The sequence below is a fragment of the Mastigoproctus giganteus genome, chromosome 6 (genome assembly GCF_048544385.1).
Source record: "Mastigoproctus giganteus isolate SK-2022 chromosome 6, ASM4854438v1, whole genome shotgun sequence".
Classification (NCBI taxonomy): Eukaryota; Metazoa; Arthropoda; class Arachnida; order Uropygi; family Thelyphonidae; genus Mastigoproctus; species Mastigoproctus giganteus.
In genome coordinates, this window is record NC_143580.1 from 48,042,100 (window position 1) to 48,177,153 (window position 135,054).

A 135,054-nucleotide genomic window follows, 5' to 3' on the forward strand; every position below is an offset into this window, starting at 1 on the left:
AGAATTAAATAATTCTAATTTAATGATAAACAACACTGCACACTAGACCTGAACTCCTGGAACCACTGTTGGCATTTCTTCATATTTAGGGCTTCCTCATCATAAACCATGAGCATTATGATTAAAGGTGGGTGGGTGTATGTAAAATAGTAGTTGTTCAAGTACAATGCAAAGATGTTTTGGTTTTAATATTAACTTAACACAATTGTATTTCAAGTTACATTTGGAATGTCAGTTACACTATTTCCCATTTCTGTTTCTATCTTGTATTGTATATATTGCTTATATACGCATTTAATTTTCTCTGTTACAGATAAAGAACTTCATGAAATAGTTTAAAAACAAATTTCTATATTCCAAGAAATATGAACAGAAATACTCCTAAAGTAATGTAAAAAATCTGTTTCCTAAAATTTTCTTAAAAAATAATTGGAACTGGAATAACAATGTATTATATGATAGGAATGTTTTATATTATTAGAAAAATATTTCAAAATGTTAGCATTAGTACTAGCAAATGATACAAGAAAGCAAGCTTATACAGCATCAGCCTGAAAAAAAAAAAAATAAATAAATAAAACATTTCCCATTTCACCTATCCATCCCCTACAACAATTTGTCTTGTACCTCCTTGAATTTATTCAAGCTATCCACTTCCACAACATTAGACAGAAGTTTGTTCCAGCAATCAACCACCCATTAGCTAAAGGCAAATTTCCACACATCTATTCTGCAACCAACCTTCCTCAATCTGAATTTGTGCCCCCTCATGTATGCAGCCTGAACAAGAGGAAGAATCTCATCAGCATTGAGCTAGCTCAATCCATTAAAGGCCTTAAATACCTCAGTCAGATCGCCTACAAGTTGCACCTAGTCTCCAGATGCTGCAATTTGCAGAACTAATGCCTTTCTTGTTAAAGAAGCAATCCAATACTTGGAAAAACTATTATTAAACTTAGAAAATGTGTATAAATTTAGATGAGAGATATTGTAATTTAATCTATAGCTGTAAAAAACATTTTATTATGAATCAGAATAATTTTCACCACAGTCACTACATTTGATAACCTACACAAGAGAAGAATTTGTGGTGAAATTTTTTTTTTAGATTAAAAAACATCATGCAAGTATTCATGCAATTATACAAAAATGAACTCACACTGGTAAAAGTCATGATGTAAAATTTGCACAAGGACATTTACAGGGTTAAAATACCATAAAATACATTAAGGAAAAGTCTTTTACATATGTGAGATAAGCAGCAAAAAATTTTCATTCCAGTCTGTTATAACTATATATAGACATATTTACATTAATAAGAAATACTTCAAATGAAAAATATGTGGGAGATCATTTTCATAATTAGAACACCTTAAAACTCATGACTTTTCATACTCAAAGGAATATTTGTATTTGTGAAATACATGGAAAAGCCTTTTCACAATCAGAACGTGTTCAAAGACACACCAGAATAATTCATTCTCTAGAGAAACCTTATACATGTGAAATGCGTGCAGCAATTCATCTTCACAGTATGAACATCTGGAAAGACATGTGTAAATTCATAGTAGAGAGAAAATTTATTCTTGTGAAATATATGGAAAAGAATTTTCATACTAACAGTCTTCAAATACAAATCAGGAGAAACTTCATACATGTTAATTATGTTTGGATTCATTTGGGGGGACACACAATAACCGTAAATGCTGATGCACCATAAAACTCCTAATAACCAACTAATCATCTTTGGGGACAGAAAAGCTTAAAAAACATATAACTCATACAAAAGAGAAACTATATAATTGTCGAACATGTGGGAAAGCATTTTCACAATCACAAAGTTATACTTAAGAGAAGTCTTATATATGCCACATATGCCGAAAGTCATTTTTGGAAACAGAAGTGCTTACGGGGTGTATTAGAATTCACACAGAAGAGCAATCATGATTTCTCTTCTTGAACCAAGAGTCCCATTCAGACTCTTGGTTCAACAGTGATCTTATATAGCAAAACCCACATGCCAAGTATCGAGAAAGGCGTACTTTTCTCTGTGCAATTTAAATTTTAATCAGTTTTAATGTCCACGCCCTTTAATCAATCTCCTCCATTAATACATAAGCAGTCGAGAGGCAAGTTTCAGTATTTTAGGTTTCCAATCATTTTATTGTCATTTTACCTTGGAACTAAAGGATTATCCACAACATTAATATATGTTTCTTTTTGTTTAAACTCATCTTGTTGATTTTTCAAAATTTCTCCATTTTCTGAGAAATTTTGACAGTCACAAAGGCTTAAAAGACATGTACAAGTACAAAGTTATACTTAAGAGAAAGATGCTTAAATAATAAAAAATACTTAAAAATAGACGAGTTTTGGAATGGAATAGGTTAAATATATGCACCAAAACCCGGGTGTTGTGAAATTACATGTGCAAACAATTTGACTTATCCAGGTATAAATTTGAGCCTGTTAAGGCATTTAAAGTCACGATGTATCAGTACATTATGTTTGTAAATTGTATATATTCTGTGATTGATTCGATCATTTTGTTGGATAAGAAACCAGAGTTTCTAGGAAAAGAAAAATAATACATCCTTTACCCAGAGCTGTGTAATTGGGCCATTGTGGTATAAAAAAAAAAAAAAAAATGAGCTTATGTCCCTCCACATCATGGGAATTATGAAATTCCCATGATATGGAGGGACAGCAGTTGTAGTCAACCCATTAGTCACAAAGGCTAATAATAAAAACATGAGTAAATTTTGGCCTGTTACCACATGTTATAACCCTCAAGTAGCAACATGATCATGTCCACACAACTGGTTTCTAGCAACTAGGATTTTAAAAAAATAAATTATAAAATGTGAGAACTATGAAAATTTGTAAAATTACATTAAAATTTTTTTTTTTAAATTGAGGTAGCGTTTGAGCTGTTTAATGTAAGCAGCAAGGCAACTCAGATCAGAGCCACGCCAACCCAGTGGTGCAAGTGGTGTACTGCACCAGGGCGGCAATGACTAAGGGGTGGCAGAGACTAAGAGGTAAACCACCACTTTGCTTATTGGAGGCTTGAAGTGGTGAAACCCATGTTTAGTCTCTAGAGCAAAGTTTCCGGCATCCCCCTCCCCCCATACTTCACCTTCAACCCATGCACGGTACTAAGTACTATAGGTTTTGATACCTTTCGTGTTTGGGGTTTTCATTAAAAAAAAAAAAAAAAAAACGCTAAAAGAGACAGCAAAGACAAAGGAGACGAAAAGTTGAATGTATCAAAGAATGTGTTTTGTAGTATTTTATATTAACAAATATTGAATTTTAAATTTAAAACTTTTTTTTTTAGTATTTCTCTGATGTCTGACAGAAGGTTTGATTTGATTTGATTTTGGTAATTGTTGGCGCATCAGCTTCTGTGGCCATATTGCACCTCCCAAGGTTTTTGCAGTACTTTGATCCAAGCCCGAGGCGGGAATCGAACCCGCGACCTTTGGGTTGCCGGGCAGGTACTTTACCCACTCGGCTAGCCCGGTCGGCTCTGACAGAAGGAAACAACTCTTTGGTTATGAATACAAAAAAAGGAACAAAAATGAAAAGCGATGAATTAAAAAAAGCAATAAGTTCAATACCAGGTTTCTTGACATCCAGCCACAACCAGGTCCATCGACTTTGATTCCCTTTAATTTTACTACTATCGACGAAGAAACTGAAAAACATGAATTATCACCTGTCCAAGATGTTGACATTCCAATTCAGCAAGACACACTAGGTGCAAGTGAAGCAAATTCGGATGAAGAAGAAAGTTAAGATCACAATATTGTATACAAGATCAACTAATTTCACTTAGTGATCCTGGCAAATGGCCACAAATTTTAAATAATAAAACAAGAATGATGTTAGTTGAAAACAAACCAGAATAATTAAAAAAATTTGATTTTCCAAAAGATAGATAATAATAATATACTACTATATTATTTTTAGGCCACCCGAATAATTAAATTCATCTGCCGTGTTGTGTGTGTGTCATGTCTTTTAATTGCATATGTTCTATGGTCAATTTGTCTGTTTTGCTGGACAAAAAATCCCAGTTTCTGGGAGAAAAGAAACTTTCCTATTGAATATTACACTAAAAAATTACAAAAAGGCGAATCACTTTCGCGTAATTGCTTTCTCTATTCGATTTCGCAAAACGCTGTCTTTTGTTATAATTGAAAATTATAACAAAACTGGCTTTGCCAGATGTGGGATACCAACACGGCACTCTCCTTTGCAGGCCTCCCTTGTTCTGCAAACTGTCTTCCTTTCCCTGGCAATGGATGGATTTCCAATGCCATGGGTGATTCCTACTTCTACCTCCCACCTCTTTGCTCCACCAGAGGATGCCTTCTTTCCTCATCCTCCTTGTTCCCACTTTGATCCCTCGTACTGTCTTCAACCATTCATGCTCACCCTATTTTTGACGTTAAAAATGTTTTTACCGGCATTATTTGGAAAAAAGCATTATGTTACCTAGAAAGCGTCACGAAAACCGATGTGCATGCATTGTACTTGTTGCTGCAGTGATGCAACAAGTGCAGTGACACAACAAGTACAATGCATGCACCCAAGAAAACTCAATTGTATGCAACAAGTGCAGTGACACAAGTACAGCTGAGCAGTGATGCACTACATTATACCATTATATCAGCATGATTAATACGTAAGTGTGCCAAAATCTACAGCCCAGCATTTGAAGGAATATCGTGAAAGAAAGAAAGGGAAGTTGGACAGAAATGTGAATCCAGATGAAATTCAACAAGAGTGTTTCGTTATGCCTAGGAGTTCTCAAACTGCACCCAAAAAAACTCAAGCTGAAATAATGAAGGAATGTTGTGAATAGAAGAAAAGGAAATTATAAATTCAAACTATTCCAAATAATAATGAAACTCAACCACAGAGTTCTACTATGCCTGATACTTGTCAGCCACAGAGTTCTACTATGCCTGATACTTATCAGGAATCTAAAACTCCAGCAGAACGAATGAAGGAATATCATGCATGAAAAAAAGCGAAATTAGAAATGGCTAATAATGAGATTCCTGATTACATCCCTATAATGTCTACACGAGCTGACAGTGAGTTTGAAAAACTAGTGTACAAAAACCCATTTGGATTTAGTTGTACTATTTGTGATCGTTTATGGTTTCAATTAGATTTGAAACCATTTCCAACAACTTCATATGAATTACTTCAAAATGAATTTCATTTACAAGAAGTGAGTACTTTCATGACGTGTAATACGTCATACCTCATTAAAAGAGGGACGGATACCAACTATGGCCACGTCAAATGGATTTACATATCCAACATAACTCACTCATTTGCCTCCACTGGATGTTGTAACTGAGCGTTTGATATCACCACAATTACCCTTTATGCAAATTCGTCATTTACATTATAAACATGGACAATATGGGATCAATGGAGAAGTAATAAATGCACCAGTTAACATAAATATGATGGTTCATCAATTACCTAGAGAATTAGATGACAATTATGCCATCAATGTACGTATAAAACAAAGACTCATACATAAATCATATCTACAAGGCTGTGTGCAGAAAAAAAATGTGAAAATATGGTTGCAGTATTTGATCAATTCACCCCTTTGTATAAATTCTATGGCATAAAAGTGAGTGAATTTCTTGGGGACAAATGATGATAGTGAACAGGAACATTCAGATGAAACTGTGGAACCTGTCAACAATGATGATGAACTATTGTTAATTCAACAACAAACATTATGGTCTGAAGATAAATATTTATGTATAGTACCAGGTCAGAAATCATCTCCAACAAGTTTCATATTTGATATACATGCCGAAGAACTTTCTTTTCCAGCTACATATTTGGGACATGCACGAAAATTACTCCCTTTATGATGGCATCGAGTGAACTTTGTATATCTGATTGTCATGGAGTAACTCCCCAACATTTGCTATATATGGCAATGAAAATTATGCAAATGCGTACTGCAGAAAATTTGCAAATTGCATTTAAATCAGTAGGAATAACAGCTAAATTACTCGTTCTATATTGCAATCGAAAGAATTTATAAACAAGTAATTAGAGATTGCTCCAGAATTATGGCATTCACTACAATTTCATTAATTAGTACAAGCTGTTCGACAGTCGGATAGTACATTTTCTAAAATTCTTACAAAAATAGGCAATGGAGAAGCGTTAATACCAGATGAACTTAATATTTATACAATCGAAATTTGTTACCAAAGAAGATGCTACTAATTTATGTCCGCAAGGGATTCGAAATAAAATTCATAAAATGTCTGTGACTGAAACTGCAGGACTTCCATACATTCTACCATTATTGAAAATAAAATCGTACATGATTACTACAAATATAGATGTGGTCGATGGATTGGTAAATGGTGCAATCAGTACTTTAATTATATTTCGAATTTGAGGATGACGAAACAGTTAAACGAATACGGATGAAATTTCCTAAGTCAAAAATAGGACATAACCTTCAATCTCGCTATAAACAATATGTGAGAGATAAAAATTTACCTAGTCAATCCGTACCTATTATAAAACAATCAACGATTCCATTCAAGAACAATAGGAAATTAACATGTAGGCATACACAATTTTCTTTAGTATGTGCTTTGACTATACATAAATCTCAAGAAGGGACCTTAGACAAAATTGTATATAATTATGAGAAAGATCATCAACAGCAACTTGTATACGTGGCATTATCTCAGTGACCTCATTGCAATGTTTATATATTACAAATCCCCACAATGATTTCACCATGGCAAAGCTACTAGTAATATAGAACTTCATGCTGAACCAGACTGCTTGAAAAATAATAAGCTACCATCTCTACAGGATGAATTGCAAGATTTCATACAAAGTGGTATATTTATATCGTCACTGAACGTACAAAGTTTATGGGCCCGTGTTCGAGATGTCGAAACGGACACAATCTTACAGCAATCGAAAATATTGATATTAAGTGAAACGTGGTTGGATAATTTATATATTATTTAAACCATTCCAATGTGTGACTCAATTTAAAAGGTCGGATGTTCGTAGTGGTGGTGTTGCGATATATCAGCGTGAAGGTTCAACTATCATCAGTACACCACATATCTTTGTAGCAGCAATGCGACAGTGGTATCAGATGAAATTGGAGACATTTGTGGATCTTTGTGCAAATTCAATAGTGAATCTATTGTCATCGTTGCCATATACATTACTCCAGGGATGTTGTTAGATATAATTCAAAAATTCATAAACAAGAATTTGATGCTGTGTTCCATTGAAAGTGCAAAATTATTGGAAGAGCCACTGGATTGTATACCTATAGTTCTCGCTGGTGATTTCAATCTAGGATTAAATTCTGAGGCTGGAAAGAAGTTTTGTAAATATTTGAAAGATGTCTTCAATTCAGATATTAAGTCAAATACTTTAGTAAATACTAAGCATGATGGAATGACAATTGATGGAGTATTCACTCGGGAATTAAAATCATTTGAGTGTCAAAATTATATATCTTATTTCAGTTACTATAGACCAATAATTTTAGTGTTGTTATATTTTATACGAATTATTTCATTGTACACTAGTACAATGAAAAATTCCATTCATTGTACTGAAATTATTTTTTCAATAAAAATAATGCAGCAATACTTTATTTATTTATTTTATTGTACCAGTTTCATAATGAGTTCCTGCAGTAAAGACGTTTTTAACGCTGCCACTGTGACATTATCAGTGACACTATCAAGCTCAGAGTAGAGCGGCAGCAACTCATTATGTACCTGGTACATAATTTATTTTTTATTTTTTTTTTTTGCTTTCCATCAGGAAGCTCAAAGGGAGAACAGCTAGAGTACTGTGGACAGCCTGGCTCACCTCCTGGTGGTGGCAGGCAACGTGGAGTCCCACTGGGAGCCCTGCAGCCAGAACATAACACTTTTCACATAAAACAAACTACACTTTTCTGGCTTTAAAAGAGTTTCTGTATACATTACAAGAGTGCCATGGTGCAGATGTGAAAAACTAACATGGCACCTTACCCAAACACTAATGCTACTACATAAAGTATTTCTCGTGGAAATCAAACTTGACTTTTTCATAATGGGTGGCAAAACCAGTTTGCTGTCATAAAAGTTATTAATGTTTTGTGTAGAAAACTAAATGCTAATGGTTTGTTGTGAACAGACTATTATTGCTATTTAGAAAAACCTTATATCTAAGAAGCAGAACTGGCTCAAGGCATTTGCTGCAGATTCAATGCACACAGGAGAAACTAAGACAATACCATGCTGATGTTTGATATTTTTAATACTTGGTAAGGTGCCAAAATGGCATCTTGAATACACTAAAATGAAAACTCAAGCCAGTATCACTAAAAAATATAAAAATTTAGCTTGAACCTAGCCAACTCTACTTTTCCCACAACTAACCAAATCCACAGCATTTGAGAATTTTATAACTTGATTTTTATATACAAGAATGGCAGTAAAAATGACAGTACTCAATCAGTTGCTTAGATCACTGTAAGATATGGTTACCGGACATCACCTGATTTCTTGGGAAAGTCCCCAGAATTGACTTCCTGTCCCTGAAAAGGTGACTTCCTAGACGCACAAATCATCAGGCACTTGAGATCAATATTATACACTTTGCACCAAGAATTCTCTCGAAATGGTCAGCAATGATATATTTGCTTTATGCCAGTTGGATTTCACAAACTTTGCTTTTACAATGAGTTGTCCTGTTATTGCACTACTTTTAAATGCATTTGTTTGAAAATAGTATAATTGGTAGCTAGCCTTTTGCAATGTAATGACATTGCAAAATATTAAGGCTGAAACACACTATTATCACATTACAGGACTCTCTTCATGTCACTGCTTAGTGTAAACTGTGAAGTTGGTCGTAGAAGAAGCATCACTGTAACATAGAGTGACCAGATTAAAAATTTGATCTCGGTGTACTCGTGCTTATGTTTAGGGTATTCATTCCTCATTTTGGGGTACTCGCATTATATCTTAAAAAATAAAATAAAAAAGAACAATTTTAATAAAAAATTTATTTTTATATTTTGTTGATTTTTACAAATTTGTGGAATGCAAAATTAGTCAAATTTTAATAAAATTAACCGAATTATAGCGTGTGCTTCAATTCCTTTAATTTGAAAAATTTTATTGCAAGAGTTATACACTAAAGGAAACTTTTATAAATATTAATATTGAATGTTCTACATAATTATTTACAATACATATTCAATAAACCTAATTTATTTTATCAAAAAAAAAAATTTAACTAACGATACTTTTCATTTGAGCGAATTTTCTTTAACAGTTTTTCATTTTTTTAGTGCATATGCGTAAAATTCTTTGCATGACATATTGTGATTAGTTTTCACCAATCGTTCTCCTTTAGCATTCTTTAGGTCTAATTTATTTCTATCCTTTTTCCATGTGTTAAACATTAAGCTAAATACTCGCTCACTCATTGCATTTGAGTGAGGCAAAGCAAAATCAAAATATATTTTTTTGTATTACGTACTTCGTGTACATTTAAAAAATTTTATCCAAATATCTATGGTATTTTTGAGGTATTTTTATGGAATTATTTCAACAGAACATATACAGCAAATCGATATTGATATTGGGAATTTTAAATAAAAAAATAGTTTGTTGCCTGAGCCTTAAAACATTACAATGAAATAAAAAAGAAGTCAAGTAGAATGTAAAAGATTACAAAGCATAATATAAATATTCTATAACCGTCTTTGTAAATAGGATAGAATGTCGTTTTTTTTTAGTCTTTAAGGGTGCATTTCAACAACAACTATCGTCAGTTAATTCTTTCTTCCTGAATAATCATCTAAACAGTGTTTTATGATTTTTGCTTTTTTCAAATACCCCATTTCAAATTTTAAAAAAGGGGTATCTTGGAAATTTATTATAATTCCAAAAAAGGTGTATGATACACCAAAATGGGGTACATCTGGCAACCCTACTGTAACGTTGTATATATGTTATTCTCTGAGGAATGCTGAAGCGAAATGAATTGCCACAGTTCATCTTCTTCTTCAGATTTCATAGATTTAGAAAATGCATGTGCTTTTCTGATAGCTGAGAAAACAAAAGAGTATGCAATGGATACACGACATAAACTGGAAGAGAACAGAAAAGGGCAAATTTCATCATTTACTGCAGGACTTAGAAGATGAATATTGTTTTAAGATGTACTTATGGATGAATAAAGAAGAATTTAATTTCCTATATATTCTTATTAAGGATGACATTCAAGGACAAAATATGCAATTTAGAAATTCAATCGGCACTAAGGAAAAATTAGTTGTATGTTTAAGGAAAGTTGAAATACTACAAGTTTAATTTTGAATAAGGATTTATTCTGTCAAAATACCAAACAAAAAATTTTAATGAAATATAATAACAAAAAACTACTTCTCAACCCTAAAAATTGAACTTGCAAGAAATTGTTATGAGTTGTACAAATTGAAATGATCAACTTGTTTGTCCTCTAAATGTGTTAATTGTAATACTGTTGGTCTATTTTCCTCCTCTGGCCATTTTTGAGCATCTATATGACTGGACATTTGCAGTGAGTATGCCGAGTAGCTGATCGAAGTGGAGGGTGCGTCAGAATAGGCACAGGAGCAATGTGCTTGATGTTGTTATTTGTTTTCAGATATTTGTACTTGTGCTCTCAAAACAGCATTATTTACTTATAATTTAATTTGCTGTTAGCATTTCCTCCATTTTCCTCTTGTCATGCCTAACGAAATTTCTGTTCAAACAGAAAAATCTGAGCTCCTGACATGATTCGGTCTTGAAGCCCGATGTGTTATCTTGTGAATACAGCCAATGACAGCAGTGCGTCTCTGAGCAATAAACTAAATGGGAAATATAGCTTCCCCACATTTGACGTTAGACATGTATACAAGTGAAGTCCTGTGAAGTGATAGTAGTGTGTTTCTGCACTTAATGTCATTTAGTCATTGTGTCATCTTTTAAATAAATGACATATTAACCTTGTGGAGATGTAATTTGTTTGAAAGCAATACACAACCAGGGAACTCTAATGTTATTGCTGCATAACTGTGAAGTTTCATTACTGCATTTAGATGTTTATTAGTTTAGTGTCAATATTAACTGAATTTAAATCATACCTAAAGATGCAAAGAATGTGAGGAAATTGTGTGAATTCAGTGTTTATGAGAACTTGAAGAATAGGGTGGATGCCCTCAAAGGAATTAAAATGGGGAGTCCCCATCAAGCTTTTGGCAGCCCAACTCAATGCCATCAGTTAGACTTGTGCATCAGGCAACACAGCGGCAATCCCCAAGCAGAATGCATTGGTCGCATGGGAGGTAGTTATTGTCGGTGACTACACTGTCGGGGAAATGGGAACTATACTGTGCAAAAAGGAAAGGTGGAATAGAATCAGGGTATGTCTGCCAGGGGCAAAAGTAGATAACACTGTAGAGCAGATATCTTTTAAGGGCACAAAAGATGATACTGTTGGGCATGTTGGCATTGAAGATATTAAGAGTAGGAGATCTGAGGACTTACTTAACAAATACAGGGCAATGTTGGGAAAAAGTCACAAGTTAGGATTAAATTTAAAAGTATCTGCGAAATTCTGCCCAGACATAATAGGAAGGAGTACATGTTGAGAGCTTTGTCAATCAATTTAGTCCTAGAGAGACTATAGCCCTGTTGTGGGTCATCATGAAACAAGCAAATACACAGGTTGTATTAGAATAATAAGAGTAAGAACAGATGCATGTACATTAATTCTAGGAGCATTGTAAATAAATTTGAAGTACTGATTAAGTCATCAAATTAAGACATTGTAGGGATATAGGAGATGTGGTATCACTCAGACATAACGGATGCAGTATTTGAATATGAGTACAATATGTACAGAAAGGACAGGAGGGATTATGCTCTTAGTTAAGAAACATTAAATCTACAGTGGTGCATCTAGTCAACATGGGTGACCAGTGCAACATTTGAGTCAGTTTTGTGTGATGTAAGCATAGTGTTAGGGTCAGGTGCTACCTGTGGTTTCCAAAATCTGCACAGTGTGATGTAAGCAGTGGGAAAACAAAAATCAGAGTAGGAGTGTGTTATAGGCCTAAAGACTGAGATGAGTATAACAAATATACAGAGAAATAAGAGTGTTCCAGAGAAGTAGAATGTCTTATAATGGGGGATTTTAACTTTCCAAATACCGACAGGTACTTTTGGTTTGGTTTACTCACACACTAGCAAGTGTGTGATTTATTGAATGAATGTTTTCTAGAGCTGCACATTAGAGGGGCAAGAGGAAAGCATACTCTTGTTCTGATTATCAAGAGTGATTCTTCATGCATTAAGAATTTTCAGGTAAAAACCCACTAGCTGGCAGTGATCACAGTGTATCAATGTAGGATTTACTTAAAGACATAACTGTCAAGGGTAAAAGGACTTCTGCTTCCATATGGGTATCTACAGTGGTCTCAATTTTTAAATTCTATGCAAGGAACCAACTGATAACATTACCAGATGTACCAGGAAAAGAATGCAAAGAAAAGCAACAACTTCTTTACTTATATTAAAAGCAGAAGGAAGGGGTTGAACCATTAGCATCAGTAGAGGCATATGGTGCAAGAAAGCAAGCTTATACAGCATCTGCCAAAACTAAAAAAAACGTTCCCATTTCATCCATCCATATTTAAGCTATCAACTTCCACAACGACCGATGGAAGTTTGTTCCAGCAATCAACCACCTGCTAGCTCAAGGCGAATTTCCACACATCTATTCTATAACTGCCTTTCCTCAATTTGAATTTGTGCCCCTCAGGTGCGTAACTGAGTAAGAGGAAGAACCTCAGTATTGGTTCAATTTATGTCAATGGTTTAACTGTTGTTAATCCTGCTCAGGTTACTGACAAACTGAATAGGTATTTTGCATCTAAATTCACAGTGTGGAATTCTCTATGGAAGGAGATGAGATGCCAGAAGTTTATCAAACACTAACAGTGAGCTAAATGATTTTGTTATAACTGAGAGAAAAAGTGGAAGAGATATTGTTGAAGCTAAACATAGAAAAGGCACCCAGGGTGGATGGAATCTATCCAATTATATTAAGGAAGATAAACAGACCCTTAGCCATAACTATGAGAACATCCTTGGATTCAGAAGAGGTCCCTATGGACTGGAGATATGCAAATGTTTCCCCAATTCAAAAAGGGGGATATAAAGGCAACATGAGTAATTACAGATATGTTAGCTTAACTTTTGTTCCAGGGAAAATAATTGAGTCACTCATTAAAGAAGTAATGCAGGACTATCTAGACAGAATGCAATTATACTGCAATCACAGCATAGATTTGTTAAGGATTGGTCTTGTCTGACTAGACATTATGATGCAGTAACAAAGGAACTGTATGCAAAAAAATAATTCTGATATCACATACTTGGATTTCAGGGAAGCTTTTGATACTGTTGCACATAAAAGATTGCTGTATAAATTAGAGCAGTGTGACATTAAGAGCAAGTTACTGCAATGGGTAAAGGGATGTTTGAGTGGGAGAAGAATACAGAGTGGTTATTAATGGATAACCACTCTGTATTCTTCACCCACTCAAACAGAGTGGTTATTAATGGATACTGCTATTCATGGACTAATGTTATTAGTGGAATCCCCTCAGGGTTCACTGCTGGGCCCATTAGTGTTTTCTGTATTTATTAATGATATTGATAAAAATATATCAGGCTTAACATCTAAGTTTGTAGATGATACAATGGTTGGCAGGAGTGGTTAATGACAGTAATCAAGGTAAGTTACTGTGACAAGATCTATAAATATTAGGTAAATGGGCTGAGAAATGGCAATTGAAGTTAAACATTGAAAAATGCAATGTACTGCATATGGATAGCAGCAATCCAAGATTAACATACTGTGTGGTACTAAACTAGGGGTAGTGGAAAATGAAAAATACCTGGAGGTAATTGTGCAGTCAGATATTAAGTTATCTGAGCAGTGTGGATGGGTTGCTAGGACAGCTCATGGGGTTTTGTCAATGATATACAGGGATTTTTCGAGCAGGGATATAGAGGTGATTATCCATTGTATAAAGCAATGGATAGGCCATGTCTTGAGTAAAGATGTGGTCTGAAAGCCTCATTGAAACATGAAGGTCTGGAAGCTTCATTTTAGGAAGGTTATGGATCTGTGAAGGGTGCAGAGAAGAGCAATAACATTAGTGAAAGGAACAAAAGGGCACACTTAGCAAGAAAGATTTCAGTGCAAACTGCATGTCTGAAAAACAGGCACTTGTAAGGAGATCTGGTTGAGGTGTTTAGGGCTTTAAGTGAATTTGTGTAAGCTAAATGTTGATGGCATCCTTACTCTTGCTCAGACAACACACATAAGAGGCATAGCAGGACAAATGTGTAGAAATTAGCTTTCAGCCAGCCGTTAATTGACGGTTGGAACAAGATTTCACATGCTGTTGTGGAAGTAGATAATTTCAATAAATTGAGCATATGTAAGCTCTCATCTATCTAATAAACTTAAAGGAAAACTAGACAAAATATTAGAAGTGGCCAGGTAATATAGGATTTTTTTTTTTTTTTTTTTTTTGGAAGTAAAGAAGCAAGTTAATACAACTGATGCTGTATTAGTATTAGTAATGGCCGCATGGTGCAAGAAAGCCTATGGCTTATGCTGCACCAGCCAAAAAAAAAAAAAAAAATCCGATCAAAACAATAATAAAAACAAAAAATAAATAAATAAATAAAATAAAATAAACTAAATAATAATAATTAATAAATTAAAAAAATAATAAAAAAAAATAAAAAGGAAATTAAACCTATCATCCTATGCGCTTCCCTCACCCGAAAGTACTATCCAGATGACCTTTGAATTTCCCCAAACTGTCGGCCTCTACCACCCATGAAGGCAACTTATTCCAGTAATTTATAACTCGCTGGCTAAAATAAAACTTCCTGCAGTCCAATCTAAATATTAATTTACTTCTTTGCATTATTTGCCATTTGCATTATTTGCCACTACTAATACTAACAGAGAGTAAAAAATAACAGGTGGTATAGATCTTATTACTAGGCTTTTTATCCCAACTAAGAAATACTGTTCAAGATTTAGGCCTAAATGGATGGCACATGGAACAATTGAAACTCGTGACAGAGAAGAAAAATGCATGATGTGCATATAAATTATCAGGTGATACAGCAAACTATGGTAAATATAAGCTAGTCTGTAATAAAGTCACAAAGGAGGTTAGGTAAGCAAAGGCAGATTATGAAAAATCTTTGGTACAGGATGCAAAGAAAAACAGCAAAGACTTCTTTACTTATGTACACTCTAGAAGGAAGGGGATGATTGTTTCACTTGATATCGACAGTTCAATTATTGATGAACCTTCTGAGGTAACTGACAAACTGAATGAGTATTTTGCATCTACATTCACACATGAGAAAGTCTGTAGGGAAGTGGAGGCCAGAAGCTTATCAAACTATAGCAAGAAGCTAAATGATTTTGTAATAACTGAGAGCAAAGTGGAGGAGAAATTGTTGACATTGAACATAAAAAAGGCACCTGGGGTGGATGGGATCTATCCTGTTATATTAAAGGGTGTCAGCAAAGGAAGTAATTAAACCCTTAACCATAATTATGAAAGCTTCCTTAGACTCAGAAGACGTCCCCATGGACTAGAGATGTGCAAATGTGTCCCCAATTCACAAAGGGGGATCAAAGGGTGACACAAGTAATTACAGACCTGTTAGTTTAACTTCTATTCTCAGGAAAATAATGGAGTCACTGGTTAAAGAAGCACTGCAGGATCATCTAGACAAGACTGCAGTTATAGTTCAGACACAGCATGGATTTGTTAAGGGTAAGTCTTGTCTGACAAATTTCATTGGATACTATGATGTGATCACAAAGAAACTGAATGCAAAGAATAATTTTGATATTATATACTTGGATCTTAGGAAGGCTTTTGATACTGTTGCACATGGAAGATTACTGTACAAATTGGAGCAGTACGGCAATAAGGGCCCAGTGCTGTTTTCTGTATTTATCAATGATATTGATGAAGGTATATTAGGGTTAATGTAAAAGTTTGCAGACATAATGACAATAATGATAGTATACTACTGCAACAGGATCTAGAAAAGTTGAGCAGATGGGCTGAGAGGTGGCAACTGAAGTTTAACATTGAAAAATGTAAAGTACCACATATGGGTAGCAGTAAACCCAGAGTAATGTACCAACTGTGTGGTACTACATTCAGGGTAGTAGAGTATTAAAAGGACCTGGGGGTACTTGTGCAGTCAGATATAGATTTTTGAGCAGTGCAGACAGGCTACATTAGTAACTCATGGTGTCTTGTCAATGATATACAGAAATTTTGCTAGATAAGGAGGTGACTGTACCCTTGTATAAGGCAATGGTCAGGTCACACCTTGAGTACTGCATACATGTCTGGAGGCCTGATTTTAGGAAGGATGTAGAGCTGCTGGAACAAGTACAGAGAAGGGGAACAAGATTGGTGAGTGGAGCAAAGGGTTGCTCTTACCAAGAAAGACTTAAATTCCGTAAATTGCAGCATCTGGAAACTAAGCGCCTGCGAGATGAGCTAATTGAGGTGTATAAGGTCTTGAATGGTTTGAGCAAGCTCAATGCTGATGGGATTCTACCTCTTGCTTAGATTACTCACCTGAGGGGACATAAATTCAAACTGAAGAAAGACAGTTGTAGAATAGTTGTGCGGAAATTTGCTTTTAGCCAGCAAGTGGTTTATAGATGGAACAAACTTCCATTTGTCGTAGTGGAGGTTGATAACTTAAATAAATTCAAGGTAGAACTAGACAATCATTTGGAGTGAATGGACAGTGATATGATATTAAATATGAGATATGAAAACACTACACTGCATTTTAAGCAATGGAATAATTCCTTTGTATTCCATAGACAGGGGAGTTGCCAGTGTAAAATAATATTGACAATCTTTTTTTTTGTTAAAACTACATCACATATGTTTGATGTTTTAGAACAATTAGTTATCCCTAAAGCCACTGAGGAAGGGATTCCTCAGTAGAAGGAATTCCTCAGTGGAAGGGATTCCATGAAGTCCCATCATGTATAGCTGTGTATTTAGTGGCAGTGTAGGGTTAACAGTGTGGTTTTCTTATCTTAAAGAATAATTAATTTGAACCTTGTATAATGTTAGTGTCTGGAAGGAAAATGTGGAGTTACAGAAACCAATTTAAAAAAAGAAAAAAGAGAGATCACTGTGCCGTAGAGTAGTAACTAGGTATTCCTGCACCTGGGAAATATTTTCTATCACTTATTCCTCCAAAAAATGCATATCGTACTCATTTTTTGGTGTCTCAAAGTTAAAGTAACAACAAATAAACAAATATATAATATGATATTACATTATTTTTAATTTCTATGTTCTTTGTCCCCTGGTTTTAATGTACCCAGGGCAAGTATCCTGCCTCAGAGTTGTGCAGCCACACTGAACAACATTATATAACAGATGAAGCTTGTTTCTTGCGCTAACCTGTAAATATCTTGAGCAACAATATCAGAATGACTGATTGACAGTTCTATGTAAAAGGATGTTATGTTTTCCACCACCAGTCAACAGCTTCATTGACAAACTCAGTACACAGCCATTCAGCACGAATACAATTAACAAAGAAATGAAAGTTTATTTTTATGATTTTTTAAAAGCGAGTCTCAGATATCTTTATAATTTGATTATGATTACATTAAGAATATCTACAACACAAATAATAGTCCCACATCTAGTCTGCATCAAGTTGGATTATTAACGTTTTAATACAGAAATATATTTTTCCTTCTCAGAATATCATGTCACACAGCACAAATGAAAAGGTGGCCTAAATATTCTGCAAGTTAGCAGAACAGTCAAAAATACTTAATATGCTATTTAGTGCATGAAAACTCGTAGATGTATATGGTTCATCTTGATCCTTTTCAAAATAATTCTCAAATTTTTAACAGAGAAAGGCAAGGAAAGATAGTTCACAAAAAGTTATTGCAAAATATCATTATTGATAATTGGCTTATTTCTGAATAAATGCTTGGTTTCTATATATTTTTCTCATTCTTAAAAGCTTTCCTAGTTTCGTTTAAAAAAATCAGCAAGTCCCGTATATGGAAGTTATTAATTTCTTTTATCTCTCTCCCCTCCTGCTCCCCTGATTGGCTGATAAGATAAAGCTGAAAAAAAAAATTACAATTTCTACAGACACTAAACAGATCTAAAGCTAAAGTTTTTGCTAGATCAGTTATTAAACGGGTAATTTCTATTTAGAAAATTTCAAAATAAAAGTTAATTTTTAGTTAAATTTTACTTTTACCATTCCTTTTTGTAAAATTTAAGTTACGATTATCTTTAAAAATATGTATAATAATAATTAAAGGGAAAACACAGAACACCATAAAATAACCATTGATCGTGAAAATCATGCTATTAAATTATAATTTATTTTCATTTTTAGCAATATGTTTTCTACATAACAGAAAATATATTATGGAAGCAATCTATTATATTCTAAAAACAATGATGATTTTTTAACAGTTTCCCAAATTCTGGCAGCATAATGAAACCAGTTTTTCTCAGAGAGAGCAGTATGAGTCAGTAAACTCCGTGGCATGGATAATACTTGGTACATTAGAGATTTAGTTAATTGTGTGAATTCGGGATGACTCTGATATTCAAGAAAATCAAATGTATAAATATCTTGATCTGAATGAGTATTTTCTGGAAGGAGAAACAAATTGACATTACTGTACAGGGACACCTCTTGAGAGATATAATTTACACTGATAGAATCTGTAAATTTTAACTTTGATTTCTGTAATACTGTTGCCAGTGTTTTCTTCATTTCGTAAACCGCATGAGGTTCAAAGTCAGCTTTACAACATTTGTTCTGCATAAATACAATATGTGGGTAATACTCTGTTGTGTCTTCCGGTGTGGGACCAAGTTCATGGGGGTTAGTTGGAGTTGTTGGCTTGAGCATTTCTGCTGACTGGATAAACCTAAGAAGATTAATATCAGTAAACCAATCTTGAACAACAATTATTGTATGACACACTGCCATTAAAAATGCTGCTAACTGTAATGACTGCATCTGTAAAGCATTTTCTGTAGAATGATATTCAGGCCCACCTAATGATTTTTTTTCATACTGAATCATATGATCCATTACAGAAGCACTAAGCACAGCTTGTGTATCAAGCAAAATTACTCTTTCATTAGTTACATAAATATCAATTCCGGATGTGCAATGCTCACCATGCTCTTTCATTTCTCTTGTTTGAGGTTTAAATAGCTGCCACCCACCCTCTTTATTATATTCTCCTCCTATAATGGATAAAATAGTTGATTTTCCAGTTCCTTGTAAACCAACAACTCCAACGACATAAAAATCTGTTTGGTCTTGCAAATACTCCATTGCACTGTCACACCACTGCAATGAATCGCCAACAAGCTTTACAGGACAAGTCATTTCCTGCGCGGGTGCTAACTTCTGTTCACTCTCGATTGAACTTTGTGTGGAACTTGATGGCTTCTGCTGAATATGGTACACGCGTTGTGCCACTGCTTTAACTAAATCTGCAAAAACATCAGTGTCCCTGTTTGGTAAAGAGGAAGCATTTTGATTTGTAGCTGGAGATGCTGCACCTGCAGGTGAGGCAGCCCTGCTACCATCGCGATCGCCTTCACGAGCTTTAAGAAGCACAGTTGGTGGTTTTAATTCATTCTGCCTGGTAGGACTGTGGGTAACAGTTTCTTCCTGAGGCGGCGGCTTTTCCGGCTGAGGCTTAGATAATATTACTAATGTTTTACCCGATGGCCCGGCATCAATCTCGCTGCTCCTCTCCCTTGGCTTAATAGGGCCATTAATTCTCTTTTTTCTTCTTCGTCCTCTATCATTGTCTAACATCGACATAATTCTGCAAAAATGCAAACTGTACACAGAAGCATTACTTATGGACACATATCAATTTCCTCTCCTTCATCTTTCATAATTTACCAAGCTGACCATTTTCTCATTAAGGATATTAACATATTTACTTACAGAGCAAAGACAATACAGTACATACAGGTATTAGTACTACTCATTAATTAAATCAACAATAATCACGATCGATAAACACAACTTACAAATTAACGAATGCATACACGTAATGACAATAATATCTCATAGAGGACGTTAGTTTTCAACACTGTGAGTTTCCAAGGTACGGACTTCGAAAAAAATATTTAAAATGTTAAGAATATTAGACGATACTATGTGCCTCTTTTAAGTTGTTAAATTCATAACCTTTATTTGTGAAATGATATAAGCAAATATACAGTAAGAATAGAAACACACAATCAGGGGAACAATTACCAGGACTGAACAACAATGATACAGAAATTATTGGATTACCAACAAATCTGGAATGGTTGTTGCGTTTATCGTTGTGGGAAGTTTTCACACAACGGCTACAAAAGGTGGAGGTGTTATTAAGGACCTACTTCATTTTCCAAAATATGTTTTGGTGTTGCATGTTTCGAATATATAAAATTGTGTTCTAAAATAAGAACAGTACTACGAAAACTAAATTATTATCATTAGTCTAGTGGAAGAAGGGCTTTCGCTTCCCAGAAGGTGAAAGATACTCGTGCACAGGGCACGAGTAGTTCGAGGAACACAGTGAAGATATCATCCATCTTGATTGGCCTCCAAATTCACCTGACCTGTTTCAAATTAAACACCTGTGGGATGTTTTGGAACGGAAAGTGAGGCCTTTCAGGCAGCATGAGTGAAAATCCCTATTGACATCCTCACACATTTAGTGGAGTCAATGCCTACGCGAATAGCGGGCCCTTAGCTTGGGGGGAGACAAAGACCAATAGATTGACAGTAGCCACTGGCAGAGGTGAAAGAGATTCTTGCACTGCTTCTATTAGAATGAGCAGAAGCCTGAAAAACAAGATGCATGGTATTTCAGAGACTGCTGGGAGACATTGCGGTACAAGTAAACACATGGGTTGTGTTATGGTAGCTAAGAATAGAAACAGGTGCAGGTATACTTGCGTGTACACCAATGCTAGGAGTTTAGTAAATAAATTTGATGAATTTGAGGTATTGCTCAAAACATCGAAGGCAGATATTGTTGGGATATCAGAGACGTGGTGTCACACAGATATAAGGGATGCAGAACTGCAATTTGGGGAGTACAACGTCTACAGAAAGGATAGACAGGATAGGAAGGGGGGAGGGGTTATGCAATTAGTTAAGAAACACATAAAAACCAAGGAAGTGAAGCCAGTCGACATCGCTGGACAGTGCAGTGTTGAGTCAGTTTGGTGTGACATAAGCATTGGGAGATCAAAATTGAGAGTAGGAGTGTGCTATAGGCCTAATGACTCTGAGGAGTATAATAAGGAACTGTACAGGGAAATAGAGTGGGCCAGTAAATCAGAGAGTCTTATAATGGGAGATTTTAATTTCCCAGATATTGACTGGAATTTGGGGGCTGGTTACTCACACACTAGCAGGGCTTTTGTGGATTTATTGGATGATTGTTTTCTACATCAGCATGTTCGGGAGGCAACTAGAGGGAGTAATACTCTTGATTTGATTATCAGCAGTGATTCTTCATGCATTAAGAATCTGCAGATAAATGAACCACTAGGTGGCAGTGATCACAGTGTGCTGAAGTGGGATTTACTGAAAGAGGTAACTACCATTAGGGGTAAAGGGAAGGGTTATTGCTTCCGTAAAGGCGACTACGATGGACTGAGACAGTATTTAAATTCTATACAGTGGGACCAACTGATGATGTTACCAACAGCAAATTCAAAATGGGAAGCATTCAAAGAACTTATCTTGGAAGCTACTAGGCTTTACATACCAACTAAGAAATATTGTTCAAGGTTTAGGCCAAAATGGATGTCAGATGAACTAATGAGGCATATGGCAGAGAAGAAAAATGCATGGGATACATATAAATTAACACATGACACAGAAGCCTATGATAGATACAAGTTGATATGCAACCAAGTTACAAAGGAGGTTAGGCAGGCGAAGGCAGATTACGAGAAATCCTTGGCAAGGGATGCAAAGAAAAACAGCAAAGAGTTCTTTACTTATGTAAACTCTAGAAGGAAGGGGATGAATCAGATTGGTCCACTTGATATTGATGGGTCAACTGTTGATGATCCTGCTCAGGTAGCTAACAAACTAAATGAATATTTTGCATCGACATTCACACATGAGGAGTTATTCAGCGAGGGGAATGCCAGAGGTGTATTCAACTCTAGCAGTAAGCTACAGAATCTTGAAATAACTGGGAGTAAAGTGGAGGAGAAACTGTTGAAGATAAACACAAGAAAGGCACCCGGGGTGGATGGGATCTATCCAGTTATATTAAAGGAGGCAGCAAAGGAAGTAAGCAAACCCTTAGCCATAATTATGAGAGCTTCCTTGGACTCAGGGGAGGTACCCATAGACTGGAAAATGCAAACTGTACACAGAAGCATTACTTATGGAAACATATCAATTTCCTCTCCTTCATCTTTCATAATTTACCAAGCTGACCATTTTCTCATTAAGGATATTAATGAGAATGAAATTAATGATTATGAAAGATGAAGGAGAGGAAATTGATATGTGTCCATAAGTAATGCTTCTGTGTACAGTTTGCATTTTTTTCCAGTCTATGGGTACCTCCCCTGAGGTACCCATAGACTGGAAATGTGCAAATGTGACCCCAATTCACAAAGGAGGATCAAAGGCTGACACAAGTAATTATAGACCTGTGAGCTTAACTTCTGTTCCAGGAAAATTAATGGAGGCACTGGTTAAAGAAGCACTGCAGGATCATTTAGACAAGACTTCAGTTATAGCTCAGTCTAATATTCTTAACATTTTAAATATTTTTTTCGAAGTCCGTACCTTGGAAACTCACAGTGTTGAAAACTAACGTCCTCTATGAGATATTATTGTCATTACGTGTATGCATTCGTTAATTTGTAAGTTGTGTTTATCGATCGTGATTATTGTTGATTTAATTAATGAGTAGTACTAATACCTGTATGTACTGTATTGTCTTTGCTCTGTAAGTAAATATGTTAATATCCTTAATGAGAAAATGGTCAGCTTGGTAAATTATGAAAGATGAAGGAGAGGAAATTGATATGTGTCCATAAGTAATGCTTCTGTGTACAGTTTGCATTTTTTTTCCAGTCTATGGGTACCTCCCCTGAGGTACCCATAGACTGGAAATGTGCAAATGTGACCCCAATTCACAAAGGAGGATCAAAGGCTGACACAAGTAATTATAGACCTGTGAGCTTAACTTCTGTTCCAGGAAAATTAATGGAGGCACTGGTTAAAGAAGCACTGCAGGATCATTTAGACAAGACTTCAGTTATAGCTCAGTCTAATATTCTTAACATTTTAAATATTTTTTTCGAAGTCCGTACCTTGGAAACTCACAGTGTTGAAAACTAACGTCCTCTATGAGATATTATTGTCATTACGTGTATGCATTCGTTAATTTGTAAGTTGTGTTTATCGATCGTGATTATTGTTGATTTAATTAATGAGTAGTACTAATACCTGTATGTACTGTATTGTCTTTGCTCTGTAAGTAAATATGTTAATATCCTTAATGAGAAAATGGTCAGCTTGGTAAATTATGAAAGATGAAGGAGAGGAAATTGATATGTGTCCATAAGTAATGCTTCTGTGTACAGTTTGCATTTTTTTCCAGTCTATGGGTACCTCCCCTGAGGTACCCATAGACTGGAAATGTGCAAATGTGACCCCAATTCACAAAGGAGGATCAAAGGCTGACACAAGTAATTATAGACCTGTGAGCTTAACTTCTGTTCCAGGAAAATTAATGGAGGCACTGGTTAAAGAAGCACTGCAGGATCATTTAGACAAGACTTCAGTTATAGCTCAGACACAGCATGGTTTTGTTAAGGGGAAGTCTTGCCTGACCAACTTGATTGGATACTATGATGCAGTCACAAAAGAACTGGATGCAGGGAATAACTTTGATATTATATACTTGGATCTTAGAAAGGCTTTTGATACTGTTGCACATGGAAGACTGCTGCACAAATTGGAGCAGTGTGGCACTGGAGGCAAATTGCTGCTTTGGATAAAGGGATGGTTGAGTGGGAGAAGACAGAGAGTGGTAATCAATGGACACTGCTCATCGTGGACTAACGTTATTAGTGGAGTCCCTCAGGGCTCAGTGTTGGGTCCATTATTGTTTTCTGTATTTATAAATGATATTGATGAGGGTATATCAAGCTTAATGTCCAAGTTTGCAGATGATACAAAGGTTGGCAGGGTTGTCAAGGACACTACTGACACTATGCTGCTGCAACAGGATCTGGAAAGACAGAGAGTGGTAATCAATGGACACTGCTCATCGTGGACTAACGTTATTAGTGGAGTCCCTCAGGGCTCAGTGTTGGGTCCATTATTGTTTTCTGTATTTATAAATTATATTGATGAGGGTATATCAAGCTTAATGTCCAAGTTTGCAGATGATATAAAGGTTGGCAGGGTTGTCAAGGACACTACTGACACTATGCTGCTGCAACAGGATCTGGAAAGGTTGAGCAGATGGGCTGAGAGGTGGCAAATGAAGTTTAACATTGACAAATGTAAAGTACTACACATGGGAAACAGCAACCCCAGAGCAACGTATCAACTCTGTGGTACTACACTGACAGTGGTAGAGAATGAAAGGGACTTGGGGGTGGTTGTGCAGTCAGATATGAAGTTCTCTGAGCAGTGCAAACGGGCTGCAAGAGTAGCTCATGGAGTATTGTCAATGATATACAGGAATTTTTCCAGCAGGGATAAGGAGGTGATTATTCCATTGTATAAGGCAATGGTCAGGCCACACCTAGAGTACTGTATACAGGTCTGGAGGCCTCATTTCAAGAAGGATGTAGAGCTGCTGGAACGAGTACAGAGAAGGGCAACAAGATTAGTGAATGGAACAAAGGGGTGCTCTTACGAAGAAAGGCTTAAGTTTTGCAAATTACAGTGTCTGGAGACTAGGCACCAGCGAGGTGATCTGATAGAGGTGTATAAAGCCTTGAATGGTTTAAGCATGCTCAATGCTGATGGGATTCTTCCTCTAGCTCAGAAAAATCACCTGAGAGGGCATAAATTAAAATTGAGGAAAGACAGATGTAGGATAGACGTGCGGAAATTTGCCTTTAGCCAGCGGGTGGTTGGTTGGTGGAACAGACTGCCATCCCTTGTGGTGGAGGTTGATAGCCTAAATAAGTTTAAGGCTCAGCTGGACAGGTATTTTGAACGAACAGAGGGGTGAAGTGGAAGTGGGTTTTTTTTTTTTTTTTTTGGCTGATGCTGCATAAGCTTGCTTTCTTGCATCAAATGCCTCTACTAATGCTAATGCTAATGCTTATAGGTAGCAGAGTTGGTTCGAGTCCCGTCGAGGGAAGAATGTTTATGGGCTTTCATCACCACACTGCTGAGTTAGTCAGGCGAGGGCAAAATAATTTTTTCTCCTGGGAATTCGAGTTTTTCGTCCAACAAACAGAAAATCGACCTCAGAATAGATGCAATTTATAGATAATATACACAGAGCAATATGGCCTTAGTCGCTGATGCTCCTAAAACCCAACTACAACTAGAAGGAACAGCGGCTGTTATCCGTTCGAATTTTGGCCCAACACGGTATTAGGTAGGTGGTCAGAATTCAGCGAGCAGGTGTATAGCAGAACCAAGACGCCATGTGCCTTCCTAGCCACTTGGTTTATACTGATGGAACACGTTGTGCGTGACTGAATCATGACCGATAAATCTTTTTGCCCTGAACTCCTTTTAACCCTACTTCTCGTAGCTTGTAATAATAAATTACTCTCTTGCCGTAAACAAATTTTAGCACATTATCCTGCAGCCATCCTTTTTCAATTTATGTCACTTTATATCTGTTAACCGAGAAAGAGTTAGAATACCAACAACATTAAGTTTACTCAATCTATTTAAATTCTTAAAGAATACAATCAGGTCTCATCATCATTAAGTTTCTCAATCCATTTAGTCTGAAAGACTAAAATCATGTTCTTCTCGCAAGTTCGCCAGTTTCCAAGTTATGCAAAGACTTTTGTTCTGAAAGTTGCATAACTTGCAGAACAAAATCTTTTTTAGTAAAGGTACCTCTTTCTGTTCTCGTTCCGAAAGATCCGCGTGTTTCTTAAATTTAGGCTTCCAGGCCTTCTCTAAAGAAAGAGCACTAATATTATTACTAATTTCACGCTTCCCGCGCAGACGGCAGTTTTTGTTGACAATCAAGAGTATAGCATCTAACAAATCAACAATGATTTTCTTTACAAAATAAGAGATACCAAAAAAGTCCAAAAAGTTAAATTTCCAAATTGAGCTAATTAATTACTTGAGCAATTAATTTGATGACTAGGAGTTTTTAGCAATAGGTGGTTTTTAGCGATTGTCTGCAGATTTAACATTTTGCTATAACAGGACTTACTAATATTTTTTTAGTACTAAAAAGATGTCTTCTTTGTTTCCTTCTTGTACTTTTTTTGTTCAATATAGAAGCAATTCTGGGTGACTCTAATAAAATAATTTGAATTTGTACTTCTATTGTTCTTGTAAAGGATTACTGCTGTTTTTTTAAGTACAAAAATTAAAATAAGGATGTAGAGTCTAATGAAAGCCACTTATGTTTCATTACACTTTACATCCTTTACTGAAAGGCACCTCGCGTAGTCCCGTAACATAATTGATTGTCCTATCTATAAGGCAACGGTCAGACCAAATCTTCAGTACTGCATACCAACCGAAGAATACATGCAGTCAGTGGCGTAGGTACCATGTAGGCAGGCAAGGCCTCTGGGCTAGGGCCCTTTAGGGGGGCTGGCGTCTTTCGCTGTCTTCTCTTTTTGCAATTTTCATTAATTAAGTAGGGGCCCGAACATGTTCTTTGCCTCCGGACCCTGCATGCAGTTACAGACAATTTATCGACTCCTCAATACACTGACGCCTTAGTTGCTTTAGAACCTAACATATCTCATTAAAGAAGTGTTGATTATAACTAGCGCAACATCAGATATTTCGTGGTGTTGGTCTTGAAACTGAGAGAGAGATCAGTGTCGTATAGTACACTTTGAGTCTTTATTATCTATATTTATTAAAATGGACACAAGGTTGACTACAAAAGTGAAGTATTCCAAGTCACAATCAAACAAAAAGGTAACTACTGTGGTCTGAGACAGTATTTAAATTTTATGCTGTGGGACCAACTGATAATGTTACCAATGGCAAACTCAAAATAGGAAGCATTCAAAGAATTAATCTTGGAAGCTACTAAGCTTTTCATACCAACTAAGAAATATTGTTCAAGATTTAGTCCTAAATGGATGTCAGATGAACTAATTAGACATGTGGCAGAGAAAAAAATATGCATGGGATACATATAAATTAACAGGTGACACAGAAGCCTATGATAGATATAAACTGATCTGTAACCAAGTCACAAAGGAGGTTAGGCAGACAAAGGCAGATTACGAGAAATCTTTGGCAAAGGATGCCAAGAAAAAACAGTAAAGCATTCTTTACTTATGTAAACGTTAGAAAGAAAGGGATGAATCAGATTGGACCACTTAATTGTAGAGGGGTTGACTGTTGATGACCATGCTCAGAAAGCTGATAAACTGAATGAGTATTTTGCAACTACATTCACACATGAGTTATTCAATGAGGGGAGTGCCAGAAATTTGTCAAACTCTAACAAGGAGCTAAGTGAACTTGTAATAACTGGGAGCAAAGTGGAGGGAAATTTGTGAAGTTAAACATACGAAAGGCATATGAAATGCACCTGCGATGAATGGAATCGATCAAGTTATATTAAAGGAGGCAGCAAAGGAATTAAGCAAACACTTAGCCATAATTATGAGAGCTTTCTTGTACTCAGAGAAGGTACGCATGGACTGAAGATATGCAAATATGACCTCCATCAACAAAGGAGGATCAAAGGCAGACACAAGAAATTACAGTCCTGTCAGCATTAGCAAGGGAAAATAATGCAAGAAATCAAGCTTATATAGCATCAGCCAAAAAAATAAAAAAAACACACAGACCCTTATCATTTCACCCTTCCACTCGCTCCAAAAGTTTGTCTAGTTCTGCCTTGAATCTGTTTAAGCTATCAACTTCTACAACAGCAGATGGAAGTTTGTTTCAGCAATCAACTACCCGCTGGCTAAAGGCAAACTTCCGCACATCTATCCTACAACTGCCTTTCCTCAATTTGAATTTATGGCCCTCTCAGGCGATTATTCTGAGTCAGAGGAAGAATCCCATCAGCATTGAGCATGCTCGAGCCATTCAAGACTTTATACACTTCAATCAGATCACCTCGCAGGTACCTCGTCTCCAGATACTGTAATTTACAAAACGTAAGCCTTTATTCGTAAGAGCAACCCTTTGTTCCATTAACTAATCTTGTTGCATTTCTCTGTACTCATTCCAACAGCTCTACATCCTTCTTAAAATGAGGCCTCCAGACCTGTATACAGTACTCGTGGTGTGGCCTGACCATTGCCTTATACAAGGGAATAATCACATCCTTATTGCTTCTAGAAAACTTCCTGTGTATCATTTACCATGAGCTACTCTTGCAGATCGGCTGCAATGCTCAGAACACTTCATATCTGCCTGCACAATAACCCCCAGGTCCTTTTCACTCTCTACCACTGTCAGTGTAGTACCACACAGTCGACACGTTACTTTGGGTTTACTGCTTTCCATAGGCAGTATTTTACATTTGTCAACGTTAAACTTGAGTGCCACCTCACAGCTCATATGCTCAACTCTTCTAGATCCTGTTGCAGCAGCGTACTGTCTTTGGTGTCATTAACAACCCTACCGACCTCTGTATCGTCTGCAAATTTGGACTTTAAGACTGATATACCATCATAAATGATATCGATATATCATTGCTCTTACGAAGAAAGGCTTAAGTTTTGCAAATTACAGTATCTGGAAACTAGACACCTGTGAAGCGATCTGATTTAGGTGTATAAAGCCTTGAATGGTTTGAGCATGCTCAATGCTGATGGGATTCTTTCTCTTGCTCAGAATAATCGCCTGAGAGGGCATAAATTCAAATTGAGGAAAGACAGTTGTAGGACAGATGTGTGGAAGTTTGTCTTTAGCCAGCGGGTGGTTAATTGCTGGAACAACGTTCCATATAAAGCTGGGTTCGTTGGATCGTAGTTTTGGAAACTCCACTGGTGTACCCCTTGTCAGTCTGCGTGGTTAGCACAGTGGTATTTTCATTGTCCTCCCTCACCGAGTGGATGAGGCCCGAGTGCGAATACCATAGATGACACGAGGAACTTTAATGGGCTTTTTTCACTCCATGACTGAGTTAGTCGATCTCAAGCGTATATAGCAAGCTTTATCCCCATAAACTGTGGTTTTTTCCTCCAACAAAACAGGCAATTCAACCACAGAACACAAGCAATTTACAGACATAATACATAATCGGGTATATTTAAACATTTACGGGAGACCCTAATATAATAATTTGATTTGTACTCCTGGTCACAGTCTGCGCGTGTAGCACAGTGGTATCGTCACCGTCCTCCCCACACCCGGTGTAAAAGGCTCGAGTTCAAATCCCGTCTATGATGAGAGGAACTGTACTGAGCATTTTTCACTCCGTGGCTGAGTTAGTCGGTCTCAGGGGTAGACAGCAAGTTTTTTTGTCCAGCAAAACAGGAAAATTGACTAGAGAATACACCCAATTTACAGACACAAATACGGGTTTATGTAATGAATTACAGATAACCCTAGTATAATAATAATTTTGGCTTCCCTGGTCAACCTCAATGGTCCGCTATTCCACTGTTTTCCGATTCGTACAAGGCAGGAAGCCTGCGTTCACCACGATCATCGATGAGACGTGGGGGATCGTGTACTATGTCCATAAATTGCGTGTGTTCTCAGGTCGACTTTCTTGTTTTGCTGGAAGAAAAACCTGAGTTTCCGCGAAGGAAGTCTTGTTATCCATGTCTGAAGACGACTAACTCAGCCACAGAGTGAAAAAAGTCCATAAAAGCTGCTGGTATCATTGATAGGATTCGAACAATGGCCTTTTCCACCAGGTGTGGGAAGGACTGTGATTATAGCCACTGTGCTACCGGCGCGGATAATCGATACCAAATGCGATCAAAACTTCGTGTGGATCGCATATTATGACTTGCAGTATCACATTTACCGGTTCTCCCAGCGACAAATGTGCCGCTAGTCGGAAGGTACTGCTAATTGCTAAAAACATGGGTGTGATCATAATGTTTTAACTGGATACGAGGTGATATCAAAAGGTTTGTCCCCTTACCTAGAAATAATAGCTCTAGAAAGGTGACACTTCACAGGAACTATAATCCGTTTTTTTATGTACTCTTCACGTATAGTCACACATTTTTCCCATCTATTGATCAGTTGTTTAATGCCTTGATCATAGATGTCCGCACTTTTTGCCTGAAACCACGATTCCGCTTCAATGATGACTTCCAAATCAAAGCGGCATCCACGAAATGGTGTCTTCATTTCTCAAAACAAGAAGAAATCTGACGGTTCTAGCTCAGGAGAATAGGGTGGCTGCTGAAATATTTCGAAGAGATACTGGGCAACAAAGTTGGTGGTGGTAACGGCTTCAGCAAAGGCGTTAGCAATCTTGGAACCTATCATGCGGAGACCTTAGACACCTGCAGATGATCATGTAAAATGCTGAGAAGACCTATGACTAATTCCTCCTGCATTTGCGATGAAATGAATTGTCACACATCTGTCACTCAGCACCAGTTGCTCAACCTTTGCAATCGTCTCACTGTCTGTGGATGTTGATTGCCTTTCTTCTCTGTTTGTCAAAGACACTTGTACGACCGCACTGGAACTCCTGTTTCCACTTTTTACCGTGTCATAGGACGTATATTTCTGCCCATACGCAGCTTTTGTTTCTTTGTCAAATTTCTGAGCTTTCTTGCTCTGGAAATGCAGGAACCTTGGTCACTGCTCTATATTCTACTTTGTCAACCATAGCGTCCTTCCTCAGATTGCGGGCTCCACCTCTGGTGTACGATCACCTACGGGAATGAAATTTTGCACGGTAGTTAATGAACATGTAGACAACTTATATTACAAATGGCATCTTCCTACTGATATTTTATCGAGTTCAGGGTACGAACCTTTTGATACCCCTTCGTGGTGTAGTATGGTCACAAAACTTAAGACAGTTAGTGAAAAAAATTCACATACAAGATATATAGTCAAAATCGTTAAAACAGAAAATTCTTTAATTTAAACATGTATCTTTCTGTCTTTCCTCATAAATGGAGTATCTGTGAAGACTTCATACAATAATACATTATTATCGACATAACTGTTTTTGGCTATATTTGGGCTTATAGAGTTTTTAAATTCTTACAGAGTTTTTTCTTTAATTGTCTAATGTGATAAAATGGCGGCCTTTAGTGGAGGCCACGAGGGAAGAATGGCTGGGTTTCGTCCTACTTATGTTGCTAACTGGAATGATCATCCTCATGGTATAGTAACTCCAGAAATTGGATATAGACCTCCGGTTCCTTCGCCTCATAGTAATTGTTTTCCCCCACCCAGACAATTATTGCCTCCACCAAGATTTCAACCCCCGTTTGAAAGATGTCCACGACCCCCATCAACCTTTTCATCACCAGAAATGGGGTTTCCCACTCCAGTTTCATGTCACTTTAGCCAAAGAGTAAGAGCTCCTTTCGAGTTTGAAAGGGGTGGTTTACCGTGGTATCGCCGTCCACCACCTCTTACGACATCATCATTACATACGTCGCCACCTGGGATTCATAACTTTGTACCGCAAAGAGAGGTTTATCCGCGAAACATACATGAACAGGTAAATAGTGGATCGAAAAGGCATTTTGAAGGAGGAGGAGGTAATCGGCAGGTAAATACGATTTTTTCTCCATAGAGTTAATCCTTAAAATGTTGTTCAGCCCATTAAGTTTAATTTTAGGCTTGTTTATTGTGAAAATTTCACCCATTGGTTTCCGTTGTACTGCTTAGCAGAATTTTAGATATTATTTTATTATTGTTATATATTTTTTTTCGTTAAATCTGATCGACTTTCTCTTGATTGTTTAATATCAGAGGCGTTTAAACACTGACCTTCCTGATTGCAGGGAGACCATAGATATACTACTATACGGACTCATATCTGGTGAGTATGGATTGGCACACTCAGGGTCCTGAGCTGGATACCATCAGTCTTCTCTTTCTTGGTGATTCTACTACTCTCTCTCTCTCTCACAGGATAATTCAGAATATATATATATATATATATATATATTTTTTTTTTTTTTTTTTTTTGGCTGGTGCAGCAAAAGCCTCAGAACTCCTTGCACCGCATGGCTAATAATAATAATAATACAGTCGTGTGCAGTGAGATTTTATTATTAGCTATATGATGCAAGGAAGCCGAGGCTTATGCTGCACCAGCCAAAAAAGAATTCCCAAGTTACCCTGAGCGGAAGAGAGAGAGAGAGAGAGAGAGACACACACACACACAAAAGTAGAAGGAAATCACCAAGAAAGAGAAGAATGATGATATTCAGCTCAGCACCCTAGGTGTGCCAAGCCTGTACTCACTAGATGTGAGCCCCTGGGGATGCTTTTTTTATATGAATTAATTGTGCCTTTTTAGTATTTTGAATGTTATAACAAAGGTTGAGAATACCTTATTCATTAGTAAGACCAATAATTGTTAGGCAAGAGAAGATTAAAAGAATAGCAGCATGACATGGTTTTTTTTTTCCCCCTTTTAATTAAGTATAATTAAAGTTAGAAATCTCTGGGTTAGAAATCGAATATTGTTGCAAAATTGTGTATAGCATTACTATTGCTTGTGACAAATATGCACCATTAGATTGCATAATATTTGGCAATTTTCAGAATTTGAATATCAGTTAAGCATTTGAGCTGATATTAAATTGATAAAAATATTCAGCGGGAAAGGCTAGTTTAGAATTACCAATGTCAATAACAAAATTTCATCATTTTCCTCAATGTTTTTGTATAAAAGATTTTTCTCTTAATGCCAAATACTGAAATGCACTAATGCCTCTGTTGCTGAAGCACTATTTAAACTTCTAAACAAGAATAACAACTTAATGGATGAAATTACCAACCCTCGATCAATCGTTCCTCTAAAAGCAATGTTCTTTATTATTATTAGTGCATATGATGCAAAGAAGCAAGCTTATAAAGCATCAGGCATAAAAATAACCTCCCATATCACTCCCTTATCTGCCCCCTCCATTAATTTGTATAGTTCTTCTTGAATTTATTCAAAATCCTCACCTACACAACACTAGATGAAAGTTTGTTCAGTCAACCACCTGCTGGCTGAAGGCAAACCTCCTCACATCTATTCTGCAGCAACCATCCTTCAGTTTGAATTAATGACCCTTCATTTGTGTAGTCTGAGCAAGAGGAAGGCTACCATCAGCATTGAGAATTGTGGCATTCATTCTCAATCCATTCAAAGCCTTAAAAACCTCAATCAGATCACTTCTACTAGACTGTTTCCATTTTTTGGATTTTTATTTTTTACCTTTTCATTGAGTAAAAAATGGCATTTTCCTATGTGAGTGAAAAATTATAATGGTAAAAATTGTTTTACATAATTTTCACTATTTCTTTTCATTTTAAATATGCATTTTTGCATTTGTCTAATGCTATATCCTACTTCAATTTTTGTTTTTTCGTCCAGTTAACTCCACTTTGATAAAAAGCAGTTTTCAGAAAAAATATATGTGCAGGTGTAATGAGCCAGATAATAGAATATTGTTGCAGAAATACTGCTTTTATTCATTTATAAATCTATCCTGAAAGTTGGGGACGATGAGATAGAGCTGCTTGATGAGGGGAGGAGTTTGAGCACTTCAACTAATTCCAGAAAAAGATAGGTGGTGTTGCTCCAGTGGCATATTTTATTATTAAAGTAGCATAATGGTGCTAGCAAGCAAACTTATTCTGCATCTGACAAAAAAAAAAAAAAAAAAAGATGAGTACTCATATTATTCGCAGTTCCTCCTTGAATTTTTACAATCTCTCCATCCTGGCAACCTCTGCAGGCAATGTATTTCAGTATTCCACAACATGCTACGCAAAGATAAACTATATGATCTAGTGTACTGTTGTTCCCTAATTTATAGTTGGCCCTCTGATTCAAGAGTCATTTACTAGTGAAGATATTTCCCCCACCTTAGGGCTCTATATGCTTAAATCAAATCCTTTTTCTAATGGAAAGATTTGATTGAAGGTGCTAAACCAAGTTTCACAGATGGCATCTTTCAGCTGTTCCTCATGGAGATAATGCTTAGTGCTCTTCAGCAATCTCGTCATTTTTCTTTTACCTTCTCTGGAAGAAGTTCAATATCTTTCTTTAGATGTGGTCTCCGTGCCCAAATACAGTATTGCAAGTGTGGTCTCATCATTATCTTATAGATGGATAATAACTTCTAACTAGATTGTTGAGCAGCCCAATGTGATTTTTAACTAATGAATTTATCTTTAACTACCATACCAAATGGTAGTTAAAGATCACATTATCATTGGGGCCTTCCTCCCTCAGTCTATAAACTACTCCTGGGTCTGTTTCCAAGTAGGTCGCTAGCAGGAGCTATAGTGTGAGAATACACTAAAGCGTGCGGTCAGAATGCAGTATAGTGTGAGAATACACTACAGCGTACGGACTACCGGCACTATAGAATGAGGTCTATGAGACTCTATAGGATGCTAAAAATCTTTAATTTGAATGGGGGTTAACCTCTGTGCCAACCATCTTACCTCGTGCATTGTGAGAACCAGTGATGCCACACACTTCTCTGCACGTGTTATACCAGTCAGATATTGTATCACAAGACTTACCTGTTAGAGTCATTAAAAACCAAACCCAAACCAAATCCTGTTAGAGTAACTGCCATGTCCATTGGTATTTCCAGTTTGAAAAAGAACACCAGAAATTTTGCACAAACTCAGATTGCAGTGTAATTTGTTGTTCATGTCCATATGATGGAAGAATATGTTGCCTTTCCGGCCAGAACGTGAAGTTTGGCACCCCTTACGCAGACAATGAAGTATAGGCCTATATTCTGCACTTCTGTCAAATTTTCTTTTTTCTTGCATGATGCTACCACATCGATGACAAAGCCCTATATCTTGGGGTTCGTCCAGAATATGGTGCTCACATAGAAATGGAACTGCAGTGTCTTCTGTCAAGATGACACTTCTGTAGAAATCTTTCAACAGCAATGTCAAGCGTAAAATTTTTAGACTACTGTTCTTGAAGTTCATGAAGATACTAATGCACAAGGTAAGATGGTTAGCACAGAGCTTAACTCCATATTGGCAAATTCATATTGGCAAAGCAAGATTTGCTGGTTGACAGAAATATGATCGTGGTAGAATGCTAAATGGCAATCAAGATAGTAACGCAGTTGTACAAAACAGGAACTATGGACCAAGAATTGATGGGCTTTGGATTTTTGATCTCAAGCAAGACTGATTGTTGGTATTTTTATGGGCAACAGCGTGACAGAAGCACTTTGATCTTTATCATTGAACGGGAATGTGAACTTGGTTCAGCGATTCATTCTGATAAATTGCCTGCATATAGCAGTATAAATGCCATGGGTTACTGCCATTTTATGGTGAATCATCAAGGAAATTTATGTGGATCCAGTGATAGGAACAAACATGCAAGTAATTGAACGAATGGTCATAGTTGGATTCCAAAACACGTATTCTAAAGAAAATGAGAGTCGTTAACAGTAAACTTATTCAATCTCACCTTAATCACTTTTGCTGGAAGGTGCTAAGAAAAGGTGCACACGATTTATTTGGGCATTTTTAAATGATATCCAAAGTGTATATCGTTAAAAAATATAAGATTGTCATTAATTTAAATGTACTATTTAACCTGTTTGTGTATTATTCATAAAGTATATTTAATGTTTAGTCTTTATTAAAAATCATTTTACAGATAATTTTGTGTTTTAATCACATTCATATTTTTCATATATCATATTTTTAGCATCCTGTAGTTTCCTGCAGAACGCACACTATAGTGCCAGTAGCCTGCACGGCATGCTGCAGTGTATTCTCACACTATAGTGTCCGGTAGACTGTATAGCTTGCGGTAGACCTCATGCTATAGTAGCACCCAGTATCCTCTTGTGCAGAACCATATCAAAAATCCAGATATGTAATGTCAAAGTTGTTTCTTGCATCTAACTGCTGCCCAGTAATGTCATAATAATTTAACAGATTTTTCAGCCAAAGTCATCCCTTCACAGAACCATACTGAGACCAATTAGGATGCCATTCTTTTTGAGATGTTCCTGATTGCAGACTTTTCTGAAACTTGACATGATCCAGCCAAGGAGGATGTCTTTGTGTGTGTTAGGTGCAGAGAGTGTTTGAAGAAATTAGGCAGCAACTCAGCATTCTGATGGACATTTATGAGAGTTTGAAGAATAGAGTAGATGCCCTGGAAAGAATTAAAATGGGGGCCCATCAAGTTCTCAGCTGCCCAACTCAATGCCAGAGTCACAGATGACAACACAGCCTTCAAGCCACTAGTATCAATCTTGTAGTAACTGAATCTTCAAGTACAAATCTTGAAGGCAGAATGCACTGGTCCCACAGGAGCTAGTTATTTTCAGTAACCCTATTGTAAGGGAAACATGAAATATATTGTGCAAGAAAGAGAGCTGGAATAGGACCAGAGTATGTCTGCCACGGGCAAAAGTAGATAAATTTGTAGATCAGATATCTTTTAAGGACACAAAAGGTGGCGCCTCCGTAGCCAGGTGGGAAGGAGCAGCAGTGCATAGCACACGCTTCTTGATTAGATCGGGGTTCGAGCCCGTCACCACCAAATACGGAGGATACGGAAAGGTCAGAGAATGACCACCGCATATCCTCGAGCAATATGGCCTTAGTTGCTAATGCTCCTAAAAACCAAATAACAACAACACAAAAGATGATATTGTTGTACACATTGGCAATAATGATCGTAAGAGATTGAGGACTTACTTAACAAGTACAGGGCAATGTTGGCAAAAAGACGCGAGTCAGGATTGAATTTGAAAGTGTCTGCAATTCTGCTCAGACATGATAGGAGGGTGTATATGTTGAGAGCCTTGTCAATCGATTCGATTTACCTCTGGAGAGAATGGTCAAGCTCATTGGGTAGAATTTTTATTGGCATGCTCTGTGCTTGTTAACAGGAAAGACTTGTTTTCACAGAGATGGACTACACAGGAATAGAAGGGGTGCAAGAATATTTGCTGATGCTACTTAGGCAGTGATAGGGGGGGTCAGAAAACTGCTGGCTTGGGGAGAATATACAGACTAATCGTTTAACTAGAGCCACAGGCAGAGGTGAAGGTGATTCTTGCATTGCTACTATTGTTACAGCAGCCCGGAACACAAGGTGTCTGGGATTTCAGGCCTTGCTGTGGGTCATCATGAAACAAATGAATACATGGGCTGTGTTAGGGTAACTAAGAGTAAGAACACATGCATGTATACTTGCATGTACACTAATGCTAGGAGCATTGTAAATAAATTTGGTGAATTTGAAGTACTGATTAAGTCATTGAATGCAGACATTGTAGGAATAGTGGAGACGTGGTGTCACTCAGAGACATAAGTGATGCTGAATTTGAATATGAGAAGTGCAATGTGTACAGTAAAGACTGGCAGTACAGGAGAGGTGGAGGGGTTATGATCTTAGTTAAGAAGAATATTAAATCTAAGGCAGTGCACCCAGTTGACTTGACTGACGAGTGCAACATTGAATTAGTTTGGTTTGATATAAGCACTGGGAAAATAAAATTGAGATAGGAGTGTATTATAGGCCTAATGACTGTAATGAATATAACAAACAGCTATGCAGGGAAATAGAGTGGGCCAGCAAATCAGAATGTCTCATAATGGAGGATTTTAACTTCCCACATTGTTGACTGGAATTTGTGGGTTGGTCACACACACTAGCAAGACTTTTGTGGATTTCTTTGATGAGCTTCTATAGCAGCATGTTAGAGAGGAAGCAATATCCATAATCTGGTTATTAGCAGTGATTCTTCATGCATTAAGAATCTGTAGGTAAAAGTCCCTCTGGATGGCAGCGACCACAGTGTACTAATGCGGAATTTAATTAAAGATATGACTACTGTCAAGGGAAAGGCTTTTGCTTTTTAAGGGTGACTACAGAGGTGTTAAACAGTTTTTAACTTGTGTGCAGTGGGATCAACTGATAATGTTACCAACAGCAAATTCTAACTGTGAAATATTCAGGGAAGTAATCAAAGAAGCTAAACAGCTTTTCATACCAACAAAGAAATACTGTTCAAGGCTTAGACCTAAATGGATGTCAGATGAAATCTTGAGACATGTGACAGAGACTAAAAGTGCATGGGATCCATATAAATTATCAGGTGATACAGAAACCTATGGTAGATATAAATTAATCTGTAATCAAGTCACAAAGCTAAGGCAGATTATGTGAAGGCTCTGGAAAAGGAAAACAGCAAAGACTTCTATGCTTACATTAACAGTACAAGGAAGGGGGTTGACTCACATTGGGCCACTTGATGTCTATGAGTTAACTGTTGATTACCCTCTCAGGTTGCAGACATATTGAATAGGTATTTTGTAACTACATTCACATGGGAGGAATTGTTTAGGGAATGGATGCCAGAAGTTTATCACACTCTAACGAGGAACTAAATGACTTTGTGATAACTGAAATGAAAGTGGAGGAGAAATTATTAAGGATAGACATGAAAAAGGCACCTGGGATGGATGGAATCTATCCAGTTATATTAAAGGAGCCAGCAAAAGAGGTAAGCAAATCAGAGCATCCTTGGATTCAGGGGAGGTCCCTATGGACTGGAGAAGTTAAATATATCCCCGATTCATAAAGGGGGATCAAAAGCCAACGTGAGTAATTACAGACCTGTTAGCTTAATGTCTGTTCCAGTGAAAATAATAGAATCACTGTTTAAAGAAATAATGTAGGACCATTTGGACAGTATATGCATGTACAATTATACTGCAATCGAAGCATGGATTTGTCAAGGGGCAGTCTTGTCTAGCCAATCTGATAAGTTACTGTGTTGCAGCAACCAAGGAACTGGATGCCAAAAATAATTTTGACTTCATATACTTAGATTTCGGGAAGGCTTTTGATATTGTTACACATAAAAGACTGCTGTACAAACTGGAGCAGTGTGGCATTAAGAGCAAGCTACTGCTATGGATAAAGGGATGGTTAAGTGGAAGAAGACAGAGAGTGATTATCAATGGGCACTGCTCTTTGTGGACTAATGTTATTAGTGGAATTCTCCAGGATTCAGTGCTGGGTCAATTGCTGTTTTCAATATTTATCAGTGTATTGATGAAGGTATATAACTAGTAATATAAGGTTTAATGTCTAACTTTGCAGATGATACAATAGCTGGCATGGTGGTTAATGGCAGTCATTAGGGTGAGCTACTGCAACAAGATCTAGGAAAATTGGGTCAGTGGGCTGAGAAATGGCAGTTGAAGTTTAACATTGACAAATGCAAGGTACTGCACATGGGTAGCAGTAACCCCAGATAAAGTAATAACTACTTTATCAACTGTTTGGTACCACACTCAGGGTAGTGGAGAACGTAAAAAATCTGGGGGGGTAAGTCCAGTCAGACATGAAATTCTCTGAGCAGTGCAGACATGCAGCTGGGACAGCTCAGGGGAGGGATGTCAATGATATTCAGAAACTTTGCTTGCTGGGATAAGGAAGTGATTATTCCTTCGTATATAGGTCTGGAGGCCTCACTTTAGGAAGGATGTTTGCTAGAATGGGTGCTGAAAAGGATAGCCAGAAGGGGGCATGAATTCAAGTCGAGGAATAATGGTTGCAGGATAGATGTGCAGAAGTTTGCCTTCAGCCAGCATCTGTTGTGGAAGTGGATTGGGTTGAATAAATTCAAGAACTAGACAAATTCTTGTAGGGTATAGATGGATGAACTGTGGGGTGTTTTTTTTTTTTTTTTTGAATGATGCTTTATAAGCTTGCTTCAGATACTTCAGCTCTCTTCCCTTGTACTTTTCCAGTTCAAGCAAATAATACCTGAATATAATGGAGATCTCACTAACATTATTACTGGTTGGATGCACTTGCTGCTATCTTTTATCTGAGTTTCCTCCCTATAATTACAGTCCTGAAATTTTTTTGAATACCATACTTTGTGACATTATGATCACTCCCCTCTGTAATTTCCTGAACTGGGAACTGTCTTATTTGTGATGGTGCTTAGATCCTTGATGGGAACTAGGTCAAGGATATTTGACACTCTTGTACTTTCTCTAATGTGTCGAAATAAATAGCAGTCAGTAGTTTCTTGAATCATTTAGATCAGTGGTCTCAAACTCAAATTGCATGCGGGCCGAATGCATGATCTGAGAGCAGCTGACGGGCCAGAATTTTTCAGCTGTGAATCCAGCTAACCAACTAGTGACTGACTCAAGGAAAATATATATCAGAAGTACCAACTCAATAGAAAAAATCGGAAACACCAGAATACTGAAGCGCCACCAACTGTCGGCTGGCAAACTATTACTGATTGTACAGACGTGGGAAGTTCTCCCACCTTACCCCAGTCACGTGGCCTGGCATACAAGCATACAGTGACAAAGACAAAGCTCCAACCTATTCATTCTATCTCTTTTTCCTTCAATAGCAGTCACACACATAAGCTCAGTCCATATCTCTGTCTCTAAAACTATAAGCACTGTATTTACAACAAATACATAATTGAAATGTGTTCGCGGGCCATGTAAAATTGCTTCGGGGGCCGGATGCGGCCCATGGGCCACCAGTTTGAGACCGCTGATTTAGATGATTCAGGAAACTACCCCTAGGTTTATTGCATTTATGATTTCCTTATTGATTTATGATGCTTTGCTTGCCCATTCAAATTGTCTAAAGAGAATTTTATCATACTCTTTGAAACCATTTAGCCTGTAACATCCTTTACCTCTCTCCCAAACTTTCTTTTACTACTAGTCATCTCACACCACATAGGCTCAATCTCTGCCTGGACTTGATCAGGCTTTGGGAATCTTGTTGCTTTCAATAAGTAGCATAACTATCCCCCCCCCATCTCTGTACTCCTCCCTATTTCCTAAACACACTGTATTCACCATGGTGAAATTTGTCATTCTTATCTCAGGGTGATAGTTTCAGTAATTTCTGCAATATATATATATATTACTTGGTCCCTTTTTATTTACAGTACTCCTAGTATTGTGTAGACATGTTAAAATTTGATTTTCTGTTTTCTTACTTTTTTTTTACTACTCTTAATATATCCCTTTATAGTTATTTACCCAAATCTTTCTGTGGCATGTGACTGTTGGAAATTGTCTGATTCACTGGTTCTTTCCATGTATAAAGAATTATGAAGTATCACACAAGTACACTCAGAGTTTTGCTGCAAGTGTAATCATCTTGGTTGATATCCTTAACCCTGAGTTAGGCACACAAAAATCTAAAATTCCTGTGCGCGCAAAAATTTGAAAAATCAGAAAATAATAATTCAAAATTGTTTTTTGATTCCAATTGTTTTTTGATCTTTTCCAGACGCAACTATAAAAAATCCATGTTCTGTATTAAAAACATATATTTTATTTATTTATTTTTAAATTAAAACTCCCTTTAGACCTGTCAGCAAGCAAATGTAAATTTAAAAACCACATGCTTCAGTGAAAATGCAATTATATGCCATCTTATCAGTAAAAGGAGCACTTACTGCATGAAACATGACTGCATCAACAGTTCAATTCCAGGTGATGCACCAATGTCACAAAGCCAGAAAGCATTACCAATCAGAGGAAAGTACATGACACATATCAGCATGTGCATATAATTTGGTTTAACTTAATCATGAATTTTTCCTAATTGTGAAATAGTTAGCAGACATTTCTGAAATTTTCAGCGGAGAATTCAAAGAAAACATTTTTAATAACGGCTATTAGGAATTTTGAGGATAGAGTAGATGAAGCAGATATTGCTGAAATATTGTCAGGATCAAATGAATCCCATGCAGCTGACTCAGGGTTGATCTGAGTTTTGCCATAGACTTCCCTAAATCTTTAAGGTCTCCATGTGACAGTAGCAAAGACCTTTGTACCTCTTCTGTTCAAGTAAATTTCATCCTTATAAAATAAATCCTTTCTGTTAACTAGGGCAAAATAAAAGGACTTGGTTTTAAAAGGATTGGAGTTAACTGAGTTACTTAAACTAAACTAGGTTTGCTAAATCATTTTAGATTTAATGAATTTCATATTAGGGTGAAAAAATGTACTCCTAAATGAAGTTACTCTCTTTGAAGTAAATGCAGCCAGCAAAGCATCTTTGGATTTTTTTTTTATTTTTTTTCTATCTTCAGCATTCTGTAGTTGAGTAAGTTTCATCTGCAATTACATTGGAGCTTATTCCATATCATCATTCACTTGTCACATGAAAAATTGAAATTCTTCCATGCACATGAAATTTTGAAAACATCAGCAAAAAATAATTCATTTTTTTTATGCTACCTTTATTTTCTGCACAAAACTGAAAAAACGTGCTCTATATTAAAAACATGTTTTTAATTAATTTTTGAAATTAAAACTCCTTTAGACCTGTCAGTAAGTGAAACGTAAATTTAAAACTGCATGCTTCAACAAATGCTGCAGTTAGTACTCAATGTGAAACATGAATCACACATGTCCAAGGGTAATACCAATTGGAGGAAAGCACATGGCAGTAAAGCCAGCTTGCTGTCAATAACTGTATATGACAAATACAATAACTATACGTGGCAGATGCCATTCAACACATGCATATAATTAGGTTTAATTTAATCATGAATTTTTCCTAACTGTGTGGCAGAGATTTCTGGAATTTTCAGTGGAGAAAGAAAACATTTTCAGAAAGAGCTATTAGGCATTTCAACTGTGTGGGCAGATTAAATAAAGCATAGATTTCTGAAATATATCAGGATCTCATTGATCCCCCCCCCCCAAATCACACACATACACATACTGAATTTAGGGTTAAATGTAAAGATTTTTAAACTAACTTATTATACTTTAAACTCCTCGAACCTGCTGTTAAATTCCTTATTTGAAGATCTGCTACTTTGTATGCAAATGAATTGCAGCTGGATTTATTATTTTGATTTCCAAGTGTAGAAAAATATTAAGCATTGCCCTTTTTAACTGACTTTCCAATGGTCAGAGTTTGTTCTGATGATGACTCAATGTGTCTACCTCACAAATTATCTGCCCTTTATTTTGTAACTTGAGTTCATTCAGATGAGTTCTAAAAGCCACAAGAAATGCCATCTCATAAAGTCAACTATTGTTATGCAATGCCTATTCTGATTTTTTTCTTCATATTTGTAAAAACAAATACCTTGTCTTTCAGACCGTAAAAGTGCTTAAGCACCTTCCTTTCTGCCAACTCAGGTTGAATGTCTTAGGAATTCAATTCTTGGAATTGCCTGAGGTTCAGTGTTCTTAACTTAATTTATTCAAAAAATTATGATCATAATATATCTGAATATTTATGGATTTTTGTATATGGTTTGTTTGTGCAAAATGCAGTGAAGTTCGTGCATATCCAGTAAGTTCAATCTGATTTTAGCAACTCCTGAGTTCGATCCAAGGAACTTTGAATCTCTATCAGTATTTATTCTTTTCTGTTAAAGTTGAATTTACCAATCATTTTTTACTTTGTGAAAAATGACTTCTCCACTGTAGCATCGTTCATTGCTTAAATGGCAAGCATTTATATTTGAACATAATAAAGCACTCAAAATCTACATTGGTATTATTATCTTTATTTCCTAATTGGAAATATCTGCATAATAGGGTCAAACATTTTGTGGTATTTTCTTACCCACTTTTTCAGTGACTGCAGAGACAGTAACTGAAGGAAGTAAATACCATAAAACATTTGATCCCATTATGTACGTATTTCCAGTTCAGAAATAAACATAATGCCAACGTAGGTTTTGAGTGCTTTATTATCTTCAAATGACAATTTATTTGTACATCATACTGCTCAGAAAATACTTTGGCAAGCATTTGTTTCATTCACTCAAATACAGCAAGGTTTTCACAAACAAAAATAGCTAACCTGAGAAGTACCAATAGCATCTGGGTTTGGATCTAGAGGCTCTCAGCCAAGGGTATCTTCTGATTTTCTTAAATGAATAACAGATGAACATACTGCATATGCAACAGAACTTGAGGTTTTAGCAGGTTTTTTTTTTTTTTTTTTTTGTTCTTTTTGGTCAATGGTATCTCTTAATCATACTGTACTTTTGTAATAAGTTGTATGTGTCTACATAAATATGCAATTTAGCATGGCCATAGGCCTTTTGCTGAGTACTGCTAACAAGAAATACTGCCACTATCAAAAATATATTTTCTTGTATACAACCAAACCATTAACACATGTACACCTACCTTAGGTTTCAGAGCCACTGATAGTAAACAGTAAAATGCTTAAAACTAGCTCTTTAAAGTTTAATTTTATACCATCAGGCATTCTATTCATACAGCCTCCATAACCATAAAAAAATATAATTTTGTTTAGGTTATATAATCTGAAATTATTTCGTTTAAATTGTTGTTGTTTATAACATACATGATTCCTGAAACAGTTCAAATAAATTCAGTTTAAAATAAGCTCTTTATTTTTTTATTATAAATTTAATTCTGAATTTTGTCATTTAGTAAGCACTCATAATTTTTCTCCTTATTTATTGTGTACAGTTTTTGAAAAGAATTAATTTTCTTTTATATATAGCCTTGGATGACAAAACAAATATATGAGGAAATTCAGAAGAAACACCAGTTACTTTTCAAGGCAAAGCAGGATAATAATATAGAAAGTTGGAAAGCTTTTAAATTGCAGAGAAATCATGTGGCATCTCTTGTGAGGGAGGCCAAATCCAAGAGTGGATGCAACATTACAAAAATTAAACAAGAAGTATGAAATAATTCTTGGTTTCATTAGCTTTTAGTCTGTACCATACAAAAAATGCTCTCCAATTTTGTACCTCAATAAGAGGTGAATGTATCAGAAATAACATGCCACATATTCCAGTAAAAAGGCATACCCCTGAAAAGAGGGCCAGTTTTTGGTTTTAGATGCTCATGAAACATTTATTTAGTATTTATATTTTACAAATCACATAGGTCACAGTGATTACTCTAGTTATTTGATTTGGGCTTACACAATCTGAACTTGAATCAAGTGGTACATAAATGGAGGATATTATAACATCAAAAAAAAAAATGTAACAACAAATTTTTTAAGTAGAATATTTAATAACGTACACTTTATTACATGAATTATTTAATTATTTTATTGATATGCAAGGATCAGTTGATAAAATTAAGTTCAAACACTAACTAAATAAAATTGTCTATGTGTTTGAGCTTTGTATTGAATTCCATCTGCAGACCTGGGTTTTGGGTTTAGAAGAAGATTATTACTTTATCATTGGAACGAACCCACCTGTACTATACTGAGGAACACTACCTACACAAATCCACGTTCTCTGTCAGGCTAGTATATCTTTAGAAGAGTAATCATTAAGTACACTTAACAAATGAGTTGCCTATTTTTGAAACCAGAACTAAAAATAATCCTTTCAGTGGTATATTTACACATAGGCACACCAGGTGCATACCTAAGGTCTCCAATGTTTTGGGCACCAAAAAGTTAAAATGTACATCCAAATATATAAAATTTTTATAGTAGCAAGGCCTCAAAATCCCATAGTTCATTAGGGCCCCCAGTTAGTCCAAATGCATCATTAAATCCTTCAGATGCAATGTACCAACTCTAATATTTAATTAAAAATTTTAACAATATCACAATATACTTAATACAGTACTAATTAGTAATACATAGTAGAACTTCATAAATCTGGCATCGTCAGGACATAGCATGTTCTGGATTTTTGAAATTCTAATTTTTTGAAGGTACATGTAGCCTGTAGTCAGAGATAATTTATTTTTATTAGATAGTACAATAACTCTAATCTCTATACAGAATGATAGTCACCATCGTTAAAGCAAAATGTTAACCAATACTGTCGAATTGCTCCATTAGGTAATGTACCTGTCCAAAAAATAATGGTTGCTGGTTTGAATGTTTTTTGCCAGCGGGTGTTGCAGTTGGCCAATATTTTTTATTATGAGATATAAATAGTGTGATATGGTTTCAGCAATATAATTGCCTTAAAATCTAAATACTACTGTACTACCAAGTACTATACGATTTCTCTGTAAACAGTGCCTCCATATGAAAGTGCTTGGTTTTTTTTTTTTTTTTTTTAAGAAACTGACAATCTTGAAAGTTTACTTTTTTGAGAACTCGGAGTAAACCATAAACAAAACTCCCAGCAAATTCAGTGAACTGTTCTGGCTTGATTAAGAAGATGAACAAATGCTTGAATTCTAAAAGGTATGCAGCAATGTATATTTCTGTATAAATATATATACAGGGTGATTCACTACCAGTGCGACAAACTTGCAAGAGGTGTAGGGGCAAAAAGACGAATTGGAATCACATAGTATTGCAGGGTCCGAAATGCCTTCGTCATGCGGTTGAGGATGTTGAACGGGAGGTTGCGTGAACAGCGATTCTGCTGGAAGTCAGCATTTGCGAACCAGTTCCCGAGGTAGTAGGATGGACGAGTATTCAAACGTTGAACTGGCCAACATGCACCTCGCGTATGGAGCTGCGGACTGTAACGGGCGAGCCGCTCTGCGCTTGTACCAGGAACGTTTCCTGCACAGGTGTGCTCCTCATCATATGATTTTCGCACGTGTGCACAGAAGGTTACGTGAGACTGGTTGTTTCATGAGAGGTACCATGAATCGAGAGTGAACAACGAGGACGCCAGACAATGAGGAGAATGTCCTACATCTTGAAGAAGGCAATCCGAGTACGAGTACTCGAGCGATAGGCCAGCGATTGGGTATTTCCCAATCCACTGTATGGAGGATACTGTCGACAAACCAAATGAGTTCATACCATCTGCAACGCATCCAATCATTGGAGCCTGCGGATTATCCACTCCGGAGGACTTTTGCTACTTGGTTTCTTCAACAGAGTGTGGCAGGCAGCGCATTTGCTGCGTCCGTATTGTTCACGGATGAGGCCAGTTTCACAAGAGAGGGAACCTTCAATCAACATAACGCCCATTTGTGGGCTTTGGAGAACCCCATGGTACACGAACACGTGCAACTCAACGCCGTTTCTCTGTCAATGTTTGGGCCAGCATTGTTGGAGACCACCTCATTGGACCATACCTTCTGCCCCCTCATCTGGACGGTAGGGCATACTTGATCTTTCTACAGCAAGTCCTGCCCGAACTTATTGAAGAAGCATATGTTCCTCAGTCGTTGCGCCGCTCAATGTGGTTCCAGCATGATGGAGCTCTCCCACATTACACCAATGACATCCGTCAACACCTAAACGTTACATTTGGACAGCATTGGATAAGTCGTGGTGGTCCGGTTCATTGGCCTGCTAGATCGCCGGACCTATCATGCCTGGACTTCTTCTGCTGGGGTCAAATGAAGACATTGGTGTACAAGACCCCTGTTGATTCAGTTGAAGACCTCGTCGCTTGCATCTCTGTAGCTGCCGGGGAGATTCAAGACACGCCAGGAATCTTCCAGAACGTTAGGGATTCCATGCGGCGGTGCTGTGAAGTCTGTGTGACTGCTTCTGGTCGAACTTTCGAACACCTTCTGTAGCATGGCTTTTTGCCAATGTAAAACTTGTCATTAAAATGATTTCTGTTACACTAACGAGTTGCTGTTTCTGTTCTTTTTCTTTGCTTCTTTGTTCACACGACCTCCCGCATGCGAAGGCATTTCGGACCCTGCAATACTATGTGATTCCAATTCGTCTTTGTGCCCCCTACACCTCCTGCAAGTTTGTCGCATTGGTAGTGAATCACCCTGTATAATAAATTGATACAAATTCATATCTTTATAACCCAGTGTTTCTCAACCTTTTTGTTGCCGTGGCATGCTTTTAAGGACATAATTTTGCAACACATTACGATCACTACTATACTAATTTATTCACAAACACAGAAAGTTATTTCTGTTGGGTATATTTAATAATACATGTATTTGTTTTAATGCTTTTGGTTTCTCTTTTTCGAACATATATGAATTATGTAAAATTTTTAAAAGAAATTTTTTGAACTTACATAAAATTTAAGAGAAAATATGCAAAAATTTAACATAATTATATAAAAACAAAAGTACTATTATAACATTTTAATCAGTGAGACAGTTGGTTTTGATGGGAAGCACATAGTTTTTTAATATGAGGATTTATTGTGGATAGGCTTACTCTCTACTCCTCTTCTACTGACTTTAGTCTCTCTTGTTTTTTGTTTAATATCTTTTCAAGAGGAAAACCCTGTTTTGCATAAGTAGGAAGTGGAAAACAGCAATAAAATTCTAATTGCCTTTTCCGAAATTCGTTTTGAATTTTGATCCAAAATTTTCTAGTATTAGAAAATTTTTATTAAAGTGAATTAAAGTGAATTTCCAGCTACTGGTCACTATAGATCTCAGCCAATTCTACTTCCTCTTGCAAATTGAGTTCTAACGTTGGAAGGTTTCTTGTTGCAAATGGATCTCTTGCCCACAAATATTTTTTTTTGATATCAAGTAATGAGAAGCAATGTTCAATTTTTGTTTTTAACAGCTGTAATGTTTTGCTTATTATTGGATTGGCACAGCATATATAAATGAATTTTTTGTTTCAATTAATTTTTATTATAAAATTTGGTTTTATTTATGTATTTATTGTTATTATTTTTTTTTTATTTTTTTATTATTATATTTTTTTTTTGCATTATCCGTGGCACACTTGGCATGGCACAGGTTGAGAAACACTGTTGTAACCCTAAGGACATACCCCTAACACACATTCACTACCTTTTTTATTTGCAAGGGTTATCCCTGTGTGCCTTGAGGCACTTCTCTAGGGTGCTGGGACAAGTAGGCAGTGCTTTTTAGTAAATGGATTTCATCTGTCAAGAATCATCACTACAAGTAACACCATCATCTGTTTGTAGCATTCCACCATCAATAGATGCATTTAAACGAGATTCAGAATATGCATCACTTGAATAGAATTCTATTTCAGTATCAAATGACATATTATAAAGAGTTGAGTCAATGTCATCAGCTTCAACATACTCTCCATACCTCTTCCTTTTCAGTCCCGATGTTCCAGGCTGTGGATCCATTATAACCCTTTAGGGTAAAATTTTATAGGAAAACACTTTTTACACAAAATTTTATCAGTAGACACAAACTGAGAATAATGTTTTGTTTTTCACACACTAAAGAATTAAAATTCAATAAGTATAATTTTCAAAAAAAATTTTACCTTTTCTGGTGTAAAATACTAAACTAGATAAAATAACTTCAGCACAAGCAAAGAACATATGAAATGAACCAAATATACAGCAGTTTTTATAGTGATCTTGAGTTCTAGACAATGTGATTGGTGCTTAGCAAAATCTCAGCTGTAATGCAGTACCACATGGTTCATTCAATGTGATGATATTACTCAGTTATTCATTTCATGTGCCATTCCTTTAAGAACATTCATTTATTAGCCACAGTTGAATGGATGCATATCTGCATTTGGCCAGCAAATGTGTTAATTCAAGGTTAGTATTTTTTTCCTGTCATATAAGTTGACGTTAAATTTTGAGTGTTTTTTTTTTTTTTTTTTTAGTGCTTCAGTGGTTAATTTAGATGTCAGAATATACAATATTTTATGTGAAAACCTTCGGGTTGCCCCCATCATGGCAAATCAAAGTCAGAGGTATTGAAAAAACAGACACTTTACTGATAGCTCTACTGATACATCTTTTTTTCTCTTTTTTTTTAACTGGATGGTAGATGTAGGTTTTGACAGAGCTGCACATCCACTGTGGCCCGAAAAACCCATCATATTGGACAGCTTTTGTGGATATACTGATTTTATAAAAAAATGTTCTGATAGTTTAAGTGTTAAGGAGCAGCACTAAATATTTTATGATTGCACGCTTATTCCTTGAACAATGTCTTTTGCAGTTTTGCTATATTTTCACAGAGATTTGAGGTATGCTGCTAGCATAAGCATTATATGTCTTTTGGTTTTGTATTCCATAGGAGAAAATAAATATATATGTATAATATTTATTTTTTCCCTTCATTTTTCTGACCATATCACATATTTTCTAACTCATTTTCTGTGTCCTAATGGGCACTCATAGTGAAAAAAAAAATGTCCATCAGGATACTGGATCTTATGTGGTGTAGGATTTTTATGTGTTATGACTTAGGATTGTGAATGTTTTAATAAATTTAGATTGTTTGATTTCAATATTTAAACGAGTGAATTAATCAGCCTTGTAATTGTAATTTTCTGTAATGTGATCATATCTGACTGCAGTTTTTCTCCCTAGAATTCAGAAAATCACAACAAAAAACCATTCTCATGTGATACATGTGACAGAGCATATAGTGACCAAAATCAGTTGAGAAACCATCTATCCGAACATGTCAAGGTATGCTGAAATTGAAGTCTTTAGTACCTAAACATAAGTGAAATATATAATATGACCATCATTCAGTGACATAAAGCTAATGATGAAGTAATGATGCAATTAATGTTATAAAACTATAATGTTGTAGAGCAAAAATTAATATAAGTGCCTTTGAGTTTCTGCTATTCCAATTGTGTATGCATAGAAAACTATGCATTTGCATATACTAAGACGGGTCGGCAACCTTTTTGAACAAAGAGCCATTTTTGATCTAATTTTTAAAAAAAAGAGAATCCAAAGAGCCACACCTCAGCCCATTAAAAAAATATATTTTTTGAAATATTATTTATTAATACTGAAAAAACGTAACAAACATCCAATTAGGTACGAAATGTTGACTTTTGCTACTGAACTTCTTGAGCGAGTCTCTCAACATGAGGCGAGTATGAATAATTTTCATCTTTAAAGATGCTGAGAGACTCGCATTGTTCAGATGATTTCTTGATTTATTTTTAATATAGTTCATGTTCGAAAATATTTGCCTGCAGAAATATGTCAAACAAAAAACAGAAGTCCAAATGCCGATATTTTCAAATTTATATACTTGTCCGGTAAGCTACTCCATGTATCGAACACAATTTGGTCTTGCTTTTTAAGCTCATCTATCACCGTCCATTTGTGTAGAATTGCAAGGGCAGCTTTTTGCCTTTCCAAATCCTCAATTTCAGTTTTAAGGCATATTAGTCTTGCACTCCACATGTCCTTGATTTTTAAGTCCTCTAACTCCTTTTTAAATTGCGCTTTATGTGGGCTAAAAGTTAGAGCCACAGGTTACCAACCCCAGTACTAAGGTAAAGGATAGTTCCATTTTTAGTAAATTGAAAATATTTATAAGATGTTTATATATATATATATGTTATTATTATTATTTTTTAATTTATGGTTTTAGCAGTCCTTGTATAGTATATTATCAGTGTTAATTAGAATACTGTAGCAGCACGACATAACCATCTCTAACTGTTCTATGAGGGGTCGGAATGACACATTCTCTATCTGCAATTTATATACAAGTGAAATACGGTGTAATTCAAAAGTAGCTTCCCAATTTTATAAGGTGCCTCCATAGCCAGGTGGCCAGGAGCAGCAGCAGTGCATAGCACACGCTTCTTGATTAGACCGGGGTTCGAGTCCGTCACCACCAAATACGGAGGATGCGGAAAGGTCAAGGAATGACCACCGCATATCCCGGAACAATATGGCCTTAGTTGCTAATGCTCCTAAAAACCAAATAACAAACATCAGCCCACCAAATACGGAGGATGCGGAAAGGTCAGAGAATGATCACCGCAAATATGGCCTTAGTTGTTAATGCTCCTAAAAAAAAAAAAAAAAAAAAAACCAACAAACCTAAAACTTAATAAAACATACCAAGCACTATATGAAAGCCATGATCTTGTTAAGTTTTTATTGGTGATCATCTCAGTGTTTTCACTACCACTAGTCATACAGTATATGTACTAACCAAAGTCAGTTCTACCACACCGATGCTAACCTGTCAAGTGTTAAATCAGTAATAACTTTGATTGTTTTTCTTCAGTTTGTGTAAATTTGTTGGTAATGGTGGCTGATCTTTAGTGAAAACTTAGGGGAAAAAATCTGAAGTGCGAAGTTCAGGGATCATGTTATAAAATGGAATCAGATCACATTGTTCGGAGAGAAGAATACACTGAACTGCACTACTAAGCATCAGGGAGGAGATCCTGTGAGCTGATGAAGTGTGACTGTAGCTCCAATTCACAAAGGGGTATCAAAGGGTGAAATGAGTAATTACACACCTGTTAGCCGAACTTCTGTCACAGGGAAAATAATAGAATCACTGGTTAAAGAGATAATGCAGGACCATCTAAACATGAGGGCAGTTATACTTCAATCGTAGCATGGGTTTGTTAAGGGGAGATCTTGTCTGACCAATTTGATTGGATACCAAAATGCAGTGACACAGGAACTGGATGCAAAAATAATTTTGATATTATATACTTAGATTTCAGAAAAGCTTTTGATACTCTTGCACATAAGAGATTTCTGTACAAATTGGAGCAGTGTGGTATTAAGGCAAGTTACTACTATGGATAAAGGGTTGGTTGAGCGTAAGAAGACAGATAGTTGTTATCAATGGACACTGCTCATCATGGACTGATGTTATTAGTGGAGTTCCCCAGAGTTCGGTGTTGGGCCAGTTATTGTTTACTGTATTTGTTAATGATGTTGATGAGGGTATATCCGACCTAATGTCTAAGTTTGCAGATGATCCAAAGGTTGGCAGGGTAGTTAATGTCAGTAATGAAGGTATGCTGCTGCAACAAAATCTAGAAAAATTATGCAGATTTGTTGAGAAATGGCTGTTGAAGTTTAACATTGACAAATTCCTTGAATTTGTCATTTTAGCAGTCTGCACATTGACAAATTCCTTGAATTTGTCAATGTGCAGTCTGATATGAAGTTCTCTGAGCAGTGCAGGCTGCCAAGACAGCCCACGGGGTTTTGTCAGTGATATACAGGAATTTTGCTGTCAGGGATAAGGAAGTAATTATTCCATTGTATAAGGCAATGGTCAGGCTACATCTTGATTACTGCATACAAGTCTGGAGGCCTCATTTTAGGATGGAGAGAGTACAGAGAAGGGCAACGAAATTAAATTGGTGAGGGGAACAAAGGGGTACCCTTACCAAGAAAGGCATCAGTTCTGAAAATTGCAGCATCTGAAGACTAAGCACCTGTGAGATGATCTGATTTAAGGCTTTGAATGGCTTGAGCAAACTCAAAGCTGAGGGGGGGGGATCTTCCTCTTGCTCAGACTATGCATGAGGGCCATAAATTCAAATTGAGGTTGCTGAATAGATGTGTAGAAGTTTGTCTTCAGCCAACAGGTAATTGATTGCTGGAATGTGCTTCCATCCATTGTTGTGGAAGTGGGTAGTTTGAATTAATTCAAGGAAGAACTAGACAAACTGTTGGTGAGGATGGATAGGTAAAATGGTTTTTTTTTTTTTTTTTTTTGCTGATGCTGTATAAGCTTGCTTTCTTGCATCATTTGCCATTATTAATACTCCACTGAAAGTCACCATTTTGTTGTTTACATTATTTGCATGCAGCTACTAATGGAACTACTAGTTACCAGTAAAAACAAAAATTTTAAGGCCACAGCTTTAATTTAATATTTGATATGGTTTATTAAATTCAAAATAATAGACAAAATTATAAATTTAAAGTTGCAAAGCAACTTGAATTTTCCTAGATATATATATATATATATCCAGAATGAATGGCTTTTTGTTTTAGATATTAATTTAAATGTTTAATTGAATTTTTTTGAGTGTCTAAAAGTATCGTTTGTGTATTATGATAAATCTTATTGATTCTTTGTCTCCTTAATTTGCTATTTCAAACTTTAACAGAAATTTCTGAATTTGCTGTTGCACTGATTTTTTTTCCTCTTCTTGCAGTGTCTCACTGATGGCTGCCAGTTTGAAGCTCATTACAAAATAGTTGATAATCATAAAAAAATGGTATGTTGTCTTTGTTGTAATTTTTTGGAGTGTATTTTTAAAAGCATAAGGGAAAAAATTTGTAACCAGTTATTCATGAGAAACTCAAAAATATGTTAATCTGTTGTATAGTTATTAATAAAACAGGCCTACATGCTCTGGATTCATAATGCGAAAATTTATTTTTATTTTGTTACACAGAGCATTAATAAAACTACAATAAATAAATTAGCTTTCGGCTGGGTGGCAGCCTTCATCGGATTAAAATACTTGAATGGCAGTTGGAATAGAGATGCACTGCCAGGATGGTGCGTGAGGCACGTGGTTAATTGTTTGTTGATGTTTGTGGCTGTGACGTATGGTGGTGACGTGGCCAGCGTTTGTCTATGGATAGAATTACTGACTCTGTGATGGGGTTAACTTGACAACCACTGTTCCTGTTCAAAGCGGTATCCGAGCATTTTATATTTAGCGATTCCAACCAGGTACGCCTCAGGTAATGGTGGGACCTGTCCACAACCACGACATCGCGGTGTGGGTTGTCAGCTATCGCCGAGCATGTCTGGACAATCCACCACGACATCGACCCACACCGCGATGTCGTGGTTGTGGACAGGTCCCACCATTACCTGAGGCGTACCTGGTTGGAATCGCTAAATATAAAATGCTCGGATACCGCTTTGAACAGGAACAGTGGTTGTCAAGTTAACCCCATCACAGAGTCAGTAATTCTATCCATAGACAAACGCTGGCCACGTCACCACCATACGTCACAGCCACAAACATCAACAAACAATTAACCACGTGCCTCACGCACCATCCTGGCAGTGCATCTCTATTCCAACTGCCATTCAAGTATTTTAATCCGATGAAGGCTGCCACCCAGCCGAAAGCTAATTTATTTATTGTAGTTTTATTAATGCTCTGTGTAACAAAATAAAAATAAATTTTCGCATTGTATAGTTATTAATTAGAACTGCAATAAAGGAACTGTCATAGGGAATAATTATTAGTTGGAAGTTCAGTTTAAAGCAAATTCTACATTTATAATATGCTTCAAATTTTTTTTCCACTCCCATAACAGAGGTTGCATTATATTGGCTGATATGTCGGTATTATGAACTGAATGCAAGGTAATTGATATATACAAGATAGAAATGATTTTGTTTATAGTGCAGAAAAAGCCATGCATTTTGTTTAAAATATTGATCAGGCAGTTAGTTTATAAAGACCAGTGTCCCCCCTCTCTCTTATTCTAAAAACAATTCTCTTATTTATACTTAGTGTTCTAACAGCTACCGACCAAATGGAGAGTGGGGATTGGAATGGGAAAATTTAATGAATTTGAAGATAAAGTGGTTGAAGAAAGAAGGATAATTATAAAATACGAGGGACATTCAAAAAAGAAGTTACACCTGCTGCCATCTCTTTGTGTAATTGCACAACAAATGTGGCGCCTCCATGGAATGGAGTTCATATCGTGTGTCTTCTGATAGGCGAGTTTCATTGACTTAGCAGAAACAGTTGTGTAGGAGCAAGCATTCATAATGGCACATCAGCTAGAATGTTACTCCAAGTTCTAGGTATGCGGAACAGTACGATTTTTTGTGGGCGAAACGTCTGAATTGCTCCGAGATTCATTATGAGATAACACAGTGTATGGGGAAAATGCAATGTTGCGTCCAGCCATAGTAAAGTGGTGCCAGCAGTTTGAAAGTGGTCACGCAGAAATGACGGATGCTGATCGAAAAGGAAGGCCACGCCACACAATGCACGCACAACACGACACTTGCTCCAAAGTATGGGAGGTATGGCAACATCCGCTGTACAGTCCCGATCTTTTGCCTTGTGACTATCGCATCTTCGGCAAGCTGAAAGAACATCTAGGGGGAACAACGATTTGCAAACGATGAGCAGGTGCAAACAGCAGTTCGATGGTGGCTGAATGACCAAGGAGTTGATTTCTATCATCAGGGAATCAAACGTTTAGTCTCACTTTCCGAGAAGTGTTTACACCAACTCGGTGACTATCTGGAAAAGTAGTGCAAGATATGCGCTTTCTATTGTTATTTACCTCAATAAATGTCTCTTGGGCTACAATGGTCAAGTGTAACTTATTTTTTGAATTACCCTTGTATTAGTGAAGCAGTAAATCTCCTTTTGCACATAAATTTATCCTAAATAAATGACATAACTGACCAGAAGAGAATATTCAGAAATGAAATACTTAGGGAAACCAGCAATGCAATATGTCTCCTTTACTGTACTAAAGTTCCCACAAACTGAAATTAATTTTAAAAAGAAATGACCTAATGAAGTGGAAACAGGGTTGTGTGATCTATATAAAGAAAATGGTAAAATATATATATATGAGAAAATGTAGAAGAAAATTCAGCCATCAGTGCCTCATCTCTTCAGGGAAAGCTAAAAGGCAAAGGAAGAATGTATTGTTTTAATAATCTCTCAACCAAAATCAGATTAAAATCCAAACATCTTGAAGTGAATATAAATACTAGATGTGTTGTGCATTAACCCTGTGGTGATCATGCACAACTTGATGTCCTCTCCAAAATGATTTGCACATTACTCTTTGGTTCAAATTTATTTGCTGACAATTTCAGTACCTTCCTAAATAGAGACAAAATTTTATTTGAACGGTTTTGTAAGGGAATGTTTATTGTTTATTTGGAATTACATGTGTAAAGCACCTGTTAGATTCCAGTGCAACTGTTTGTGTAACTATTTTTGCCTCTTCATGTTTCTTTCAGTTTTAGCATAATAAAAAAGTCTATTTCTCAACCATTGGTTGGTATATCTGCTAGATTCACATAAAATGCAGTTGCATTTTATGTGAATTTGAAATAATGCAAATCCCAAAAATTTTTAAAAATTTGGCAAGAATCACGTATATATTTCAAAACTGGCGGGCCGAGCATGTTTATGCTCTTGTCACAGGGCAGCACCACTTTAAACAGAAATATCAACCATTCTTTGTCAGTATCGTGTGCACCATGCTGTTGTTTATGTGCATCAGAATTTCTGCAAGTGATTTTGCTGACTATTGTGCTGTTATTTTAACATTCACTGTTATAATTTAAAATCTTTTATCCCATAATAATGTCATCAAAGTGTTCATTAAGTGATGTTGCTAGTGATGAAAAATGTGCCAAAAAATCAGTAACTTTGGAACAGAAGTTAGATGTGATAAGATGCTATGAAGAAGGGCAAACAACCACCATGCTGTTAATTTAGGAGAAAGTATTCTTCAGAATATTAGAAATGATTCTGAGAAAATAAAAAAGCAGCAGCACACCTTTAAGTTCACAAAAAAATCATTGTTCCTATGAGAAACAAGTTTTGAATACTGAGAGGTCTTCATGAATTCATCCATCGAATAAAATGCAACTGCATTATACTCTTTATTTTATGTTTAACTTTCATACAAAATATATTTTTTGTCCAAGTTGTTATTATTTATGTGCAAATGTATAAGTTTGAATTTTTGCATTTAATGATTTTCTGAACTGAAAAATGAAACTGACTAAATATTTCATGTTTAAGTGAACTCTGAACTCATAGCACCCATGAGAATTAAGTTGCCAGATTTTAGAGGGGTACATTTTAATGAATATTAACCACTAACAACTGAAATTATTGATATATTTCTAAACATATATAATAACTAAAAGGTAGCTAGTGGTGGCAGATGTAAATAATAGTTCAAATTGCTAATGTAAATAAATTACAAATATATTCACAGCAAATGCTATCATGAGCTGCACTGTCAATTTTAAATATATACCTAGTCCAATATCAGAGAGGATATCAGTGATTGTGCTACAGAAAAAAAATGTTTTTTTTGGAGGATTAAAAAATTAACTGTTTTTAAGAAATAATTATAATGAGGTATGTGGAAGAAATTAACCGTAGATTTAATCAAGCTTGCATTTTTCCAGCTGTACTCACAGTGGGCTTTTTGTATCTCTTTGCCCTGAGCTGTTCTAAAGCAATGTCAAATTGATCACAACCACACAAGAGTAATAAGTGCTATAAGAGTAGTTCGCTATAATTTGTGTAGTTTATTGAATAAGAGATTACAATAAAAGAGAAATCAATAATACAGCTAAAGTTATATAGCCTCAGAAGAATTATGATATGTTTGCAGACATTTTCTCCTTTCATCTTTTTTTTTTTTTTTTTTTTTGTGGCCTTTGTTTACAGGATATTTACAGAATTTAAAGTACTGCTCTGGTCTAAAACAGATAGCTTTAGCTATATTAAAACTTTGAAAACTCTGATTTCACATATCGCAAGGCACCTCACATCAACCAACTTCTTTATAACTGTTTTGTCTTAGAGATCAACTTCTTTACAATGTGTTGTCACAGAGATCATGTACTATCTGCTGAGGGACCAGTTAATCTTGGAACAGGCAGTCTTAGCAGCCTCATCATTTGAAAAAAAACAGTTAATCTTTTGGAAAAGCCAGCTGTTTGAAAGTAGTGCGAGACCTCTGTGCATCCTGCAAAGGCAAGTTTGTTTTATAATGAGACTTCAGGTGCTTGCATTCTTATAAAGAGAAATGTCAGAAATGGATTATTAAAGACAAATATAATCATTTGTATGAAGGCTGGACTGCTTTCTTAATATTTCTAGATTGTAAAATGTTGATTTTTTTTTTTTTTTTTTGTTAAATGTGCCAGATTTTATAGTTTACTCTATTTTATAACTGTTACTTATTCTTTTTCTTTTTTCCCAGCAGAATTAATAAAAGTTTTGAAATGCAACATTTTGAAAATTTTCATTAAAATAATAAAATCACATTTAATAAATATTCCAACATCTCAGGGACTCACACCCCTCCTTTCCCCCCAAGATGTAAACAGAATGTATTGCAGAGATGCTGGAAAGAGGAGAAAGATAAATGTAGTTGGAATGTTAGGAATATATTATATTGGAAATAATTTACAGAACTTTAAACAGGAAATGGAATGAGGCAAAATAGATGCTTTGAGGATTGTTGTGAGAGAAGATGGAAAGTGAAAGGAGAATTTAGAAGTAACGGGATAAGGAATTTATATTCTGGAGGTAATGAGATTAAGAATAGAATAGGCCCAGTTTTGAGTAAGTAGGTATCTGAAAGTGTGAAAGAGATGGAATATATTAGTGATAGATTGATAATTGTAAGAATGAAGCAGAATCAAATGGAATGATATTAGTATATATGCCAACAACAGAACACAGTTAAGGGGAGATTTATGAGCAAATAGAAAATGTAATTGAGAGAGTTCAAGCAGATAGCCTTTTGATGATTATGGTTGATTGGAATGCAATGGTTGGAGAAGGAAAGAAGGGAAAATGGGGAACAGTATGTGCTGGGTTGGCAGAATTGAGAAAGGTTGGTGAAGTTTTGTGAACACAGTGACCTAAAGATAACAAATACTCTGTTTAGACAGCATAACAGGAGATAAGCCTGGGGTTAGAAGTAGATTTCAATTGGACTATATCTTGTTTTGGAACAGATACAGAGTGAAGAACCCAGAACTAGACATATATTCTAATATAATATTGCAATAATGGATGTGGAATTAAGGTTGAAGAGGATTAGAGAGGCAAAGAACGGTGGAAGACGGAACATAGAGAGAATATGAACAAGGAAGAATATACTGCAATAATTAAAGACAAACACCAGCCAAGGAATAAAAATTTTTACTATAAAAATAATAAAATAATGTGATACACTATCAGAAGATTAAATATTACAATAAATTACGATAAAATAAACTACGATAAAACGTTAAAAATATAGTTAAAAACATACCGAAGCAATAAAATTATCTAAAATAAACTGGATTAAAAGCGATAAAACCTGAAGCTTTCGGAGACTGCTGTCTCCTTCTTCAACAGTATACTATTACTGCAATGACACATCCTTAAGTAGCAGACCCATGGCACTCATGCACGTGGTCCATCAGACACATGGTCGGCATTCCCCACGCGCGCATCGGAAACGGAAGTGGCTCGGGAGCGTGTCAAACAGAACCGGTCATCCCGTCTGAGGACAACCACCTCAAACAGGGGGTGTAAACGTGTCCCCCTGTCCCTGTTAATGGTATTACTACTGGATGAACCGATTCGCAAGCTCTCGAGCCACTTGCGTTCCCAAAATCCATGGGCACGGTCCGTGATGACCACGTCTTCAGGGAAGATCTGATGCTGCTTCTCCCAGAAATGCTCTGCCACAGCAGACCTTGCATAATTAGCAGTCTTAATAGCGGTCATTTGCTCCCCCAGACGGTCTTTTAAACATCGCCCCGTCTCCCCCACATAACATTCCACACAATCCGTGCACTTAATCTCATAGACCACACTACTAGTATAGTCCTGGGCTACAGGATCTTTAACTTGAGACACCACTGTGTGCAATCTCCTTAACTACTAAACTGGAGCGTCCCACTATAGGAGCAATCACTCTAGCTAAAAATCCAGATAAGGCATAGACGGGACTACCCACAAACGATACTATTGGCCTCAATGTAATGCCCACCTTGTGCGTCTTTGGGAGGCCATAGAACCGGGATAATCAACATCCTGAGGCATGTCGATTAGTTAAGGATAGCAAGGAATTTGCGAACTTTATAAGAAGCCAGTCTATAGGCGAAGATGAACTTATGATCTCGTTTGACGTTGTATCTCTGTTCACATGTACCCCATTGGACATGGGGTGCATTGTGTAAGGTTGGCCTTGGAGCAGGATGATAACGTAAGTGCTAGATGTTTACTAAGTATTGATGATATTTGTAAAGGCGTTGAGTTTTGCCTCGCTAGCACTACCATGATCTTTCAAAAAGTTATGTACAAGCAGATCCATGGCACGGCCATGGGTTCCCCCATTAGTGCCATTGTGGCCAATTTGGCAATGGAGGAACTGGAAACCAGGATATTTCATCAGTTGGATTTCCCCATGTGCGAGTGGAGGAGATATGTGGACGATATGTTCACCATTTTATAAAAGGGGAAGGAAGATGAGGTGCTCAGTTTACTTAACAGCTTCTCCCCATTTATACAATTCACCTCGGAGGTGGAAAAAGCTGGGTCCCTCCCGTTTCTGGATGTCCTGGTTAGCAGAGATGGGTCTAGAATTAAGACAACGATTTATAGAAAGCCTATCTGCCGTGGCCAGTATGTTCATTACAGCTCGGCACAGGCTTATCATCATAAGAATAGTATAGCCAGGGCATTGTTGAATAGGGTGGGGACCTACTGTAGTACCCCCGAGAATAAGGAAATGGAAATTTGCAGAGTCACGGCAGACCTCAAGAAGTGTGGGTTCCCCCAGAGGGTCTTGGACAAATATATTTATAGGGTAGAGTCCAATCGTAGGGAGTCGTCTGCCCCTGTGGCTACCGCATACATTCCTTACTATCCGGGCCTTTCAGAACGTATTGTACGGGCACTGCGGGAGTGTCAGACCCGCTGTGTGCAACTTCCGTGACGGAGATTGCACAGAGTGGTGTCTCAAGTTAAAGATCCCGTAGCCCAGGACTATACTAGTAGTGTGGTCTATGAGATGAAGTGCCCGGATTGTGAGGAATGTTATGTGGGGGAAACAGGGTGACTTTTAAAATACCGTCTGGGGGAGCACATGACCACTATTAAGACTGCTAATTATGTAAGGTCTGCTGTGGCAGAGCATTTCTGGGAGAAGCAGCATCAGATCTCCCCTGAAGACGCGGTCATTACGGACCGTGCCCATGGATTTTGGGAACGCAAGTGGCTCGAGAGCTTGCGAATCGGTTCATCCAGTCGTAATACCATTAACAGGGACAGGGGGACACGTTTACACCCCCTGTTTGAGGCAATTATCCTCAGATGGGATGACCGGTTCTGTTTGACACGCTCCCGAGCCACTTCCGTTTCCAATGCGCGCGTGGGGAATGCCGACCATATGTCTGATGGACCACGTGCATGAGTGCCATGGGTCTGCTACTTAAGGATGTGTCATTGCAGTAATAGTATACTGTTGAAGAAGGAGACAGCAGTCTCCGAAAGCTTCAGGTTTTATCGCTTTTAATCCAGTTTATTTTAGATAATTTTATTGCTTCGGTATATTTTTAACGTTTTATCGTAGTTTATTTTATCGTAATTTATTGTAATATTTTAGTCTTCCGATAGTGTATCACATTATTTTATTATTTTTATAGTAAAAATTTTTATTCCTTGGCTGGTGTTTGTCTTTAATTATTACAGTATAGAATTTCCCATCCCCATAGGCCTGTTTGAAGATATAAGGAAGAATATTATGGAGACAAAATTATTGGAAAGGGATCATCAGATGGATTATTTTATCTAAGTATAAATGATAAATGGGTCTAAGAGATATTATAAAAAAAATTTCTATGAGGAAATAAGATGTAAACAGGGGTTAAGATGCAGGAAACCATGGATGACAGAGGTCATACTAAGAGAAATTGAGAAAAGAAGAAAATGGAAAAATACAAATACAAGACGGCAATAGGACGTAAAGAGAAATTGACAATAGGCTAAGATGAATAACAGACAAAGCAAGATAAGAATAGTGGAGTATTAGAAAGGTTAAGAAAATATGATTTAATATATGATAGAGTAAAGAAAAGGAACATGGAAAGAAAGGGATGAGGTCAGAATGTTATAAGGGAAGGAATGTTAAAGAATGGTAAGGTAGTAAGAAAACCAAAGAAGATAAGGGGAAGATTGGAGGAATATATGTGAGTGAGTTATATTATATAGATCAAAAAGTCAGCAGAAAGAAGATGATTTTGATAATGTAGAAATGTGGAGCAAGTGAGAATCATATCATTAAAGGCAAATAAGACAGTAGGTATTTATAGAATATAGTGGAGTTTATAAGGTTATTGGGGGCAAGGGACTTAAGGAAATTAACAGAATTATATAGGTTAATGTATTAGCAAAGGAAATACCAGATTTTAAGACTGCTGTAATGATGCCAATAGAAAAGAAAAGCCGTGTAGTGAAATATAAAGATTTTTGAACTATAAGTTTGGTACTTCATACAGGCAAAGATAATGCTAAGAATATTAAATAGAAGCATAACAAGGATGAAGGGAAATGTGGGAGAAAGTTTTTAAAGAGGTTTGCTTTTGTGGGGGGGGAGGGCAAAAGGGATGTAATAATAGGTGTAATGAGAATGTTGACAGAAAGCCACCTGAAATTGAACAAAGCTGTATGTATATGTTTTATAGATTTGAAGAAGGGTTTTGATTTTTGTAGACTAAGTTAAATTACGCTGGTTGGCAAAAAAAAAATTGTTTTTCGCTCCCTGTTAAAATTCAAGGTGATTCTTGTAGGTTTGACGTTGCTCAATTTGAATATGGCAACCATATTGCTGTAACACCCACCAATTTTAAGGGAGAGGGGATTAAAGTCAAAAACTAAGTTAGTTTCTAGTAAAAAGTATTTCGTATATTTTAAGGAAATGTTACATACAGTACTAAATATTGAACAATGGGTCTGTTAACCTTATTCTATTTACAAAAACATTTATCTGATAACAAAACACTTATTTTGTCATTTTCTGCATATTATAATCGTCCATTGGTATCTCCTGTACAAGATTCCAACAGTAATCTAGCCAACATATTTGGACTCCATTTTCCCTGTTATCTTTTTTCCGTTTGAGAAATATCTTGGCGAAACCTTTTACTGTTTTCATCAGAGACCACTCCCAAGTTTTAAGGGAAAAACTCTAAATGGGAATTTAGGAAATGAAGCTCTACTGACATGTTGCATCCCATTTCTCTGTACTCTAAATTTAGCTCATCCACAATTTCACTGTAATTTTGTGATTTCTCATTACCTATAAAATTCCGGAAGATGTTTTCAAATGCCTTCTTGACTTATTTCTGTAGCATTTAATTTTTTAGTGAATTCCCCATCTTGGAATAGCAGTTTGATTTGAGGACCCACCAAAATTCCCTCTTTTATCTTTGCCTCATACAGGAGAATTCTTCTCCTTTTTTGTCCATCACTTTCACAAATATTTTAAGCAAACCTAATTGATGTGCAATGGAGGTAAATAGATTTTTGATTTATCCATCAAAGGAGGATGTGCTACATTTTTCTGGCCTTTTTGTTACCCTGTAATGGCAGTCCTTTTATTGGCTGTCCCATTTGCATAAAAAGAATCAGTATTTAGTGTATCCACCTTGCAAACCTGTCATCAAAATTGCCAGTTTTAGGTCGACACAGATATTCCATTTGTATTCTTGATAGATTATTTTTTTTTTTTCACAAGAACCTGTAGGTTCTCGTATGTTTCCTTCATGTGAACTACATAGGACAATGGTATAGATGAAAACTTATTTCCATTATGGAGTAAAACTGCTTTCAAACTGACCTTGGATGAATCAATGAAAATCAATGAGACCTTTACACCATTTTGAAATTCCACTGCTGAAGTCATGATCATAGTAATTAAGTCTTGGTTTTGGAGAGGTCCAAATCTCTGACCAAATAGTTCAATTCTGCCTGAGTGATTAGATGCAGCTTTGCCTATCAAGAGTCAAAAAAAGTCTGGATCTTCTAGAGACTCCTTTTCTGACCCTGAACCAGGGTCAGGTCCATAAGTTTCTGCTAGCTTTGGCACTAGCATTGTGTCATCATGAACTATTTGGGCTAAATAAGTGCAAATGATAAGAGAATAATAATAATGTGATAACGCTGCACCTTTTTTAAATTGAAAGTTAACTATTGACATATGACAATTGACAATTGAAAGTAACATAGATTAGTTTAACTCTTGAAAGTAGTATTATTTACTTAATCTGTATTATTGCACGAATTTTTTAATTCAATAAATAAAATTATTGTGTTCTTTAGCAACATGATACAGGATATGCCAGACAAATAATGAAACTTGATACACCTGAAGAGATTGAAAAGTGGAAGAGAGAACGGAGAAAGTAAGTATTTTAGAATAACTTTTATGGAAAGTATACAACTGTTCATTGTCATTAATTTGCAAAAATATGGATGCATTGAATATTTTATATTGTTTGCCATTTATTTGCATTTATGTTTCAAGTTTGTGTCACCCAATTCTGCTACTGCAGCTCGTGTTATTGCATCGGCACCTCCGTAGCCAGGTGGGAAGGAGCAGCAGTGCGTAGCACACGCTTCTTGATTAGACCGGGGTTCAAGCCCGTCACCACCAAATACGGAGGATGCAGAAAGGTCAAGGGAATGACCACCGCGTATTCCCAGAGCAATATGGCCTTAGTTGCTAATGCTCCTAAAAACCAAATAACAAACAAGGTTACTGCATCATAAGAATATTCCCAGTTCATTTTGTTGGGTGGAGACAGCTATTATGCATTAGTCACATTCCATAGCTTAATCCCCTACACACATAGTGGCCCAAGGTGAATCATATGCATTGCAAGTCAGCGGGTGCCAAGCCATCTTGGGGAACAGTTCTGTGTACAAGAGTGATCCTGTAACTTTGCTGTTGTAGCTGATTTATATTTTCAGAAGTAGTGAAGTTTGGGGAAGGCTAGATTTATAAAATTAAGACTGAAAGAATATGAGAAAAAACACTAAAATTGTTGATGTGCACAAAGCAACAGTTGAATAGCAAGTAAATAAAATGGTAAACTACAGAACTTCATAGTGGAAGAGTAGGCAAATATTGAAGAAAACACATCACTTCCAAGAACGAACATAACAAATACAACAGATAATAACAAAGGATATTCTCCTTTGTTGTATATGTATTCAACAGATTTCCTTGTCTGGCTTTAAAATTTGCCAAATAGTGGAAAGCAATTATTAGAAGAGAAGAAATAACTGGTAGTACTATATGAAGAAGATGAAGGAAACGGGTCTGAAATCACGTTGTTGAATTAAGAAGCTAGTGCTCACTAAACATCAGCAAGCACACATTGTGTGGGCTAAACAGCACCAGCATTGGTCTGAAGAAGATGCAAAAAAATTTTGGTTGGTGATGAAAAATAAAAAAAAAATTGAGTAACAGCATTTGCTGTAGAGCTTTTCACAGTTGAATCTCCGTGCTTTATGTACAAGCAAGACAGTGAAGTTTCCTGCCAGTGTGTTGGTCTTGGGATGTTTTTCAGCCAACGGTGTGGGAACATTAACAGCACTGTGAATGCCATTTCCATCTCCATAAAGGGTCTGACTTATGTAGTAGTAGAGGCAAATAATGCAAGCAAGTTTATATACCATCAGCAAGAAAAAAGAAAAACCACCTTTACCAATCCATTCCATCCAAGAATTTGTCTAATTAGAAGTTATTTATTTATAACAGGTGGTTGTTTGTTAAAATTTATTCTAACAAACAACCACCTGCTGGCTGAAGGCAAACTTCTGCACATTTATCCTGCACCATCCTTCCTCAACTTCAGTTTATGCTCCCTCATGTATAGTCTCAGCAAGTGAAGAATGCCATTAACACTTAGCTTACTCAATCCATTAGCCGACCTGGCTAGCCGAGTGGGTAAAGTACCTGCCCGGCAACCCAAAGGTCGCGGGTTCGATTCCCGCCTCGGGCTTGGATAAAAGTACTGCAAAAACCTTGGGAGGTGCAATATGGCCACAGAAGCCGATGCGCCAACAACTACCAAATCAAAAAAAAAAAAAAAAAACCCAATCCATTCAAGACCTTAAACACCTCAATCAGATCTCCCCATGAGTGCCTAGTTTCCAATTGCAGTCTCCTAGTCTGCAGTTTACAAAACTGAAACCTTTCTACGTAAGAGCACCCTTTTGTTCTCTTCACCAATCTGGTTACCCTTCTCTGCACTTGTTCCAGCAGATCTACATCCTTCCTAAAGTGAAGTCTCCAGACCTGTATACAGTACTCAAGATGCAGCCTAAACATGGCCTAATACAATGGGATAATCACCTCCTTATCTCTGCTAGCAAAGTTTCTGTATATCATTGACAAAAGCCCATGAGCTCTCCTGTCAGCATGTCTGTACTGCTCAGAGAACTTCATATCTGACTGCACAATTATCCTCAGGTTGTTTTTGTTTTCCACTACCTTGGGTATAGTACCACACAGTTGATAAGTTACTCTGGAATTATTGCTACCCATGTGCAGTACCTTGCATTTGTTTATGTTAAACTTCAACCGCCATTTCTCATCCCATTGACCTAATTTTTCCAGATCTTGCTGCAGCTGCATTACTGTCATTAGCCACCCTGCCAACCTTTGTATCACTACAAACTTAGACATTAAGCCTTCATCAATACAGTCAGTTCTGCTATAACGCAGTACATGTGTTCTTAAAAATCTCCACGTTATGGTATTTCAAGCATTAAAAACAACAGGGCTTATGGGAAAAATAGGGATAGGGGCAGAGTACTAAAAAAAAAAAGTATTCAGTCCGGTAAATAAAAAACAGTTAGATGTCCAATAAAATTGCTAACACAGGTTTAAACATCTTAAATTTCTAATGAATAAATATAGTAAATATAGCAAAAAACCTTGACAAGAAATGAAGTTTGCTTGATTGATATTTTTGTTAACTGACTTTTTTTTTTGGATTATAAAATTTAAAATAGTAAAAAAGATAAGCAATCAAGAACGACGAACACAGGACACACAAATTGCACAAGTGAGACAAGTTTATGTAGCTTAAAAAATAGGAATGAAGAGAATTTTTTGAAAATTTATTTATGCTTTTCATATGATTGAAGTTTCATGGAAGGAGAAAGGGGGAAACATTTCACCATAATAGCATAATAACCCGCAGAATTCCAGCTACCAGTATTATCGCAAATGCAGTAAGATCGAGCTTGCTACCCATTTATAATTAGATTGCACTAACAGAAAAGCCCAATAAACTGGGAACTGCAAATTGTTTTTATTGTTTTATGGTAGTAACCTCCAGAAATGTGTTCCTCTGCTCATGCTATCACACCTCACGAAATCTGTGTTCAAACAGAAAAATGTGAGCTCCTGAAAACATGAGTCAGTCTACAATATCACCTGTTATCTTGTGAATACAGCAAATGACAAAAGTATGTCTCCAACCAATACAACTACAGTAAATGGGAAATATAGTGCTCACACATTTGATGTTTGACATTTTTTAAGCTTTGTAAACTTGTATGTATTGCTGCACAGATCAGTACGTTCACCTTGGTGCTGCGTTTTACGTTCATCTGGTGTTACCCACGGATAAAATCACGCGAGCTAATTGAAAATCATGTTATACTTGCATTGTTCCCTAATATATGAGTCACATTGGAGCAAATTTGCTTTGCAAAAATGTGCGTTATAGTAGAATTGACTATATCATTAATAAATATTGAAATCAGCAATGGGCCTAGCACTGAACCTTGGGGAGTTCAATAATGACATTAGTCCATGAAGAGCAGTGCCCAATGATAACCACTCTGTCTTCTTCAACTTAACCATCCCTTTATCCATAGCAGTTACTTGCCCTTAATGCCACATTGCTTCAGTTTGTACAGCAGTCTTTTATGTGCAACAGAAGCCTTCCTGAAATCCAAGTATATGATATCAAAATTCTTTTTTGATATCATATCATCCAATTAGTTGGTCACTGCATCATAATATCCTACCAGATTGGATAGACAACATTGCCACTTAACATGTATAATTGCATTCCTATCCTTATGGTTCTTCATTACTTCTTTACCAATGATTCCATTATTTTCCCTGGAACGGACGTTAAGCTAACAGTTCTGTAATTACTCATGTCACTGTTTAATCTCCCCTTCCCTTATGAATTTGGGGATACATTCACACATATCCAGTCCATAGGTACCTCCCCTGAATCCAAAGATGCTCTCATAATTATAGCTAAGGGTTTGCTTACCTCCTTTGCTGCCTCTCTTAACATAACTGGATAGATTCCATCCACCCCAGGCACCTTTTTTATTTTCAGATTCAGCAGTTTCTCTTCCACTTTCCTTTCAGTTATCACTAAGTTATTTAGCTCCCTGTTAGAGTTTGATAAACTTCTGGCATCCCCTCCCCTAAAGAACTCATGTGTGAATGTAAATTCAAAATACCTATTCAATTTTGTCAGCCACCTGAGCAGGGTCATCATCAGTTAACCCATTGACATCAAGTGGCCCAATGTGATTCAATCCCTTCCTTCTACTGTTAATATAATCATAGAAGTTTGCTGCTCTTTCTTTGCAAGCGACTTCTCATAAACTGCCTTAGCTTGCCTAACCTCCTTTGTGACTCGATTACAGAATAATTTATGTATGCCATAGGCTTCTGTATTACCTGATAATTTATATGCATCCAGTGCACATTTCTTCTTTGCCACATGTCTCAGTAGTTCATCTGACATCCATTTTGATCTAAGCCTTGAACCGTATTTCTTCGTTGGTATGAAAAGCCTAATAGCTTCTATGATTACTTTCCTGAATGCTTGCCATTTAGAACTTGCTGTTGGTAACATCATTTGTTAGTCCCACTGCATATAATTTAAAACTGTCTGAGTCCACTGTAGTCATCCTTACAAAGCAAAAGTCTTTCCCTTTACCCTTGACGGTGGTTGTCTTTAATTAAATTCCACATTAGTGCACTGATCACTATGTGTCTTTTACCTGCAGATTCTTAATGCGTGAAGAATCACTGCTGATAACAGATCAAGAATATTGCTTCCTCTTGTTGCCTAACATACTGTGCTATAGAAAACAGTCATCCAAGAAATCTACAAAATTCTTGTATATTTCTACTCAAATCTACAAAAGAGTGTGTGAGTGACCAACCCAGTTTGGAAGTTAAAATCTCACATTATAAGACATTATGATTTACTGACCCACTCTGTTTCTCTATATAGCTGTTTGGTATACTCATCGCAGTCATTAGGCCTATAGCACACTCCTACTCTCAATTTTTTACCAGAGCCTATATCACTCCAAACTGACTGAACATTGCCCTGGTCACCCATGTTGACTGGATGAACTGCCTTAGATTTAATATTCTAATAATATTGAATTTAATATTGAATTAACCAGATGCCTAGTTTTATATGCAGTATGGCGGCTTTTTTGGTTGAAATAAAATTTGAACACCTTGAAATTAAATTCAATTCTTTATCATGTTAAACAGATTAAAGTGTCTTAAAAAGTGTATAGAAAAATTCCTTATAGGTTATTTGTTTCTCATTTTGATGTTAATTAGCATGCAAAAAATGTGTTATAAAAATTACTTTGATTTCTGAAACAGAAACTTTCCAACTGCTGCAAATAAAGCCCTTCGTCAAGCAGAACAATCTGAAAAACAGAAACGAGGGGAGGTTTTGGAAACAAAAACATTTGGGTAAGTATTTTTAACTTAGGAGATTGAATGTTAATACAGTAAACTCTCAATATTTATAGGAAATGCAATCCTAGTAAACACCACAGATATTTAGACTAAAGCATTTTGGGGAGGAAAAGAAGTTTAGGTGAACCCTTCCTGTGAAAATCAAAGCACAACAAAAATAAATATAAACAATCTGAATATGTTTTATGTGAAGAATAAATTAAAAAATAAGTTCAAAAAGACCATCTAACTCTCCAACATTGACTATTGAAAGATAAGAAGGATGACATTGATACAACAGGATAGATTAGAGATGCAAGGTCCTCCTGAAGAGTTTTCTAGGAAAGTGATTCACAGTCTGCAGAGGAGAAAAGTAAATTTGAACTTACCAATTGGGTAAATTCAAATTTAAATCAGAAGTATTATTTTAATAGCACTGAAGCTTGTCACCTGTATGTGCATTTGTCTGTATTCATGTGTCATGGGCAAATTTGCAGGCTCAAAAACCTGAAATAAATAATTGGGGGAGGATCTTACCCCCTCTTCCTGAGTACAGCAGATTTGGATGATGATGATGATAGGATCATCAATCCTTATGGACTGTCAGCCTGTTTTCTTCCATGTCCTATTTCTGTCCTATTTCCTGTTAAATTTTTAGCTCTAGCTAGAGTGGACTCTCCTCAAATGATTTGTTTGACATCATTAAACCTCCTTCGTGTGCCTCTAGGCCTGTTACCATTCCTTTCTGCTTTAATTATCTGTTTAGGTAATCTCTCTTCAATCCTTTCTACATGCTTTTATCATCTTGTTTGCTTTGTTTAACTTTGAATATTTCTTTCCCCAGGATTTTTTCTTATTTCTTCATTTGCAATATGGTCTTATCATTGCATCTATCTATTAATTCCTTTTATTTTTCTTAAAATTCTCATTTCTAAAGATTCTAATTTTTGATAAACTCATTTATTCCTTATCTAGCTCTCATCTCCATAGGTTAAAATAGGCATAAAAATGAATGTTGTGTTGTAGATACTTTGTCTTCTATTCCAAATGAATTTGTTTAACTATTTCCACATTATAATCTTCTGTCTTCATTAAAGACTGTTCCCAGATAAACAAAATTATTAACTTATTTCAATTTTTGCTTGTTTAGTGTACAATCTAAATTTTCCATGTTCTCTTCCAACTTTCATAACTTTGGTTTATGTGGCTAATTTTTTTGCCAAATTCTTGATAATCTTTTATTATTTTTATTTATTTTATTCAGAAATTCCTGAAGTGCTTGCAGGTTACTATTCAGCAGCACAATATCAACAGCATATAATAAGGATCTAGTTTTACATCTCCCACACTAACTTTCTTAGCCACTTGCATGCTTTAATTAAAGAAATAGCAGTAAGGCACAACCATGTTACTCCTTAACCTTAAACCATTTTTCAATACTTCCTTCAATCCTCACTGCAGATTTACTATTTTATACAAAATTTTTATTGCCTTTAAAAGATTATTCTTGATACCACGTTTTTTTTTTAAATTTCACACATCACATGTTTACATTCGCTAATCAGAAGTTCTGGATCCATGCCTGAAGTATTTTGTTCACTCTCATTTAACTTATGTGTATATATCTATATAATTTTCATTCAGAATTCTCTCATTCATTCAATTCTCTCTTTCACTGAGTCTGGTGGGGGGGGGATTATGTTGTTGGAAGAGTGCCATTGTGACATTTTTCATCCCCGTTTGAACCTATCATGCAAGAAGGTGCAGAAGAGCAATCCCTGAGAGTTAATCCACCTCCAGGGGAAGACCCAGAGCTCAGCAAAATTCCAGCACCTGGAATCAGGAGTTGGCCAGTAGATTGCAGTTAGTAAGATCTTGCCACTTTTTGGAGATCGTACAGGGATCAGTGGACTATATTTTGGTCAGGCAGCACTTCCTATAGTCAGACTTCAGGGAGTGCAGCAGAATGACAGCATCAGAGGGCAAGAGAATTTATGCCAGGTAAGGAACAATATAGCCCCATTATTTCATTTGTCAAACCTTTGATCGAGTAGCCACCTGGGCTTCCGCCCATATGCTACTTCGTCTATGCTGTAACAGTTCCCGAACCTTATCTGGTTAGTTTAATCAACTATAACAACATAAAAATCAACTTATGACTAAATAACAATTAGAAAATGACCATTTAGCCTCTCGGCAGCAAAGGTATCTCCACCCCACCACAAAGAGGTAGATCGTAGGAAACACAATAATCTGACATCTCAAAAAATCAAAAAAATAATAAAATAACAACATTCAGCAATTGTATATTTCTAATCAAGAAGTCATCCCTGTTAACATTCTAATTGGTAGATGCTATCAGCATCACCATACTCTGCACTACCATTTGTCTTGGCAGTTTACAATAGAGCTGAACAACAGCTCCTACTCCTAAGTGACTTTTATATTAAGAGGAGAGCCACACACAAGCCTTGCCCCCAACACACAACCCATGCCATTATACATATCCAACATAGCAGCTCCGCAGCCATTGGTGGACGCAGCCTTTACTTTAACTCAATTTGAGTATCAATTGCCAACTGAAGGACAGAAGCCCTTAACCGCCGAACAACATGGCAGAAAGCTGGTGCTAATCTTCATAATCAGTTCTTCATCGAAGAATATTCAAAGCTTTGGCATATTCCAGACATCTTCTATCCTATCCACTACCATGTGAGCAGAAGGGGACTTCCTCTGCCAACAGTTGGCACATTTTGGCAGATCTGTCCACTTAGTGCAATCTTTAAACAAGTGGCCATGTGCAGCACAATGGTCGCAGAACACATCTGCTTTACAGTACTTAGCTACAGGACCATAAGATAAACACTTGTAACGTTGCATCAGTGCCAGGAGATCACGCACTCAGTGTGATTCCCCCCCCCCCCAATCAATAAAAAATCTTACTTGGGCTATAAGAATTCTTCTTATAGTCCCCGAGACTTCAATTACACGGCATCTCTGTAGCCAGGTGGGAAGGAGCAGCAGTGCGTAGTACATGCTTCTTGATTAGACCGGGGTTCGAGCCCGTCACCACCAAATATGGAGGATGCGGAAAGGTCAGGGAATGACCACCGCATATCCCGGAGCAACATGGCCTTAGTTGCTAATGCTCCTAAAAACCAAATAACAAACAAACAAACAAACTTCAATTACATAATTAAAACCAGAGGAACACCTCTGGCCTTCTTCTTTGTTAATACAGTTATGTTGGTTAACATTTAATCCTTGGAAATTCCACAATCAGTCAAATTTCTAGACCACAACTCTTGCAAAACATGTTCCTTCATGATACTTGTACCAAAATCAGGATTTTGACACAATCATTGATACTTGTATCAATGTCAGGAGAAGTCCTGACAGACTTCTCCACCTCCAGAACTTGTTTACACTGAAAAATCTTAGTAATGTCCCGTTCCAACACCACTTCAGCTGCTACTTGTCGGTCTCGGATAGGCAGCATTGCTACGACCTTTACCTTAGGTAGAGCTGGGGCAATATTACCCAGCTCCGCCTTCACTTGTTCACTAGTCTCAAATACCAGGCAATACTAGGTGGTAGATTTCTCTCATCAACTGGTGCAATACCACCACTTTGCTTATTGGAGATTTGACCTTTAGGATGATAGTCCTAGTCTTAGGTCTGATCTCCTCTAGAGGGCGAGTTACATTGGTACACATCTTTGCTTTAGAAACTCATTCGTCAAGCAATATTAGTTCCTTGAAGTTGTCACAGACATTCTCTCAGATATGCCAGACAAGCTGTACTTGCTACCTGGGAGTCTAAAACGCTGATGGAACTGATATTCGGGTGGCATTCAAGTCAGATAGACCCAATTTTGACCCTGTGATTTGGCTATTGTTTGGATATTGTTGACGGTCTGTGATAGCCAAATTCTCTGCTTGAACCTTCACGATGGTAGGACTGTGAGTGACCACCCAGGTGTGAACCAACGTAAGAAGGGGTCGAGGTGTGGCGCCCGCACCACATGGTGGAATGCCGCCCCTCTGTGTTACCAGGCAATACTAGGTGGTAGATGACTCTCATCAAATGGTGCAATACCACCACTTTGCTTATTGGAGGCTTGAAGTGGTGAAACCCATGTTTAGTCTCCAGAGCTAAGTTCTAGTCAACCTTTCCCCATCTCTTCCATCATGCAGTATGACTGCAATTACTAATGACCTTGCACACAATGTGCAAGATCTTTTTCTCACAAACAACCCTTCTAAGTACACGGTCAAAGTGAGTGGTCCTTTAAGCACCTCAGATCACAACTTGGTGATTGTCTCTTCCCTAATGGAGCCTTTATCTCATGGCTGTTTCCAACCTCGTATTGTTCAGCATTACAAGAATGCAAAAATGGGATAACCTGTGAGGTTTCTTTTCCTTGGCCCGATTACTGTTTCAAAACTTCTGATGTCAATGTTTGCTCAGATTGTGTCAGTGAAATTATTCTTGTAGGAATAGAATCCTTTATTCCACACTCCACTTTAAAATCTTGTCCTATATCTAAACCTTGGTTTTCCAATAAATGTGCTAAGGCTGTTCAAGAGAAGAACGTTGCATATCATAATTGGCTTGTTTCCAATTCTTCGGTTTCATTTTCTGCCTACACCAAAGCTCACAACAATCGTCAAGCAGTTATTAATCAGTTCAAACCAGATTTTGAACAGGCTAAGAGTTGAAAACTTTTTTCTTGCCCTAATGGTAGCCAAACATTCTGGTCTCTTTCCAAAGCCATTGGCCACAACTTTTGCCCATCTCTGCTCCTACTTATGTCAAAACCAGATGGTTCTGTTGTCACTTCAGCCAAGGATAAAGCCGACCTGCTAGGATCCCATTTTTCTTCCAACTCATGTATTAATGATCTTAGTAAAACACCTCCCACCATTCCCAACACACTCCATTCAATGCCTCCTGTGGTCTTCCATCAAAAGGATGTCAGAAGGATTTTGACGAATCTTGATGCTAAGAATGCTCCAGGTCCTGGTGGTATTTCTCCACTTGTTCTCAAAACCTGTGGAGAAATCCTTTCTTCACAGGTTTTGTATCTCCTGAACTTACTCCTGTACTTTGCCGCTTTTTTTCACTTTCTTAATCTAGACATGTTTTTCCTTCTGCTTGGAAATTTGCTCTTATCCAGCCAGTTCCTTAAAAGGGTGACAAATCCCTCCCATCCAATTATCATCCCATTGCAATTACTTCTACTCTTTCTAAAGTAATGGAGAAATCAATTAACCGGTAACTCTTAAACAACATAGAAACCTTCCGTCTGATCAACGATCGCCAGTATGGATTACGTCAGTATTGATCCACTGGCAAAATTTTGGCTTATGTTACCCATTTATGGACAAATTTAATGAAAACGTTCGGTGAAACATAAGCAGTTGCTCTTGACATCTCAAAGATTTTCGATCGTGTTTGGCATAAAGGTCTTCTAAACAAGCGTCTATCTTATGGTTTGCCAACTGTTTTTTGTAATTGGTTATCCAGTTTTCTCTCGGATTGCTCACCGAGGATGGTAGATGGCTCTCTGTTTTCTAACTTCTCCACTAATGCTGGTGTCCCCCAAGGTTCAGTTCTTTCCCCCACTCTTTTCCTCTTGTATATTAATGACCTTCTTCCATTGACTGAAAATCCTATCCATAGTTTTGCCGATGATAGCACATTGCATTCCACTTTCCGTTTTGAGAAACCTTGCCCTGCTCAATCAGCTTCAACTTCTCAAATATCTGCTACCAGTTCCTTAAATGCCGATCTCCAAGTAATTCTCCAATGGGGCAAAGACAACTTAGTCGATTTGAATCCTTCTAAAACTCAGTCTTGTCTTATATCTCGCAAAAAGGATTCTTCTGCTCCTATGCTTATCTTCGGTGCACTCCGATTTCTAGGCAAAATGATATATCTCTTTTGGAGATTACCCTGACTTCTAATCTCTTTTGGCACAAGCACATTACAAATATTGCTTCCTCTGAATCTAAAAAGCATGGTTTTCTCTTTCACTCTCAGTATTACTTTTCTTCCAGACTTCACTCTGTACAAATCGCAAATCCACCCTACCATGGAATATTGTTCCCACATCTGTGGCGGTGCTCCCAAAACCTCTCTCAAGCTTCTAGATTCCATTCAGAAGAGGCCAATTAGGTTAATTAATGACTCCTCTTTAACAGAGTCTCTCCACTCACTCTCTCATAGGCGTACTGTTTCTGCTGCATGCCTTTTCTACAGATACTGCCATGGCCACTGTTCTTCTGAATTGGCTTCAATAATTCCTGCTCTCTCTTTCAAAACAGTCCGAACACGCGCCACCAACACCCATTTACCATACAACTTCAAATTCACGGAACCAACTTTTCATCTTCCTCATTTAAACTGCCGTTTTCTTGAACAATTTTCCTTCATAAGTATTTCCTGAAAATTAGTCTACAGAAGTTCAAGTCTAATGTCAACAAATATCTTCTTTCGTCTTCTCAACCTCCAACCCAAGCACAATACTAAGTACTATAGGTTCTAATTAATACCCCTCGTGTTTGGGGTTTTCATAAAAAAAAATATATATATATATCAACTTTAACTTTAAGTGACCTATTCTCCAAAACAGTTCTCTGTACAATTTCAGTCTAATATCTTGAGATATTAGACTTCAAATACTAATATCTTGAGATATTAGTAGTCCTAGCAGGCCTCACCTGTGTCAATTTAGAACTTCAAATCCTGTCTGATCAAGTTCTTGTTGGTCAGAATTTTGTGCACCATGGCTGGTGGCTTCTTTCAAGGGCTCAGAATCCACCCCAGCACCTTCAGTATTCTGTAAATCTTGTTTGGGAATATCCACTTCCTCCTCAGGAGTCTCTGGCACCTCCAATTGGGGGCTCAAGAATCTTCTTGCCATAGAACAAAAGAATTGTTAGTACAAATAAAGGAACAATCACAGCACAGCTGAAACACTTGACAAAATTATAACGAGGCCTAATCAGTTGCAGAATTTTGAACAAAGACCTAAATCAGCTCACTTTGCCAGGTGGGGGATTCGCCCCAGCCCAGACCCCTTGGAAGGTAGAGCCCTTCAAGCTATTGGCTTGTGGGGGAAACGTCAGAAAATGGAAAAAATAACTTTATCAATGCAAATCAAAGTCACAGAGATAAACAAACTAACCATGATACAGTAAGACTTGGCACCTGGGCCCCCATTATTACAGGTGGAAGAATGCAGAGACACTTTTACTACTCCTTGTGGTTATTTCCCAAGTATGAGACTTTGCATTTTGCAACATTAAAACAGCTGCTACCTTTCTGACCATCCTTGAAACCCATCCAAGTCATTCTTAATGAGAGCCAGTCATTAACCACTCTCCCAATCTAGTCATTATGTCCTGTATCCTTTCATCATTGTCATTAAAGAACAGAAACAGCACTGTTCACAATATTGCAGGACCCCACTTCTAACACTATCTCAATCTGAAGAGTAACCATTAATCACAGTTTCTGCCTCCTGACCCATAGCCATCCTGCAATCTGTCTAGGACCTTACTCATGATCCCAACATGTTCCAGCCTATACAATAACCTCATGTGCAGGACCAGGTCAAATACTTTTCTGAAATCCAAATAAATGTCAAAATAGCTAATTTAGGCTACTACAAATTGCATCCATATTGTATCCATTGTTTTTGTTAAAACTAGTTATGTGAGCAGAAAATATTCTCAAAAGAGCATTCTAAGAATACAGTAAACCCTCGCTATTCGCGGGGGTTACGTTCCTGAGAAATGTCGCGAATACCGAAAACGCGAATACTGAGTTATGGCTCCCATAGTAATAAAGGGGTTCCGTTCCAAAGTATGAAATATATAAGAAAAACTAGTCTAAAATTTTGTCTATGTATGTATTATATGTACCTTTATAATATGACTGTACATGACAGTACATAGTGAAATGCAAGCATATGGCATCGAAATGAAAATAAGAAACAACTTAATATTAAATGTAATATTTATTAGAAATTTCAAACAAATCTTTCAAATCAGCGCCTTTGCTAGCAAAAAAAAAACATCCCGCCAGTGCTATCACCAGTTTCGCTAAAGTGTTGATAAAGAAGTTTTGCCTTTTCACGAATGATGAGTGAACTTAACGGAATTTTATTTTGAGTTCGGTCTTCTATCCACAGATTTAAAGCTTTTCCATTTTTTTAAATTTAACATCACGAGTTACAGAGCAAATTTTTGAAGCAATTAGCGCGGTTTCACGGACACTACGGCAGATTTTTTCTTCCGATTTCTTGATTGATTGTACCGTTGACTCATTGATTTTATGTTTTGCCACTGAGGAGACACTTTCACCTTTAGAAATTTCGTCTAATAACTCAATTTTATTCGCTAGTGTCATCACCTTCTTTGATATTTTCACACTTCTCTTTTTATTCGTAACCATATTTTTGTAGGGGTTAGAAAGAACTTGACCACAATAAAGTCACTTTCTTCCATTAACACGCTCGAAAAAGTCTGTTTTATACTGCAAAACGGTAGTGTTATCATTTTTGTAAGCATATCAATTTATAAATTGATAAATTTATTCAATTTATAAACATATAAATTAAAATCAAACGACGAAACCTTCCATGACTAACACATACTGAACAAGGATTAGCGAGAAACATCCACGCTCGCGATTTTTTCACCCCTCTCCCCCCACCCACTGAGTGCTGTTTTGACCGGGAAAGATAATTTTAGCCACGCCCATGTTTTTATGGCGGAAAATATTCACGGCGTTTTAAAATTCACATTTTTTTAGGTTTCATTTTATATTAAATCGGCGATCGCGAAACCGCGAATACAGATACCGCGAATAGCGGGGGTTTACTGTATATATTCTCTGAATATTCTCAAAAGAATATTCTAAGAATATATATGCTCTGAAAGATTACTTGTGTGAATTTTGGGAATTTTGTAAAATGATTAAAACTTCTTTGTGATTTATTTAACAGATTTTTTGGATCTAATTTAACTTTCTGGAAAGTTGTAGAACTTGTCATTATGAAATTGAACACTGGAATTTTTCAGAATGTAGTGGGCTGGTGTTCTTCAAAACATGACAATGTTCTGGAGAAATTTTAGATTATATAAATTAAAATATGTGAACTCACCAGTACATTCTGTGAGTATTCCCCACATGAGTTAGCAATAACACCAAGTGAGTGACATCTAATTTTAGGTTGCTTTTCTGCAGTCTGTTTGCTTTAATTTTGTTCAGTAGTTTTACATAGTAAAAATTGTAAAGCCATGTATGTAATTATTTTTTTTTTTTGCAAATAAGATAAATGATATTCATCTATCAGTGCAAATATTGAGAGGCAGAATATATTTAAAATGCTACAAGGAGGAAGAGCCATTTAAAAATGTCTCAAAACTCTTGCTTTTGTAAAGAAAGAAATTTGTTCATTTTGAGCTTTATTTTTGTTCAAGTCCAAAATTGTCTCTGAAGACTATGCACCAAGATCAGCTTGTGCGCGCGCGCGCTCTCTCTCTCTCTCTCTCTCTCTCTCTCTCTCTCTCTCTCTCTCTCTCTCTCTCTCTCTCTCTCTCTCTCTCTCTCTCAATTCTCTGATGGAATAGAAAACCAGGCTGCTGAGAAAACAAGAGCCTTTACTGGCCAAGATGGATTAGCATCTGTTTCTGATGAGAAAACAACCAAAGCTGTTTTCTCTTCAGAAACCCCTCTACCTCTGGTTGAAAATAATGATTGGATTACATTCTTCTAAAGAATTAAACCATCCTATAAGATGCCACCTAGGGTTTTTCTTTCAAACTGATGGATGATGAGTACCAGCAAACCGGAGTGTATGTGGTGCTGAAAAGATAACAAAGTTATGACTGATATATGTATTTCAAAATGTCATACTGTTGTAATATATAATATTGCAGCAGTGGCATTGATACTTTATAAAGATATCAGCATCTAATCGAGGTAGACATATCACATACATACTCTGAATTTATTAACCCTTGCAAAAAACATAACTTAGAGCCAAATCACTTAAAGAAATTAACAATATATATGTGTTATGGGCTTTATTCAATGTGATCCTACAGCAAAGAAACAATACTGCACGCTTAAATTACCAGGAATGTTCTGCTGAGATTGAATTCTGGTTTTTAAAGGGTTATTAGATTCAAGCATGCTCTTCAACTTCTAGAAAGTATTAAATCTTACAAGAAGATTTAATACTTTCTTTAAGCAAGAACTTACATTGATTCTGGATGAAGACAGTTTGGTTTGGGTGTGTATCCAAGAACTGTCTGCCTTCATCACTCCCATTGTGAAGTGAATTGCAATTTGTGAGATCTAACATTTAAGTATTCTGTACGTGTTTCAAACAAAAAAAAATGCTCACACTTTGAATAAGTACTTCAAGAAAGGAGAAATACAGCTTTAAAAGGAATTCAATTTACAGCCAATACAGGGTTATTATGAAATAACTTAGCAAGTTTCACCAAACACATTGAAAACAGCTCCAACAGAGCACTGAAGAAGTTAAACATCCTAAAAAGCTTATGTGGCACGAACTGGGGAGCAAATCCGAAAACACTTAAAACAACTTATACTTCACTTATCAGGGCTAATTTGGAATATGCAGCACCAATATGGGCACATGCTTCTGAGTCTGCACTTGGAAAACTGGACAGGATCCAAGCAAGAGCAGCCAAAATAATCATCGGGGCTGTTTCGTCTACAAACAACACCAAAGCAGAGCGGGAATGCGGCCTTCAGACACTCAATCAAAGAAGAAGATATCACACAATTAAATTCACTAATAAGGCTAACAGCAGAGACATTGATCATATCTCCCGTAGGACCTTTATAAATTGGAACTGCAGGTCAAGACTCAAAAGGTCATCCACCATGAAATACGATAAGGAAATCAGAGAAAGTCTTGATCTTGAACTCACAAAATATGACATACTTCAAGAGCCTACCTTACCATCTTGCATCCCCCAAAATACCACAATAAATTTGGATCTCGTGGAACACTGTACAAAAAAAGAAATCGAGACCATTGTCAAAGCTCTAGGAATCAAAACAATTGAGACTTATTCGAGGCGTGACTTAGTACAGATGTATACCGATGGATCCTCTGACGAGACTATCCTCAAGGGCGGAGCAGGCATACACACCACCCTGACAAATACTACAAAAATGCAACAAAGCATAGGTGCAGGCAGCATCGCCTCTAACTTTACATGTGAGCTAAGGGCAATCCTTGAGGCCCTAAATAGTTATATTTCACTAAGAGACATAGACAGAGCCAGAGGGCTTGTAATCTTCTGCGACTCAAGAGCGGCCCTGCTGGCAATAAAACATGGACGCACAGGACTCACACAGGACATTCACCGACACTTGGAGACAGTTCATCAATTGGGAAAGAGCTGCACACTACAGTGGATGCCTGCGCATGTGGGTATAGAAGGAAATGAGGCGGCCGATAAACTGGCAAAAGAGGCAAGAAACTTAAATCACAACACCTCAAAAACCATAACTCTAGATGATGCTAATGCCATCGCCAGACACAGACTCAGACAGAAACATATAGAAACTGATCACCAAATCTGCAAGATTAATGCAAATAGGAACATCACTAAGACCATTGCCAGACTGAGAACTCGACACATGGCAGGTATGAAAATTAGTGCGGATGGTACCAGAACTTATAAACTTTGCAGAAACTGCCCGAGAGAACAGCTTACTCCGGAACACATCTTCAGCTGTCCTGCAATTCAGGCGACTTTGCAAAGCATGGACGAATCCCCTTTTCAGGGAGAACTTTACAACGAAAAGATCGTGGACTTAGCTAAAGCAGTGATATCAGCGCATGGTTCAATTTGACTTCAAATGGACACGACACCAACCAACCAACGAACTTAGCAAGTTAAGTTTAAACATTTGTAAGCACTATAATTTTAGAAACTGAGGGAAGGCAAATACATCAAATTAAAGAGGAACATCTGTAGTTTTGATGAGCTAAAGCTACAGATTTTTGATATGGACACCAGTGGTTTTTTTTTTTTTTTTTTTATGAAAACCCCAAACACAAAAGGTATCAAAACCTATAGTACTTAGTACCGTGCATGGGTTGAAGGAGAAGTATGGGGGAGGGGGGTGCCGGAAACTTTGCTCTAGAGACTAAACATGGGTTTCACCACTTCAAGCCTCCAATAAGCAAAGTGGTGGTATTTCACCGGTTGATGAAAGTCATCTACCACCTCAACAAACAACCACCAAAAATCAAGCTCCTCCCACATTTTATTTTTACTATTACAGATGCAATTGTGGCCTTCGGTTCAAGCACATTTCTTAATAATGGTAGTCGATAGATATTATCTTTCACAAAACCTTAAAGATAGAAATCTATTGGTCTGGGGATTGCAGGGGCCAATGAATGGGACCAGAACAACCAGTCCATCTTTCTTGGAACTGCTGATCCAGGAATGCCATCACTTCTCAATGATAATGAGGTGGAGCACTGTCTTGTTGAAAGAACAATCATCCAGTGGGGTCGTCAGCACTGATTTGTGGTATAAGAAAATTCTCAATTATATCATAATAAACAACCTTTGTGATTGTTTTTTGATGAAAAAAGAAAGGCCCATGAATTTTCTCTGAATTCAAAGCACAGAAAACATTTACTTTCATGCTGTCATGAGCATGAATTAGCAGGTCTCAATTACACAAGTTGTCTGCCCAACCTGTTGCTGTCATGAACATGTTCAATTAAGCACTTGGTTTTTCTGTGCCTAGAACATGTTACGCTTGAACAGGTCATTTTTATAATCATGTCTTGCCTGCTGCATTTCCACAGAAATTAGTACAATTCATTTCGTTTTCATTCAATTGCTTACATCACTTGATAGCCGTACTGCTTGCGCTGAAAACATTTCAGTAGCACTTTGCAAACAGTTGTGGTAGACCCCATTCATGACTTGCACACGTTCCTGATTTTCTTTGGGCTTCTGAGGAACATACATCTTCCTTCCTCCACTGTTTTATTATTCACACTTGGTCTGCCTGTTTTCTTTTCATTTCATATTCACAAAATTTTTCTGCCACTGACACAAATTCTGCTGGGGGATTCTTCATAAAATGAGTCAAATTCACCTCTGAACTATTGTTGCTGATTTGTTTCACAAACTAAAAGACACAACTGCCCCTTTTTTTTCAGCTGGTGAAATATGCCATTTTGTTGATGCTACTGCACTGACTCTGGTAGGGCAGACATCTACTAATTATTAAAAAAAAATAACTTAACTATTATGTCTATATTTCTGGACCACCATATACTCATTCGTTTTATGTGCAACACTGGTATCATATGAAGTTAAGGCTACTTGTAATAACCTTGATCCAAAATACAGTGGAGAATTCCTCTCTTGAGAAACTGAGTGACAGAGGTATAGTGGAAAATCTGGGAAAGTAATGACAGAGAGGCTGAATGCAGGAGGGAATGTAATAAAGGAGGGATTTTATTTTTTGAAAAGTCTTTGTTTTAATGTCTGCTTTGCATGTAGTCCCTGCAGTTTGGTGGAGAGGGACTTGCCTTGGATTAAAACTGAGTACAATTTCTGTGTGCATATCGCATATGCCACTTCTACTACTACTACAGCAGAGAGAGAAAGCTTCAGTATCATTTGTTCTGAAAACCATAAAAAATTAACCCCTTCAAGAACTGGAAAACTTACATAAATAACTTCTCAAACTTATAAAGTTTGAGTGCAAGTGTTATGATGATTTGAAGTGTTATTAGACTCAGAACTTGAAATTCTTAGATTTCAATTCTGATAAGGAATGTTAAAATACTTCATATCATCATTTACTGTATTTTTATTTTTTTTATATTCATTTCTATCTTTATTAGTAAGATTTTTTTTTTTTTTTTTTTTATGTTTTAAATAATATATATCTTGAGTTTTTCTCTCCCATCACTCAATTCTTTATTGAGAGCCATATTTATAATCTTTCTCCAGCTTTCCTTTGCTCAGTGTCAAAGATATTTTAGAAAAAAATTGAGATGAAATAAAGTTAAAGACTGATTAATCATATCTTTTAATGTGATTTTAAAAAGTGTAGATGAGGAAATCGCTAAGCATGGAATAAGATGACAAAGTAACCTTCATTAAGTACTATGGAAATTGATACCAGTTTAAAGATCAAAGAATCTGTGAAATACCATGCATAACCTGTTTCAGTCATATGAACTGGCTATAATAAAATTCTCAACATTGGGAATATTTTTTTTTAAAAATTATTTCGACTTTTGCATCACTAGTTAAAATAGTTTTTATTATCATTTTTTACTATCTTTTTTAATCGCTTCAGTAACAATTATCAGTATTAGAGTTAATATTTAATATTGATATCTCTCTTAAAGATATTAAATTAATATATTAATAATTAAATTAATATCTCTTACATTTTTGATATTTCTGATATTTATTTACTTTTTCTTGCTCTTAATGCCACATATGTAAACCATAAAATTTTGTTAATCATGATTTTCCAACTTCATAATCAATAATTAATATTTAGATTAAAGAGCTTAGTTCTTTAATATTGTCTAAGTTATATGACATTTTGAATTTAAAAATTTTTCTTAGGAGGTTTAGAAGACGTGGTAGAAGAGGATGGGGAAAATGTAACTCAGAAAGAATAAGAGAAGGGTCTGACTCAGGAAAAGTAACAGAAGTATCTGAGTCTGGAAGAGGAGAAGAAAGTTGGTCTGCACCATGGAGAGGTCGAGGCAGAGGTAGACACAGATATAGGAGAAGAGGAAGAGGTTCTTATAGAGGAAAATCTGGAACAAGGGGAAATGCACATAATAATGAATCATCCTCTACACCACTTGTAATTTTATCTGATGATGACAGCGAACAAGAAGAAATGACTAAAGGAAAGCTTAAGAAATTCAAAGGTAGTTCTTACATTGACTTGAGTGAAGAAAATGAACCGATTACAAATTGTACACATGTTCTATTAAAAGATGAAGATGACATTATATTAATTGAAGAAATTGAACCTAGCTCAGTTTCACAGCCAAAAGAACTGAAAACTAGACTTAATGAATCTAGGCAGGTTGTCACTGAGGAATTAGTTTTGTCTGATACAGAATCTGATAAACACAGTCAAGTTTCAGTTCTGGAAATTGATCAGAATGACCAACAAGAAGAAAAAGGAACTAGTTATACTCTTGATGTTACTGACCCTGTAAATAATGATTGTGAGCTTGTGCATGGAGAGGATTTTGGGGCATGCAAAAAAATAATAAACAGTAATGAAAAAATATCCAAAGGATATAAACACAGTCAAATTTCAGTCTTGGAAATCGACAAGAATGATCAACAGGAAGAGGAAACTAGTAGCACTCTTGATGTTACTGACTGCAAATTGTTGCATGCAAGGGATTCAGATATATGCATGAAAATAACGAACCATAATGAGGAAGTATCCAAAGAAGAAAAAAGTGAATTAACTCATGATTCACCTAAGGATAATTCTCTTGCTTATTTTATTCCTACACAAGAAATGGGTAAGACTAATTTATATCTCTATTAATTAGTTTATAAACATGGAGTTGCTAGTTTTTCTATTATTGACAAGAAACTGTTGGTATTTTATTTAAAAAGACTATATTTAAACTATTATTAGCAAAGTTAATTAGTAGAAACTTTCCAAAGATGGTTCTGCAGAACTATGAGGGGTTTCCAAAAAGTAAGGTATCACATTTTTTTCCTTAATAATGATGAAAAGGAATGAGATGAAATGCGGTGGACAGATAGACCCATTAATAACTATTCAAAAAGACTGCCAGTGCAGTGTTGCGGTACTGTCGCCTCACAGCACAGTCCAGTTGCAAAATGGTGACTACCATGCGAGTGTGGTCCAGAACAGGTGTTTGTGAAGTTATTCGCTTTTTTGCAAGCAAAAGGGTCTTCACCAAGTGACATTCACCGTGAACTGGTTGCTGTTTGTGGCAAAACGGTGATGACAAAGAAGCAGGTGTGTTTTTGATACAATGAATTTAAAGCGGGCCGTGTTGACATTGAAGATCAACATCGGGTGGGCAGGCCTTCATTGAGCAAGACAGAAGACGACATTTTGCTCATTAAGAGCATCATTCTTGAAAACAGGCAAGTGAAATTGCACAAATAGTAAACGTGAGTAAGTTTGACTGTTCACGATGTCCTTGGCTTTCAAAAAGTGTGCTGCCACTGGTTGTCCCAACAATTGTCAGAGGAGGACAAAACAAAACGCATAGGGATGTGTCTGGAGAACCTGTTGCGATACAGCAACGAAGGAGAGAATTTTCTCGCTCGCATAGTCATAGCAGATGAAACATGGGTTCATCGTTTTACCCTGGAGAGCAAACAAGACTCCATGACCTGGAAACATCCACAATCTCCTGTGTGCAAAAAATTCAAAACTGTTCCCAGTGTCTGAAAAGTCATGGCCACAGTGTTCTGGAATCGCCAAGGCATTCTGTTGGTGGATTTCTTGGCAAAGGGAGGAACAATCAATGCACAGCTTTACTGTGCAACGTTAGAAAAAACTGAAAGCCAACATTCTACACAAATGACCAGGACTCCTGACAAGCAGTGTGATTTTGTTGCACGACAAAGCAACTCCACACACTGTCCACACTACTCGTGGCTGGTTGCACCATAATTGTTTGGAAACTCTGTCACATCCCCCCTACAGCCCAGACTTAGTGCCTTCAGACTTACATTTGTTCAGCCCTATGAAAATCACCTTTTGGGAAAGCATTTCACCATGAATGAGGAAGTTCATCAGGTAGTACGATGTTGGTTACTGCATGTGGGCACGGACTTCTTCAGTACTGGTATTGATAAACTGATCCATCGTTGGGACAAGTGCATCAATAAAACTGGAGACTTTGTGAAGAAGTAGTGCATGTTCACTTATTTCTTGGTGTGTAATTTCAACTTCGTATTATTAAACCTAATCGAGAGAAAAAATGTGTTACCTTTACTTTTTGGAAACCCCTCGTATTTTCAATATTAATAGTAAGTAATTAGAGGCAGCTAAAGAACCATCACAAAATAAATGAAGCAAGTTTATGCTATATTGAATTGGTATATCTGCAATAGCAGTGAGCTATTTAAAAAAGACACGTGCAATAAATTAAAATTGGGAGATTAATTTAAGTCAGCATTTGTGAATTCTTTATGCAACAAAAATTTCCTCTCTAGAATTTAGTTATAGTAGGTTAGAGGAAGTTGCTAGTCTGTGTACTCTGCTATAAAAATATGTCTCTATACATTTTATAAAAAAAAAAAATTTTGGTAAAATTCATAAATGCAGTCGGACCTCTCTTTAACAAACTTCCATATGACGAATTTTTCTATGTACAAACTTTATTGATTTCCCCCTGATCATTACATTGAAAATGGTTTTCGTATAACGAAGAAAATTTCCATATAACGAACTAAATCAGAGACCTGGGTACGAATTATTTGCACCTCTGGCCTTTAGGCAATAAAGCTGATGCTGTAGAAAGCAAGAATTAAGAGCTAAAAGGATTAAGAATTAATCACTTAAGCTTTTAAGAGCTAAAGAGATTAATTCCATGAATTAAGAGCTGCAGGAGGAAACTGCCACGGCTCGAAATAGAAAAAGATGGAAGGTTTTGCGAAGCCTTTTCCCAGCAGTGGTTCAGAAATGGCTAGAAGAAAGAAGTAAAACTGATATACACTACTGTACCGAGAAGTCATGCTGGTCAACTGCTATCTATGTGTCCACAGCCATTGGCAAAGATTAAGGCATATTCCTGACATAGACATTGGTTCTGATCAACCTGTTTTCTACTGTAAGTATCCTATTAGAGAATTAGGAGAGAGTGATTTTCCTTTATCCTGGAAATTCATCTGTTTCTTCAAAGGAAGAGTCATCTACACTCACTAAATTTCACCTGTCTCTGTTTACATGGTAGGTACAAGTGGTCCCTAAATCAGTTTTGTTTTAGCTGCTGTGCAAGTAATCTTACAGTGGAATTGCTTAGTAGTGTAGATCAGGGCGTTAAAAAAAATGAAAAAGAAATTGCTTTAAAATTTGTTATTCCTGCCAGTAATGTGTTAACAATTCTGAAAAACTGTGCTTCTGTTTTCAAACTGTTTGAAGAATTGAGATCTAGTCGGAAGCGAAAGTCGGATCTAGTCGGAATGCAAAATTATGCCTGTGCAAAGGTGTAGATGAACCAACTTCATCCACGTAAAAACTGCTTCAAGACAAAAACGTGTCGATATCAGGGCCATTAATAAAAGAAAGAGCTATTGGAGTATGCATATTTTTTGTGGCATAAAACATTCCAGGCCAGTTCTGGTTAGCTGGAGAAAGCACAAATGGCTTACTCGAAAAAGTTATTTGTGAAGAAAATGGAGTTGCAATCGAAAAGGGCTATACTCATTGGAAAGAAACAGTTTTGAAAAAAATTATGGAGGACTACGAGCCGAAAGACATTAAATGTTGATGAAACAGGTCTAATTTTTAAATGTTTGCCGAACAAGACACTGACTTTTAAGGATGATAAATGTTTAGGTGGTAAAAATAGTAAGGAGACAATTACAGTTTTGGTTGGTGCAAATATGGCTGCTAATAAAAAGCTGAAGCTTTTGGTAATAGACAGAAGTAAACCCCGACATTTCAAAGGAGTAAAGTCGTTAGAGTTAGACTACAACAAAAAATCTTGGATGACAAGTGAAATTTTTGAGCAGTGGATTTTAAATTTTGATAGAAAGATGACGAAAGAAAACAGAAAAATCGCATTGATTATCAACAACTGCCCTGCCCACCTTCACTTGGTAATTTCGAAACTTACAAGTGTGAAGCTTGTTTTCTTCCCTCCGACGTAGCCAATGGACCAAGGCATTATCAAGAATTTGAAAATGCACTACCGAAGGTGCATACTGAAAAAAAAATTATACTGACAATAGAAACCAATCAACCTATACATTCTAATATAGATTTGCGGATGTGCATATCAGAGTTGGCGAAAGTGTGGGATCAAGATGTGATGGAGACAATGATTGAGAATTGCTAAAATGCTAATTAACAGTGATGAGAGGGGTGTACTACTAGAAGACATTGATCAATCTTGGGAAGAATTCCAAGCGAGGTTTGATCAGTGGAGAAATTGTTCTTGATGAATTTTTAGGAGTTGATAATGATGTCATAGTAGCTGAATATATGAGAGAGTCCATTTTGGAGAATAAGTAAAGAACTAGTGACAATATCAGCGATGAGTTGGATGAAAATGAGGGCAATATTAAACCATTAGTTTCAAATGCTGCCAACATTTCATGTTGGCAGCATTTGAAACTTTGCGTGGAGGCATTCAGTGGGAAGAAAATGTGGCAAAAAATATATTTGAGTGTTTACACTAATGCAAACATTTTTATGAATGGTGTACAGTAGAATCCAGTGTACAACAAAAAAATAACCAAATATTACAAAATAATTCTTAAAAGTGTATTAATATATTGTGCACATCATGTAATTAATATGTATGTATTAATAAAGTAATTGTTTTAAAATGTTAGAAAATTTATTCATTCGCACTTAGGTCTGATTTATTTCCCATCTTTTACTATATTTCTGAATTTACAGTATTTTTCATTGTTGAAAAGGTCATATTTCTTTATAACAAAATTTCTGTTTAATGAATTTTTTCGAGGGAATGATCAATTTTGTTATATAGAGGTTCAACTGTATATACATCATAAATTCATTCTTATAGGAAAATCTTTAACTAAATTTGAATTTTTATGGTAACTCCAAACACAAGATTATTGGGACCTGTACGATTTATACCATATATCGATTGAGAAAATAACTTTTGATGTTAGGCTGGAATTTCTCTAGATTGTAATTGTCAGGAAATTCAGGAGAAGAAAGTTGAGTAGCAGTTATTACATGAAAAATTATATATTAGAACTAAGACAAATGTTCAAAGTGATATATTTAACTGAATTTAAAGAAGTAACCCTCATTAGTAATTACAGCCCCTTTTCTGCAACAAAAAAGGAGAAAAAGATATATGTGGTAAAGTTAAAAGTAAATGGAACTTTCAATATAGATTTATTATAGTTAACAATACAGAGGTCTAAGCAACATTTCCTTCAAAAAAATCACCTCTAGCAACTACATACTTGTACCATTAGCCATACTGCTGTTAAAAACAGTTCTGCAGTCCATTCTATTTCACCTTAAATGTGCTCATCAGAACTCTGTGTACCTGTTCCACTGCCTGAAATGTCAGTCCTGAAATGCCCCTCATTACTACTTGCATTTTCTGGAAGAAAGAAAGAAAATCTTCATTTGTCCTACCAAATATAAATAGTGTAGATGGTCTGCAGGGAGCTAGATCTAGAAAGTAAGGGAGCTGTTGGAAAGACAGATACCCCATGTTTTCCTAGACAGTTATCGATCAGAAGTAACTATTGTGATGGGGAGTTATCAAGACAGAGTCCAATTCTTTTCTTATCACAAATGAGGGTATTTTCATCTGACTGCATCACAAAGATGGTCAAAATGTTTTGTTAACAGCCCAACATTTGGGGTTAAACTCACAGTATATAGTATTTTGACTGCTAAAAAACTACTAACATCAACCTTTCGTTTGATTTGGCTGTGCACAGAGTTTCATTGTAGTGAACTGTCACTAATACATGACTTTCCTTGAAGCATTTGTGCCATTCTTACATTCACAACAATATGACAATGGTCATTCAGTATATTCCACTAACTCATGTGTCTGTGTGGGAGGCAGACACCAGCCCTGTGGTAAAATAATTCGTACATGTCTGTGCTACCACATGGCCATTCACATGTTTACAAATGACAGCATTGTTAAATTTTTCTATTTATTTTTGAAACTAAATTTCAGAAATTTATTGCAAAACAGTGTTTGGACTGGTGTCATTCCTGATATTCATGGACTTCAGAAGAGTAGTGGCATGACATTCTTGATACATGTTTCATTCTGATGGATGATTTTGGGTGTGGAAAAGAGCTCTTCCTGGCCCAGTATATCATCTCAATCATGAAGTTTTGTTGAATCAGTCTGACAGTGTAGGATTGTTTCAGGTGGTTTGAACTTAGTCCATTGGTGGCAGTCTGAAACCATCTAGTCCATGACCTTAGATATTTTGGACAAGTATGTGCCACCTACACTGTGGCAGTGGTATGGAGACAAAGCATTAGTATCATCATAACAGCCATTCAGTGAGACTCGCCCAGGATTGGCTTGTGAATAGTGAAGTTTGAAAAATTGGATTGGTCAGCTCAGAGCCTGAACTTAACAACTTTGAGCACCTGTGGGTTGAATTGGAATACCACATTAGGCTGCAGCCAAAACAGCCTTCTTCCAAACTTACTACGGCAACTGTGTCAAGAGAAATGCAGGCCAATTCCAGTCAATGCCTACTGAAAGTTGATAGAAGATACAGTATAACTTCGATTGCCCGCCATCCTATTTACAGTCAGTCTCTGTTAACCGTCACTTAACCCCACTACGCCATAATGCATTGTGTCACTCAGTCTTTGTTTACAACTCACTGTATGTGGTTGTTTCATATTTTAATAATCTTTATTTAGTAAACCCATTGAAATGACAGAGAAATGTAAGCGAGTAGTGTTGGGATTATCACAAACAATTGAAGTAATCAATCGTCTAAGAAAAGGTGAAAGTGCTACAAGTATAGCATTGGTTTATGGAATAGGAAGAGCAACAGTAAATGATATAAAGCATGATACAGACAAAATTGAAAACCACATGTTGAAAATGGAAACCACTGATGGTAACGTTAAAAGTCGTAAAACAATGAAGCTTGCTAAAAATGAACAATTGGATATTGCAATGTTTCAATAGTTTGTTCAAAAACATAGCCAAGTAATTCTATTGTCGGGACCTATAATAATCGAAAAAGCCATTGAACAAGCAGAAATATCCCATGAGCATTGAATGGTTTGAGCAGGCTCAATGCTCACGGGATACTTCCACTTGCTCAGATTAAGAACCTGAGGGGGCATGGATTCAAATTGAGGAAAGACAGCTGTAGAATAGATGTGCTGGAGTTTGCCTTTAGCCAGCGGGTAGTCGATTGCTGGAACAGACTTCCATCTGTTGTTGTGGAAGTTGATACCTTAAAAAAATATAAAGCTGAACTAGGCAAACATTTGGAGTGACTGGATGGGCGAAATGGGAAGTTTTTGTTTTTTTTAATCAGTGACTCCATTATTTTCACCGGAACAGAAGTTAAACTAACTGGTCTGTAATTACTTATGTTATCCTTCGATCCCCCTTTGTGAATTGGGGATCCATTTGCACATTTTCAGTCCATGGTGACTTCACCTGAGTCCAAGGAGGCTCTCATAATTATCACTAAGGGTTTACTTACTGCCTTTGCCACCTCCTTTAATATAACTGGATAGATCCCATCCACCCCAGGTGCCTATTTTATGTTCAACTTCAATTTCTCCTCCAATTTGCTTTCAGTTATTACAAAATCATTAATCAACCTGTTACAGTGTGATAAACTTCTGGCATTTTCCTCCCTTAATAACTCCTCATGTTTGAATGTAGATGCAAAATACTCATTCAGGTTATCAGCTATCTGAGCAGGATCAACAACAGTCAAACCATTGATATCAAGTGGACCAATCTGATTCATCCCCTTCCTTCTAGAGTTTACTTAAGTAAAGAAGCCTTTGCAGTTTTTCTTAGCATCCTTTGCCAAAGATTTCTTGTACTCTGCCTTCACTTGCCTAATATTCTTTGTGACTTGACTACACACTAGCTCTTATCTACCATAGGCTTCTGTGTCTCCTGATAATTTATATGCATCCCATGCATTTTTCTTCTCTGCCATGAACCTAATTAGTTCATCTGACATCATCATTAGTTCATCCTTGAATGCTTCCCACTTAGAATTTGCTGTTGGTAACATCATTGGTTGATCCCACTGTACAGAATTTAAAAACTGTCTGAGACCACTGTAGTCACCTTTACGGAAGCAAAAACCCTTCCCTTTACCCCTGATTGTAATTATATCTTTTAAGTAAATCCCACAGTACACTGTGATCACTGCCAGCTAATGTGTATACTTGGTCTTTCAAAATACTTTCCAGTTGGTTCACCAATGACCAATTCAAGGGAGGGAATTGACAATAACCTCATTATATGAAATGGTGAAATATATTTAGAGGAAACTGGAAATTACTTTGGTTGTTATGAATTAAATATATAATGTGAATTCGTGTTATATTCTTAAGAAGAAGAGCTCATTGGAATTTATTTTCAGTTGTTTCTGATGATGACAACAATGATAGTTCTCCTGAAGTACTGCCAGTTCTTAGGAATTCTAGAGAGGAATCTTCTTTTGAAGCTGTAATAGGTGGTGCCTTGGCATCTCTGATGTCTTCATATGCCTTGGATTCTGAAGATGAAGTAGAAGAGTCTAAAAGTAAGTCCTGTTTAGCTATACTGAATATAAAAATAAATTGATGCATACTAAAAATTAAATGTGATCGAATGACCTTCTGACAGTGTATATACTATTTTTCCAATTGATTAAAATGTGGTGGAAGAGTGTATGCTATAAATTTTATAAACCATTAGGATATTTAGGAATCATTAGGAAGTGAATAAAAAACTCCATCTCTTTAAAACATGAACTGCTAGTAAGTAAATTTTATAAAAACCATATCTGAAAGATGTGAATGAGGAAATCATGGTATAACAATACATGTCAAAATAAATTATTAATAATTACACAATACTTAAAGGTTCCTATTTAAGAATAAAGACCAAAATCAGACCGTGATTACGAGGGGATTTGAAAAGGTAGTGGTTCATTGTTAAAAATTTCTGTACTTACTGTATAATACTTCAAATAGTAATCTACCAAGCCATGCAGTTTTGTCTTTTTTTTTTTTTTTAATTACAGGTCCTAAAGTCAAAATTGTGTGAATTGGGAAAGATGGACAAAATCAGTCCAGTATTTGGGGGGAAAGGGACTAATGCCAAAGGCAATTCATGAGAATATGGTTACAACACTAAAGGGAGAATGTCCCTTTCAATTTCATAGTTAAGAAGTGGGAAGCAGAATTTAAACAAGGGAGGGAGAGCCTGGAAGATGACCCACACCGTGGAAGACCTGCAATATTCATCCCTTCAGAAGTTGTTGACTGTGTGTGTGTGTGTGTGTGTGTGTGTGTGTGTGTGTGTGTGTGTGTGTGTGTGTGTGTGTGTGTGTGTGAGTGATCTGGTGATGAGTGATCAACGAGGGATAGTTTGGTACATTACCAGTATCATCTTGGGTATTTTATCTGAACACCTGTACCATGTAATAACAGAGGTTCTCACTATGAAAAAGGTATCGGCATGATGGGTCTCAAAGTTGTTGGCAGCAGATTAAAAACACAAGAGTTGGCATGTCAATTGAACATTTGCATTGTCTTTGAACAGATCCAGCATACTTCCTTGCAAGATTTATGACCATGGTTGAGATGTGGGTCTATCTTTCAGCCAGACAAAAAATGGAAACAACCCTTCTGTGTTTGGAAACACAGAAGAGCTATGTTTCCAAACAATGAAAACACAGCTCTTCTTCCCATCTAAAGAAAGCCAAGTCTGTTCTTTCTGCTGGCAAGGTGATGGCATTGGTTTTTTTTTTTTTTTTTTTTTGGAATACTGATGGAGCGTTGCTAGTGGATTACTTTCAGAAAGGCCAAACAGTAACTAGCCCATATTATGCAGACCTTAGGAGGCATTTGTATGAAAACATCAAAGACAAACTCTGAGGAAAACTCAGTAAAGGTGTCTGTTATTGCTATGGCTACACTGCATGGGCGCAGCTTTGAAATCCCCCCCATCCCCCATATTCACCAGATCTAGAACCATCAGAGTTTCACTTATTTTCCAATTTGAAAAAATACCTGGCTGGTATCCGTTTTTCCACTGACAATGACGTTATTGCTGTTGAAAAGTGACATGTTACCAGACTCCTCAAATAAGCCCTTCGTACTCAGGCCACAACCTTTTCAAATGCCCCTCAAGTTTCAGAAAATAGCTGATAAGCTCTGTGCTTTCCCATAAGGGGGAACTCTGTGAGGGAGGAAGAGAGAGAGAGAGAGAGAGAGAGGCTATGCTTCTTATCAAAATCTGCCTAAAAACAGTCAGATCATTTCCAGAATCTAATCGAATCCAGGTAGAAGTTGAATCTGTTAAGAGATGGCTAGTGATAAAGCAAAGATGATAGTGGGGGTGTATTACGTGCTAAATAATTTTTGGGGATTATGATAAAAATTTGTTTAGGCAACTTGAATGGCCAAACAAATTTCACTATATTATTAAGGATGACTTTAATTTACTTCTTATTGACTGGAAGTCAGTAAGAAGTACATTAAAGTAATAGACCAAATGGGTTCAGATTTTAGAATGAACTGGATGATTGTTATTTATTTCAGCAAGTCACTGAGGGTATAAGGGATTCAAATGCCCTTGACCTAGTTTTCACTGAGAATCCACACAGTATCAGAGCTGTGACAGTGCAGGAACCTATAGCGTTTGGCAACTGCAATGTTATAAAATAGGTGGTTTCCAAATCTCAATGATAAAAGGAAAGGGTGAGACTGTCAGATCATTTGAAGTATTTCTTGACTCTATTAATTGGAAAGACAATTGTATGCAGGCGCCTCTGTAGCCAGGTGGGAAGGAGCAGCAGTGCGTAGCACACGTTTCTTGATTAGACCAGGGTTCGAGCCCGTCACCACCAAATATGGAGGATGCGGAAAGGTCACGGAATGACCACCGCATATTCCCAGAGCAATATGGCCTTAGTTGCTAATGCTCCTAAAAAACACCCCAGGGGCTCACATCTGGTGAGTATGGGCTTGGCAAACCCAGGGTCCTGAGCTGGATATCATCATTCTTCTCTTTCTTGGTGATTCCTTTCTACTTCTGACTCTCTCTCTCTCTCTCTCTCTCTCTCTCTCTCTCTCTCTCTCACACAGGGTAAATCGGGGATTTTTTTTTTTTTTTTTTTTTTGGCTGGTGCAGCATAAGCCTCAGGCTTCCTTCCACCATATGGCTAATAATAATAATAATAATAATATAAAAAAAAAAAAAAAAAAAAGCCAAAACCAATTATATGCTGTGGGACACAAATTATGGGCATTATGGGAATTGTTTAAAAGATTTAACTTAGGATTCACTAACACCTTAATTCAATAGCAAAAGAACAACACCAAAATGAATAATGAGAGCTGAAAGTTTTAATTGAGGAAAAGTAAAAATCATGAAAAAGTTACATAGTGTTGTGAGGCCTGCTTTGTATGGCAATTATTTTATATAAAAAAAAAATAAAAAAAACACCCCACTGATAGTATTAAAACAAGTGAAAGCTGAGTACAAGAAATAAATAAAAAAAATTATTTTCTTTTATACTTCAGTTCGGTGCGAAGGTATCCAGAGTAACTAGTATGACTGTTTTTGGTAGCTAGTATAGGGTGACCAGATTTATAAAACAAAAAAAACGGGACACTCATGGTGAGTTGAGATGATTCGATTCTGTCATACTAGTTCTTGTACTCGTTTCAAGCCAACTAGCCATAACTATTTAATTCGATTAAAATTAATATAGATTACTTACATATGTATTGCTGTCTTAGTTTCACATTAACATTGTCAAGTTACACAAATCTTTATTGAGCAGATGGTCCAGGATATACACTATTAATATTTTTGTCATATTTTTTAGATGACTGAATTTCTTCCAAAAGGTTTGGCTGTTCTTTTATGAAATTGTAAAAGTCCATACAAGAAATGTCTTTAAAATGTGTTCCTGTTATTAATATTGCCTGTACAGTTTCAACGGACAACTGGTTCCTTTCATCAGTCCAAAATGCATTCATTAAAGAAAACAGCCTCTCTAATGATGCATTTGTTCCTGGTATTTCTAACACAAAATGCACAATGCATATTATGTTCCCAAATCTAATGTCTTCATTTTTCATTGTCTGAATTGTCTCAGTCCACCTGTCACTAGTCTTCACATCACATTTCTTCCAATGATCAATCTTAGATTCACATATATTCTTCACATGATTCACTTCATTGAATAGTTCGTCTTCATCTATTACTTTTAGTATGTTGGTGTCAATTTTGGATATGTTTTGGACACACTGATGAACAACACACCAAGATGGGGGGATATTAAACAAAACCCATTTAAAGTCACACAGCTCTGCAAAAGGCCTGACCTGGTTTTCCACATATTCTAGGAAAATATCTTAGAAATTGGTGACAGTTTCAGCAAATCCAACATCTCTGATGACACCATCCTCTATCAGTTGGGTTTTGAGGTCCAGGACAGCAGATGTAAAAAAATGTTGCTCCTTCCTATTGAGCATTTGTTCTTTCAGGGCAATCAGTTCCTGTGCCACTTCACTGCCACAAATGGCCTCTTGTTCAATCTTTTTGATAGCATTATTACACGTTTTAAGTTGGCTGCGAATGAACTTGAACCAGAGAAGGGACTGTGGATTATTAAAAAAAAATCCCTCAAAAGTTTGGGGCTTTTATCTTGTGATAGAAATATGACTTGAGACCATCAAACATTTTGATTATTCTTTCCACTGCAGGTAGCAAGGAAAGCCATCGCATCTTCACACTTCCTAAAAGTTACTTGTATTCCACTTCAACAAAATTGCAGGAGGATTTCAGTGCCCCAGGTCTCTTCTCTTTTACTTTGTTAATAATTGATTCCACATCAATTGTTAACGTAACAGCACTTGTTTGCAAATCATTATGCACAATATGTGCAGCACAGCCTACTCCCAAGATATTCATTTTCATGTTCTTGCTTAACTTGTGAAAGACATTATTCTTGCCTTTTCTCACAATGCCTCCGAAGTTGGTGTTGCAGTTATCACCAGAAAATGCTATCTTGTTGGTTAACTGATATTTCTCCAATATGGACAGAATGTGATCTGCTAATATCTCAGACGTTTCTCCTAAGACATTTTGGAATTCCAACAATTTCACTTGTATTCCTTTCGTAGGTATAAAATACCTCACCAAAACTGGGAACAACTTCAGGCTTGAGTAATTTGATGACTCTACCATAACAGATACATATTTTGCCTCACATAGTCACTCATCACTTCATGAAATACAAATAGAGCCAGTACATTCACAACTATACTTCCACATTTTGTTCTTGCATATGTGACTCTTTTCGAGAATAAGTTTTATATGATGGTAGATGTGCAATCCACTGATCTAAACAAATGGCTATGCTTGTACAGCAAGATAAACATCTTGCTGTACAAGCATAGCCGTTTCCATTCACCATTTACATCTTGTTGTTTTGTCACGAAAAAGGTTAGTTTATGGCTTGCACTTTTTGCTGCAACTGCTTCTTTGTGCTTCTTTTTAGTAGTGTGCTGTGTAATATCTGAACGACCACCATGTTCAACAGAAAATTCAGCTGTACAGCCAATGCATAAAACCTTACCATTAACATTATGACTTTTAGTTAGGAAAGGGAATTCTTGTTTCAACATGTCCGTGAACCTACACTTTCGCTTGGGCATCTCACAACCTATTGTCAACAAACTGAATTTATAATTAATTACTAGACTCTTCTAGTAAAGTTTACATCACCACCAACACATTAATACTTTGAAAAATACCAGAGAAAATACTAAATTCATTCGCACCCGTCTATCGCATCGGCCATGCTACAAACAAAAGTTGACTGTTGTGTGTATTATAATGCAACTTGTGGAAACTATGTGAAAGCCATCTGAATCATATCTTACTGGATTATAGTGCCCATCTATTGGAAATAGGGTAAGCCTCTTTACTAATTTGCAAAAAATTGCTCTTTTTTGTAAATTTTTTACAAAAAAGAGGGGAAAAAAAAAGAAATGGGAATTGCTTTTTAAAAAAAACGGGGCATTTGGCATCCCGTTTACATTTTCTCGGGACAGTGGGATCAATGATTGAAAAGGGAGACAATCCCGTAAAAAAAAAAGGGGACGTCTGGTCACCCTAAGCTAGTATACTAGTGCAGCAGTTATCAACAGTGCTGTGGAATTGTATGGGCTTGATCTTGCAATGTGCATATTTGCATCCCTGTATGTACTGCAGCCACAAAGAGTTCTATTCATATGTGAATATAAGAAAAGGTAAATTAAATAGACCCCTTAAAAGATGGTAGCAATGAAACTATAGAAAATCCAGACAATGTGGCAGATGAGTTCAGCAGGTACTTTGCACTGATCTTTTTAATTGAAAGTGCATTTGAACCAGCAGGAAACGGTGAAGGAGAGACTCAGCTTGCTGTAAAATTAGTGATATAACTATCTTTGAGAAACATTGGTTGGAAAAGTTAAAAGGGGCTGGGGGAGGGAGTAAACCCCAAAGATTGACAGTAACCATCCAGTTATACTAAGAAAGGCATTATGTGGATGTATTGAACCATTAATAATGTTAATGATATCATCATTAGACTGATATGATACTCGTGGAAAATTGGAGAACCTAATGTTTTGCTAATCCATAATGGTGGAGGATGAAGAAGTGGTGGGAAACTACAGACTAGTGCGTTTGACTTCTCTGGTGGGTAACATCATGAAGTCTGTAGTTAAGACACAATATAGGACCACTCAGTGAGAATGGAATCCTAGAGATTGCATCATGGGATCATGAAAGGAAGGTCTTAACTGACCAGTCCAGTTAATTATTATGATGAAATCATAAAACATTTGGAAGCAAAAAAAAAAAAAAAAAAAAAATTGACATTTTCATAGCTAAGCTTTTTGGGAAGCTTTTAGGGTCCCCCAGGGGTGATTACACTATAATTTGGAGAATAATGACTTACAGGAACATACTTAGATCTGGGCTGACGTGAGGATAGGAGGCAGAAGGTGGTATTAAATGGGCATAGTTTAATTAAAATTACTCCACTGTGTTTATTAAACTATTTCATCACCTGCATTGAAATGTAATCCCATCCCTTTACTTTAATAAACAGGCATTCTTTAGCGTATACTGGCATAGCAAATGCCAGTTACAATCATAGTCTGAAAAATGACATCCAACACTTCTTGCAACTCATCATAATCAGTAATTCAGTCTTGTGACTGGTCAGTTCCTCTGATGAGCTGTCTCCACCTTTGTCTCTCTTGTGCCGTTTGTTTTAGTTCCTCAAAATTTTGAAGTCCTGCTTCATCCAGCAACGTCCTGATGTAGATATTTTTTGGTCTTCCCCTAGGGCATTTTCCCTCCAAAGTCCCCTCTATATTGTGTAGTTGATCTTATTCTATCTATATTTTGTTCTTGGACATTTTAATACTTCCAGATTTGACACTTTTTCAGTCCATTTAATTTTTATCATCCTGTGCCACCACCACATCTCGAAGGCCTCAAGTCTTTTTTGTCTCTTTTTGTAAGACTCTGCCTCTGCTGCATATAGTGCCACTGACCAGATATGTCATTATTATCTTCTTCCTAATTTACTGTGACAGCTTCTTCTTTGTAATCAATGACAGTTTGTTCTTGAAAGATTGTTTTGCCATTGCAATTCTGGTTTGATTCTCAGTTTGACATGAAATGTCCTGTTTAAATAACTTTCCCAGATACCTAAAGTGATATACCTGTTCTATTCTTACTCCATCAATCTCAATTCAGAAGGGAATTGATCCTTTACTTGTCTTTACTTGTGATGAAAACATCATTGTCTTTGTTTTCATCACATTTATCTTCATTCCATACTTCAGCACTTTCTTATTTAGTCTTCTGATCATTTTTTGCAGCATAGCAGGGCAAACCTGCTAGTATGGCCTGATTGTCTGCAAACTTAATAGCCTGTATGTACTTTTCACCTATTTTAACCTCCCACTTTTTACTTCCAAGTGCCTCCTTTATTATCACTTCAGAAAAAATATTGAACAATCCAGGTGAAAGTAAGCATCCCTCTCTTACTCCCTTTTTAGGAGTATCTGTACAGTACATTTTTCTGTCAGTTCTCCCCTCACTCGTACTTCGCATTTTGTCTTCTTTATGCCAAAGATACCCCCAGGGGCTCACATCTGATGAGTATGGGCTTGGCACACCCAGGGTCCTGAGCTGGATATCATCATTCTACTTTTGACACTCTCTCTTTCTCTCTCTCTCTCTCTCTCTCTCTCTCTCAGGGTAACTCGGGAATTTTTTTTTGGCTGGTGCAGCATAAGCCTCAGGCTTCCTTGCACCTTATAGCTAAAAAAAAATAATAATAATCAGTCCAATAATCTTCTTGCATCCAATTTTCCCAAGCAATAGGAACGGTTCTCTCCAAATTACTCTATCAAACGCCTTCTCGCAAGCCACAAAACACACATAGAGGTTTCTTCCCATGTTATACATTTTCTATCCCAACACTCTCAGTGTTCTAAAAGCATCTCTCGTCATTCTGTCTCTGCGAAAGCCGCACTGTGAGTCACCCACAAATTGTTCAATATGACTCTCCATACAGACTTTGATAACTTTCAGCAGAATCTTGGATGCATTGATAATAAGACTTATAGTTCTGTAGTCTTGGCATATTGTTGGTGTCATCTTCTTGGGTATGGAGATTATGATTGATGTGCAGAATTCCTCTGGACAATGTTCAACCCTATATATCTTCTTTATCAGTTCAAATAATGCTTTCTTCAGATTTTCTCCACTGTATTATAAAAGCCCTGTTGGTATGTTGTCAATTCCTAGTGCTTTGTTATTGCTAAGAGACTTTGCAACTGGAGAACAAAAATCCAGGAGTAATTAACAGACAAGGAGAGCAGGAGTTAAAGGTGGTCAAAAGAAAAATGATTTAGGGAGTTATGTTAATACTGAATATGAAGTTTACCCTACAGTGTGAAGTCAATCAGTGTCAGTTAAACTTAGATTCATAAGACACTTATTTTTAATACTCAGTGACTGATACTCAAAGTGGGAAAACAGGGCAGAAGTCTTTTGGGTGTTAGAACTTTAGGTTTCAATTCGACACACACACACACACACACACACACTATACAAAGTTTAACAAAAGCCCAGGATTGAATTTAAAACTGAAAAACAGATGTTAAAATGTAATATTTTTCAAAATATAATGCCTTGAGCAGCTATGTACTTGTGAGATCATTTTTAGAGCTCTTAGAAATATTTTTTGAACACATTTGAATTAATACCCACCACTTCTTTGTCACATTTCTCGTAATGTAAAATCACTACACTGCAAAATCATTGTTCTTACAGCGTGAATTTTATTTTGAGAAACGCATAGTCCTGGAGATTAGAGGAATCGGGGTTGGGGGGGGGGGGTTTAGTTCCACAATTCTGTGCTTTGCCAAAAATTCCTTGATAATCAATGCAGAATGCAACTAGCATTGCCATGCAACAGGAATGGTTCTGTTTCTTGAAACTTTAGCCTTTTAGAATTCTTCCAGACAAATGATCCAAAACTGGCATTGCACTCAGTATTCTCTGTTTTACCTGGTAGAAAAAAAATTCTTTTGAATCAATTACTTTGCTTTTGAAGAAAATTAAAATTGTTTGTGCCACAGAGAGCATATCGATCACCATTCTATGCCTTGCTTCTTTGTGGATCATAATCAAAATGCCAACTCATCACTTGTTACAGTTGAATCAAGCAAGACGAGATTATCATCATCAACAACAACAACCTGAATAAGTTCTTTGCATGCTTTGAGTCTGAGCAGCTTTTGTTCATAAGCCAAACAATGTGGAACAAACCTGGCACAGATCTTCTGTTTATCAGCATCTTCTGTCAGAATTCCATGAATTGTTTCTCTGCTAATGTGAAGTTGTTCTTCCATCGTTCAAAGAATCATTCAGTGAACAGGTTCAATCATTGTATGAACTTTTGACTGTTTCTGGGGTTCCAAGAGTTTTGGACCTTCCTGACATTCATCATATTCCAAATCCTTGTGGCCATTCTGAAATCTTGTAGCCCCACTGAAAAACATGCAGTCTAGAGCATCACTATCATATACTTGATTTACTACTTCATAAGTTTCTTTTCTTCAATTTAAAATTTAATGTTTGCTCTTTGTCCATCACTTAACACGATGTTACCACCATGAATGACACAACAGCTCTAATATATAAATTATTTACAAATGATTATACAAATGTTTTATTATATGCAAGTGACCTGATTTATGATATGCAATCCTGTGTAATATATAAGATATTACACAGGAGTAAACAAGTGTAACTAGGATTAAGAAATAAGTGTTCTCTCTATATGTTTGTGTGTATATATTTTTTTGCTTACTTACTTAAATTTTAATTAAAAAAGATTATCAAACTCTGCTTATCTTCTAAAACTTTTCAAAAGCATATTTCAACATAAAGGCAGCAATAATAATACTGTTCTATATGTTTATTTAACCTCTACAAGATATTCTCTGAAAGGTTGGAGCAGTTAGATTGGCAGTTTTCTAATTTCATATTAATTTTTTGGGACTTTAGACATTTAAAACTTGGCTCTAAATCTAAAGCATAAAAATGTTTTTTTTTTTTGTGTGAAAATTAGTTTCTTGAAAGAATTAAAATAATGGTGGATTTTTATTTTATACTTCAAATTAAAATCACTAAGTCTTTTGAAAACATGAAAATATTTATAAATTTTTAATTGTTTTGTTTCTGCAGCTAAAAAGCCAGTGATCACCCAGAAGATAGTAGATATGTTCCCAGTCAGAGATAGACGACGACATACTCTATTAGAAAAGGTATACTTTTTATTTTTATTACATTTAAACTTTTTCTTGTGACAAAAAATATCTAAAAATATATATACACCTGTTGATTTATTTCGCGGTAGCATCGCCCCTTTTTCTTACACAAGTGCTATCACTTATTCTAACAGGCCTCGTGCTTTAAATTTAATATTTGAAAAAAGTTTTTCAGTTTTTTGAATTTTACTCTAAGTATACTATGACTTGTTCTTTTACCATTAGATTCTAATGCTTATTAACAGTGCAGCCTGTATATAATGTGCTTCCAGATATACTGTGGATATGATCATGCCCCGCAAAATGAATTATGGAAAAAAAAAAGTGTGTTCAAAAATTAGCAATTTCATGTTGGGAATTGGAAACTACATTCTACTACTACTCTATTTCCAAGAGAGAAAATTAGCTAAAAATTGGATATGTATTCACTTTGATATATTCAGTTGCAGAGTAATTTTTATAAACAACATGACTCGTCAGAGATTAATTATTGTAGACACCCAGTTTTCTCCTCCTAGCTAGAGATGCAATAAAAGAGTATATCAATGGAATGCTAATTACAAACAGCTACCTGGAGGGGAATATGGCTACCGTTCATCAAGTGCATTACTTTAGTTACAAAGTAAATTTTTGTAAACAACAGCACATAACATCAATTCTTCTGCTAGAAGTTACACTTAAGATAGCAAAACCTGCTAAGAGCTAAACTAGACAAAAATATACAAGAACTGACAAGTGATTTATGGAGAAATCACGTGACCACTTCAGCACTATTAGAGGCCAGGCAGTTCGATTTTGATTCTGTTTTCTCAAACAACAGTAAATTCTTAGGGCATCAAAAATAAATACACAGCAGAATTAGTAAATCAGTATGACTGAAGTAATGGCTACCAAAAGAAAAAATTATAGTTGAAGGAAAGTTAAAGATTATCGAAAGAGTTAAGAATGAAAAAACAAAATGCAGTTCATTAGACTCCATAAAAGATGAAATAGGCCTCCAAAGAAAGAAAACTAGACTTTGTGAAAACAGTGATGTGGCAATGCTTATACAGGTGGTATCTACAGAAGCATAGTAAGTACCAATAAATAGGATAATTTTGAAAGCACAGGCACTTAAATTTCATAAGCTACTTGGTGGAGATGATGACACATTTAAAGCTTCCGAAGGGAAGATCTCTCTTTGGAGATGGAAAGATCGTCGTGAGATATCCCAGGTTAGTCTTGTAGGCAAATCTGTGTAATGTGATTCAAGATGGTGAATTCACAGGTGAACAGTTGTAAAACTGTAACGAAACATAGCTATACAGTATTTAAGCACATCAGCATGAAATCTATACCTGTGATTTATAAAAATAGCTCAGACGCTTGGATGATGAGTGATATTTTTGCTTCATGGTTTGAAAGTGAGTTTGTGCCATCTGTGAGGTGCCACTTGCTTTCCAAAAAGATTTAGATCACTGCTCATCCTTCAACTGATATCCTGAAATTAAAAGATGGCAATCTCAGGTTGTGAACTCAGAAATTCAAGTTATAGAATTTCTAAAAACAGTAACAATGAAAGACATTGCATACTATGTTGGATTAGCATGGGGGAAAGTAAGCTCAACAGCAATTGAAAACTACTGGAAAAAATGTATTGGAAAAGATAGATCACTAATAATAACCTTGAATTAGCAGCATTTTCAGAACAAGAAGCAAAGGATGCTTGTAATGTACTTGGTGGCAGTCTTGGAGCAAATGACCTTGTTGCTTGGATTGAGGTGGTGCAGAAGCCCCAGTTGTGCATTACCTGAGCGAGGAAGAAATTGCAGCCTCTGTGAACAGTGAGATTTTTTTTTTTTTTTTTTTTTGTTTTAGTTAGTTGTTGGCACATCGGCTTCTGTGGCCATAATGCACCTCCCAAGGTTTTTGCAGTACTCTGATCCAAGCCCGAGGCAGGATTCGAACCCGCGACCTTTCGTTGCCAGGCAGGCACTTTACCCACCCGGCCAGCCTGGTCAGCGTGAACAGTGAGAAGATGATCAACAAACAGAAGGCCAGTGACATAGGGAATGATTCAGAAGATAATGTGGATGACTTGTGTATGGAAAAAGCACCAGAAATTAACAAAGTGCTTGAAAACATTAACGAGGTTATGGTGTAGTTAGAACGTCAGGTAATATGAAGTGTACATCTTCATTTATTGCATCTGGCCACTATTAAGAATTATGTATTGGAAAAAAAATGCTGTCATCAGTTCTGGCAAATTAAATTACATTTTTTTAGCATTTTTAGCATTAGTAGAGGCATTTGATGCAAGAAAGCAAGCTTATGCAGCATCAGCCAAAAAAAAAAAAAAAAAAGTAACATAAATAAATAAAAATAACCACTTCCACTTCACCCCTCTGTTCGTTCGAAATACCTGTCCAGCTGAGCCTTAAACTTATTTAGGCTATCAACTTCCACGACAAGGGATGGAAGTCTGTTCCACCCACCAACCACCCGCTGGCTAAAGGCAAATTTCCGCACATCTATCCTACATCTGTCTTTCCTCAATTTGAATTTATGCCCTCTCAGGTGATTTTTCTGAGCTAGAGGAAGAATCCCATCAGCATTGAGCATGCTCAAACCATTCAAGGCTTTGTACACCTCTATCAGATCACCCCGCTGGTGCCTAGTTTCCAGACACTGTAATTTGCAAAACTTAAGCCTTTCTTCGTAAGAGAACCCCTTTGTCCCATTCACCAATCTAGTTGCCCTTCTCTGTACTCGTTCCAGCAGCTCTACATCCTTCCTGAAATGAGGCCTCCAGGCCTGTATACAGTACTCTAGGTGTGGCCTGACCATTGCCTTATACAAGGGAATAATCACCTCCTTATCCCTGCTAGAAAAATTCCTATATATCATTGACAATACACCATGAGCTACTCTTGCAGCTCGTCTGCACTGCTCAGAGAACTTCATATCTGCCTGCACCACCACCCCCAGGTCCCTTTCATTCTCTACCACTGTCAGTGTAGTACCACAGAGTTGATACGTTGCTCTGGGGTTGCTGTTTCCCATATGTAGTACTTTACATTTGTCAATGTTAAACTTCATTTGCCACCTCGAAGCCCATCTGCTCAACCTTTCCAAATCCTGTTGCAGCAGCATAGTGTCAGTAGTGTCCTTGACAACCCTGCCAACCTTCGTATCGTCTGCAAACTTGGACATTAAGCCTGATATACCATCATCAATATCATTTATAAATACAGAAAACAATAAAGGCCCCAATACTGAACCCTGAGGGACTCCACTAATAACATTAGTCCACGATGAGCAGTGTCCATTGATTACCACTCTCTGTCTTCTCCCCCTCAACCACCCCTTTATCCATAGCAGCAACTTGCCTCCAATGCCACACTGCTCCAATTTGTGCAGCAGTCTTCCATGTGCAACAGTATCAAAAGCCTTTCTAAGATCCAAGTATATAATATCAAAGTTATTCCCTGCATCCAGTTCTTTTGTGACTGCATCATAGTATCCAATCAAATTGGTCAGGCAAGACTTCCCCTTAACAAAACCATGCTGTGTCCTAGCTATAACTGAAGTCTTGTCTAGATGATCCTGCAGTGCTTCTTTCACCAGTGCCTCCATTAATTTTCCGGGAACAGAAGTTAAACTCACAGGTCTATAATTACTTGTGTCAGCCTTTGATCCCCCTTTGTGAATTGGGGTCACATTTGCACATCTCCAGTCAATGGGTACCTCCCCTGAGTCCAAGGAAGCTCTCATAATTATGGCTAAGGGTTTGCTTACCTCCTTTGCTGCCTCCTTTAATATAACTGGATAGATCCCATCCACCCCAGGTGCTTTTCTTGTGTTTATCTTCAACAATTTCTCCAACAACATGACTATTTCAGAGTGGATGCATAAAATATAAGACCATAACAGCATTGTGCATTAGTAGAATGTGAAGGGAATGATATAACCTTTAATACTTTGTCTTTTTAGTCTATATCTTCATAAAACATTAGTAAGTAAAATGTATTTATGTTTTAAAAAAAAACTGAGAAAAAAATTATAATTTTTTTCGGCTATAATAAGCACTTATAATGTGGGTATTAAAGTTGTTGCTTGACACCCACATTATATTGAGGTTAAACCATATTATACCTTTATTTTTTTTCCTAATAATTCAAAATTTTGTAAATGTTTTTGGCCACTAAAGATACTCATTAGTTATAATGAAAAAAAAAATTATTTATTGCAAAAATTCAGCATGACTCAAATACAAAAATAAATAGTGATACGTCATTTTGTGTTCCCATCTGTTAGTGATCCTTTTAGTTTTTCTTATGGAAGTCTTCTTTGCATATTACCATCTATATGTGTATTGCTACTAAGAAATATCACATAAATTGACGCCAACCAAATTCAAAATTATCATGTGCTGCATAAGATATCAGGCAGAATACTAGTCCATGATAACCCTTCCATCTGTATCACTTCTTCCCCTTTTAGAATTGTAAAATGGGATGACCTTCGAATTTTTTATTTATTTTTTTATCTCCTACTGAAGCATCAATTTTACTGCCATTATGTGTACTAGATGTCAGAATAATCCTCTGGCGTTTTTGACAAGGTAGGCTACTATTATGATACTTTTCTGGAATGCAAATGTACTGGAATAGCTAATTTACTGTTTGTAGCCAAAGCTATCAAAATTACTCTTATTTTTTCATCATCATTTTGCCTAAATTACATAACCAGGTAGACAAGAGTGAGAGTGCAGTAACACACACTCTGAATGGACTGGGGTTCAAGCCCGTGACTGCAAAATATGATTAGCATTTGTATTGATGATTTATTGTAAACTCTACTGACCTGGTGGTCATCCCGAAGTATAAACAAGAGCTTAGTAGGCAGGTGCAAGGGTACATGCCTACTAAGCTTACCCTGTGGGCTCAAATCAAAACATATGAATGACTATGATTTGAGCCCACATGATTACTAAATATAGTGCTGTTTCTTGTATTCCCTCTCTGTCTTGTGAACTCCTTTGACCATGTGGTAGATTAAAACAGAAAATTTATTTATCATCCTCTCAAGTCCCCTCAGTTTACATAAAGTGAACAATATAAATGGAGGGCACTCTACGTACATAACTATAGACACTATTAAGAAGTGTACAAATAATGACAATCGATAATTCCAAATCAGTGACTTTTGTCAGCTATGCAGTACCACTACCAGATTAATAAGAAATCTTAATTAAATAATATGAAACAATTCATGAACTTAATAATTAATATATTACTTTTCAATGTATGAATTATGATTTTCTTGCACGAGTGAAATTTTGTGTGTGTACATGTGTTTCTGAATGTGAGTCATAACAGCAAGTGCATAAGTCAGAACTCTTTATTTTTGGTAGTCAGTTTTAGTTACTTGGGGCACATGCAAATGAGAAATGTATTATATCCCAAACAATAAGATCTTGCTGAGAAATTAGATTTTGGATAATTCTTAAGATGAAAAGAAAATAAGATCCTTCAAAGCCAAACATTTGCTAAAATGCCATAAGTGGTATAATTCGGTGAAGTTAGATAAAAACTAATCAGAAGGTTGAATGTAATTGGTGTTATATCATTCCTGTTTAATGATTTACTTCCTTATATTCAACATTCCCAGAAATTTGAAACATCAGAATTTCCCAAATTTACTAAATTGCCTATATTTAAGACAAATGAAGAGCATCTTCCTACCAGTAGAAATTAAAATGTACCAAAATAAAAGTAATTAGATTGATTCAACATCTGATTATAATACAAAATTAACAAAACACATCTTCAAAAAACTTGTACTTTCAAAACTTATACCTTCTTTGGCCATGTTTCAAAGGTATAAGGTATCACAATAGCTTACACTATTAGCAGTATCCTCAAATAAAGTTTTTAAAAAAATGCATTTTACAAAAGGAGAGCTAAATTAAATTTTATTAGCAGTTGTTTTTCAAGTTGTTAAGTTTGTTTTATAACTATAGTATACTTTCAATTATTTTATTAAGAAATACAAATATAAAAAAAAACTGACTCATCCCATAATTTAAAAAGCTGTAAATCTTATTACTTCTGAGCATGTATTATTTCTTTTCTATTTTCAGCTACTAGCTAATGAAATTAGACACGAAAGAAATGTCATTCTCCAGTGTGTGCGCTATATTGTGAAAAAGAAATTTTTTGGCCTTGAAGAAAAGAAATAACTACCTCATAGGCTTCATTTTTCTGTAAGAGTGAAACAATCCAAAGAATGCATTTGTAAAAAGTTCATAATAAATGATGTCATAATGCACCTTTTTATGTATTACTAATTTATCTGATTGCATTTCATTTTAGTTTGAGATCATAACATTGGGTTTACTCAATTTTTACAATGCCTTACACTATTGGCAATATCCAATATATCTTATGTATATAAAATTCAAATTTAATAGTATTTTTTTATTAGAAATCTTGTGTTCACTGCCATATTTTGTTTCTCTTTGTACTCTCCACAGGTATAAAGAGAGTGTTCCTATTTTAAGTATGCAGTATAGTAAAACCTCTAATTTGGATTACCTTCTTTTTTTATTTATGTATTTTATTTATCAGAATAGAAGTTCTTTCTAATAGAAATTTTTTTTCCTTCTTCCAGAATTGTTTCACAATGATGAATTAATTGATGAATTGTAACACCAATTAATACATGCTTATTTGTCATTAAGTTAATTTTATTCTATAAAAAAACATTTCATAGAGTAAATTGTAATCAATAAAGATTTGGCAGATGTTCCCAACTTTTAAGAGTCTTCTATAGTGTAAAGTAAAGAACAGTTGCGGGATCTTTCCTAATTATGCCTGATGACACGTTTCAGTAAGGAATCTGAAAACATCACTAGTTATTAAGTAGTTCTATTGTGTTGTTGGTTATTATGTACTACTTTCTATGCAGTAGAAAGTAGTACATAATAAACATCATAGTACATAACTTAAAAAATCACACAACTAACATCCTAGTGCATACTAACAAATCACATTTTTTAATGTTATTCACATTTAATCAATTAATTTCTGATGAACAGCCACATTATGTTCTTCTTTCAACATATTGGTTTCGCAATCATTTTGTAAAAAAGTAAAATTATTAAAAAGTAAAAATTAAATGCAAATGAAAACATGATATATAGAAACTTTGCTAGTAGAGGGATAAGGAGACAATTATCCCTTTGTACAAGGCCATGGTTAAGCCGCACCTAAAGTAATGTATACAGGTCTGGAGGCCTCACTTTAGGAAGGATGTAGATCTCATGGAATGGGTGCAGAGAAGCACAACCAGATTGGTGAAGGGAACAAAAGGGTTCTCTAACCTCAGTTCTGCAAATTGCAGCATCTCTAGAGCTGGCACCTGCAGGGTGATCTGATTGAGGTTTTAAGGCCTTGAATGGATTGAGTAATGTGAATGGCATCTTCTTTTTCTGAAACTACACACATGAGGGGCATAAGTGGATGACTGTAATAAATTCAAAGAAGAACTAGACAGATTCTTGGAGCATAAGGATGGGAGGTGTGTGTGAGTGAGTGAAGCTTGATTTCTTGCATCATTTGCCACTACTACATTAAAGTATTGTTACTACTAGATAATGTGCTTTCACTAAAAGAAGGAAAAAAAGTAAAAGTTAAATTACAGAAAGACAAAAGCTTCAAAAGAAAATATGATTAGAAAGGAAGTGTCTGCATCTGATTAAATTTATTATCTAATACATTTATTAAACTTTATTGTTTAAAAAATCTTATTACAGTTGAACTTTACAAATTCAGCAGTCTGTTTTCTACCCTTTCCCATTTTCTGGCTATGTTTAGAAAAATGAAGAGTCTGGCAAACTACTACCTAAGAATTACCAAATTTAATTCTCGGCTGCTGCTGTAGTTGGCTTTACATGCCATATTATGTTAATGTCTCATGTATTGATTGTCATGATGTGTGGGCTGAAATCCTCAGAGTAACTTATGGAGTGGCTACTCTCTCCACCTGAGACTGGCTCACTACATGCCTGATTGGAGAAGCCTTTAAAAATTAGTCTCCAACAGATTCCAACCTTCGGATCAGTGGAAAATTACTATACTCTTTCGGGGATGGGGGGGCTTAGTTTTCTGCTTGTGCACTTGCCAAAAGCAGCAACTTACAGCTGATTGTGAAGGGTGAAGATTTCACCTTTGTGAAATAAATTTCTATCCTGCTCCAACAACATCGAGAAATTTTTAGGTTATGAAATAGTATAATTACTGTTTGTGAACAAGATTAGCAATTCATTGACAATAAGTAATGGATAGTTTAAATTTCTCTGGGTTTTACAATTTGTTCATGACGTGTTAACCAGGAATAACAGTTCACTAGTGTTCAGCAGGAATAACAATTCACTAAACGTTTTTACTGTTTAATGATTTTTTTTTAAAACCTGTCAAGTTGTTTGTAAACATAGTAACTTTTATTCATATGATTGTGTCAGTTCAAAACACATACACAGGTCCTTATCTGTTGTGAAAAATGTTCTGTTATCAAAAATGCTTCACATTGGGATTGGTGGAAGTGAAAGATTTTGTTACATTAATGAAAAGCAAAAAGCCCATTTTTGAAGTTTGGTCATAGTTGCTAAAAAGTGTAGTTTCATCATTGTATGGACAACAAAGTGTAGTTTCATCATTCTATGGACAACAGTTACTTTCCCTTCCAGCATGCACTGTACCACAGTATGGTATGTTTTGAAAGGGGAAATAATTTTATTTTTACTGTGTCATTCAACTTCACAGGTTTAGATTATGTTAAATCAATATCTGCCCTTCAGTATTGGGATGTTTATGTTATAGAAAAATATAATTGCTTCATTGCACCACAGATAATAAGATAAAAGTTAACTTCTGACAAGCAGTGTGAAGAACAGTGACCTGAGCTGATCAAGGGCATGGATTGCATTCAAAAATGATCACTTCTTTGAGAGCAAGAAAGATGCCAATTATGAAATATTATTGAAAATATGCTCAATAAATTTCAACAAATGCACAAAGATATAGAAATTACCTTCTGAAGAGAGTGTTGACAACAGTGTAGTGTGATACCATATTGTCCTTTGTTAATTCTAATATTCTTATGGCTCACATGAGGCAAGCCCATCAAACTGTTATTTATGAGTTTGTTTGCAAAATGTTAAAAAGTGGACACTAAAGGTGAGGTGATTTTTCTGTTCATGGAAGAGTATTTCAAGAGGTATGACATTTCATTTGGTAATATTACAGCAATTGTTTTTGATGGTGTTCTAGCCATTATGAATTTTGAACTTTTTCTGAAGCCAAAAAGTTATTAAAGTTGCAAAAGGTATCTGTGCATTTTGACAGTTTACAATTTTGAATATGTATACCTTAATAAATTAGATAAAAACAGACCTACTTAACTTACAATTTTTGCACTATTATGTGATGAGACACAATGTTTTTGCTCAGTTTACTTCTTCTGTCTTGGCTGTGGAATTCCCACATTGTGTGAATCCATTGTGGACAATAAATGTTTGCAGTATAACAGTCATCCATTTTATTTAGCTGATTCGAATTCCAGATTCAGTGAAGTCTGGAAAAGACTGAAAGGAAAAAGCATTCAAACCTTCAATTACTGTGTATTATGGCACATAAGTAGACATCTGTTTTTTACCTTAAATTCTTGTGTAATCATATATTCACTTCATAAGTTAACCTTCTTTTTAACAGTCATCTATCACGTCTTGCACTGTAGTGTATTGTAGTAAAATAATTTCTGCTCTTTTAGAAGATGTGATCAGAAAGTCTGGGGACTAACTTTTTATCTTGAAATTGAAAAAATGTGTAATGTTGTAGTAAGTTGCACTTGCCCCATGTTTATTGACATCTAGACATGCATGCAAAAAATCAGCGATTTTACCAAGTAAATTTGTATCAAATTTTGTTTCAAATTAGGGAAAAGTGCAACAGAAACCCACAAAATGTTAAAATCAGCTTTCCTTTGAATTTACAAGGTTGCTCATCCCCAAACTTGAAATGCTCGTGTTATTTCTGAGTATGTCATTCAAAGACTTTTCAGTGGTTCACAAAGTTTAAAGAAGGCTGCTTGTCCATTAGAGATAATCCTCTTTATGGCTGTCTTTCAACTTCAAAAATTAATGATATAATTGCTGGTGATGTGATCAGGAATGATTGACATTTAACTGTCCATAAAGTTTCTAGTGAAATTATTATTTCTTGTGGGACCTCTCAGTCAATTTTAACACAAGATTTAGGAATGTGACATGTTTCAGCCAAGTTTATGCCTTGCATCCTCACAGTGACAATTTCATGTATATCAGGTCCTTTGTTAATGTACTACTGCTGACCGAGAAACAGACCTGGTCTTCTCAATGGAGTACTATTTCTCCAGGACCCAAAAAAGCAAGACAACCTCATTAAATATGATTGTGCTTATTGTGTTTTTTTGATTCACAGAGCATTATATAATATGTTATGAATTTGCCCTGCATGGTCACAGTAAAATTTGGAACAGTAGAGATCAGATCATTTTGCAGCAGGACTGTTCAAAATACTTTCCATCAGAGCAGAAAGCAGACTCTACAATCCCTCCTGACTGGATGTCACATCAGCATCTCATTTAGTGCCACAAACATCACGGGTTTGACAGAGGACAATTGGAAGAAGGTTTAACAGCCAGACAAATCACATTCCCTTTTGTATCACGCAACTGGATGGTCTGGGGAAGTTACTGGGATACTCTAGGTTCCATTATGCATGTTCAAAGATTTTTGAACGTACAGACCCCTAATTCCACCATTATTGCTATCCAAAATATGCATATTCATGTTCCTGCTATTTCCTGATAGTTATCTTTTAGCAGGATAATAGCAGATAGTATCTGCCAGCAAAATGCCATGCCATTTGGCCAGACATATAGTATTGGTTTACATTTCACCAGAGGAATATTTCACCTCAGTTCCCATGAATTCAGGTCCATCCAACATCTGTGGAATGAGGTCAAATAGCAAGGCCAGAAAAGTAGACTTCAGCAAATTGGCATTTGCATCATGATAATGTCTATGCACACTCAGTGCTTTTCATTTAAGAATATCTTGTGAAGCAGTGGTCTCCCATCCTAAATGCTCACCAGTTTGCATCACGACAACGTACCCTCCTCACTTTCCATTCGAGAATTTCGTGCAGAGCACTCCATCACTCTAGTCCCCCATCCTCCATAAACATTGGTTTTTTCCAGAATTTGCAAGACAGTGGAATTAGTGCATGCAGTGCCAAGTAGATTTCTGAAAAGGGATCCATCCAAATAGCCAATAAGCTTCATCATTTCCTAAATATTAGTCTCTGAACTCTTTAATCACACTTCATGGAAGTTTACATTGTGACATTTTATTGTGCTGCACAGTAAACTAAAAGCAGTAAGCATATATAGTACTATATTATGTAGATCATAAGGTGATAACATGGCATCGCTGGTATTGGTGCTGTATGTGTACGTGGAAGCTTTTATGTACCAGTGATTACTTGTTGCTTGTTTAGTACTGAACTGTACTGCAAGTTTATTTCACTGTAAATAGTGTTACAATATGAAAGTATATTTGCTATAAGGAGTATAATTACATGTACTTTGAAGTGACTACAGTTAAAGCTCATGTGACTGCAAAATTCGGTAGTTTCTTGTAATCTATCTTGTGAACTTCTCTGACCGTGTAGTAATCCATGCAAACAGAAAATTTATTTATTTATTTAAAAATAAACCTGAAAACATAACTCCCAACAAATTTCATGCAAATCTCATGAAAATAATGAACAAAGTCTTAGACTTTAAAAATAAGAAAATGTATATATGTGTAAAAATATAAATGTAATAAATTATAAATATATTTGTATTAATTCATGCTTTTCTAGCCCAAAGCAGGTGCCTTTAATTCGTATTTAGTGTTTTATATGCCTTTTAATTCTTATTTAGTGTTTTATACTCGCCAAAGTCACTTAAAATTTTGCATAAATTTTCAGTGCTTCAAAGGATATTTACTATATGTGCACCCAAATATACAGCAAATATCCTGATAACTGTGATGTTTAATTATAGTTTAAACCTTTGCTTTCTCAATTTAAGTCTTGCAATTTTTACCAACTATTAATTTACCTTTATTTCTGTCTCATTGTTAGAATCATCTTTGAAAGTGATACCACAAGTGGGTCTGAAACGTTGGCTATCTGTATTCAGGCTTGTTTAATTGAATGATTAGGTTTACAGCCTTACATAGATTTGATTTATTTCCACATTTAAGGTTCAATAAATTTAACTAAATTTATGTGAGTTAGTGTACTTTATTTATAGTACTTAGTCTCCTACATGCTTTTCAGATAGCATTTATGAAGATATTTATGCAGGATAAAACTTCCAGCCTTAATTAGAAAGCCTTTTAGAGTGTGCCAAATCATTATAAAGTCTTCAAAAGATGCAGTGAAGGAAATGAAAGAAGAGTATCACTGTATCGGGAATTATCCAGGCATACAAGAGACCTTGTTGAAAGTCTAATTGATTGTTGGCACAATCTGGGGATGTGTGTCCTCATCTCAGAATAGCCCACTAGACGTGTCTTGGACGCATCTAGTGGGCTGTTCCTGATTTACCATCATGTAAATGTACCAGGCATGCCCCACAAGGGACAAGACATCCAGCTTGCACGAAACCTATGGCACAAAGCCCATTTTGGATGAACAAGATGAGAGACTGTTGCAGCAGCTTGTATGGACCAACAGAGAATGATACAGTAGCACAAATAACTTCAGGGTACAATGTGGAGTGGTCTAAATCATTTTGCAGCAGGACTTCGAAATACTTTCTATCAAATAGGGTATCAGAGCAGAAGGCAGACTCAGGATCCCTCCTGACTGGATGTCACATCTGCTTCTCACTAGTGCTGCAAACATCACAGGTTTGACAGCGGACAATTGGAAGAAAGTTTAAGGATCCGACGGATTGTATTTCCTTTTGTATCATGTCACTGGAATGGTCTGGGGAATTTACTGAGATTCTCTAAGTTTTATTATGCATGTGCAATGAGTTTTGAACGTGGAGACCATTAATTCCACCATTATTGCTATCCAACGTACACATTCATGTACCTGCGGTTTCCTGATAGTTATTTTCCATCGGGATAATAGAAGGTAACATCTTTCAGCAAGATAATGCACTATGCCATTTGGCCAGATGTGTAGTAATGGTTTAGCAAATGGCTAGATTTCACCTTCCTCTGGTACCTCCTCAGTTCTCCTGAATCCAACAGGGGAACTGAGGTCCATCCAACATCTGTGGGACAAGGTTGAATTTGCTGTCAGACAGCTGCCACCCATCAGTGTGGAACAATTATGAGATATTATATGGATAGCGTGACAATCCAAATTCCCAGATATGTTGAAGCTTCTTGTAATGCCATGCCACCATGTGTGCATACCAATCTATGAGCTCATGGACTGGATCTTAGTTGGGTGTCCCCATTTAAATATCCTTTCAGTGTATATTTATTTAAGTATGTTAGCTTCATATTTCTGTTTTTGTGTTTGTATTAAAAAAAATAGATTTCATGTTACTTTTCGATTCATGAGCACTTAAGCTACCTTTTTGATTTTTAAAAATATGCAAGTGTGTTATAGCATTTGAAAAATCAACAGAAATTGTACTATGCCGTGTGTCAGTTCAGTTTCAGTTTTCAACATTTTTGATGCATGAAACAGTGGATGCTTAATGTGAATAATCTACCGAAAAAATATGCAGTGTATAATAATGTAATTTTTCAAAAACAGTTAATTAATTTGGCCCTGTAAGCATTTGAAGATAAGCACTGCGTTGGCCAAGTGAACTTCTGTGAAAGCCGACACCACCCGTTCTGTAGAAAGCCACTTTGCTCAAACCTCATTATCACAACAAACGACAATAATAAAAATTGCTATCACGTTCTTAAAGTGCTGAAAACGTGCCCGTCATCAAGACAAATAACATGAAGATATAAAACAATTAAGCTTAAGGAGCGCTGACATAAATGATACCAGCTGCGTCATTGTACCTGAATGCTAACTGAAAACTGTTCCAGATTTTATTATCCTTTCAGTATGAATTGTTGCCATAACGTGAATTGCACTGTAACCATTGCATTGCTAATTGTGCCAAGCTACGGGGCAATCGCACAATGCAAGTGGCTTTTGCCAGTTTTTCATAACTATTTACAATGAATGAAATGAAAAATGTTAGGGAAAAAAATCGATATAACTTAGGCAAACGCTGTATTTATTGACCCTCGTGACAGTGCAGTGATTACAATCACCGTCCTCACTACCGCGTGGCAGTGGTGTAACTAGGGTTTTTTGTCACCAGATACATTCACAAAAAAAAAAAAAAAAGGCGCCAATTGCCTAATGCTAACTTATCTGTTATTTTTATTATTATTAACCATATAGTGAAAAGTTAAAAGTAAAGTATTTTTCAGTTTTACGAATAAAGAATGAATCCAGAGTTGTTTGTATGTTTTGGGGTTTTTTTTATTTATTTATTATTATATATATATTTTTTTTTTTTATTATTATTTATTTATTTATTTATTTTATTTTTTTTTTTTTTTTCAGATAAAACTGTGTCGCACCATTTAGTTGTCTTTAACTTCGCGCTTAACTTTTGCTGCACGATCATGAACCCTGAATATTTTTGTTCATACAAAAATATTCAAGTGTGCTTGGTCAATTTTCTCAAGGGGTTTCTTTAATTTTCAAATGTTTATCCTTTGGTGATTCCATCGCGTCATCATTTTCGGCTTCCTCTTCTGTGGGTAGCTAGCAGAATTAGGTTTAATTCTGCTAGTTCCTCATTTGTAAGTGGTTTTGCACTTGATTCAAGCAATTGTGCAATATCCCCATCATTAACTTCGTGGAATCTGCCTTCTTTTGCAAAACTTACAATTTCATTTTGTAACCTTGTCACATTGTATTCTTCATTTACACGAATAGCATCAGGGTACAGTAGTGAAATGTGTAGTGAGGTGCTTCTGTGTAATCGAAACAAAATACATATTTTTTTTTATGTATTATTTGCAACCTCGTAACTGCGGGGACTGGGATACCGGGACCCCTGTATATGATATCATGTATAAAATATAAGAAATACCGATACAATTACGAAAAGAAATATATCAAACAAAATAAACTGCAAAAATAATACATAAACGATGAATTATAGCTATAAAAGTTAATATTTTAAAAAAAATTGAATAACTACAAGTTATTCATAACTCAGTTTGAATAACTAAGTTGTAAATGTATCTCGCTGTGTTACTTTTATAAAAATGCACCACAATACCAAATTTCTGTATCCGGGGGTACAATGTACCTCCTGATCCTAACCAGGCTACGCCACTGCTGGGTGGTAAGACAAGTTTGAATCCTGTCAGTGACGCAGAATTTTTATGGGCTTTTTCCACAACGTGTCTGAATTAGCGGGTTTCATGTGGGGGTTGCTCGTCCTCCCTTCCGAAAACTCGGATTATCCTTCCAACAAATAACCGAAGAATGCATGCACTTATATACCTGTGGCGAAACCCCGCACCGCCGCTCTACCAATTTGGATTGCTCGGAAAATTCTTCTGGATTGCTTGTTAATGAATACATTGGGCCGTTCGTGGATCTCGCGGGGGGGTTCAGAATATGTAGTTTCGTTACTCCCTCCCCGAAAACTCGAGTTATTCTTCCAACAAATAACAGAATAATGCATGCAATTTTGAATTGGTTGTTAATGAACATATTGGGCAGTTCGTGATCTCACGGGGGGCTCAGAATATGCAGTTTCGTATAGACACAATATAGGCTTAGTTGCTTTGCAGTTATCACACAGACACCTAACTGTAATTGCTGTGTTTCAACAAAATGAGGATTATTATTAGCAAGGATTTATAACCGCAGCTTTAAACCTTACAGACAACTTCCTATCTGAAATATAATGAATGCTTTATTTATATGAACACGACCACGTCCGTCAGTGTAGTTTAGAACTAACCATTTGACAGTTAATATTATCATATATAGAAAAATACGATAGCATGCTGCAGACGCATTTAAGTCGACTGTAGCTTTTTTTTTCTCGTCAATTTTTTACAGGCCCTCTGGGGCCTGTAAAAAAAATTAACGAGAAAAAAATTGTAATAATGATGCTGTAAACACTAATTTGAGGCTATCTCGGAGCTGTATCCACTCCGTGGTTGAGTTAGTCGATCTCAGGCGGGGATAGCAAGGTTGTTCCCCCATCCCGGAAACTTGGGTTTTTCGTCAGAATAATAGGCAAATCGACCAGAGAACACGCGAAATTTATGGACGTGTACACAGAAACAGGTAGACGAGTTAGTTCTCGGTGACTAAATGATACTACTAAAAAAACATTATCTTCTTTAATAAATTCAAATAAAACTAATGGAAGGCTTTTGAGACAGATGCGTTCTATTTTTTTTTTTTTTTTCTCAAAATGAAAAATTATGGTGCCTGTGCAATCAAGTTTCATGATGGTAGATCCAATTATAAATATCCCCACCAAGATATTCTTGGAAACGTACTATAACGTTGGTTTTAATCGGTCTCAGGGTAGGATTTGGCCTTTGATACTCGCTATTTCCCACCAAAATGCACAATAAATTACATATACAGGGTGTCTCAAAAATACACGGCATAACTTCAGGAATGAGTTCCTCATATGTAGACAATAAAAATATTTTATATCAACATAGTTCCGGAAATGCTTGGTTCCCGAGTTTTGAAGGTCTGTCTATGACACTTAACTGTTCACCTCACCTTATAGTAATTGTTCAAAATGTCCACCTTCTGCCTGAATACAGGCCTCACATCGCCGTCTCATGGACTCGCCAAGATGATGCCAAATTCCTGGCATGTTTCGTATTGTCTCACAACCTGCCACAATTCGATTGCGGAGAGTTTCCACATCAACTACCAGAGTTGAATACACCAATGACTTTAAATGGCCCCACAAGAAGAAATCTAGTGGGTTTAAATCAGTTGAGCATGGAGGCCAGGCAATTGGTCCACCCCTATACTTCAGGAGTCGTAGATCTTGGTCGTCCTCTGTCGGCAGCACGAGGTGCAAAGGTCCCATGTTCACAAAGGCGGCGATGGATACCTTCAAACGTTTTCCTGTCTGGACATCTTCGTTCTGGGAACCTTTCGCGGTACAAACGACGAGCCTCCAGAGCATTTCCGTCCGCCAAACCGTACATAAATCCGCTTGCTCCTGATTCGAGTACATGGTCGGAGTGGAAAACTACCAGATTCTGTCAGGACCTTGTGATGAAGGAAATCACCTGCGGGAGATAAGACATTCCGGTTAATAACTCGGGAACCAAGCATTTCCGGAACTATGTTGATATAAAATATTTTTTTGTTGTTTACATATGAGGAACTCATTCCTGAAGTTTTGCCGTGTAATTTTGAGACACCCTGTATATATATATATATATATATATATATATTTTTTTTTTTTTTTTAATTTGTAGATAGATACTGTACATATAATGATCGATGTTTAGGTAATAAGCTATGCGCAGTCGCAGCATAAAATTTATGACAGGTGCACATTTCAACCCCCAACATGTGTTACACTGCTGCTGTCGTCTATTCTCTTGGCTTTGTCAATGAAAGCACAGAACTTATTTGTCGGCGTAGGTGTAAATTCTGCGCTTGAGTTATTCGGAGCGGAGGACGTAGCTGGAGTATAAAAATAATGAAAGAACCTCTTTATATTAAAATGAGCCAGAATAATTTTTCTTTTCTGCTTTTTTTTTTTTTTTTTTTTCTTTTTCGGAGCATTGGCTTGTACCAAAAGGTGACGAGTAACAGCTTAGAAAAATTAGAACTAATCTGAATGAATCTGCTTTTAGTTAACTATTAAAATCAAATAAGACTTACTTACCTGATGGTCGGATACGCAGACACACACATTGCCAGATAGAGACAGTACTGTGCAACAAAAAATGCACTATCCATTGCTGACAATAGTTAGTAAAGTTGTGAACTCTGAACGGAAATGATGGCACAACTCACACACGAAAATTTATTTTTCATTTGGATAACATCGCGACCTAAGTGATCGAAGACTGAATTTTAATCGCGAGTATCTCATGATTCATGATTCCAAATGAAATTTAATTCATAGTATCATAAAATAAGTGGCTACTCATAAAAAAAAAAAAATCCTTTTCTATTCTAAATAAATAACGTTTGTGCTTAGCAAGTTATAAACTTGGACTGTTGCTAAGCTAACCGTTGCCATTTCTCCCGGAATTAATCCACTGCAGCAGGGCCATCTTAAGAAATTTGGACGCTCTTCCTGGGCTAATAACATGATGTACCCTCTTTATAGTCGGTGAAATACACCTTTTTAGTGAGCATCATTAAATATTTATTTTAAAACTAGGTACAGATTTTATTGTTCATAAATAAAAAAAAAAAAAGTAGAAATTCTTATAAAAAAAAAAAAAGTAGAAATTCTTATAAAAAAAAAACACAAAAGATGAAGGCGCCCTTATAGGGTGGCGTCCATTCGCACTCCCTGCCAATCGTAAGAACTGCTTGGCCGACCGGGCTAGCCAGGTGGGTAAAGTGCCTACCTGGCAATCTAAAGGTAGCGGGTTCGAATCCCGCCTCAGGCTTGGATCACAGTAAAATGCAAAAACTTTGGGAGGTGCATTATGGCCACACAAGCTGATATGCTAACAAAAAAAAAAAAAAAAAAAAAAAAAACTGCTTAATAATAAAAAACCATGATTATTTTTTACAATATTGTAGCAATAAAATTAAAACTTCATATTCATTATATACTTTCTGATCAATAAATATAACAAATTCCGTCGTTTACGGTTTTTTTTTTTTTTTTTAATATAGAAAAAAAAATCTGCAATTGAAATCGGAAATCCTAGAGGTAACTGTCACTCCCTCATTCATCACGGTTTTAGGAAGGCCCCATGACCAGAAAAGAAACACAATCGGGCACGACTTTAATTCTGACGAGACCTTATATCGTAACTGCCTATCTTTAAGCGATTAGATCTCGGAACATGAGTATGCACTATGCTACGTTTTGCTTAGGTCAGTGCCATTAGGGGATTGTCATTTTCCGTTTTCTTCTGAATCTCATTATTCCGGGTTTTGAATTCGATTAATCCCAGGAACCGGTTAATATTCTGGTTGAAGTACTAAAACAAACAAAAAATTAAATAAATAAATAAAATACGAAACGGTAAATCTTTAAATTAAGTGAATGTTAACTAAAAGATGCTTACAAAATTGAATTTTTAAAATGCAGTTTCCAAAATACGTATTAGAAGAAAGAAAAAAGTTCATTTTTGTACTCCGGTACAGCTACCTAGGACAAGAGAAGTTTATAACTTTATTGTAATTGATTTTATGGCTACTGATATGTCGGCGAAGTGGCTCCACAATATGAGATCGATGCTCCTTGTTTGCTCATTGCTGTACAAAATGAGGATTATTTATCAAAAACTTTATTTATTGTAATCATAGAAATTTTTATCTATAAGATAAAAGAATCTAGAATAAACTGACCGTCAACTGTAGTTTCAAAGCCAATTAACCCAAAATTCCTTTGTCAGACTGTATACAAACACCACCGTACTGTAAATAAAATTGCTAAGCATCTCCTGATGGCCATAATCGATTATTTCGATTATAGCTAATTATTCGATTATAGCTAATTATTCGATTATTTCGATTATAGCTAATTATTCGATTATTTCGATTATAGCTAATTATTCGATTATTTCAATAATGACAAATCATTCGAATGATATAATCGAATCATTAATAGTTAGTAACTACGATTCATTCGATTATTGAAACCTCTCGATTACTAATAATTCAATTATGTCCATCATTATCTGCGCTAAAAAGAAAACCGGGCAGCGAAGTCTGCTCAGAGCTATGAATGACGCGGGTCAGCGATGGGTCAGGAGATAATCGGACTTGATACAATGTTTTAAATTAAATTATAAAAATTAATGTTGTAAAAATCGATTCAATAAAATTGATTTTTTTGTATTACATTAAATTAAAACCAGTTCAAAGTTCAATTTTATTTCGAGCACGAGACTGAATGAAAAGCACCGATAGTCGGTCCTACACTGTGCTGCCACTTTATTAGGTACACCTACCTAGTAGCGTGTTGAGCCTCCTTTACCCTTCAAAACAGCTTGAATTCGTCTAGGCGATCGAACAAGATGATGAAAACGTTGCGTAGGAATGGAGTACTATGCAGACATGAGTGGGTCACGCAGTTCCTTAAGATTCGACGGAAGTGTAGGCCTGCAGCAAACAGCCCTTTTTAGCTCATCCCAAAGATGTTCAATAGGATTGAGATTCGAGAACTGAGCGGGCCACTGCAGCAAAGAAAAGTCATTGTCATGTTCCCGGAACATTCCATAGTGATTCGGGCTTTGTGCAACGGCGCATTACCTGCTGGAAGTAACCATCTGACTGAGGATAAACTGTCAACATGAACGGATGCACTTGGTCAGCAACGATGTTTAGGTACGATGTGGCATTCAGACGTGAATCTATGGGCATCAATGGATCCAACGTGTGCCAAGAAAACATTCCCCACACCATAACACCGCCCCCACCACCTTGCATAGTAGTCGTCAGACATGACGGGTCCATGGATTCATGTTGTTTTCGCCAAATTCTGAGCCTTCCATCGACATGATGCACCAGGAACTTCGACTCGTCAGACCAAGCAACTGTTTTCCAATCCTCGATAATCCAGTGCTGGTGTTGCTGTGCACACAGGAGGCGTGCTCTCTTGTTCTTCATTGATAACAAAGGTACGCGATGTGGCCGTCGGCTGTTGTAGCTGTTGTGACAAAGTGCGACTAGTGGTCCATTGCGATATTTTGTTCTGCGCACCAAAGTTGTATTCTGACGTAACGTGCGACATTGTAGCCCGTAGTAGTAGTAGTAGTAGTAGCAGTGGCATGTGATGCAAGAAAGCAAGTGTATGAGCTTATGCAGCATCAGCCAAAAAAAAAAAATAAATAAATAAAAAAATCACACCATTCCCTCCAAATGCCTGTCCAGTTCCTCCTTAAATTTATTCAACCTATCAACTTCCACAACGACAGATGGAAGTTTGTTCCAGCAATTAAGCACCCGCTGGCTAAAGGCAAATTTCCGCACATCTATTCTACATCTGTCTTTTCTTAATTTGAATTTATGCCCCCTTAGGTTCGTAATCTAAACAAGTGGAAGGATCCCATCAGAATTCAGCGTGCTCAACCCATTCAAGGCCTGTTTGCTTGCACAATTCTAGCCATCCTCCTCTGACCTCTCTCATCAACAAGCTATTTTCTTCCACAGGAGTGCCGTTGAGAGGATGTTTTCTGTTCGTTGAACCATTCTAGATACACCCTTGAGACTGTGCTGTGTGAAAAGTTCAGGAGAACTACCATTTCAGAGATGCTTTGTCCAGCACGTCTTGCACCTACTACCATGTGACGTTCGAAGTCCGTTAGATCACTCCTTTTCTCCATTCTTGCTACGGTTTGTACGCTTAACTGATCCTAGAAAGGTTATTCTGCTGTATTTATATCCACAACTGTGGTCATGTGACTTTCAACGTTGTGGGACAAACCATTTGTGTTCACAGCAGGGGTGTACCTAATAAAGTGGCAGCACAGTGTATCTCTCTCTCTCTCTCTCTCTCTCTTCTGAGTTTCACTATGAACCAAAAATATTTTCAAAATATACCTTATTTCAAAGAAAATAAGTATATATACATACATATATATAAGTTAATTGAGAGGATGAGAATAGGAAATGAGCTACCAAACGGGAATTGGAACACGGAAAGATATAGGAAAATAAAAAGAAGTACCTATTGCTGAAAAACTCATTATTCAACGGCTTCGTCAAGGGTTAGCCATCGAAATCACAGGAAAGACAGCAAGAAGTAGGGTCTCTGTTTCTGACATATATATTATATATATATTTTTTTTCAATGAAAATGAAGTATATATATATATATATTATATTGATATATTATGGGTTACTATCAAATGGAATTATGATAGACTTGATTATCCCTTTTACTCTTCCACTACACAGCGTGGTCTTAGTTGTTTATCTGTGCACTTATCTGAAAATCAACTGATCTGTTGAACTTTTATTTATTATTTTAAAACTGAGAGTATTGCTATACCTCCAAAATATTAACGATATATTTATTTTAAATATAATTGTCAACGTTATATATTACGAATAACCTTAGCAACGAAAAATAAAAATGACACGAATTAATTTTTTACTTATATTTCAATATAATCTATATAATCAATGATAGAAAGTGAATTCAATCAAATGAAATACAATTACGAAAAAATCTGTTTTTGACCCGATGTGTTGTCACACCCAGACGTGCTATCGGCTCCGGTGCTTATATACATTACAAGAATATGATATCTGTGTGTATATGTGTATGTCAAAGGCACCCCTCGCATATTGATTATTCGTTGCGAAGTTCAATTACCTCACGAAAGCTGCCGCTATGTCTACTTTCGGATCTCCAAAAGAGTGTGACAGATTAGTTCCTGGAATAGGTAACGGAAGTTAAATAAAATGCTGACTGTTCACTGTCCGACGCTGCATAGGAAACACGTCATGACGCGTTTCCTATGCAGAGCCGAGACGACAGACGGCTTCTTTTTTTTTTTTTTTTTCCTGATTAAATAAATAGATACAATTAGCAACTATTACTTATATTGGCATTGCTTATACAGTATCAACAAATCTGAAGGACGTCCATCTCTACATTTCGGTTAGATACGATTCAACTTTTGTCTTAATGGTTGGAAGAAAAATATCTGGAAAGAATTGGGTTTGTTTAATTTAGATAAGCAAATTTTATGTTTATATTGCGCGAAAAGCAAATAGAGTAGACGACTTTACAAGATAGAGGTACGAGAATGCGACCATATTCTTTAGTTATGTTACTGTTAACGCTGACTACTTAGTTATGGCTGTCCTTAGAATATACACCGATGAGTCAAAACATTATGACCACCTACCTAATATGATGTTGGTCCTCCACGTGCGGCCAAAACAGCTCGTACCCGGCGAGGCATGGACGCTACAAGATTTCTAAATGTGTCTTGTGGTATCTGGTACCAACACGTAACCAGAAGATCCTTTAACTCCTGTAAGGTCCGTGGTTGAGACGCCGCAGATCGGAGTTCCTGTTCCAATACAAACCACAGATGCTCGATGGGATTGATGTCTGCGGAATTTGAAGGCCAGGGTAATACCTGGAAGTCTTCCTCATGTTCCGCGAACCAGTCTCGAACAATCCGGGTGGTGTGGCATGGCGCATTATCCTGCTGAAAGACGGCACCGCCAGAGGGGAAGACCATTGCTATGAAAAGGTGTACCTGGTTACCAATGATGTTTAGGTAGGTAGCAGACGTCAGAGTGCCCGGCACATGGATAACTGGACCTAGGGTATCCCAGCAAGCAGAACATCGCCCAAAGCATGACACCGCCGCCACCGGCTTGGCTTGTTTTCGGCCCACGGTGCATCTAGGCCTCATCACTTCTCCAGGTAAACGACGCACACGTACCTGGCCGTCCACATGGCGCAGCAGGAAACGTGATTCATCGAACCAGACGACCTTCTTCCAATCACTCAAGGTCCAGTTTCGATGCTCGCGTGCCCATTGTAGGCGCTGTCGCCGGTGAACCGTGGTTACCATGGGCACTCGGAGCGGCCTGCGGCTACAGCCCCATTTTCAGCAGGGTTCGATGTAGTGTGTGTTGTGACACATTACTCCTGTCACCAGCATTCCAATTACCGGCGAGTTGCGCCGCAGTTGCCCTTCTGTTGCCACGTACCTTTCGGGAGAGCCTTCGCACATCTCGAGCATCGATGAGCCGTTGTCGTCAAACACCTCGCCGGCAGTTAGTGGGTTTCCCCTCCTCGGATCACTTTCGATAGGTACTAACCACAGCTGACCGTGAGCATCCCACCAGCCGTGCCGTTTCGGATATGATCTGACCCAGTTATCTGGCCATTACAATTTGGCCTTTGTCAAACTCGCTGAAGTCCGCTGCCTTTCCTCCCGCCTCGGGCTTGGATCAAAGTACTGCAAAAACTTTGGGAGGTGCAATATGGCCACAGAAGCCGATGCGCCAACAACTACCAAATCAAAAAAAAATCAAGCTGCCTTTCCCATCTGAAGAACAAGAGTAACACTGATTAACGGAGCTCAGTATCAAGTGTTTTTTTTTTTTTTTTTTTTTTTACTGTGTCCCGACCCGCGCACGCGCCATAGTTCAACTGCAGTTTCTTCGATTTGCATAACGACTCGCTGGTCGTAATGTTTTGGCTCATCGGTGTATGTCGGGGCAGGTGAGATCATGAGGGATCAGTTTGTCTGTTTTACGGAATGATTAACCCAAGTTTCCGGGAGAGGAAACTAATACAAACTCACTACCGTTTAACTCAGCTTCGTGTGAAAAAAACTTCATAAGACATATTTATCATGAACTATAAGCATTTGCTTCACTGAGATGTATTAAGCTTTTATACGTAAACTTCGGTTTGTTTATAATTATGAACTGAATGATGTAACTGTGCTATTTTTACGATAGTTATATACCTTCTGTCGGTGCTAAACTCAGAAGTGCTCGCGGGCCCCACTGCTGTACTCAGAGCTCACCGGTGCGGAAACGTGAATGAAATATATTTTCAAGTATTTTCCCCTGCACAAAAATACTCGATCCAATGACCATTATTTTCATATAGATTTATTACTTTCATTACCATTATTTGCATATAGGATTATTACTTTCACTACCATTATTTTCATACAGGTGTAGCACTTAACTAGTAAATTTTGGCAGCCTTTGTGCTGCACAGCAAATGTTTTTTGTTCGAATGCATCCAATTCAAAACACTTGTTACGTGCCTTCCGTAATTCTCTTACGAATCTGTCTCCATTCTTCGTTTTATAGACGTTCAGTTTCTGCTGCATGCCTTTTCTGTAGATACTCCCATGGGCACTGTTATTTTTAACCGGCACCTGGAATTCCTAACTAGTCCGAACACGTGCCTTAACCGGTCAACATTCATTCTGTGTACTCAGAGAACTAACTTCTTTCTCTTCCTCGTTTAATCCTGCTACTTCTGTTCATTGTAATAATTCCTACCGATGTATTTCTCGAAAATTACAATCTACAGAAATTTAAGTCTAATGTCAACGAGTATCTCTCAGCCTTCAATCCATGCATGGTACTAAGTACTATAGGTTTAAATATCTTTCGTATTTGGTGTTTACATCTAAAAAAATGCTACATTCGATGTGGATCGGATACACGATAAAGTTCATTTTACTTGTAAGTATATCGTAATATACACAATTGTTCTGAATTTTTCATAAATGAATTAATTTTTTATCTGCCGCGTGATGAAATGCCTTGTATGTTGTATCGTAGAGAAAAGTAAGGTGTAGAACACCCTATACTATTGTTATTATCTTTTATTATTATTATTATTATTTTTTTTTATATTTGTAAAGATTTATTAACGACAATTTTACAATATTATGCGTGTGAGTGAATAACATAGCAATTGACCTAACTGATACTAACGGGATGAATAGGCAACTTAGATTAACGAGTAACAATAAGGAACTTTTCCTTTCCAGAGATTTGATTTCCACAAGATCGGGTTTCGAAGAAACGCAATCTCCCTTCGGAGATCAAATTGTACTGTGGGCAGCAAAACAATGGTGAAGTTTTTAAGTTAGGGTGTGCTATTTCTTCTTGAAACCCTTTCTGCTTTACTTCAAACGGAAACATTATATGGTACAATTGTGGTTCATCTCAAAGGGTAAGAAGATAAGTATGGTGTAAAAGGACGTTTTAGTATACGTACTTTTTTCATCAGAAATTCACAAAATTACATATACGATTTACTATTATTATTATTAAATAATTTTAAAACATTTTTACAATTGAGTTTTTTAAATAATTAAAAAAATCGCAGTTGCAATATTTATTAAACATTACGACACTGAAGTTTTAACATTTTATTCCCCAATTTTCAAAAACTGTCTATTTATTTTATTTATTCATTCATTCCATTCATATTTTTTTTTTATCACCGTTCTACTCATATCTTAGCATGAGAATAGCTTAGCATGATGAGAACTGAATGTTTCCGAAATTGGAGTTTAATATGCATATTATGATTCTTGGTTTGTTCTTTTTGCAGTGACATTTTGCATTTATTTATCCCGTACATATAAGTAAACGCATAAATAAAGAATTATAATTAAGGTAAGGATGAGGAACACTTGACTCCAAGCGAGGTAAACAATTAATTTACTTATATCTAAATATTACGAATGTGTAATTTCTCTATACCAAGAAGAATGCTCATTATATTGAAAACAGTTTCTTAAAATTAACGCATTTCTGTGGCGAAAACAAGAAAATAATACAAGGCAAGATTCAGCAATACTGCATTAATTTTGTTCTCTCCCTGCATCAAAAAACCCCACTGGTACCGTACCTATTGCCCTGGATTTATATGTGGTCTATAGAGGAATGATGTATGCGATGCGGAAAGGTATTCCTGCACAATATCTAGGGATGTCATTGAATCTTACAGCTACAGTTAAGGAGGAGAAACTTCGAATTTGGACTGGGTTGGTCGGAATATGGAGAGCACGGTGGAGTTCTTCAGAGGTTGGAGAGATAACCAGGAAGATCATTCCTGTGGCAGATTTTGCCATTACTAAACCGGTGTCATCGTGGTTCTGTCCGTCTATGTATACCAGTTTTTTTGCTAACAGGTCATGGGTCGATCAGAGATAAACTGTATTCTCGAGGGTTGGAGCCAGATCCATGGTGTTCTTGTGGAGCGGCAGAGACTTGCAGCATATTTTGTTCTCTTGTCCTTATTATAATGCTGAACGGTGTCTTTTGGGAAAACAGATAGCTAATTTTAATGAAGATAATGTACATAGATTGGTGCAAGGAGTTAACAACTTTCAGGCCTTACAAGAGTATGCAAATGCTGTGTTCCCTAAAAGATCTATCATCCGAAACCTCACGGATATTGAATTGGCCGTCTACAACCAGAATCTTTATTGATTGCATCAGGGCTTGGGAGCTTCAGACCTGGAAGCTTTTGGTCGGGTCTGGGGCTCCTGAGCATGGACCACTTAAGTGGTTTTTTTTTTGTTCGGCTGTTGTTCAGTTCTTGGGTTTGGGCGGCCCAAGGCTGGACAGCTGGCACTCAACAGTCTAGCACTCTCTCTGTTGAGTGTTTAATTGCGCTTTGGCGCTTCAGCTTTTAAAGACAGAACCAGGTCCGGCTCCACGTGCCAGGGACGGACATCAGATTGCAGTTGAAGAGTTCAGCTGCTTTCTGATGGCAAAGTGACCTGACATAAACAACATACTACACTCACAAACATCTCTCTTATATTTACTTTTATTCTTTCCTATTCAAAATATCTTGTTTATACACTTAACTTAGCTTAGATTATGAACTTAACTTAACTTAAAATTTTTTTTTTTTTTTTACTTTACTTCTCTTTTCAAAAATATGTTTTGTCTTCTTATTTCTTAGCTATCTTTTTATTTATCAGGTCCACTTTACAGATTTTCTGTTTTAAATGATTTAGGTGGAGATGGGCATTTGCCTGGAAACCACCCTGAACCAGTACACACACACACACACACACACACACACACACACACACACACACACACACACACACACACACACACACACACACACACACACACACACACACACACACACACACACACACACACACACACACACACGTACCTATTGCCCTCCTGAGAGCTGGAGCGTAAACACCATAGCTTCGACGTTTGTAATTATGTTCATCATTTTCTGAAGGAGAAAGACGTTTTATTCAGCGAAGTATAAATTTCACTATAGTATCTTTACTGAGTCTGGAAGAGAGCAAAGAGTGGGGATAAGGAATGAGGAGAGCAAAGAGTGCAGTTAAGGAATTCTTCGCATATATAAATGCAAAGAAGAGAAGGACAAATCAGATCGGACGCATATATAATTGCGTGGGATAGTATTAGATACCCAAACTGATGTTGCAGATGAACTCGACAGTTATTTTGCACCGATATTTACAGAAGAAAAACCCTTCACGTCAATGAGAAATTATGGGAGTGAAGTTGAAAAAAATGTAATTACTGATGTTGAAGTTTCACGTGTTGATTTAATGAGAAAACTTTCGCGCCCACGGGCGAGTAAGGCTCCTGTGGTTGATGGCATATACCCTATGATCTTAAAGGAGGCAAGTAAGTGCATTGAACCATTAAGGCTAGTTATGAGAGCATCACTGGACTCAGGAGAGATTCCATTGGATTGGTGTAAATTGGAACATAAAGGCGGTTCTAGGAGTGTAACGGGAAATGACCGACCGGCCAGTCTAACTTCAGTAGTGGGGAAAATCATGGAGGCAATGATCACGGATGGAATTCAGGATCGTTTAGATGAAAATGGAATTCTGTAGAATACACAGCATGGTTTTGTAAAGGGAAAATAATATGTAACAAATCTGGTTAGCCATTTTGACAGGTCACTCGTGAGCTAAATTTGGAGAATAATTTCGACATTGTTTATTTAGATATCAGCAAAGCATTTGACTCAGTCCCATGTGAGCGGTTACTTTATAAGTTGGAGCAGGCTGGAATCATAGGGAAAATCCTTAGATGGATAGCACGATGGCTTGAGGGCACCAGGCAGGGGGTTGTGATAAATGGTTATGCCTCAGATTGGGTTAATGTAAGAAGCGGGGTTCCCCAAGGATCAGTATTGTGACCACTGTTGTTTTTGATTATCTTAAATGACATCTATGAAGGGATATAGAGTGTGATGTCTAAACTTGCAGATGATGTAAAGATCAGTAGAGTAGTTAATGATCGCCGCCAAGCAGAGCTTCTTCAGAGTGACCTAGATAGACTTCTGGGATGGTCAGAAAAGTGGCACTATGTTTTAATTAGCAAAATGCAAGGTCTTACACCTGGGGAACAGCAACCCAAAAATAACTTATACACTTGGTGGAGTTGAACTAAAGTCAGTAGTGGAGGAACGGGACTTGGGAATTATGATACGGTCAGACATGAAGTTGTCCGAGAATTGTGGACAGGTTGCAATGTTGCATGGTCGGTGATTTATCGAAAAATTGCTAGTAGAGATAAGGACGTCATAATCACATAAAGGTGATTTTGTAACCTTTTATGTGATTAAATTATAAACTATTTTTTTTTAATTAGTACCGAAAAACCGGTATTTTTGTATCAATACCGGTATTTGAATACCTGAAAAAAATGACCGAGATTTCGGTATTATTAGCCCTACTTGTAACCTGTGGTCAAGTCAAACTGGGGACCCATACGTAGATTGCGATTGAACTCAGAGCGACTGATACAATAACTTAGAATTATTTCTGTTGTCGTACTTTACCGACTTTGACTGTTTTTTGAAAGTACACCGCTTCAAGAAATTTGGAGGTGAAAATTGAAATAAAAAATTTTGTTCTATCATTCAGAACCATTCAGAAAGTTAAATTTAGTTCACAGTACCAAAGGATGTAAGAACAATTACTCAAAAGATAATTCAAAACAAGGCTTGTCTTGATGGTACGGATTATACTGTATTTGTTGTTGGTTTTTAGGCTCATTAGAAAATTTGACAATATTGATCCATTGTATATGATCATCTGTGGAAGTGTGTCACTGGCAGATTAGCATGTTGTATGAACTGAAACACCCGGAATAATTCAAAGAGGAATCCCTACTTCCTTCGCCCGAGATCGGCTTTAGAAATTCCTCAAATCTATGACGGAACTAACCTCTTGAAAAAAATGTAACAAGGACACTCTACTGTGACGAAATACCGTGATACAACAATTTGTTCTTTAATCTTTTGTTCTTTTAAACAAAAACAAGAGTAAAAATTGAAGGAAATTTTAATGACTACTTAAGAAAGTACTGTATTCCTAAGGAATACTTATTCTTATTCCAACTGAACACCTGTATACGTGATCGTTATAATATTATAATGCCATAATAATATTATACAATATGTTAATATGGATAACTATTTACACAATTTGAACGTCACTAGGTGGAGGTAAAAATTATTCACGTTAGATTCACAATTGACAGAAACAAATTTACAATATCTTGGTTCTGTCAATTATTCTTAATTTAAATGCTGTCCTCCTATTTTATATACTAACTTCGCTACTAATTTTTTGTTTGTGTTCTGCCTATGCTCACTTCTTGAACAAA

At 36.5% G+C, this 135,054-nt stretch overlaps 2 protein-coding genes across 2 annotated transcripts; one reads left to right on the forward strand and one right to left on the reverse strand.

Annotated features, from left to right (window-relative positions):
* Positions 1-18,617: 18,617 nt before the first annotated feature.
* Positions 18,618-20,262, reverse strand: LOC150084229 (nonsense-mediated mRNA decay factor SMG9-like). Its single transcript, XM_090375119.1, has one exon. It carries the CDS (start codon positions 20,043-20,045, stop codon positions 18,618-18,620), a length of 1,428 nt encoding a protein of 475 aa, XP_090231245.1. The 5' UTR covers positions 20,046-20,262.
* Positions 20,263-31,643: 11,381 nt separating this feature from the next.
* Positions 31,644-110,909, forward strand: Nufip (nuclear FMR1 interacting protein 1). Its single transcript, XM_090375122.1, has 10 exons — positions 31,644-32,109; positions 45,079-45,261; positions 50,777-50,878; positions 54,361-54,423; positions 65,281-65,363; positions 70,637-70,729; positions 85,393-86,321; positions 94,111-94,272; positions 104,514-104,593; positions 110,721-110,909. Exons 1-10 carry the CDS (start codon positions 31,663-31,665, stop codon positions 110,817-110,819), a joined length of 2,241 nt encoding a protein of 746 aa, XP_090231248.1. The 5' UTR covers positions 31,644-31,662; the 3' UTR covers positions 110,820-110,909.
* Positions 110,910-135,054: the final 24,145 nt, after the last annotated feature.

Excerpts from the sequence above, each read along its gene's own strand:
- Nufip (XM_090375122.1), top strand. The coding sequence starts at position 31,663 with ATGGCTGGGTTTCGTCCTACTTATGTTGCTAACTGGAATGATCATCCT. Across the intron at positions 86,322-94,110 it reads TATTCCTACACAAGAAATGG|TTGTTTCTGATGATGACAAC; the intron begins GTAAGACTAATT and ends ATTTATTTTCAG. Across the intron at positions 104,594-110,720 it reads GACATACTCTATTAGAAAAG|CTACTAGCTAATGAAATTAG; the intron begins GTATACTTTTTA and ends TTCTATTTTCAG.
- LOC150084229 (XM_090375119.1), bottom strand. The coding sequence starts at position 20,045 with ATGTCGATGTTAGACAATGATAGAGGACGAAGAAGAAAAAAGAGAATT.